Here is a 144179-nt window from a genome sequence, read left to right on the forward strand (position 1 = left end):
AAAAAACAGTCAACATTCTCAATAACAATATAAAAAATAGAAATAAAACATATCTTACATGTTTTTTTCTAAGAGCAATTTCTTATGTAAATATAACATATCTCAAACAATCATGAAATAACAATACATTCTGAATAATTTTCTTACACTGTAAATAATGTTACTTACAAATAGATGCTGACAAAATACACAGCAAAAAGTCCTTAATGGTTTTGCACACTTTTCCTTATGGCCAAATAGTATGCATCAAGTCCTTTGTTTGGAAGTTGTTCCATAGTAATCCTGAACGTCCACCTCCCAGCCTTCCGATCCAAAACCTCCGACATCATCTACGGGTCCCCCAGGACTCATCCATCAGTCCGACGCTGTTCAACATCTACATGGCCACCCTAACACAAGTAGCCACCATCACAACTTCAACTCCTACACAAAGAACACCCAGCTCATCCTCTTCCTCACCAAGAAGCCACATACCACCAAAAGCAACCTCCACGACACAATGAAGGACGTCACTAACTACATAAAGAGCAGCACTGTAAACACAAACTGGCAGAAGATGAAGGTACTCATCCTCAGACCTACTCCATCAGCCTCAGACAACTCCTGCTAACTGACTACAGTGTGAAGAGTACCAACACCTACCAACCATGTGCACAACATAGGATTCAACCTCAACTGCTCCCTCTCCATGTGTAAGCAAGTCTACACCGTGTCCTCGTACTGCTATAACACCCTCCACATGCTCCGCAACATTTACAAGTGGATCCTAACCAAAAGAAGAAGAACAGTGACACAGGCCCTCATCAGCAGCAGACTACATTGTGGTAAAACACTCTACACATGAATTCTAGCAAAACACCTACAACAACTACAACAAATCCAAAAGACCACTATGTGGCTGATCATCAATGTCCCTGGCTGCACCCACATAACCCACCACCTGAAACACCTACACTGCCTCAATATCAACAAAACGATCACCTTTAAGCTTCTCACCCTCACTTACAAAATACTCTACAACCCCAGACTAATGTACCTTAACAGCAGCAATCCTAAAGGGCACGTTTTGACCTTAAAATTTTGTCTTTAAAAATATTAGGTAAGAATTTGGTAACTCTTTGGGCAAACGTTGCTTAAAAACTAATTGAGTATCATTACACTGTATCCAACCTTTCAGACATTTTAAATAAACAATGTAATGTCCAGATGTGGTAGAAGGTCCATCATGAAAACAATTAGCAACAGCTATAAAAGTTCTACCTGATATTGAACATTGACCAGCTACAACATTTTTTATTAAAGTTTTCAATTTTGTTCCATCAGTTCTACAACGTTGCAGCATTAAAATAACATGCTGTCCATATCTTTGTATAAATAATGTTGATGACATTTCTGATTTACATTGGCTACACTCCATGTTTTGACTTGCTCCTCTAATTAGATTGTTAAAAGACACTGATTCACAGTCTGGTAAAGTAAAATATATGAATCTCTCAGTGTCTATGTCAGTGCTACATATAAACGAACAATTTTGACAGTTATGATGCCATTTATAAGAAAGGTCAAAAAGGTTTTCAACATCTATACCTTCATCTTCCAGTACACCAAGCATAAACATTAAAAATTCCTGACAATCTTGCTGAATATTCAGCGTAAATTGACTAGAACCAGAACATATGTCCAAAACATTTCGAATATCGGAAACACTTTGTATTTTACTTTTATCACTAGTACATTCCTCATGAACAGAATTCAACAATGAGCAGAATCTTTTGTCTCAATTTTCTACAATTTGCTGTTGGAAACTTTGAAGAAAAAAAACAACATTAACAACTACATTAGCATAGCAGTTGACACCAGAACTATTTTCAAACCGATAACCAACATTCTCTTCAACACTGTCCTTTGTCTTTTTGCTTGGAGGCGCAACTTCATCTTGTTTTTTTTCTTTCTCTACAGTTTCAGAACAGATAATCTCAAATCTTCTTTTTCTACCTACCACACGCTTTTCAATCACTGGATATTCAACTAAATTGGGTGCATATTCTCTTCTTAACTATTATACTCTTTCACACAGTTTGTATCTGCAGAAACTTTTGTCTCATCAAAATCAATCAAGTACAATCCAGACAAAGTTCGATTTCTCTAAAGAATCCAATTTTCTCTTCAAGTTTTCACTCAAAATAATACTTATTCCTTCATTTTCTATTTCATCAATTGCTTCCAATTTTATAATTTCTTCATTTTCCAACTTTAACATTTCTTCATTGAATATAGAACATTCACGCAGTGTTGGCATTAAGCAGATTACAGATTTGTTTTCTGAATTCTCATGTATATTTTCTCTGGGACAATATTTGCATTTGGAAACAAATTGGAAAGTAATTGTGTCTGTAAAGCTTGTTTGCCATGTTCGGTCAATTTTCCAATTCTTATATCTTGAAGAATAGTTCCATAATCAACATCATTTGCTTGTCGCATATTTGTAGTAAGTTCCTTATAATGAAAATATGACCAAATGTTTACATTGCCAATACTCCCCAAAGACTTCCTAGTATCTTTATGCACCAGTGTTTTAAACACTGGCTGTCCTTTTACAGGAGTAAGTTGTAGAAGATCTCCAAAAACTATGACATGTTTTCCTCCGAATAATACATCATACTCTGTTTTAAGAATTTGCTGCATTCTTAAATGCACAAAGGTAAGCATTACGTTTGAGACCATGCTTACCTCATCAATAATGAGAAGCTTCATTTTCTTCAACATTTTAAAGATAACTTCTATACAATAACCCCCAAAAAACATACAGTTTTATTAGAAGTGTTTTATAGATGCGATTTTAAAGCCAAATACGGCTATTTAGGTTTTAATACTAATTGCACTTTAACAATTCCATTATTTTGCACTTTATATTGCTAGGTTTGCACAATGTATAGGGCTTTATAACGTTTAATGAGGATGTGCAGTTATGGTTGCATTCAATGTAAACAAGTTTTCCTATAGTCCGCCAATTAAAATCATGACCCTGATCTACTTAGAGGACCCACTGTGACAATATCAGAATATAAAAATATTTACATTAGAGGAATACATCAGATTAAGAAGTGTATATATAGTTAGTAGTGGTCAGCCACAAAAATTAGCAACATTTAATGCCGCTATTAAATATAGGTGACTAGCCACACACACTACAGGACTTCATGAGACATACATCATAGTTATGTTCTCGTTTATATCCATACCTCGGTATTATATTAGATTTTAATATTATGCATTGTTACTAGGTAACCCATTTATTAACATTGGCAGGTGCTTTTTGATTGCGCATAGGTCAATGGTTTGACAATAATACCACATATAGAGTACAAGAATAGCAATTTGTATTTATGCTATGACTACTAATGGTAAATGCAACATAGATGCAAGCCATAGATTTATTGGGTCTAACAAAAAATGTATGCTGTTAATACAACTTGCTAAAGGGGATAATAGGCAAATAACCTGAAAATAATGTTTGTGAAAATGTATTTGACAAATTTAAGTTTATCGCCTCTTTTGTTTCAAGATTCATTTTAAACATTGATTAGTAGCAGGTTTTAATGCAGTGGCGGTTGGTACATATTATAAACTTCATTGCTTAAAATGTGTTACAAGAGAATATAAGCCTGAATTTACATATGTGCATGTTTATTTATTTACTTATTTATTTATATAAACCCTCCGCACTTTGGAAGTATGTCTTCTATATTTATGGGGGATCATGTGACACCATGGGTGGTATTTAAAATAATGGCAAACTAGCATTCCGCTATGTGATCAAGGCTGCTAAGACAGCCGAAAAGCATTGTGACAGTTCATTGTGAATAAACATCTTTTGCGAACCTGAAGAGGAGTTTGTGCCATTGCTTCATCGCCGTGAGGAAGTTGGAGTCGGCATACTTGTGGTTATATATATATATATATATATATATATATATATATATATATATATATATATATATATATATATATATATATATATATATATATTTGCCACCAATTCGTTCCTAAGAAGGTGCACACTTTTAACGGTCGGTGCCAGACAGCAGGGATGAACGTGTCCCCACAAGTAATCCTTCACCAAATAGAAAATAATGTCTGCACTCGTTCAATTGCTAAAGTTTGGGTTTTATTCAAGAGACTCAAGAAGCCCAATTCACCTACGCGTTTCGACCACAGGTCTTGATCACAGTGTTCCCACTAGTCCATTTTCTATTTTCACCTTATATACATTTACTACCCTTCAGCTTATAATGAAGCATCCTGGGAGACGTAGTTTACCAAAACATTTGGAAATAAAAAACGTTTTCAAAGCATTGCATTTTAATACATATTACCAAATTAAACATTCTATTCATCACTGTTAACTTATTTTCAAGAGTCTAAGAGGGGATAGGGCAGTCTTTCAAGGGGTTTCTTTGAAAGTCGGTTTTGCGCATGGAAAAATTCCATCTAACCTGAATGTTGGTTATACCGACACATAGTGCATTATTTATCAAATTGTTTGGATGTAATGTCTATTTGTAATAGTTCATTCATTGGCTCAGTGCAATAATTAGCTCCTCATCGATAGTCCCATCCTCAATTAGATATTGTATAGGGTTCAGTGCCCAAAGAGTTGTATTAAGAAAGTGATTTTCATAGAGTCTACATAATACAAGGAGTCAAGACCTCTCATATCTATTTTAGTCCCCAATAGTCAGAAGATCATTAGAGATGTACGTACATCTCATCGTCCATGTTCAATCCTCTCGGCGTCTTAGTTTGAAAGCGTATGATTAGACGTGACTCTAATCTCCTCAGTTGCAGTTTTCGATTGCCTCCTCTTTCATTGGGAAGTATCGTCGCTATACCACTGTAGCGTATGTCTTTCCATTTTTTGCCATTGTGCAATGACATATGCTTAGCAATGGCGTAGGACATGTCCCCGTTTTGAATTGCTCGAATGTGCTCCAGGATTCTTTTATGTAAAGGACAAGTCGTCATTCCAATGTAGTTCTTACCACATGCACATGTTAAGATATAAACTACATGTGTGGTTTTGCAAGTTATTGTATCCTCTATGTTAAAGGTCTTTCCTTGTGGATCTTTTAAGGATTTCAGGGATGATCCTACTGTGCAAGCCTTACAATGTAGACATTTGGTAAAGCCTTTTTGTCTGGAGGTCAATCAGTCATTTTTCTTTTTCATTTTAAAGTGGCTGTTCACTAGTTTATCTTGCAATGAAGGTGGTTTTCTTAACGTTACAAGAGGATGTTCGCTTAGTTGGTCACCGATATCTGGATCTTTTTTAATGATGTTCCAATATTTGTTAAGGATCCTTCTTAAGTTTTGACTCTCTTTGCTATATGTCATGATCATTCTGATCGGTTCGGGTTTAGATGGTGATTCCGCTGGCTTTTTATCAATCAGAGTTTGTGTTCTGCTAAGTTTTCTAGCTTTTAATTCTCCTTTTTTGACATCTTTATAGTTATATCCTCGTTTGAGGAATCTTTTCGTTGCCTCCTTGTATTTTTGATTCATTTCTCCTGGATTTGAACAGTTCCTTTTCATACGAATGAATTCACCGTAGGGTATACTCTTTTTTAGGGTTGTAGGATGGAAGCTGTCTCCATGTAAAATACTGTTAGTTGCAGTACTTTTTCTATGAACAGTGGTTTCCAATTGTCCATTTTCTATGTATACCTTTGTATCTAAAAACACAATCTCCTATTCACTGATAGCTGATGTGAATTTTAGCCCCAGATCGTTGTTATTCAATTTGTTTAGATATTCGGAGAATTCAATTTCAGTACCATTCCATATCAGGAATAAATCGTCGATAAAACGGAGCCACATTACAATTTCTGACGTGTGGAAGTCATTCTCTTCATCACAGGCTATTGTCCTTTCCCAGTAGCCCATTGCTAGGTTAGCGTAGCTCGGTGAAAAAGCCATGCCCATAGCGGTTCCACATCTTTGGGCATAGTAAATTTTATTAAAGAGAAAGACATTATTGTTAAGACATAGCTCCGTCATTTCTTTAATCATTTGCCAATGTTGGAACTCTTCCAGAGGTTTCTGTTTATTTGGATGTTCTGTTTTTTAAAAAATTTAGCCAGTTTAAGTTTTCGTGTGTATTTATACAGGTTGATTTTTGTTTCAACCGGATCAAAATGCTTTTCCGGGCAAAATGTGAGGCCTTTATTGAGTAGATTTTCCTCAGCTCTTGTTAATACATGTTTGGATAGATTTATTATCAAATAAGGGTCCGGCTCTCCAAAAGCCACTATTTGTTCGTGAATCTGTTTCGTAGGGTGTATCCCTTGGTTTTTTCCGGAACCTCTTCTGGTTTTCCTTCGTTTTTTGTCTGGCCTTGTTGGCCCCTTCCTTTTTGCTTTATAGCTTGTTGTTTCTGGCCTCTTCCTCTCCCTCTTCCTCGTCCTCTTCCTCTTGTTTGTTGTTGCTCTAGATAGACCATTTTTACCTCTTCTAAAAAAGGTGTCCTTGTTCCTGTGGTCTCCTGGTCTTCATTTTCGCTCCAATCAGTATCAGATTCGCTCAGAGTGGTATTAGGGGTTTCAATTTGAGGTTGTGATTTCAATTGAAGTTTTATTTGCTCAAATTCTGCCACATGAGTAGTCTTGTTCATCTCTCCTATATTTGCTTCTACTTCTGTCTCATGTTTATCCAGTATAGTTTCCATGTCTTTTCTGAGCTTCTTAGTTTCGTCATCTTTACCATGAGATAGGATTAGAGATTCCAATTCTGATATTTTTACATGCAATTCATCTACATCAATTTTTGCATATTTCACTATTATTCTTATCATGTTAGTAGAACATTGCATGTTGTTATTACCCCAATCAATGAGCATCTCCGGGCGTGTGTCCGGATGGTTTGGGAGAGTATATATTCTTAGACCTCTAGGGACCATTTTGCATTCCAAATATTTTGAAAGAGGGAGAGGAAGAGACCAGAAACAACAAGTTATAAAGCAAAAATGAAGAGCCAAAAAGCCAGAGAAAAAACGAAGGAAAACCAGAAGAGGTTCCGGAAAAAAACAAGGGATACACCCTACGAAACAGAGTCACGAACAAATAGTGGCTAATGGAGAGCCGGACCCTTATTTGATAATAAATCTATCCAAACATGTATTAACAAGAGCTGAGGAAAATCTACTCAATAAAGGCCTCACATTTTGCCCGGAAAAGCATTTTGATCCGGTTGAAACAAAAATCGACCTGTATAAATACACACGAAAACTTAAACTGGCTAAATTTTTTAAAAAACAGAACATCCAAATAAATAATGAATCAACGATGAATGACAATGTTGATAATGAAACACGCATCACAATTGCTGATATTCCTGCCATGTGAACAGCCTTTGAATTACCAAATGAAACGGATGATTTGACAATAAAATCTTATCTAACATGGGACAGGTCACGAATCAACATCTAAAAACTACATTCAAGAAACAAACGAGATTTTGTCCTATGTTACACCCAGGAAACAAAATTGATATTTTCTTTGATTTAGTAAATGCTGACCTCGAAAAAATGCAAAAGATCAAACACAAAGGAAAAAAAGAAAACATGTCAATTCTGGAAAGAAAAGCACTACGATCTTTAATGGAAAATGAATCACTCGAAATTAAACCAGCCGACAAGGGTGGAAATATAGTCTTAATGGACAAATCTGACTATATACAAGAAGCTATGCGTCAACTAACTGAAACTAAGAACTATGAGAGATTAAAAAAGAATCCGATCAATGATTTGATCACTGAATTAAACATCAAGTTGACCAAATGGGAAAACCAAGGACTATTGACCAAGCAGGAAGTACAATTTCTGAATAATGAGGATCCTGTTATGCCCACTATGTTCTTTCTGCCGAAAGTGCATAAAACATTAAGGAAACCACCGGGCAGGCCCATTATAGCAAGTTGCGGTTCATTATATGAAAATCTTTCTATCTATGTGGATTCTTTTCTGGCCCCTATAGTCCCCACATTAACATCGTATCTTAAAGATACAGGAGACTTCCTCCGTAACTTGATGAACATTGCATTGGTCGATGGATACGAATTGGCTACCATCGATGTAGTCTCCTTGTATACTTCCATAACTCATAAAATGGGACTTACTGCCATGGACTTTTTCCTTAAACAGAAACCTCTGGAAGAGTTCCAACATTGGCAAATGATTAAAGAAATGACGGAGCTATGTCTTAACAATAATGTCTTTCTCTTTAATAAAATTTACTATGCCCAAAGATGTGGAACCGCTATGGGCATGGCTTTTTCACCGAGCTACGCTAACCTAGCAATGGGCTACTGGGAAAGGACAATAGCCTGGGATGAAGAGAATGACTTCCACACGTCAAAAATTGTAATGTGGCTCCGTTTTATCGACAATTTATTCCTGATCTGGAATGGTACTGAAATTGAATTCTCCGAATATCTAAACAAATTGCATAACAACGATCTGGGGCTAAAATTCGCATCAGCTATCAGTGAAAAGGAGATTGTGTTTTTAGATACAAAGGTATACATTGAAAATGGACAATTGGAAACCACTGTTCATAGAAAAAGTACTGCAACTAACAGTATTTTACATGGAGACAGCTTCCATCCTACAACCCTAAAAAAGAGAATACCCTACGGTGAATTCATTCGTATGAAAAGGAACTGTTCAAATCCAGGAGAAACGAATCAAAAATACAAGGAGACAACGAAAAGATTCCTCAAACGAGGATATAACTATAAAGATGTCAAAAAAGGAGAATTAAAAGCTAGAAAACTTAGCAGAACACAAACTCTGATCGATAAAAAGCCAGCGGAATCACCATCTAAACCCGAACCGATCAGAATGATCATGACATATAGCAAAGAGAGTCAAAACGTAAGAAGGATCCTTAACAAATATTGGAACATCATTAAAAAAGATCCAGATATCGGTGACCAAGTAAGCGAACATCCTCTTGTAACGTTAAGAAAACCACCTTCATTGCAAGATAAACTAGTGAACAGCCACTTTAAAATGAAAAAGAAAAATGACTGGTTGACCTCCAGACAAAAAGGCTTTACCAAATGTCTACACTGTAAGGCTTGCACAGTAGGATCATCCCTGAAATCCTTAAAAGATCCACAAGGAAAGACCTTTAACATAGAGGATACAATAACTTGCAAAACCACACATGTAGTTTATATCTTAACATGTGCATGTGGTAAGAACTACATTGGAATGACGACTTGTCCTTTACATAAAAGAATCCTGGAGCACATTCGAGCAATTCAAAACGGGGACATGTCCTACGCCATTGCTAAGCATATGTCATTGCACAATGGCAAAACATGGAAAGACATACGCTACAGTGGTATAGCGACGATACTTCCCAATGAATGAGGAGGCAATCGAAAACTGCAACTGAGGAGATTAGAGTCACGTCTAATCATACGCTTTCAAACTAAGACGCCGAGAGGATTGAACATGGACGATGAGATGTACGTACATCTCTAATGATCTTCTGACTATTGGGGACTAAAATAGATATGAGAGGTCTTGACTCCTTGTATTATGTAGACTCTATGAAAATCACTTTCTTAATACAATTCTTTGGGCACTGAGCCCTATACAATATCTAATTGAGGATGGGACTATCGATGAGGAGCTAATTATGGCACTGAGCCAATGAATGAACTATTACAAATATACATTACATCCAAACAATTTGGTAAATAATGCACTATGTGTCGGTATAACCAACATTCAGGTTAGATGGAATTTTTCCATGCGCAAAACCGACTTTCAAAGAAACCCCTTGAAAGACTGCCCTATCCCCTCTTAGACTCTTGAAAATAAGTTAACAGTGATGAATAGAATGTTTAATTTGGTAATATGTATTCAAATGCAATGCTTTGAAAACGTTTTTTATTTCCACATGTTTTGGTAAACTACATCTCCCAGGATGCTTCATTATAAGCTGAAGGGAAGTAAATGTATATAAGGTGAAAATAGAAAATGGACTAGTGGCAACACTGTGATCAAGACCTGCGGTCAAAATGCGTAGGTGAATGGGGCTTCTTGAGTCTCTTGAATAAAACCCAAACTTTAGCAATTGGACGAGTGCAGACATTATTTTCTATTTGGTGAAGGATATATATATATATATATATATATATATATATATATATATATATATATATATATATATATATCCAAGTGACTGCTCAGGAAAACCGCTTCCCACATTAAACTCCAGCAAGAAGAAAGCAAGCAGACACGGACCCAAGCTGTGTGCAAGAACTTCTGCGTTTATTTGTTGTCGGTCATAACGTGTTTCACCACCGGATTGGCTTGATCACATGACAACGCTAACATATCAACGGACCACTTAAGAAGCTGCACCTATAGCACGTGACTGTGAAGTAAGTGATAGACATAAAAGAAATCTTTTTCGTTCCCAAGCTACAGGTAAAATACACTGTTTATCCAAGCTAAAACAAATGCGTTTTTCAATAGGTTTACATGAGCTCCACAGAGTGAAGGAAAACATTCAGAATTACTGTATGAATACATGTATTCTAAAAGGACCAAAAACGAAAAACCAATGACCATAAATATATATACATATTCGACTATCAGAAAATATATGTATGTATATGGTTATGTACAAAAATATATGATATCTATGTTAAAATCATTTCATATATGTACATTTATAATAGTAAACAAATCAATGCTAATTATGTTAAAAAATGTTCATCATAAATGCCTAAGTGCAACATGGCAAGAAGCATTATGGTTTCCAACACTGGCCAAGCATGAAGAAATTGCGGAAGCCCCTGTGCTAATTGGGTGCCGCGGTGTACTGGAGCTGGAGTGCCTGCCTGGTTGGGATCAAAAATGCGGAGGTGCTAAGGGTGATAAAAAGTGAAGGTTAAAAACCAATGTAAAATGTTTTTACTTTTTTTTATTTTTAAAACCTTTATTCAAAAACGTGCACACAGCTATTCAGCCTGACATCCCGGAGTCAAGGCAGCATTTCTAATCGGGAAAACAATAGTGCAAGAATTAGTACAGCAGAGCGATGAAGGTTGATTTTACTTTTAATAAGAAAACACAGAGAAAGTAAAGGAAGAGAAAAGAAGCGCCAGACCCGGCGCAAAGACATAGGCAATGGAGTGTGTAAAACAGTGAGGCGTTGTGGGGGGGTCGGGAGGGTATACTGAGCACAAGTATGATCAACGGAAAAGGAGCTAGGAGCGGGGAGGGAGGAAAACACAGGATAGCATATGTATAGCGTTGCAGTTGGTGTCTCAGGCTACGGCGACAGGTTTTCCTCCAGCGGAGCGGATTCTGGGGGTATGCAGATGTCCCCCCTGTATGCATTCCAAGCCCCCCACAATTTCTGCCACTTTTTAGGTTTACCCCTGGCAACATACACGGTCTTCTCCCTAAACATACACCAATCCATATTGGCTTTCCATTGTACAACCTTAGGAGCTGCCATAGCTCCCCACTTCTGCGCGATGTCACGTTTAGCCATCATGTTGCCAAGGGTTACCCATTGAGTCTGGGCCACGTTGTGGTCCGTCGGATCCCAGATGTTAAGGAGGCATCTCCTGGCTTCCGCATGCACCGCTACCCCAGTCACCTGATTCATGATCGAGTGCACGCGTCGCCAGTAGGAGGCTATTGCAGGACATTCCCACAGGATGTGCATGAAAGTGGCAAGGGCACCGCAGCCACGACAACAGAGCCCATCAACGGAGTAGCCCATGTGCACGAGTCGGGGACCAGTAACATAAACCCTGTGCAGGATCTTGAGCTGCACCAGTCTGAGACGGGAAGAGATGGCAACCTCCTTAGGGGAGGAAACCGCACTCTGCCAGTCCTAATCATCAATTTCTAACCCATCACGCGTCCACTGGTCCCTCACACCCAGGAGGAGGTCGGTATGGACATTTATGAGTTTCTTATAGGACAGTGAGATGGCGCTGTCCGGCATATGGCCATCCAGCACCCTATCCTCCAATGGGGAGCTGTCAGGGATCGCCCCCTCCTCCGGTTTAGCAGACAGCAATGCATGCCTTAACTGGGCATACCGGAAGAATTCCGTTTCACCCAATTGGAATTCTGCCTGTAGCTTTGCGAAAGTCTTAATCTCGCCTCGCGACAACATGTCCTCCACCCTGGAAATGCCTATCAAATCCCACTTGTCAAAACCCTTGGTATGCCACAGTGTGCCCAGGTTGTCCGAATCGTACAATGGGGTCAACTTAGTCAGTCTATCTTTCCATCCCTGAGCCTTAGTAATTGCCCTCCTAATATGGACCGCGGTTTTCGTTGGACCAGACATCCGCCTGTCGAGAGACCTCGAGTAGAGCGCCCTGTAGTAATTCCCGCCGCCCAGAAGCCACCTATCCATAGCGTATCCTGGGTTGTTCTCCGGACCGTACAGACCGTGGTTGATGGCCGCTAGCTGGGAGGCCCAGTAGTACCTTCGCACGTCAGGTAGCGCTATCACCCCATCGTACCACGGTAGCGTGAGCTTCGTGATGGCGATGCGGGGTCGGCCATCCCAGAGTAGGGCACGTTGCAGGCTCTCGATCTCCCGAAAGTATCGGGCTGGGACCGGATCCTGAGTGTTTTGCAGGACATAGAGGAACCTGGGCAAGGACATAATTTTAAACAATGCCGCGCGCCCAAGCAAGGAGAGCGGGAGTTTGCGCCATCCCTCCACGTCCCGCCTAAGGCGGAGAAGAGGGGGAAGTAGATTGTGCTCGTAGCGAGCCTTCGCATTACTGGAGATATAAATCCCCAAATACTTGAAGCCCTGGCTCACCACCTGGATGCCGCAACCCCTAGGGAGGCGCGGTGTTCCCCCTTTCAGGACTTACAGGTGCGATTTGGTCCAGTTGATAACAAGGCCAGAGTACCGACCAAAGAGCCGCAGCACATCACAGGCTACAATAAGGGATGTGCAGGGGGAGGTGAGGTACAGCAGAATATCATCTGCGTATAGAGAGACTCTGTCCTCGAAACCAGGGGCCCACCTGATACCATGCAGGTCAGGGTGGGTCCGCAACAGGGCCGCAAGTGGTTCAAGCGCGAGTGCGAACAGGAGGGGCGACAAAGGACAGCCCTGCCTGGTGCCCCTGCGAAGAGCAAAAGTCGCTGAAACTCGGCCATTAACGGCGACGTTAGCCAGCGGTTCGGCATATAGAAGTTTAACCCATCCCACGAATTCCGGGCCAAAACCGAGCTTCGCCAACACTGCCCACAGGTAACTCCTCTCGAGGGAGTCAAAAGCCATTGTGGCGTCCAAGGACGCCAGGACAGCCGGCTCCTCAAGTGTATGGGCCCCAGCCAGAGCACCGTGAAGTCGACGCAAGTTAAGAGCAGTGTTGCGGTGTGGAATAAAGCCCGACTGGTCCGGATGCACTAAGTCGCCGATAACGCCAATCAAACGGTTGGCGAGCATCTTGGCGAGAATCTTAGGCTCTGCGTTTAAGAGAGCGATGGGACGGTACGACCGGCACAAATCCCTCGGCTTCCCTTCCTTGTGGATGACCACAATGGTGGCCAACCTCTGGTCAGGGGGAAGTAGGCCATTCTCCCGCGCCTCCAGGAACATATTGCGCAAATGTGGGGACACCACATCCGGTTTAATCTTGGACAGTTCAACCGGAATACCGTTGGGACCAGGCGCCTTGCCAGACCTCAAAGAGCGAATCGCAAGGGCGACCTCATCCACGGAAACGTCCCTGTCCAGATCATCCCGATCCGCGTCCGACAAGCACGGAAGATCGATGTCAGAAAGAAAAGCAATCGAATCGGCCTCAGACCGGTCCGAGACAGAGGCATACACACCACGAAAATATTCTGAAAAGGACTCAGCAATGGCGCTCGCGTCAATGACTACCACTCCGTCCTCTCCCAGTATCTCAGGGACGATGCGGCTGGCCCTCTCCTTCTTGTCCAGCCAGGCCAGCAACTTCCCGGCCTTGTCGCCAACGTCGTAAATCCGACCCTGCTGTTCCCTACCCAGGACGAGAGCAGCATTAGTAGCGAGGTCACGGTACTCCGATTGTTTAAGGGAGAGGCTGTGCAGCAGGGCAGGCTCGAAACCCGCCTCTAACCGGGAGTCCAGCTCCGTGATCTCCGCCTCGACACGCACCATGTCGGCATCTCTGATTCTACGGGCCTCCGCTATGAGAGTAAAGGCCTCTCCCCTCAAGACAGTTTTAAAGGCTTCCCACAGAGTGGCGGCCGACGTAACCGACCCCACGTTTTCCGTAAAGTAGAGGTCGATGGCTTTGGCCAGGAAACTACGAGTCTTGGGGTTCCGGAAGTACCATGGGTTGACCGCCACAGGTCGTTCCGACATAACAATATTAAAATCGAATGAGACCCACAGCGGAGAATGGTCGGAAATGCCCTGCGCCAAAAAACGGGCCTCGGAGACTGCTATCGCGTGAGCCGCCTGGGTAAGGACGTAGTCGATTCTGGAAAGGCTACCGTGAGCGCCAGAATGGAAGGAGTATTGGCTCTGGGTGGGGTGCAGGAGTCGCCAACTATCGACCAGCCCCAGTGTCTCAAGAAAGGTGGGCAACCACAGTTGGGTGTTACGGAGGTCTCTAGGCGGATGTCGGTCCAAGGATCCGGAGCAAACCGAGTTAAAATCACCCCCCACAATCAACAACCCCGCGGGCAGATTCAAAATGGCGCCACCAAGGTCCTGGAAGGTGCTAGTTTGCAAACCCGGAGGAACATAAACTGAAACTAATGTCAGGGCACGCCCCTCCCATCGCCCCGCAACAGCGGCGTACCGCCCCCTCTCATCAATCACAGTAGAGTCAATCTCAAATGGAAGGGACGTACGCACCAGAACACCGGCCCCCCGAGATCCCGAAGAGAACCCCGAATGGGCCACCATTTTAAACCCTTTACGATTGAGCGCTCTACACGTGTTTCCAACCAAATGCGTCTCCTGCAAGAGAACAATATCCGACATATGTCTTTTAAGCAACTGCAGTACCACCCCTCTCTTAATACGGTCACCCAAGCCATTGACATTCCAACAAAGAACTTGCAGTTTCCTACCCCCCATCATCATGGCCCAAGTCCCACCCAACCCCGAAAAGCCTCAACAACAAGTGAAACATAGCAGAACATACGACCCATTGCCTGAGAGATAGAAGAAGAGAACAAAGAGAACACACGTAACCATCCCCACCACCACCCCCCACCCTGCACCCCTGCAGCAGACTAAAAAGCCCCCCCAACCAGCAGTGTGCCTGTCGCCCCATAAACTAACTACAAGAAAGACCCTAAAGGAGTAAGGAATCCCGCGGTCCCCCCCTGCCACCCTCCTTGGAAAAATAGGAGAAGCAAACGTGCAAAAGCTTTGGCGTCAGCAGTCACAGTCAACGGGAACACCAACCGCTAGAGATAGCATGACAAGCACTATTCTTGAAGATCAGGGCCACCAGAGGCGCCTTCGGAGTGTTCCTCATGCTCTTCTCGGCGTTGTGGCAAAGTGTCCAGCCAGTCACTTGCAGACTCAGGCATATCGAGGAACAGGGCTCGGCCATCACGCTCGACCCGCAGTTTAGCAGGGAACAGCATAGAGTACTTGAGCCCCATGTCTCTGAGGCGCCGTTTCACCCCCGCAAAGCTCTGACGCTGTCTCTGAACGGCCCTGGTGAAGTCCGGGTAGAAGTTCACTTCTGCATTCTGAAATTTGAGTGGCCCATGTCGCCTAGAAGCTTGAAGGATCACATCACGGTCCCTGAAATTAAAGAGTCGGGCGATAATGGGTCCGCCAGGTATTCTGTGAGCTCGTTCAACCGAGAAAAAGTGGCTGAGTCCGGCTGGTGCGAGATGGGTCTTCACCAAGTCCTCCACAAAGAGATCAACAGCCGCTTCCTCCGCTCCCTCCGGTATTCCGATGATGCGGACGTTCTGTCGTCTAGCACGCCCTTCGAAGTCCTCCAGCCTTATGGAGAACTGGTCATTAACCGACCTTATGGTGCGGACCTCCGCTTGCAGGTCCGAGACACCGGTCGTTAGGCTGGAGGTCTTGATGTCGAGGGATTTCACCCGATCATTAGTTTTGCCCAGGTCGGCCCTGATCAGGCTGAGGTCGATGGCCAGGGTGTCCACCTTATGTGCCAGGACCTCGTGCTGCTTATGCATCTCAGTCCTGATGCTTGTAATGGCCCCCATGATGTCTCTTAATGTGGGCTCCGAGCCTTCGGGCGAGCCCGTACGTAAGGAGTCTTTGGATTGAGCCACTACAGAAGGCGAGGTCCTTTGCTGGGCATATCGGTCGATCTTATTTGTCTGTGGCTGGGTCGTCTTCCTGCTGCCCCGGTTCGCCGTCCTGTCGGGGTCACCCCTGCCGGCCATGATGGGTTCGGAGAGAACAAAGGGCTACACAGCGAGAACAAAGTAGGCACTTGTGTAGGCACGAGGCGAAGCTACCACGAAGGCCAAGCCAGCAACAGGCGACTCCGCAGCTACGCACACTCCGCCAGCTGAAACCGGAGGTTTTCGCTTCGCATTTCAATCATGCTTCGCGTCGTCTCGATCACCAGCCGCCCACGGGACAATGGCGCATCCCTGGCACAAAGTTCAACACGACGTAACTTTGTCTAGAAACGTCGGATTTGGAAGCGGAAAGGGACCATTCACCAATTAAAATCCACCGCTGTGGAACACGATAGACTCCAGGATATTTGCGGAGGGTCGGAGGGTCCGCGGAGCTCCGAGCTTACGCGGCCATCTTGCTTGCCCGCGAAGCTCCCTCTCCCACCAATGTAAAATTTGGTGAGGAGAAGTGGTCGGCGGCTGTAGGGATTCAAAAGATGTTCCACAAGGGAAGTATGAAAGTTCGCCATAATAGTAGGGATATTGGTGTGGCAACAGGGTCATGTACTAACATAAACTTATGATTGCCAAGTAAATGAAAAGGACGCATGGGGTAGAGCTTCAGTGGTGGTGTGGAATCCTGTTGAGCGGGGAGGCTGGGTGATATTGTATATTACAGACAAGTGTGCAGGTCTTCAGTGTTATTGAGACCTCCCGGATTTTTGCTGTTAAAATTAAGAATATAGCGGGTTTCTAATTTGCGCATTTTGTGTTCCCTGTCCCCGCCTTGTTTAGTTTTGGGGACTGTGTCAATGACATAGTATCGGAGGTCCTGTAAGTAGTTATTGTGGACCTCGTGAAAATGCCTGGCCACGGGGTAAGTGGGGTCATGGTTATTGATGGCCCTCATGTCTTGTAAGACCCTCATGTTGGCTGGAAACTTAATGCTACCCACGTATCTTAAGGGACACGTGCACTCAAGAACATAAATGGCAAATTCCGTCTTGCAGTGGAGGTTTTTGGTGATTTTGACTTCTCTGTTACTGAAGGCTGTGCGGTAACTGGTTTTATTGATGCCATATTGGCACGCTTTACAGGAGTGACATTTGGTAAAGCCATTTGGTGCCTTAAACCAGTCTTTAGAAGACTTAGACTCAGGGCAGTTAGAGACAAGGCTATTATGTAGAGATATGGCCCTTTTGTATGTTGTGCTGGGCTTGGCGGGCATGTCCATGCCTATAATGGAATCACTACGTATAATAGACCAATTTCTGTTGATGATTTTGGCTATAGCGTTTTTTTGGGCACTATGGTACAATTAATCTGACCCCTGTGGCACTTTGGGAGGAATCACCTGTGATGTCATTAGAGTTTCCTGATTGTTTAGGAGTGAGGACAACATTTCTGTCTAGCTCCTTAGTTTTGTTAATAGCTGCTTCTATGGTTGTTATAGGGTAACCTCTGGCGAGAAATCTCTCCTTACAATCCTGTTAGGCATTTGTTAAATCCATGGGGTTGCTGCAGATCCTTTTGATTCGCAGCATTTCCCCGTAGGGAATGCTGTGAATCAGGTGCTTTGGATGGAAGCTAGAATAATGCAGGATAGAATTACCTGCAGTCTCCTTCCTATATAATTTTGTTTCCAAAGTGTTGATGAAAATATACAATTCTGTGTCTAGGAAACAGATGTTTGTTTTACTGATGGTGCATGTAAACGCTAGGTTTATGATATTGGTGTTGAGAATATTGACCCACTCCTGCGCCTCGTTTGCTGTACCATCCCAGACAAAGATTAAATCGTCAATGTACCTATAGTACAATTTTACATGTTTTTCATACCAGTCTGCATGTGTGCCCTTGAGGACCAGCCTCTCCCACCAGCCCATAAAAATACAGGTGTAGCTGGGGGAGAAGCTGGCCCCCATTGCCACACCCCTTGTCTGCTGATAGAATACCTGATTGAAAGTAAACATTTTGTGTTTCAAACAAAATTTTACCATATCCAACAGCATACAATTATGTTCAGGTGATGTGGTTTTTTTTTGATTTAGGAAAAACTCCAGGGCTCTCAGTCCATCATGATGGTTTATGCAGGTGTATAAAGACAAAACGTCTAAAGTCAACAAATGATAATTGGGATTCCATACAAAGTCTTTCGTTTTGCCAAGAAAATCGCTTGTGTCCCTTAGATAAGATTCCAGCCCAGTGACGCAGTCTTGTAAAAAAAAGTCTATGTAATTCGAGGTGTGTTCCAAAAGGCTTTGTCTGGTAGAAATAATGGGCCTTACCGGTGGATTCAGAGCATGCTTGTGTATTTTGGGCACAAAATAAATGTTAGGGATGGTAGGGTAGTCATTTCTCATATACAATTTTTCACCTTTGGTTATCAAACCGGCACTTTTCCAAGCTATCAATTTCATGTAGAAAGTATTTACAGTTTCCTTTACTGCCGACGCACTACTTATACGATAGCATGCACGGTCATTTTGTTGAGACATAGCTTCAGCCATGTATTGGTCTTTTCCCCATGAAACCAGGTTTCCTCCTTTGTAGGAGTTCCTGATGATGACGTGGTCATTTTGTTTGAGTTTGTAAACCAGAGTATGGTATTGTCTGTTTTGTTTGGACGTCTTCTTTTTAGATGCACATGTTCTGTAGTTAAGTTTTTTCATTTCCTCCACTACGTGCTCGTTGTAAATGTCTATCCCGTCATGAAGCATGACTGGGTTAAATGTGGATTTCCTTTTGAATGGGATGGGAGCAACTGCGTCTGTGGGCTGGCTTGTAGGTTGACTCAAAGAGTTGGTGTATAAAGATTGAGAATTGTCAATGCAGCTTTCTACATGTAGGTCGGTGAGTGCATTAAACAGAGACAATTGAGACCCTAGGGATTGTGATGCACCCTGTTTTTCCCGGCTTGAGTTATACTTAATGCTGTTTCCACCAGATCTTTTCATTTGATTAAGTTCATGAAATTTGCGTAATTTTAATTTGCGGATAAATTGGTAAATATCCATGTGTGTGGTGGCATAGTTGAAATTTGATTCGTTACAGAAGGACAGTCCTAAAGATAATATTTGGATTTCTGCTTCATTCAGGACAGTCTCGGTCAAATTGATAACGGTTTTTTCATTTTCTTTTTTATTTGTTTTTTCTTTGCTGCATGGTAATTCGTTACTGGTCAGCGCTGGTTCCACCAACCCTGTCCCCGTCCTTTTTTGTTGCTGTTTGAGTCTGTTGGCGCGTTTGCAAGCTTTGCGCCTTTGGCCGCGTTTATGGTTTCGCCTCTGCCGACTGAATTCTGCCGGTTCCTTGGTCTTAAACTGGCTATCCGTTCCTTGGATAAAAAAAACCATCTCATCGCCTGGCGTGGGTACAGTATTGGGGTCAGTTGGTGGAGTTCTGGTGTCGTTTCCCTCATTTTCACTTTCCGCCGCCGAACTAATGTCCGAGTAAGTTGACTTGTCTTGATTTCTGGCATTTGAGGTGCCTGCTTTGGGTTTACTCCTGTTTGGGCCCATGTTTTTACCCGATTTTATGCCGTCAAATTTACGGGCAAAGGTAAAAATGCGCCCACACTCGTATTTTACGAGGTCGCGTTGAAACTTGAACGCCTTGCGCGTCTTGATATTTTCCTCTTCTTTGCGCAGGCCAGCTGTCATTTCGGTGTTTAATTTATTGATTTCTTCAGGAGTTCCCACCTGAGCAATTTCATCAGTAAGCGCCACTACTTTCTTTTGCAATTCAATGCGGTCTATTTCAGCGTATTTCACCAGTAACTTTACTAATTATATATATATTTAATAATAATTATATATATAACTACAAGTGTGCCGACAACGGGTTCCGCAGCGCTTAGTGTGGGTGCGATCTCCTGTGGCCGAACCACGTCGCTACTTATTCCTACACAAATCTTCCAGACAGGAAGAAAAAACAGGCCGCACTCCTGAATGGAAAGGGGCGACCACTCGGTCCCCCCGAACGTATGGTGGAGTACCCCGATCCCCCCGGGAAGCCATCTTGGGCGGGAGGCGAGTCTCGGCTGGTATGCCCGAAGCGGCGTAGCCGGGGCGCGCTTTCTCCCGCCCTAGAGTGGGTTGTCCTAGACACTGAAGCCGCCAGCCACGCCCCCGGAGGCGGGCGGAGGCGGGTTTACGCCCGCCGGAAGAAGGATAAAAGGAGCAACAAGCCAAGGAAGCATCCTCTTGTTCCTGTGCTCTGAAGCTGCACCTCCCCACTGCACGTGAGCTCGAGACGGAACGAAGAGCCAATTTTGAGCGTTGTAATTTTGTCCTTGTTCTTTCAGATATCTTCGTTGGAGAATGCCGAGCAAGAAGGTCGGAAAGCGGGTCGGTACCGATCAGATGCTCCGCATGCTCGTAAAGGATATGGCCGAGATGAAGAAGCAGATGGCGGCAATGAACGGGGCAGGAGGCCCGAAACGCATCGTCGGGCCAGCATTGCCGGGTGTAGTCCCCAGCGGTAGAGGCAAGAGGTCCAAGAGGGGGGCACCTGGGGGAGAGGCCCCGGTTCCCGATACACCGATTGAGGAGCCAGTCTCGGTTCCGAAGGAGGGGCAACCGATCCCCGTCGTAGTCACCCCTGTGAACAAGGGGGATATGCCTCCCGAGTTGGCTGCACAACTGGCAGCGTGGTTGGGGAAAGATTGTGAGGGCACCACGGAAGATGACGCCAGGGCAGTAATGAGGCAACTGCGGGAATCTAGAGAGGCTGCGAAGGCATCATCCTCTGTTCCCCCACAGGCTCCGGTGGGTGAAACCGCAGCGGGCACGAGTTCGGCAGCGACTACAGCTTCTAATTTAGGTAAGCGGCTACTGCCGATTGCGGGGGAGGGGTCTGTACCCTCACGGAGGGAGAATATTCCAGCATATTCCAATTGAAGTCAAGGAAAAGATTTGGGCTGATAAGTATGTAAACATGTTTTCTTTGCTTACCGATCACTACGAGATCAAGCATGTGAAGGGTCAAAAAGAGTTTCTGCATCCGAGTGTTTGGCGCGCAAAGATGGCCGCCTTTAAGGTCGATGAGAACATAGGTACCTGGGGCAGAGCGTTTGGCATATTCACTTCAATTATGGGGGAACGAAGGCCTGAGTTGTTGGCGGAGTTGCCCATATATCAGACACGTATCATGGAGTATTCTCAATCATATGAGGGCAATCAGTGGTTTTGCTATGATAATGTTTTTCGTAAGGCCAAGGAGCACGACCCAGCTTTGACCTGGGATTGTTACGACTCCATTTCTTGGCAAAAAATGGAGAATTCAGGCATGTTAAAGACACCATTGTCGGGGGGTAGCGGGGGTGAGTTTTCCCGCCATTCGTCTGGGACGCCCTTTCGGACGGGGGCAGGTAACGAGCATCACTCGAAGCCGAGTGGCAACGCAGGTAAAAAGGGGATCTGTTGGAATTTTAATAGGGGAAAATGTACAAGGCCTCAGGGGTCATGCAAGTTTAGGCACGAGTGTGGGGGGTGTGGACAGTCCTCGCATCCTGAGACCATGTGCAGAGCCAAAACGGGTGATAACGGTGGTAGGGGAAGCGCCAAACAGGTCTGAAATAGTCCGAGGGGCGCCTTTACCTACCCCGGTTGATACCATGGCAATGATTCCTTGGCTCAATGAATACCCGGATCATGTCTCCGCTGGGGTGTTGCGAGACGGGTTTTCGTATGGTTTCCGCATTCTTATCTTATCTTATCTTAATGTTTTGGTAAAGCGCTACAGCTGCCCCGGCAATGAGGCGTCCCGGCGCTGAAACCCAGATCCGATCCTGAGCTAGAGGGTCCAAGGACAGAGGAAAGTTTACAGACAAGGGAATAGAAGAGTTTTCACTGCCTTCCGGAAAGCAGATAGGTTGTCTATCGCGCGAATATGGTGTGGTAGTTCATTCCACATCTTGGCTCCCAGGAACCTAAAGGAGCGTCGGCCCATGCGGCAGAGTTTTATGCGTGGGACGCAAAGAAGGTTTTGGTTGGAAGATCTTAGGTTCCGTGACGGCGCATAGGGAGTGAGAAGGGGTTGAAGCAGAGGGGGAGAGTTAAGTTTAAGAATTTTGAAGGTCATGATGAGGGTCTTAAACTTGATTCTGGAGTCAACCGGGAGCCAGTGCAGTTTTCTGATGGTTGCTCTGGCTGAGCATCTGCGGGGAAGGCCGACCAGAGTTCTAGCGGCCAAGTTCTGCACGCGTTGGAGTCGTGCTAACTCACATTTGTTGGCGCCAAGAAGGAGTACATTGGCATAGTCTAGACGCGAGAGGATGGTGGCTTGGATGATGAGTTGGCGGGTCTTTGCGTCAAAGAAGCCTAGTATGTGGCTAAGGCTTCTCAGTAAGCCAATGCAGGTGCCGGCAACTTTCTTGGTGTGAGCTCGAAAGTTGAGTGAGTCGTCCATCCAGACACCCAGGTTTTTCACTAGGGTTTTGGGGGGAGGGATGGTACCAAGGGAGGATGGCCACCAGTGCTCATTCCAAAGGCTGGTGTTTTTGCCAAGGAGAAGCACCTCTGTTTTTCCGCCGTTGAGTTGTAAACAGTTTGTGGTCATCCATTGGGCGACCGCAGAGAGTCCGTTTTTAAAATTAGAGGAAAAGTTGGAAGGTCCGTCTGAAAGGGCGATGGCCAGTTGTGTATCGTCAGCGTACGATACCAATGTCAAGCCCCAATCTTTGGCCACTGCCGCCAGAGGCTGAACATAAAGATTAAAAAGAGAGGGGCTTAGCGCAGAGCCCTGCGGGACTCCCTGTTCAATAGGGTGGGGTTTAGATAAAAAGGGGGGGGGCAGAAACTCGAAAGGACCTATTCTCGAGGAAGGATCTGAACCACTCCAAGGCATGGCCCGTTACTCCAAAGGTCTCCAGACGTTTAAGAAGGATGACATGGGATACCGTGTCAAAGGCCGCGCTGAGATCCAGAAGGATCAGCGCAGCACCTTGACCGGCATCCAAGATCGTCCGGAGGTGCTCTGTGGTGGCTAAGAGAGCAGACTCAGTGCTATGGCCTGGTCTGAACCCATTTTGTGATGGGTCCAGAATGTTGTTTTTGACCATATGCTGGGATAGAGTGCTGTTGACATGCGCTTCAGCGAGTTTGGAGAGCCATGGAAGCAGGGAGATTGGACGAAAGTTCTCCGGTTTAGATGGATCTAGGGTGGGTTTCTTGATGATAGGCGAAACCCACGCTTGCTTCCAGGCAGATGGTACACACGCTGAAGTAAAGGAGAGGTTCAGGATGGCGGTTAGCGCTGGTAGGAAGAAGTTGAGTGATTCTAGGAATTGAGCCGGGCGCATGGGGTCTGCGGGGGAGCCAGACTTGACTTTATTGCATAGTCTGATGAGGATGTCTTTGGAGATTTCTGGGATGTAGGTCAAGGTCGAGTAGCTAGGAGAAGCGGAGGGATAGCTGATGGTATTAGGGTCGTGCTGGGGGAAGGAGGTGTAGATTGTCTGCACCTTGTCAACGAAGAACCTAGCAAGTTCTTCGCACTGTTGCTCAGAGGAGATCGTAGGGGGGGGTGTTTTGCTGCTCTGTAGTTCTTGTACGAGTTTGAAAATTTCTTTCGCGGGGGTGGGACTAGATTCAATTTTGTCGGCGTAGAAGGCGGTCCGTGCAGCACGGATGGCTTTATGATACGTTTTCTGTAGCAGAAGGTATTTAGCTTTGTCTTCTTTATTGTATTCCCTACGCCAAAGGCGTTCTGCCTTTTTTTCGTAGATTTTTGAGTGTGTCGTTGTACCAGGGGTTAGATGGCGAGTTACGACCTTTTGTCCATTTAGCAGGGATAAACTGTCTAGTCCGCCCGTAATCCACTCGTGAAACGAGCTGTAGTTAGCGTTGATGTCCGAGTTAGCGTCAGGGTGGAAATCCCCTAGTGTCTTGTGTAGGTCCTCTTGAGACAGTTTATGCCATGGTCTTTTTAAACGGCTGGTCGATGCCGTATTGTGCCTGCTTTTGTTGACCGGAATGGCCAATTTAATAAGGGAGTGATCTGTCCATCCCATAGGAAGGGGTGGCTCCGAGGTGAGTTCTTCTAAGTTAGAGAAGACTGGGTCTAGGATGTGGCCAGCTAGGTGAGTTGGAGTGGAGATGAAGGGGTTGAGTTGCAGTGCAGAGAGGTCTGCAAGGAGTGTTTTGATCGTGGGGTCATTAGGTAGATCAAAATGGAGATTAAGGTCTCCCAGAATGGTAAAATTGGGGTTTTTGGTGATTAAAGAGGTTGTTGACTCAAGGAGGGCCTCAATGAATTTTGAAGAGGGGCCAGGTGGGCGGTAAATGTAGAGACCCGACACGGTGAAGTTGGGAGTTATGGTAATTTTGAAGTTGGCGCATTCAGAGTCTAACAGATCTTCCTTGACAAAAGAACAAGAGAGCGTTTTTTTGTGGATTATAGCGAGACCGCCTCCTCTACCCTCTCTGTTGATGGCCGACATCAGGTAGTCGTCTGGTAGTGTAAGATTGGGAATGGTGGAGGTGCCATCGCGAAGCCATGTTTCGCAGAGGAAGAGGATATCTGGATTTTCATCCAGTATTAGAGTGTTAACCTCAAGGTGGTGTTTAACTAGTGATCTAACATTGAGGTGGAGTATCGTGATGGAGGTGGTTTTGTCCGGACCTAAAAACTGTCGGACGGCGTGGGGTTTAGTAGTAGAGAAACTGCAGGTTTGGCATTGTAGGCAGGTGAGACCGGGCTTACCTGTAATGTTTACGCAAGATCTTCCGGGGTTCCAGCTATGAAGCGTCTCACTATCATAGGCGAGGAATGGTGGTGACATTCGGCCAGGGGGTCTGGCGAGAGGCGATGACTTGGCGATGACGGGCGCAGACGGGCTTGCCTTAGGCGCGCCTTCGGCGCGCAAACGGCGCTCCCGCTGCGCTCGTCCGCTGCGCTTCCTATACAGGCACATATCAAGGGAGGGAGGGGGCGTGGCCTGAAGGGGGCGGAGTCAGCGCGCACGCCTGGGAGATTGGCGGCAGCTGAGAAAGCGCGAGGTGGGCGCGTCAGCTCAAGGGCAGCTGTGCGCTGAAGCAATGAGGCGCTTAGGTGAGTGTTGTAATCTTAAAAACACAGAAAACAGTGACACCATACAAAGCAAGGAAATAGTAGATTTTTCAATTTTTAAAATTTATCGAGTACCACCAGCTCCCGGCTTCCGCCTCAGGACTGGGTCAAAGGTTTGTTCGTTGCCGCTGGGAGTCAGCGGTTTAAGTAACGCCAGCAGGGGGCGTGGCCTGAAGGGGGCGGGGTCAGCGCGCACGCCTGGGAGATTGGCGGCAGCTGAGAAAGCGCGAGGTGGGCGCGTCAGCTCAAGGGCAGCTGTGCGCTGAAGCAATGAGGCGCTTAGGTGAGTGTTGTAATCTTAAAAACACAGAAAACAGTGACACCACACAAAGCAAGGAAATAGTAGATTTTTCAATTTTTAAAATTTATCGAGTACCTCCAGCTCCCGGCTTCCGCCTCAGGACTGGGTCAAAGGTTTGTTCGTTGCCGCTGGGAGTCAGCGGTTTAAGTAACGCCAGCAGGGGGCGTGGCCTGAAGGGGGCGGAGTCAGCGCGCACGCCTGGGAGATTGGCGGCAGCTGAGAAAGCGCGAGGTGGGCGCGTCAGCTCAAGGGCAGCTGTGCGCTGAAGCAATGAGGCGCTTAGGTGAGTGTTGTAATCTTAAAAACACAGAAAACAGTGACACCACACAAAGCAAGGAAATAGTAGATTTTTCAATTTTTAAAATTTATCGAGTACCTCCAGCCCCCGGCTTCCGCCTCAGGACTGGGTCAAAGGTTTGTTCGTTGCCGCTGGGAGTCAGCGGTTTAAGTAACGCCAGCAGGGGGCGTGGCCTGAAGGGGGCGGAGTCAGCGCGCACGCCTGGGAGATTGGCGGCAGCTGAGAAAGCGCGAGGTGGGCGCGTCAGCTCAAGGGCAGCTGTGCGCTGAAGCAATGAGGCGCTTAGGTGAGTGTTGTAATCTTAAAAACACAGAAAACAGTGACACCACACAAAGCAAGGAAATAGTAGATTTTTCAATTTTTAAAATTTATCGAGTACCTCCAGCTCCCGGCTTCCGCCTCAGGACTGGGTCAAAGGTCCCAGTGGGGAATTTTCAGGGTAAGGCACGTTGTAAGAACCAACTGTCGGTCCTGCAAAATACGGCGGTGGTACAGGTAAAGATTGGGAAAGAGGTGACTCGAGGGCGGGTTGCCGGACCATTCGAGATACCACCGGTTGCTAACTTTGTTTGTTCCCCCTTAGGAGTGGTCCCAAAGAAGGACCCGGGTGAGTTTAGACTAATACATAATTTGTCAGCCCCACGAGGTCTTTCCGTGAATGATGCGATAGACCCGGAAGTGTGTTCGGTGCGGTACGCATCTTTCGATGAGGCCGTCGCCATGTTGAATCGCCTGGGGCCCGGAGCGCTGATGGCAAAATCAGACATCGAGTCAGCGTTCCGGTTGCTCCCGGTACACCCAGACGATCAGCGTCTCCTTGGTTTTATGTTTCAGGGTCGCTATTACATGGACAAATGTATGCCAATGGGATGCTCCATATCTTGTGCTTATTTTGAAAAATTCAGTTGTTTTCTGCAATGGGTATTCATGAGAAAGACGGGTTTCCAGCATGTTATGCATTATCTTGATGATTTTCTGTTCCTGGGGCCAGCTGGGGATCCAGAATGTGCACAGGCTTTAAAAGAATTTTGTGTCCTAATGAGTCAGTTTGGTGTGCCATTGGCACCAGGTAAGACTGTGGGGCCATCAACTTCGCTCGAGTTTCTTGGAATAGAGCTCGATTCAGAAGAAGGTTGTTTTCGGCTACCCAAGGAAAAGGTGGGGAAATTCAGGGCCTCCCTTGAAACATGTATTCGGGAGACTAAGGTGAACTTGCATCAATTGCAGCAAACTGTGGGTCAGTTGAATTTTGCCCTTAGAGTAATGCCAATGGCCCGCCCCTTTTCCCGCTCGATTGCACAAGCCATGGTCGGTCTTAAAGAGGGACACCACCGCACGAGGCTATCGGCAGAGATTCGCCAGGACATGCGCATTTGGTTGGCATTCCTGGCGGATTTCAATGGTCGAATTGTCTGGAACAAGCGGGCAGTGTCCTCCGAGGAGCTGGGGCTGTGGACAGATTCGGCGGGCAGTATAGGTTTTGGCGCCATATTCGGTAATCAATGGTCGGCTCAAAAATGGCCGTCATGGTGGCACGAGTCCGGGCTGACGAGTAACATTGCTTTTCTTGAACTTTTCCCTATTTTGGTGGCCCTGAAAACATGGCCGGAGGGGTTCCGGGATCACTCTGTGGTGTTCTGGTCTGATAACATGACCGTGGTTGAGTGTATCAATAGTCAGGCAGCACGATGCAAATGGATTCTGAGATTGCTCAAAGAAATTGTGTTATTGTGTATGCAATTGAATGTGCTCTTTAGGGCAAGACATGTGCCGGGGGTACTGAACCAAGCGGCTGATGCGCTTTCTCGTTTCCGTATGCAGGCCTTCTGGGGTTTTCTGCCCACAGCGGACCCGGTGGCGGCACCCTTTCCCGAAGCTCTCTGGTCTCTCGGTGCCCCGAACTACAAAACCTGGTGGGAGAGAGTTTAGCACCCAGGACAAGAAAGGCATATGAAGGGGCGTTCCGTTCCTATTGGTCCTTTTTGGGTGCTGCTAGGGGGGAGTTTTGGGGCCAGGAAGAGTTTGTTGTAAAATTTTTGCTGTCTTTACATCAGGCAGGCAAGTCAGTAGCTACGGCCCAGAGGCATCGGGCCGCCATTTCCTTTATGGCAAGGGCTCATGGGATCCAGGACCCGACAGCGTCTTTCATTGTGCAGAAAGCGCTACGTGGGTGGCAACGCCTTGAGGGTCGCAGAGTAGATGAGAGGCACCCGATAGGTCTGGATAGGTTGGCCCTGTTATTATCCGTACTCCCTGTGACATGTTCATCTCAGTATGAAACAGTGTTATTCCGGGCCGCTTTTGCGTTAGCATTCCATGGGGCGATGCGGGTAAGCAAACTGGTGGCGAAGAACAAGCGGGATACGGTGGGAGGACTGTGCCGAGAGCACATTCAGGTTAAGGGGGAGACGATGATTGTCTCGTTTGTCAGGTCCAAGGCCGATCAGGGTGCGATTGGGGATTGCGTAGTCATACATCGGATTCCCGGATCTCCCATGTGCCCTGTGGTTTGCGTAGAGGAATATTTAGCGCAGAGGGCGGCATCATGGGGGGGGACCTTGTTGAGACACGCTGATGCCACCCCACTGACGAGGTTTCAGTTCCAGCGGGTGCTTACAATGGCAATTTCGGCCGCGGGCTTGAACCCCGGCGAGTTTGGGACCCATTCCTTTCGGATAGGGGCTGCTACTGAGGCTACAGCCAGGGGTCTGAGTGTGGAAAAAGTGAAACGATTGGGGCGTTGGTCCTCAAATTGTTACAAAAGGTATGTGCGGTTGCACATGTTGTGAAGCTGCTATCATGTACTCACGCTTCTTGTTTTTGTTTGGTTTACAGTTTCGCAAGCTTACGAGGCGGGGCGAACTGTGCAGTCGACCCGACACCTGGGAACCAGCGGTCAAACATCACCGGCTGCGGAAAAAGTGGTGTGGGTCGTGGGCCACTCATACGTGAGGCGTGCCGCGGACGTATTCAAAGCAGGTGACATGATTCACGTGGCTGGGGAATACGGGTACAGGGTGACCTTCTACGGAAGGGGCGGGCTCTGTATTGACCAGTTTCAACCTTTTGTCGAGAGTTTGTTAGGGCGGACAACGTCACCGCCATCTATAATCATAGTCCATCTTGGGGGCAACGATTTGGTGACCACTGGTAGACGACTTCTTCTCGAGGCGATACTTTCCACAGTAAGTTGGTTGGCGAGAAGGGTTCCAGGGTGCACAATTGCATGGTCCCATATGATTCCACGTAAGGTGTGGCGGGGGGCGAATTCGGTGTCTGCTATAAATCATTCGGTAAAGAAAGTCAAGAACAAATTGAGTAGATTGTTTCGTTCAAATGCATTGCATTCTATTCCTCATGGTTGTATCAAGGGGGACAATATGTATTTGGAGGATGGGGTCCATTTGTCCCGGGTGGGGAATGTGTTACTCATAGGAGACCTCATAGCTTGGTTGAAGAGTTTACAGCATGACCTTTAGGCAGGAGTTTTGTGGGGGGTCCGGATAGCCGGTCAACTATCCGGCCTGTGGCAGTAAGGTCATGATCGGTGAGCAGTAATTGGAAGATCCCTATGGTGGGGGCGTCACCCATTACGGATGGGAGCGCCCGGGGGGAGGTGGCCATTGGCCCCTCAACGGGGAGGCGGTCCCTTCTAAGGATGGGACGCCGAAAGGAAAGGGAAGGCGGTCAAGGCCCCTCCCTGGATAGGAGGGGCTACGGGCCCCTCCTGGGAATTTCCCGGGGCCAGGACATCTGCGACGGCAGATGTGGTAAGTTGTGTGGGGTGGGGAGGGGGGATTACGCTACCTTCTAGTAGGCATGGGCGGAAAATCCGTTCCGCTCGCGGATTTTGCGGATTTTCGGGAAATCCGCAATCCGCGAGATTTGCGAATTTCCCGCAAAATCCGCAAATCCGCGAGCAGCGGATTTTGCTCGCACTGCTCGCACTGTTCGCGTGAGTTCGCGCCCCGCGAATAAGTGCAAAATTGCAGAAATACGATCTTAGCAAAACTGAAAGTAACTACTTACCAGGTTCAAAAGTTCAGGCTCATCATTAGTAGCCATTTCCTGTAGTGCTTCCTGAGGGGCCCCTCCAGAGTTCAGTTGCCAGTTGAAACTATTATGTGACCCTGCTCTGAACCTCAGAATAGTTACACATATGCCACAAAGGTCCTGAATTACAGCTAAGGGAGACAAGCAGGAGCCAGGCTGGAAGTTAAAATCCATTAATCAGCCCCTAATTCATTATTGTCAGTTGGGGCAGGGCAGGTGTTGTAACTAATTTTGCAACAATGAAAGCACTTAGCAAGTGCAAAAGATCACTAATCAGGGCGCACTAAGGAAGCAGGTGCCAGCTAAAAAAATATTCTGTGACACATTAATCAGCCCCAAATTAATTCAGGTCACTTGAGGCAGGGAAGGTGTGCTTTGCTTTGCCGAAAATAATGTACACTGGACAACCAGAGGGTGTGGTGATGAAACAGAGGGTGGCATGGGTGGGCCAGAGGGTGGCATGAGTAGTCAGAGAGTGGCAGTGGTGACAGAGAGTGGCAGTGATGAAGAAGAGTGTCCCAAACAGGCTGGACACGTAGAAACAACAAGTTCGCGAAACTTGCGACCCGACAGGTAAGTTCGCAATTTGCGAAAGTGTACAAAACCCTCGCGAACTGGCAGAAACACGGGCGAACACAAAAAAAAAAAAAATCCGCAAATTCGCGGGAATTCGCGGATTTTGCGGATTGCGAATCCGCAAATCCGCAAAATTCGCGAACGCGAGATCCGCAAAATTCGCTCATGCTTACCTTCTAGACACCTCACACGAGTCCTCGGACGACCATAAAATGGCGTCGAGTTCATTGGGGCCCCCGTCAAGTCAAGGGAAATTGGTATGTGCACATGAGGTACAGCCCTCTGTGCGGTCGCCCCTCGCAAGTGAGGGGGTAATTCTGGTTTAGGGATCTGACACCGGTTACGACCTTGCCGTTGGCCCTTAACGTTAGGATGTACAATTTTAAGTTAAAATGTATTTGTAGGATGTTAGTTTCGGCTAGGAGAACCTTTGTATTAGAAATATGTTAAGGTTAGCCAAAACATCGTAATGTGGAAATAAAATTGTACATAATATGAAACTGTTATTTTAATGTTTTGATTTTGTTTCATATTTTAATAAATACGGCCGGGAGGGTCACTCCCTCCCGCCTTCCAAAAGTTCAGAACTGTTTCCGGTTTCCCATCCTTGGGGATTGTGTTGAGAGGGGGTGGCGGGTATCTCAGCCATATGGAAAGGGGCGACCACTCGGTCCCCCCGAACGTATGGTGGAGTACCCCGATCCCCCCGGGAAGCCATCTTGGGCGGGAGGCGAGTCTCGGCTGGTATGCCCGAAGCGGCGTAGCCGGGGCGCGCTTTCTCCCGCCCTAGAGTGGGTTGTCCTAGACACTGAAGCCGCCAGCCACACCCCCGGAGGCGGGCGGAGGCGGGTTTACGCCCGCCGGAAGAAGGATAAAAGGAGCAACAAGCCAAGGAAGCATCCTCTTGTTCCTGTGCTCTGAAGCTGCACCTCCCCGCTGCACGTGAGCTCGAGACGGAACGAAGAGCCAATTTTGACCCACCCACCAGCCCCTGGAGACAGCAAGTGGTTTTGAAATAAAGTTTTGATGTGGTAACTCGATTTCTTACAGGTTGTTGTGATTAAAGTGTGGTTTTAGTATGCAATAAAGTGAATGATTCCTTACAGTATGTTTTTCGAATAAAGTAATTTTGCACCAGTGTTGATCGATGATGTTCCAATAGTCATACTTAAAGCGGTTATTGTCTTGTTTTTAATTTAGTATTGCTAGTTAATGTCGTATTTATTTTGGTCGGGCGGTAAGGTCATGATCGGTGAGCAGTAATTGGAAGATCCCTATGGTGGGGGCGTCACCCATTACGGATGGGAGCGCCCGGGGGGAGGTGGCCATTGGCCCCTCAACGGGGAGGCGGTCCCTTCTAAGGATGGGATGCCGAAAGGAAAGGGAAGGCGGTCAAGGCCCCTCCCTGGATAGGAGGGGCTACGGGCCCCTCCTGGGAATTTCCCGGGGCCAGGACATCTGCGACGGCAGATGTGGTAAGTTGTGTGGGGTGGGGAGGGGGGTTTACGCTACCTTCTAGACACCTCACACGAGTCCTCGGACGACCATAAAATGGCGTCGAGTTCATTGGGGCCCCCGTCAAGTCAAGGGAAATTGGTATGTGCACATGAGGTACAGCCCTCTGTGCGGTCGCCCCTCGCAAGTGAGGGGGTAATTCTGGTTTAGGGATCTGACACCGGTTACGACCTTGCCGTTGGCCCTTAACGTTAGGATGTACAATTTTAAGTTAAAATGTATTTGTAGGATGTTAGTTTCGGCTAGGAGAACCTTTGTATTAGAAATATGTTAAGGTTAGCCAAAACATCGTAATGTGGAAATAAAATTGTACATAATATGAAACTGTTATTTTAATGTTTTGATTTTGTTTCATATTTTAATAAATACGGCCGGGAGGGTCACTCCCTCCCGCCTTCCAAAAGTTCAGAACTGTTTCCGGTTTCCCATCCTTGGGGATTGTGTTGAGAGGGGGTGGCGGGTATCTCAGCCATAGTACTTTTTGCACTTTTTATTAAATTTTCTCTTTCATTATGAAGGGCATTAAAGCGAGATTGATCAACGCCTTTCGATATCTCCTGACACCTTGCTCACCCTCAACTGACCCCTCGACAAGTCTCTCATGAGATATTCAAACTGACTTGATGTCACATCCTGTTCTCCTTCCAAGCGGCCCTTTGCATCCTGGAAGATGTAGTTTCCAGCTATTGTTACTTTGAAGAAAATGTTTTTATTTTGGAGTGAAGAGTCTCCAATCATTCTTCTCCTGTTCACTCACATTTAAGTAAGACAAATTTACATATGACCATTTTTTTCTCTTTTAATTTATTTCAACAACTTTATTAGATTATTTCCCCCACAGGGTATTTCCTACTTCCTTCTTTTCCTCCCTTGGGTTTTACCCATGTTTCTGTGTCACTATAATTGTTTCCTTTTCATTTCTCTCCCGCTGTTTACGCTGTGATAAAGCTATGTGACTCTGCATTGAAAAATTGGATGGTAACACATTCCAAGATGGCTGCGTGCTTACACTGGACATTGTGTTGCCATGGAAATGTAATGGTGAACCCACGGGAAAAAATGCAACTGTAACTTAAATCAGTCATGTGACCACACATATGAAACTAGTATTGAGAAAGGATGTTTGCTGAAACGAGTCTACTGGTACATTGATATTAAAAGTGCTCATTATAAAGAAACCCGCAGAGTGCTCTGTCTCCTTCAGGATTTGGTGTTGAATATACATATATATATATTCCAAACACGATCAGCTTAATCAGGCCGACGACAGAGAGCACACAGGTATCCTTTTGCAAAGTTGTTTATTGCAGACCCCTCAACCCCCCGACAGACGTGTTTCGCCTCACTGCTTCATCAGTATCGGTTTGTTGTGTGTAAAGTGCAGCCATTTCTAGTCGTGACACATCACATGAATTTCATGAACATAAAAGAAGGAACACAGCAAGGGTTGAAAATGCTGCGGCCATCTTTTAACCTGTTTTGTTCAATGTGTATTTATGAGAAAAGGCTATTCAGTAAAGTGCATTAGTGCTTCTAAAATTGAACAACAAAACAGCATGTGTGCAAAAAGTGGGGGAATCGCAAATCGAAATTTACACATTTGTCAATATATCGAAAATAAGACACGTGTAATAAATATCAATATATTGTGTATAATATAAAAACGGTCATTTTCTAAGGTTTTCAATATCTATTTATGACTCTTCATCCAGATATACTCAAATGATCAATCCGTGTCACAAAATATAAATTTCATTTCGATAATGTGTCCCTTTCACAATATCTCGCCCTGTATGGGCAGATGTCTCGGTATTGATATGAGCCATTGAATAAGGAAACATATTCTCTTATACATAAAGTAATCTAAATTCAAATGAAACAATAGCTCACTTTCTTTGCGTATTCATTTTTTCCTTTTTAAAGATTGAAATATTAAAAAGGTTCAGCCTGCTACATCACCCTATATTCTGATTTTCAGTATCCTTATAGATGTACCCACATCTCTTCATGCTTTGACTCTGTCTCCTCCCCTTTCCCTGCGGTCTATCTGATCTAAGCAGTAGAAGCTTAATATATCCCTATTGCTCTTATGCTGTTGGGCAAAATGGCACGCTACAGGATAGGTCTTATCCTTATTAGTTATAGCAGGCATGTGCTCAACCACCCGCTTCTTCGCAGGGTGGAGGGTACTGCCTATATAGCGCTTAGCGCATGGACATTGCAGGCAGTATATTGTGTATTTTTAATTGCAATTCAAAAACTTTCTGATCTCTCTAGTGGGTTTGACATCTTCTGGGCTTCCTGGATAATTTAATACCTTTTTACTTTGCTTGCAGGCCTTACAGCACAGACATGGGTAAAATCCCCTTACCGTTAATGTTTTATGGGACTGTGAGGGAGCTGAAAAGTGACTATGGACTAGATGATTTTAACGGTTTTCTGAAGCACACGCCAAGTGGTATATAAATTGATAGTACAACAGTATACAATCTCCAGGTTGTTCTGCTTGTCTTGTTTCTTTATTTTTTTCCACTTGATCACAATCTTCCACTCCCTTATGCTAACGCGTTTCGACGTCACTGGGTGTGTACCCACGACTTCCTCAGGGCTGAAAGTAATACATATAATCACCACATTGTATTCATCTTTATAATTTCATCAATCACCCAAAACAGACCAAGCACCATCTAAGTGCGAAAGGGGACTACTCAAAACAGTGCAGCATCACAATAATATATTACATATTTTGTCTCTATGTTTATAACATGTTTACGTGCATTGGGTTTTATACCATCATTGTTACATTGAATACACTCATGGACCATATAATCCACATAGTGAGAGAGTGATTGTGCATGTCAACTGATCGGTGTGCATTTATAGCTAATCAACCTCCTGTGAAGATATTGATATGTGGGAATCAAAGAAATAGCACTGATAACTTGTGTATCCTTTGGAGCCAAATTACTGTGAATAACAAATTAAATGACAACGCTAATTAGGATATAAAACAACGGAGGCATGAGACCACAACTTCTAATCCTTTTCCTTAGTTCACCAATAACACAATATAAGAGGCAGGGTCTTACCTGTCACTCGCAACTAAGTGAAGTAGGTTGCCTTCCTCAGGGTATAGAATCCCCTTCCAACTTACAATATTCGTATTTTCCACTCCTAACCCTACAAAGCAACCTACGTATTAATTATCTTGCGATGCATTAGGCCTTCTAGTAAAAGCACTACACAACATTAGGTACTTACATATACATCCACCGTTCAATTCGAATATTACATTTAAAATCCACCTTCCAAAAGTCATCCAAGGCTCAAATGTGAATATGGTAACCTGAAAAACATATATATGCGCATAATTGCTATCTTGTATCCATCCCCATACATAGAGTACAACATCCAGATACTCGCACTATATTCATCAACAAGGCTAAAGTAAATTACGTTTGTATTATTCCGATTTTCTGTCTCTATAAAAATGCTGTATGTACAGAACCAATCCTTCCATCTATGACAACAGGTCCCTGCAGTAAGGGGAAACCTGTGAAAGATATGGATATTGCTGCTAATTTAAAATATCCTTTGACCAATTTAGAATCGTGATCAAACCAAAAGCCACAAGAGCCTCGCATACCTGTAACCGCTATTCGCTCGGCGTCCCATGAGATCCAGAGACGCCTTACTCTCGTGAGATTGCGATATAAAGGCAGGATTTTAGAAATAGAAAGAGTGACTATACTCTACCCTCTACGCCGGGGCCATCTGAAAATGACTATTTCCCACTTCGACTCCATAATAAGAGCTATATAATACATGGTAAGATTCTATATTTCTCCAAAGTACAGAAAAAGTGTAAGTTTATTCCGCTATTCCATAGACCAGTTTCTAGGCAAAATAAAACTCTAAACCTGGTTTCCCACATAATAACTAAAGTGTTCTTTGATCATCTTTCCAATCATGCGTAGCTTTCCACCACTTTGAAATTTCTCCTCTTTCCAATTTCTCCAATGTATTCATTTAATCACTGAGGGATTGAGGGAGATCACTTTTTGCCCCCCTGTCTCCTAAAGGTTTCTTTTTTCTGGAAAATATTTAACATGGCTGCTACTTTTCTCTCATTATCTCCATTCTCCATGTTGCACAACACCCCTGATATTGTGTCTGGCGTAAATTGAGTTATCCCTGTTAATCCAGGTTATTCCTGTGCCACAGCGTAAATGCCTGCAATTGCCGATCCGTATTTTTTTCACATGTAGTCCTGGCAGGAGACTGCCTGAAGTGCTCCTCCACAAACGCGCATTGTTATAGGCAGCTGGCAATGTTGCATAAATTGTATTTGCCAATGTCTTTCAAAATGCCCAGAGAGTCTGATCTTTATCTCCTTCATTCTCCATACACATTTCAATGATTTTGGAAATATGAGAAGTTCATGGATCATGTTTTAGAATTTTAACTTCACTTCACTAATTATATTTAATTATATATTTCTTTTTAACAGACGAAAAGGAAGGGGCCCAACCACTGTATCCACTTTCACTGGCACTCCTACCCTTTTCAACGTTGAATCACAGAGCACGTTAGAACAGATGAGCAGCTTTCAGCACCATGGCTGTATGTATGTATTAACAGCACTGTAAATATTTCACTGTATGATAGGAAAATACTGCACTTGCCTGTGAAATGAACTACCATGTCCGAACAAAAACATTACTGTATTTTACATGACAACTGATGTTGTACTTACAGCCGAAACATGTTGTCAGAGGATTAAACACCCTGAAACTATTCATAGCATCTCCTTGCGTTATTAAGAGCGTACGTTATTTGGGACTTTTCAGAAAACATTGAACATCGGCGCGCTCCGCCGGCGTGTACGCCAATTCCCGCAGAGCCCACGAGCAATCGGAAGGAGCATCTTTTGAGGAATATATATATATATATATATATATATGTACGCTAGCGTGTCGAAACACAACCAAACTCTCGGGGAGATTTCTTCAACACACCTTTATTGCCACAGCGTGCTTGGATAGCTGAGAGGCTCAGGAAAATGTTAATCAGGTCCCAGTTCGCCGTGTTGTTCCTGACGCGTTTCAAAGGCTCCCGCCTTCTTCTTCAGAGGAAAGGCGAACTCATCACGGGAATACAGGTACCAGCCCTCTTTAAACAATGGCACACCCCTATATGGGCAGTCCAAGTGTCTCTGTGCCTGTTGGGACTGGAAGTCCTGTGTTTTCATGGCACCCCATCTGCGGACAAGGGCGGTTGGATAGTCTCCCCTTGCCAGCCAGGCGACATCACGGTGGTGGAGTAGGGGACGGATGAATATCCGTATCTCTAACAGGCTGGATGCTTGCCCTTGCCGGCTCCTTCCGTGAGTCTGATTTTTATCTCCTTCATTCTCCATACACATTTCAATGATTTTGGAAATATGAGAAGTTCATGGATCATGTTTTAGAATTTTAACTTTACTTCACTAATTCTATTTAATTATATATTTCTTTTTAACAGACGAAAAGGAAGGGGCCCAACCACTGTATCCACTTTCACTGGCACTCCTACCCTTTTCAACGTTGAATCACAGAGCACGTTAGAACAGATGAGCAGTTTTCAGCACCATGGCTGTATGTATGTATTAACAGCACTGTAAATATTTCACTGTATGATAGGAAAATACTGCACTTGCCTGTGAAATGAACTACCATGTCCGAACAAAAACATTACTGTATTATACATGACAACTGATGTTGTACTTATAAGCAATCAGGTCCATTACATTCCTGGGGTTACTTAGATAATGTGCCATAGCCGAGATGGACCAGACATGCATTATTTCTGACATATCAATGTGTGGGACCGAACGCCTTGGCATAACATGAACATTGTGGTATTTTACCTGATAACTGGTGTTGTGGAAGCCCTCAATTTTGTGGTCTGCCACTTTTTCAAGCATTATGTCTGAACGCAGATAGAATGCGATCATATTAACATATGACCGCATTTTGACTCCTTGCCAGGCACCAGTACTCGGTGTCTCATTGATCAGCGCATAACATACAGATTTGCTTCAATGTACATAATTCAATTGAAATGTTTATTTAGGCAATAAGTCTTCCTAACATGAATATTATTGTATCTTAGAACACTATATGATGGTTTTTGTATATTACGAGATGTCTGCACTACTTTTTGAAAATACAAGGCTGGATTTCAGTCCTATGTTTATGTCAACGAGCACAGGGTGTTTGTAAAGCTTTATTAGTATGTTTTATGCACATTCTCTTTGACATAAGCAAGGATTTACAGCCGAAACATGTTGTCAGAGGAGTAAACACCCTGAAACTATTCATAGCGTCTCCTTGCGTTATTAAGAGCGTACGTTATTTGGGACTTTTCAGAAAACATTGAACATCGGTGCGCTCCGCCGGCGTGTACGCCAATTCCCGCAGAGCCCAAGAGCAAACGTAAGGAGCATCTTTTGTGGAATATATATATATATATATATATATATATATATATATATATTAATTACCTACTGGCGGTCGCCAGTAGGTATATATAGTTAGGATTTTTTCTCTATGGGACTTTTGAAAATTCTATGTCTAATAACTTTGGCGTTTGTGGACGGAATCGGCTGAAATTTTCAGGATGGCACATTTTGTTTCTGAGCAGCCCCTGACAATTTGGGGGGGTTTCGTCAAGGGGGGGCCGAGAAAAAAGGGGGGTCCCAAAACGCGTTTTTAACATTGAGTTTTCCATAGGGCGTTTGGCCTCACTTTTAGCTCGAACGGCTGAATGGATTTGCACGAAACTTGGCAAAATTGTAGGGACTGTTAGCCCGATGTGCCTTTGCTGGGTCTCAATATATGTGCTCCAGTGGATTTTGAGAAATTAACGTTTTAAAAAACAGATATATCTGTGACAGCGTCCCGGATAGAGCACCGGTTCGCAAACTTTTCGCGTAACGGAACTTTGCGTAGCGAAGCTGATTGGCTCTCCGGTGTCTATCAACATTCTAAACAGTCCGGAGCGGCCGCCATCTTGTCTCTCGGTAGGATCGAGAGACAAGAGGAGGAGAAAAACGAAGGGGGAATTTAATGAAAGGGGGCAAGGTAGACCCTTCTTGACCCCCTAGGAATGATGTTGGGGTTATTAAAGGGTGCCGTGGGGCAAATAAAAAAATACTGATTTTTTGCGGTAGAAGCGCTTTCCGGTTCGCGAACCGGATAGTGAACCGGGACGCGAAACGGGAATTCGCCATTTTGTGTTTCGATTTAATTAAATTACAAGATGGAGGAAAAACAATGTGAGAAATGGGTATAAGGGGGTACGGGAGACGTATCTTGACCCCCTATGTTTTCTGAGGGTGGCTGAGGAGGCTCATATATGTTGATACTTGTCTTCCAGCGGCTGCGCGTGAGAGTTTTTTTTTTTTTTTTGCTGCGTGACATCTGTTAACGTTCGATTCGAAGGAAATCAGGAAGTGTTGACCGCCATTTTGACACTGCGAGTAAATATATTGTTAAAAATAATTGTTATAAATTAATCCGTATTGATAAACATTGTCTGCGCCATCTTGCTTTTTTTCCAATGCCACACTTTTGTCGTGCACGGCAGCCATTTTAGATGCCTTGACCAGACCCACTCTCTGCACGCCGCCGATTGTGACGTCTGTTAACGTTCGATTCGAAGGAAATCAGGAAGTGTTGACCGCCATTTTGACACTGCGAGTAAATATATTGTTAACAATAATTGTTATAAATTAATTCGTATTGATAAACATTGTCTGCGCCATCTTGCTTTTTTTCCAATGCCACACTTTTGTCGTGCACGGCAGCCATTTTAGATGCCTTGACCAGACCTACTCTCTGCACGCCGCCGATCCTCAGCATGGCTCCCCACCCTCGCAAGCATCTCCCCCACGCACTGGTCACCCCCGCTCCCTGTCTTATGCATGGGCCATAAACCTCCCCCCATCTGCGCTGCTCTTCCCTGAGAATCACACCCTGTGCCCGCCCGACACCACCCTTTCACCCTATTCACTACCGCACCCTCTGACATTCCTCTTCCTTTGTGTCTGATTGTCCAGGCCGGTCCCAGGCTATCACGTAGCCCTGCGGATGTAGTTTATGGCCTCAACTGTAAAGAATCACCCCTCTTCAAAGGAGTTACAGTAGATCAAGGCCCCCACCCGATGAGATCCGTCACACCACACGCGTTCCTACTATCTGATAACCATCCTGTATTGTGATTGGGGAGGGGATTCTCACTGTGAGGGTGTGTGGGACCGAGCCTGAAGCGGAAGATTCCAGGGATGCCTCTTTGTACATCAAAGTTTTTACAATTATGTGTCACATTAAAAATATATAGCACTCCAACAAAGTAGTAGGATTATAAAACTTTAATAACTTATAAATATATACAACGCAACAAAAACAGTAAACACATTTAAAAAAAAAACTTTAAAACAGAAGCAACAATGGTCAGTAGCTGTCTTTTGTGCGAATAGTCCCAAGGCAGCACAACGTGCTGAGTTCTGGACGGCACCCAGGTGATGTCACCTGGGTGCCGCACTGGTTTTGGTATCCTACAATGCTGCTCCAAAAAACGGCGTGGGGTGCCCTGGGGGGGTGTGGGGGGGAGGCCTCGTCAGTAGCGGTCTGTTGTGCGAATAGTCCCAAGGCAGCAGAACGCGCTGAGATCTGGATGGCACCCAGGTGATGTCCAGTAAGTTGCCGCACTGGTTTTGGTATCCTACAATGCTGCTCCGAAAAATGGCGTGGGGCGCCCCGGGGGGGGGGGGAGGCGGCCTGAACGGGCCTCCCCAGGTGGAGGCTCGTCTGCTGTAGTGGGGCACCCCTTTACCATTTCAGTTGCCATTCCGCCCGCTTTTGCTACACTGTGCCTCATCCGCCATTCAGCTGTTTATCGCCCGCTCTTGCGACTACAGCGTCTCGCTCACCATGTAGTTGAGTTGCGCCTACTCTTGCGGTGCAGCGATAGGCGGCTGCCACAGGACTCTTAAAATGGCGGCCGGCTCTTCGGATTTGGGCCTGGTCCACTAAAATGGCCCTGGGACACCTTGGAACTCGGACGCTTGTCTGCTAGGGCTTGGGCTCCATTCTCGAAAGCGTCCCCTCAGCCTTGAAGATTCTACAAAAGTCTTGGGGGCCCCCGACTCCCGCAGGCTTCCGGTGGGGAGCGGCTGCCATGATTGCTTGCGGAATGGCCACGACGGAGCTACGAGATGGTGGTGCTCTCATGCTGATGCCAGCTTCAGTCTGAAACATCCAGAAACACTGTAGACTATCAATTCGATGAGTTCCGGTGGAACCCCAACGTGACCCGATAGGGAAGAACTTGCCCTCCCCTTTTTTGAGTGATGGTTCTTGTTGCCTGTCCCCTCTGTTGTCATCTAACGGAACCTTTTTTGATTGCCGAGTGAGAAAAAAAAAGGTGGGTCTTTCATCGTTTGGGAAAAAAAAATCTTTTAATCCAATGAAAAGTGTTATTTTTAGGTCATATGATCAAGCCTTCCATCATTAGGAAACCAAAAGTAAAATGAACCAATGAAAAGTTTTGTAAACAAGTCACATGACCTGTTATGCGGCTTTGGGCTATAAAAAGCGTACAAAATCCGTTGGCCCATGAGGCGGCGTCAGTAGCGGACCGATGTGCGAATAGGCCGAAGGCAGCACTACGCGCCGAGATCCGGATGGCACCGAGTTGGTGTCCAGCAAGTTGCACTGGTGTGGCCATCCTACAATGCTGCGCCGAAAGACGGCGTGGGGTGCCCGGGGGGAGGCGGCGTGAACGGCCCTCTTCCCCCTCCCCAGGTGGAGGCACCTCATCTGCAGTGCGGCGCCCCTTAGCGTTTCACACGCCGTCCAGCCGAGTTGCGCCCGCACTTGCTGCTACAGTAGGCCGAAGGTAGCACAACGCGCCGAGATCCGGATGGCACCGAGGTGGTGACCAGCAAGTTGCCGCACTGGTGTGGCCATCCTACAATGCTGCGCCGAAAGACGGCGTGTCCAGCTGAGTTTCTCCTGCTCTTGCGGTACAGTGACTCGAATGCGCCGAGATCCGGATGGCACCGAGGTAGTGTCTAGCAAGTTGCCGCACTGGTGTGGCCATCCTACAATGCTGCACGAAAGACGGCGTGTCCAGCTGAGTTTCTCCCGCTCTTGCGGTACAGTGACTCGAACGCGCCGAGATCCGGATGGCACCGAGGTGGTGTCCAGCAAGTTTCACTGGTGTGGCCATCCTACAATGCTGCGCCGAAAGACGACGTGGGGTGCCCGGGGGGGGGGGGAGGCAGAGCAAACGGGTCTCTCCCTCCTCCCCAGGTGGAGGCACCTCATCTGCAGTGGGGCGCCTCTTAGCGTTTCACCCGCCATCCAGCTGAGTTCCGCCCGCTCTTGCGGCACAGTGCCTCACCCCCCATCCAGCTGAGTTCCGCCCGCTCTTGCGGTACAGTGACTCACCCGCCATCCAGCTGAATTGCGGCTATTCTTGTGGTGCAGCGATAGCCGGCTGCAACAAGACTCTCAAAATGGCGGCCAGCTCTTTGGATTTGGGCCTGGTCCACTAAAATGGTTCTGGGACACCTTGGAACTCGGACGCTTGCCTGCTAGGGCATGGGCCCCATTCACGAAAGCGTCCCCTCTTTTTACTGATTAGTCTTGTTGCCTATTTCTTCTGTTGTCATTTAACGGAACATTTTTGGACTGCCGAAAATGGTTCTGGTCCGACCGCTGGTTGGTGGAGACATTTTGACTATATCCTGGACCTGCCCGGCCTCGCCCAAAATGGCGCCGTATAAATGGGACTCGTAACTCCTTGTTGTGTACTGGTTGCCCAACCTTGATATCACGAGATACGTATGCAGTTTTGAAGCAAATGGCGGGCGGGGACGAGAATTGATTGAACATTTTGACATCCCTATTGATATTAAGTTCTGATGTGTTATTGATTACTGTACTATTGAAAGTTCGAATTAACGTCACCCATGGTACTTGCCCGCAAATGTATATCTAGATAATTTTATTGTAATTGGCCCTGTCGTACTTTAATTATAAAATGTACGTCCACCGATTCCGCAAATGTTAGACACCTTAGTTCTTGCAATCTAATGGGTTGCCCATTACGTTCTTCTACAGTGTAAATGTGCCCTCATCATATACGATTCCAGTTTGCTCCGTGGCCGGTTCACGTGGTTATAGGCCCGTATTTGTATACTGGCATTTTCACAATAAAGGTTTTTAAAAAAAAAACATGGTAGTAGTACCTACATAGGTAAAGTTTTGAATAATAGCCACTGTTTTCGAATCAGTAAAAGGCAAGTGAAATAAAGCAGTCCAATTACATGACTGTTAAAAGGTATAATACGCAGGAACGCAGTAAAGAAAAATGGTCAAGGGCTGTTGTGTTTTCTACTCCTGCAACATAAAGTGATCGATAAGAATCTGATATTCATGCCTATCAGCGACTAAGACAGCAGGCCGAGCCTCTTTTGCTCAATGGCTCCCTCATGGGATGAAGAAACGCCCTTTTTCTCGAAAAAGGAATATTTTACTTGCAGGACAGTTGTAAATTTCCTGGGAAAATACATTAGCCTGGAACATTGTTAGTGATAAACTGTAAATGCATCTGGGTCCTTTGCTTTACTAGTCAGAGTGAGAAAAAAAAAGGTGGGGCTTTCATCATTTGGGGCAAAAAAAATGTTCGAAAGCAATGAAAAGCGTTATTTTTAGGTCATATGACCAAGCCTTTCATCATTAGAATAACAAAAGTAAAATGAACCAATGAAAAGTTTTATTAACAAGTCACATGACCTGTTATGCTTACGTTACGCGCTGCGCGCCGCGCTCTGGATCGTTTCCGGGAAGCTGCGCCTTGCGCATCGGAGCACTTCCGGGTGCGCTAACGCGGCGCGTCATATGACACATTACGCGACAACGCAGGTCCAGAATATAGTCAAAATGTCTCCACCAACCAGCGGTCGGAATACAACTCCTTTCAGCAGTCCAAAAAGTTCTGTTAAATGACAAGAGAAGGGACCGGCAACAAGAACAATCAGTCAAAGAGGGGAGGGCAAGTTCTTCTCTCCTGGGTCACGTTGGGGCTCCACCGGAACTGATCGAATTGGTAGTCTACAGTGTTTCTGGATGTTTTAGATTGAAGCTGGCATCAGCATGAGAGCACCCAATTCTAAAACAGTAAATGCTTGGATAACAATCAATCAAATGTAGAGGGAAGCAGGCACGACGGGTTACAACGGGGGCAAAGGCTTACGTTACCTACCCTTCACTATCTGCAAAGAGAGAATACTCCTAAAAGAAAAGAGGAGGGGGGGAGGGTAGCGTTCAAAGCACATCAGCGTGCATAAATACGAAAATGTTTTTACCTACCACGTACTTGACATTTTACAGCTTTTGATATTTGCTATTAAAAAACCATTGAAATTCACTGAAAAAACCATAGGTTATAGACCATATATAGTTAGGGATTCGCATTTACAAAACCTTAATTTACTCGCACAAAACCATAGAAATTCGCATATATAGTTAGTTGCAATAACTATATATCGCGCACCCGCAATCCACTGCTGATGATGTCACATATTACATCATTCATGACATGGTCAGTGACATCACTGATGACATCACTGATGACATCTCAAATGACATCATTGATGGCATCTGAAATGACATCACTGATGACATCACTGATGACATCTCATTTGACATTACTGATCACATCACTGATAATATCATTCATGTGATAATACGATGAACCTCTTCAGACTCTAATATAACCTTAGATACAATCAGTGTAAACAGACACTCACAGATTGTCACTCATCCATGGAGTTACTTATACATCTAGTCAGTCATGAAAAGAATCAATCACTCCTCCATTTCCTCAACTATACAGTTATACACACCTTACTTATTCAAACATATACTAACACATATTTACTCTCTTATACAATCCCTGATACAAGTTCACAATGAATGATCCATACAGCCACTCACACATTCACTGGCTCTTATGCACAGTTATTTATATATGTCAACTCTCACATGTACTGTGTTTTACATATGTACTTACTTTGACATGTAGCACTGAGAAATCCATTCAATCACCAATACACTCATGCAGACAGTCAACCGCCCATGCAGCTGTTTCCACATGCACTTTTGAACCCATACATATAGTGAATCAACTACTCACACATCTATGCACAGAGTCACACACCTCCCAGCCACCCACACACACACTCAGTCTCCCATACAAATACTTGGGCAACCAATCAATAACCCATATAGTTACTCATATAGCTACTGATCAACACATGCAGCAGTTTACAGAACAACAGACATAATCATGCACAAATTAAGACAGTTTAGTCACTAACCCATGCACTCAGTGAGACACATTAAATCACTCACTCATACAGTCAGGCATGCACCTACTAAATACTGCATCCAGACACTTATACATCCACTCATTCTTCAATATGTAAGACATATTTTAACTTTACAGAAACATACAGTCACTGGGTGTTGTCATCAGTGATGTCACTGACCATGTCATGAATGATGTAATATGTGACATCATCAGCAGTGGATTGCGGGTGCGCGATGTATAGTTATTGCAACTAACTATATATGCGAATTTCTATGGTTTTGTGCGAGTAAATTAAGGTTTTGTAAATGCGAATCCCTAACTATATATGGTCTATAACCTATGGTTTTTTCAGTGAATATATATATATATATATATATTACCTACTTTCGGTCATCAGTAGGTAGTTATAGTTAGGATTATTTTCGATAGGAAAATCGCAACATTCTATTGGGAATAACTTTGGCGCCGGTTGAGGAATCTGCCTGAAAATTTCCTCAAATTTGCCTCGCGGTGCTCCGGGGGGGGATTTGTCAAGCGGGGGCCGAGAAAAAAGGGGGGTCCCAAAACGTGTTTTCCCATGTTAATTTCCATAGGGCGGTCGACCTCACTTTTAGCCCGAACGGCTGAATGGATTTCGACCAAACTTGGCAAAATTGTAGGGACTGGTAGCCTGATGTGCCTTTGCTATGTCTCAAGATATTTGCTCCAGTGGATTTTGAGTAATTTAGGTTCAAAAAAATATATATATCTGTAAGCGCGCCCCGGTACGCGCATCGGGGCGCAAACCAGCACGCTACGCGAGTTCGCGCGCGGAAAGCTGATTGGCTCTTGGGTGTCTGTAAACATTCCAAACAGTCCGGTGCGGCCGCCATCTTTTGTCTCGGTAGGATCGAGACACAAGAGGTGGCAAAATCAAAGAGGGGAAATGACCAAAAGGGGGCAGGGTAGACCCCCCTGACCCCATAGGTTTGATGTGGGGGCCATAAAAGGGCCCCCCGGGGCAAAAAAAATATATATTTTTTTTTCGATTTTTGCGGGGGAGCGCCAGGTACGAGCACCGTGGAGCGTACCAGGGAGCGTACCCTAGAGAAAAAAGAATGACAGAGTTTTTTAAAAATGTAGGGTTTTTTTATAACTTGAAGGTAGTTCTAAAAAGAACAGTTTTTTTATTCTTTTTGTTGTTTTATATATATATTTTTTTTTAACATTTTTTACTTTTTGGGGATTTCTGAACAGTTTTATATTTTTTTGTATTTTTTATGGGGAGAAACAAAAACCAGGGAATTATAAACGGCTCAACTGGAGCAAAAAAAAATTAGGGTTTCTTCGGGCACTTGTGGTTATCACCAGCAATGTTGATGAGGGTAATACTCTTCTCACCATAAGTAATGGTTTTTGCCACAATATATGCAAACGATTTTGAAACCACCAAACTTAGTTTGTATATTTGTAACCATCTGACTTGCTTCTGAACCCGATGGAGTGAGTTCTTTGGTTGTTGAGGTGTTGGCAGACGATTGTGGAAGGTTTCTGCAGAGTTCTCTAACCTCTGCTGCAGAATAGTTATTGGGGTGCAATCGTTGCATGTGCCGAATCATTTTATGATTCCCAAATGAATATTTTTTTGCAGGGTTCCCCCTGGATAGTACAGCGCCACAGATGAGACAAGTCACCTTTGCAGCGTTTACCTTCTTTGCACCCCTTGGGATTTCAGAAAACTCCCATATAAAGTGCTCCTTAGGTTTATATGGGGCTTTGTCTTCAGGCAGGAAATGCCTTGTCTGCCTTCTCTCCTCCTCCTCCTCCTCTTCCTCCTCCTCCTCCTCTTCTTCTTGACCACCAATGTGATGTTGTGGTGGTCCTTGTGGTGTTGGTGGTGGTGCAGATGCTCCAGCTGCTGCTGCTACTGTAGCCATTTTAAAGTTCAAAATATTAGTCACAGATCTCCAAACAGGTCTTCCTCAGTCAAAGGACAAAGTCAGAATAAGGAAAAGAGGTGGGGGCTTTCATCATTTGGAAACCAAAAGTGTTCTGAACCAATGAAAAGTGTTATTTTCAGGTCACATGACCTGACGCGCTTACGCTACGCGCCCCGGGGCACGTAGCGTAAGCACGTTAGGGCGCGCCCTTGGGCGCTTACGGAGCACGATCGTATGTGCTCCGGCGCTTCCGGGTGCTCTTACGCCGTGCGTCATAACACGCATCACGCGGCTACGCGATACGTCACGATGATGTTTTCGTTCGTGGCAATAGCGCAAACGGGGCGCTCATCGGTATACGAACCGGTGCGCGGCAAAGGTGCGCTTACCGGTAAGCGCATCGGTACGCGCCCCGGGAGCGCTCCGGGGCAAAAAAATAAAAATAAACATAAAACAATAGTATTATATAAATATACAATATAGGATTCATTTAAAAAAATATTACATTTCATAGCTATAGAAATTTGCTATTAAAAAACCTTTGAAATTCACTGAAAAAACCATAGGTTTCACACCAGTTATAGTTAGGAATTAGCATTTAAAAAACCTATTAAATTCACTGAAAGAACCATAGGTTTCACACCAGTTATAGTTAGCTGGACATTTTACTGACATAAAACCATTACAATTCCCACGTAATAGTTAGTTGGACTCACTATAACTTGCGCGCCTGCAATGCACTGCTGATGACATCACATATTACATCACTCATGACATGGTCGGTGACATCACTCATGACATCACTGATGACACCATCCTTGTGGCAGACTGACAGACCTCCTTTCAGTGTAATGTAACCCTTGAAACACATATTCAAAAATAGAAACTAACATTTTCAAAAAAATGGAGATATCCATACCAGTTACAACAACCAATTCAGTAATTCCACCATCTATAGTCACATCCACTCATTCACCAACAGTTCTATATAGTCACTCATACATATACTCACTCATCATATGTAGTGATACACCTATACATCCTGTTACACACTGACAGTCATCCAAACGTTACTCACACACATACTCACACATGCAAATAAACTATTGAACATCCATTTATTTGCATGTACAACTATACACACACTACCACCTTACTTCTAAGGAAACTTACACATACTTACTCTCTTTAACAATCACTTATAGAAACACATACTTATTTAAACAGGAACTCGTACAATCGCTCACTCTCACATATACTCATTTATATACATCAATACTCACATATACTAGATTAAAACATATGGCGTTACTGATAAAGACACTAGTGAGACAGTCATTCACTCACTAACACACACATATACACACTCATCCACCCATACAGTCCTGCACATATGCTGTCTTCAAAACACATACAAACAGTGAGTCAGTCATTGATGCATCTATGTGCTAAGTAATACCCCCACCAAACCATACAGGCACTCATACTGATACTAAAAAAAATCTAATAACCCATATACACACACGTGTAGCTACTCACCAACCCATGCAGCAACTTATACACAAAGTGAAACACTGATACATATATTTAAATATTTAAACATTACTCGCTAATATATGTATTCACTAAGATACACTTAATAAGCCAGTTAACCAATCAATTTTTTTTTTAAAAACATCCATTTAGACACTTATTTAAACATTTATTCTTCCATCGACCTTTACATATACATATATAAAACATATTTATTTTTCAGAAAGACACACATTCACTGGATGGTGTTATCAGTGATGTCATGAGTGATGTCACTGACCATGTCATGAGTGATGTAATATGTGACGTCATTAGCAGTGCATTGCATTCGCGCAAGTTATAGTGAGTCCAACTAACTATAACGTGGGAATTTCAATGGTTTTATGTCAGTAAAATGTCCAGCTAACTATAACTGGTGTGAAACCTATGGTTTTTTCAGTGAATTTAATAGGTTTTTTAAATGCTAATTCCTAACTATAACTGGTGTGAAACCTATCTTTTTTTCAGGGAATATATATATATATATATATATATATATGTGTATATTCCCAACCAAAGTCCAATAATCGCACACTTAAATAGTCCACAGTGTGCAAAAAGGAGTTTAATACTCAGACGCTACAGGTTAAGGCAGACCACTGCCAAATCGCGTAGCGTTTGAGTATTGACCTCTTTTTGCACTCACTGTGCACTGTTTAAGTGTGCGCTTTATTGGACTTTGGTAGGGAATCTTTGTCCAGCCGTGGTTCTGCTGGCACCACGCACCACCTGGCAACTGGCTCAATTCCGGGAGGAACCTGCTTTTCTGAAAAAATAATTAATTGTTGATATGTTCAGTGATGCTAGATGAATAAATATAAGGTACAAGGGTTGAAGTTGGGGACCCTTGCCAGACAAATGGACTATATGTGTGTGTGTTAGGAACTTTCGATGGGAATAGGTTTCAGAGGGAGGTGGGGAGGGCTGGGTAAATTATTTATTTATTGTTGACTTTTCAAAACCAATATAAAAGTTTCACACAAAAAATATTTATTTATTCATGTACGTATTTATTTTCCTTTTTTCTTTTTTCTGTTTTTGCTCCTCGGTTGTTAATGATGTTGGCTTTTCAAAACCAATAAAATGTAATCATACAAAAAGATGTACCATGGAAATTAGATGAGAATAAAGGGCTCGATTTAGAGTTGCTCAGCATGGGTACTCTGCAACAATTATAGCAGAGTACTCTGTCTGCCAAACTGACAGACGACCCACTCTATTCAGAGTCAGGTCAACGTTCATGTTTCTGCTGGCTGCACACCCATTTGCTCCACCTGTAGAAATCTGACGAAGGCAGTCCAATGGGCTTCACCATAAGTGCATCACACCATCCACCTTATTTAGAGTGGAAGGTCTGATGTACTTTTTTTCTTTTCTGAACCACTTGTAAAAACCTGGAAGTTCCAAAACGAAAGAAGAAGAAAATCTCCCAGGGAGTCAGGGTCATTATTTTCTTTTGTTGTAAAACAAGAAGGTTTGATGTGCAGCTGAATGAAACATGGCAGATGCTCAAAAAACATTCGATGCCTTCAGAGCAGCTGCTCCTCTGAAGGCGGAGAGATATTCACCATACGGAAATCTCTAAATACATGAGTCAATAGTCTGTTAGGACAGCGGAGGTTGTTTCCTCTGCTCCCATGTAGACAGCAGGCTGGCAAGCAAACCCTGAATGAGGGCCAAAGTTCTTTGAGTGAGCCTCTGGTATTTTTTTGAATTGCTGGTCAGATTATCCAAAGTATTGTGCTGAAAATGTATTAATAACCAACATATTGCGAAGATAAGCATAAACAGGTAAGCATACATTATTGTATCACAATATTTGAACTCGATATTCTGGCAGCATACCACTTGTTCATGTATCGAAAGAAGATGTATTGCATGTGATTCTTTATACCTTGAGGGTTCATTTCAGTGCAGTGCAGTAAAGGAAAGCACCAGAAAATATTATTTTAGAGAGGTCTTTTGTGCAGCATATGGAACCCTGCAAAATCAAAAAACCTCGTATGCCGCAAAAACCCTTTTACTGTGTAATAGAGAGGAAGAGGATGCATTTTTTCATCTGTGTATCCAAGTGCTTAGCCATCAAATGAAACATCTCATGTGTCAGGTTAGGCCAGGGGTCTCCAAACCGGTCCTGAAGGGCCGGATCCATGCCAGATTTTTCAAAAAACTACATGTATTTCAATGGGTATATCCCAAAAGTCTGGCATGGATCCGGCCCTCCAGGACCGCTTTTAGGACCCCTGGGTTAGGCGGTCTGATGAATGTAGTCATTTAGCAAATAAAACTCTGTGTTGTGAGGCTTGTACTCTTTTCATGCTTTCCTATCCCAGCTTGCAGTTCATGATGGCCTAAAAAACCAGTAGCTGACTCAAAAAGTCATATGATTTATGGCACGTTGAGTTCTTCCGTCTTCAATGATGGACCTATTGAACATCATACTGTCCCAAACACTAATGTCCACTGATGAATAACAATCAGAACTTCACATTCTGTCTGTGTGTATCACATAATCAAGTACTTCCGTCGAGGCACATTTACCAGTACTTGGCAGTGGAGTATCATGCAAAGCACTCTTTGGAGACGTCGCTAGTCATCGTCAGGAGCTCCATTGATGCAGGTCAATTTGTGCTTAGGGACACAGATGGATATGTATGACTCTTAAGGGCATATTTACAAGTACAGTGTTTTTCAATTTTTGCGGCATATTTACAAAGTGACGCTAGAGCCCCTTAGCGTCATGTTTCCATTACTAGCAATTATTTATTAACACCAGATCTGCTAGCAGCATTTACTGGTAATGATATGCAAGGTATGTGTTCAACCAGAAAAAAAATTGCAAAACTTCCACTGCCATATGTACAAGGAATTTCGTAGATGGCGCTACTTTTCAAAACCATGCGATAAGTCCCATTAGCTGCAGTTTTTCACTGCAAAGGAAAGGTTGGTCTTAACAATTACGTTGCTGTTACAAAAAACAATGGAACCCAAGTAATAGTATAGGGACCTTGGGCAGTATCATGTTATAGAAAACAATGGTCCCTAATTTCAGAGGAAGCATCACTTATATACAATAATCATACTCTGATCCTGAAGCCGGACCAGCCATCGAGCTCCTGATCTTGAAACTGTGCGATTGCGCACTTGTAAGGAATCCCTATCTCGACTATCCAAGTGGACTCCCAAACTAATACGATCCCTTTCAGCTGGCTAACCGCCCCTTGTGACCCCAAGCTATCGCGCCCGCTTCTGATCCAACTTGCAGTAATGCAATTTAGGCATAGTGCAATTGTAAATTCATAAAGACAACAATGAAATATTATGTTGTCCTGAGGATGATGCCCAGTATCTAGTGGTGGCATCGAAACATCGTCGACACCAAAAAACGCCATATGAAATATGACTATGCAATATTGTAATGTGCAAGGGTGTATAAGAAAATGATCTTAGTCTGTTAAAACTTTCAAATAGGAGTGCACAGACGTATTTCACTGTGCCCTTTGGCCATTCTGTGCTTCGTTTTGTTGTCTCATTGTTTCGTGGGTCACGGCTGTGCCCACTGGTCATTGAATGTTTCTAACAATTTAATTTTATATATATTTGCAAAATAAATTCTTGTCCGGCTGGACAAAAGAATTACTACCTATTTAGAGTATGATTATGGTATATAAGTGATGCTTCCGCTGAAAATAGGGACCATTGTTTTCTATAACTTAACAATTACGTTAGAACACTGGTAGAAAAACAGAACAGACCCAAATCACTTTGAAACTCTCAACTACGCCATGGATCTACTGCTATTGAAACTGACCACCAATGAGACAACGACCGCCAGCATCACCAGAAAGGCAGCGCTTGAGAAGTTAGCGGACGTACCATCAGGGAGGAAGAAGCAATTGTCCATTACAGGCTCAGGAGAGAGTCTATTGTTCACATACTTCACCAGATTACGACAAGTCTGCAGCCAGCATTGCAGCGCTGCATCAACATCCCTCCGCTGGCCAAGTTACTGGCTGTAATACTCATGCTGGCTGGACAAAAGAATTACTACCTATTTAGAGTATGATTATTGTATATAAGTGATGCTTCCGCTGAAAATAGGGACCATTGTTTTCTATAACTTAACAATTACGTTAGAACACTGGTAGAAAAACAGAACAGACCCAAATCACTTTGGAACTCTCAACTACGCCATGGATCTACTGCTATTGAAACTGACCACCAATGAGACAACGACCACCAGCATCACCAGAAAGGCAGCGCTTGAGAAGGTAGCGGACGTACCATCAGGGAGGAAGAGGCAATTGTCCATTACAGGCTCAGGAGCGAGTCTATTGTTCACATACTTCACCAGATTACGACAAGTCTGCAGCCAACGTTGCAGCGCTGCATCAACATTCCTCAGCTGGCCAAGTTACTGGCTGTAATACTTATGCTGGCATTAAGAACTTTCCAATCCACCACAGCCAGAGTATTAGGAATATCCAAGGGATCATTCTCCAGATTCCTCGCCATCGTCCTGGATGCCTTCATAAGCCTCACACCCCTGTACCTTTACTTCCCCAACAAAGCACACCAACAATAGGACAACACGTGAGCCTTTATGGCATTGCAGGATTTCCATGTGTGTGTTGGGGGCAATGGACTGCACACATGTGCAACTTGCGGCCACATCACACATCCACAGCAGCAGGAAGCAAAGCTTTTCCATGAACGTGCAGGCAATCGTGGACCATCTGGACCTCTTCATCAATGTTCTTGCAAAGTACCCCGGTAGTGATCATGAATCATTCATCTTCTGGCATTCCACCATCAATGAGCGCTCTTAGAATGGGACCAATGGGAGTGGTTACTGGTTGGTATGTATCCCTCAAGCACATGACAGACCACATGACAGTCAATGATGTAGTAATACTTTGATATATCAGTCTTGGGTTGAATGAGACAGTGGATGAATAGTTGGTGTGGGCCTATATACTTGTGCCATGCTATATGGCATATGAGGAACACATTTCCTACAAGTAACACATGTTGAGACCGCCCTGGCCATGCGGCCCACATGTAGAAATACACTGTGCTTATGGACTCTTATTATTCATGATGCTCTGGTGGAGCAGCTCTCCAAATCATTTCAATGTGCAATGCAAAGTATGCCTACATTACATTGCAAGACCTCATTTGTATGTAGTAATGCAAGCCACACCATAGAGAAGCTTTTACTCACCCATTGTTAAGGATGTCTACCATGGGCCTTGAAGTGGACTTCACATCCAACATCAATGAAGATCTCACACATCCTATGTACAGTGTGCAACTATTGTGACTCCCAAGGGGAGGTTAAATTAGAATTGATGATCGCATCTTTCTCGTGTCCAATTACTATGGGCCAGATGTAGGATGCCTAATACCGGTCGGTAACGGCCGAAATTACCGAATTTCGGCCGTTACGGACCGGTATTAGGCTTTTCAGATGTAGGCGCCTAATTTATGGATTCGGTAATTTACCGAATCGGTAATTTAAGGAATCTGTAAATTACTGAATTCTTAAATATTGATTCGGTAAATTACTGAATCCTTAATGTAGGAAGTACTTTAGTGAGTGCTTTTCACTTGTAAGGATTCGTTATTTACCACCAACTACGAGTTGGTGGTAAATAACGAAAAAAAAAAGCTATTTTGAGCTTTTTTTAACAGTGCCATGTGGCAGACATACATGTCCTTAGGTCATGTATATGTGCCACATGTGCACCCATGCACTATTCAGGGGTGCAACAGGGTTTCAAAGTGACACCCTGCCACCCTTGAATGTTTTCCCCATTTTACTGAATCGGTATTTACCGATTCAGTAATTCCCATTCATTCCTATGGGCCTGGAGGCCCATAGGGATGAATGGGAAATACCGAATCATAAAGATTCATAAAGATTCAGTAAAATTTACCGAATCATTAGCTACATATCATTTACCGATTCTAAAATACCGAATCGGTAAAATTCGGTATTTTAGAATCGGTAAGTGATATTTACCTACATCTGACCCCTATGTATCCAGGGTTCCACATGACACATAGAAGGAGGGAATTGCACAGATTGTGTGCTATTGGTACTGGAATGTGTCCCTCAAAGCATGACGCCTTGTGAGGGCACTACGATGACATGTGCACCATGGTGCATGGGGGGTGGAGTTTGCATCAGTCAATATCATGTGCTGCTCTGAATGTGGATAAACCGTGGATGTACTGTATGTTAACTGAAAGGCAAAGTTCACCACTTATCCTTGGATGCAGGTTAGCTTAGCCATTTTACATCCATTGATTCCCAATGGCAATAAAAGTATATAAGTCCCCCACAAATGTGTAATACCTAGTCAAATTAGGCTTCCAAACACCCTGTTGAAGCATGGCAATCCCTGTGTCTAGTTACATATAAATCTCATGGTCTGGAAGCATGAAGATGTATCCCAGACCCGGGAAACTGAGAAATGTGATTATATATGAACCTCACAGGATCAGCTCTACCATGCTGCATTATATCACTCATAATATCACATCACATCAAATTCTGTGGGCACAGTATATTTCTGTTGCCAAAACCACTATAGCATTCATCCAAGGTGCCAGACTGAGCAGCAAGGTGCATGCTCATGCACAAACTGCTTCTCCGATGACAGCCAACAATATAGTTCCCAGGGTAGTAATGTGACGATCTTGGAGCAATGCTGCAATTGGTCTGCAGTTCTGCCTCAGGAGCCACGGAACCAAGGACGCTGAATCGGGTGGAGGATATAACCTGCACTGTCCGCAAGCAGTGTGGCACTGTATTGTATTTAGTCTACCAGTTGCACTGTACTATTAAATATTGACATATATCTATAAACCCTTGTTTACTGTCTCTGTAGTGGACACTGTGCACTGCAATGTGTATACTACCATTTCCCATAATTATATCCACTCAGTATCCTTCCCAAGGCGGAACACATTGGCAAATGTTGACTAAGACAATCAATGCAAAATATGTGTGAAAGACGAAACACACATCACCAGCTACTGTTACATGTTGTCAAATTAGACAGGTATCAGTTCAGGGATGGCAAATGTGGCCAATAATAGACACAATAGATGATTGTGAGACATGTGTCTACTCAAAGAATAACTGGACTCTCCTCACTGGTGACAAATCATCACCTGCATGGCATTGCCAGTCACCAGAATGACAAATAGTAAGTGAATCACTGAGGACAACACACCTGTATGTGTAGCTCAGTGGCGGCCATTACCAATCCCAACTTGCATATTTGTCACACAATGTCATAGCATGTCTATTACAGTAAACAAGGTGTTGGAGTCAAACAGCACAGAGACCAGATTGAAAATCAATGTAGGGCTATCCCTTATCATGACACTTAACTAATATAACACATCCTTTCTTTGCAGCATACCAAGGTTACGCTCTGATGCCGTGGGTCATGACTCCCACAAACAGAAAGTAAAGATCCCACAATCAGAAGCCCAGTGGACCTACAACCATGCTGTTTTCTGCACCAGGTCTGTCATTGAGCGGACATTTGACTCACTAAACAGCTTCCAGAGCCTTGTGGGCAGATTGCTCTACTTGCCACCTATGGGGGGTAAAAGTAAGTTGGTCTGCTGAATTGTGTACACCATATGTGTCAGGACAAATGTGCCATGGGCAAATGAAAATGGGGATCAGGAAATGCTGGACAATGAGGAGTCGGACAGCATCCTGGACAATCAGTTGCTGCAATATGGTGGACACCACGTAATAAATAATTTATTTTTTTGAACCATGAATGTTCAACATGATATCAAACTATAATAAAAGATAACACATTGTTCATCTATCTGTAAATATAATTTCTGAGCACTACCGCCGTATATGCATTTTAATTCGATACTCACACTAAACAACTAAACTTTCACATTTGACCCACCACCATTTTACTCACAGATAATGTATGTAGCAATGTTTAGGAAACAGAATGAAACATCATCTGGTACAAATAAAATAGTATGCATGGCAACTACCTGTACAAATAAAATAGTGTGCATGGCAACTACCTGTAGCAAATAGTCCTCCATTGCCAGCCACAATTACCATGGTGTTATAACGTAGCTAGTGTGCAATGACTGTGTGTGTGTGTGTGTGTCTCTTCATGCGAGCCATGTGTTCGGACTCATACTTTTGAATGAAAGTAGAGGCCACTCACTGATTGTATGATGACTTTGGAGTGTTCCATATAGTATGTGCATGGGTAAACATTTCCGAAACTACAGTCTACATATGCGCCATCAACAACATGTATCCACATGTCAAATCCACCAGGTGATCTCATTTCACACAGACAAATTCTATATACCATACTTTGCCAGTGCAACAGTGTTGCATGTGCACACCCACAGATATGCACAAGCAACACCGTCTTGATGCAGATTCTAGGTATGGTGTGATTTACTTAGTCTTACTATTAGCAATATTTAGGTGACAGCAAGGCATATATGGTAATCTTCCATAGCACAGTCACCATGATTGAAGATGATGTTGGCCACAAATGATGACACTGACCCTTTCCTATGGGGTATGGTCCTTGGATAGGAAATGCATATACTCAATCAAATGGCACCATCCATACATCCCCTCCAGGTGGATGTGGCCAATTTCTGCATACTCTCAAATTGTAATATAGCCTGATGTCTCCACTGTGTGCCACAGCGCTGTTTGGCAGTAGGTTGAGCTGTCATAGATGTGGGTGCACTGACCCAATTGCAGTGGTAGCCTCTTGCAACCCTGGGGGAATGGAAAATATTATCAATGGGTGCTATTACCTACTTAGCACACAGGGCAACCCAGGAAAGGAGTGCCAATATGCTACCACAGTGTTTGAACATTATGCATAGTATGATTCTGAACTGGATGAACGCACACACATGTTCACTTAAGAGCACACAATTGAATCATAAAACTGTAAACAGGTTGACTCCACTATTCACACACAGCACCTCATTTCCTGTATATATTTACAAGTATTGCACATTCCAAAACAGCAAACAAAAAATGTTGACCTTTAGTGTCAAAACAAAAAATACTCAACACTATTAGGTATGATATTTTTCTGCTGCAGCGTCAGCCAAAAATGACGCTTCCCAGAAGAATTGCGATAAAAACAGCATTGTTCATTGTCAGGCCTTTTGAGAAATTGATGCATTGAGTGGTAACGTAAACTTTAAAAAAAAACGCATTGGCTGAAACGTTCTGCATCCACCCAGGAAGTGTACTAATGAATAAAGGGAAGTGATGTTATGGATCAAGCATGTTGCAAACCAGGAACTGTGAAGTTACTTTTGCTTTCACAATAAGTCACAGTTTTAATGTCTGAGCTTGGGAGTGTTGGTGCGTTGCTTGTACTGGAGAGGGTGTTGGTGTTGTTGGAGCTGGTGCCTTTGTTGTGTTCCTAAAATCATTTTTTTGCGTATTTGTTGTATTTTGATGTTTATTGTCTTGTACGCTGTCTTTAGGGATATATTTGTTTTAGGGGTAGTAAAGAGGTATTGGGGGGTTCTGTAGTGTTTTTGGGTGTTTACAGTTGTGTGGGATCATGCTGGGGAAAAGTCTGTCTTGCCTATTGACTGGGCAGACGTTTGGAGCATTCCTGTGGCTGGTCAGCCATTACCTGCCAAACAAGTTAGCCAGCGGGGGTGGTGTAATCCAGGGCTAGTGTGTGAAGGTCCAGAAGCATTGATGGGAATGCATATGCCTCAAGATGCAGAGGCTTAATGGAGTGATTGGGACACTCAGCAGCTGAAACATCGCTAGGCTGAAGTGGTCGGAAGGGATTCGGGCCTCATTGACTATGTGGGCATAGAATTTGGTGTAGCAACATATAAGTACACATGTTTTGTCTGCTATCCTATGTGTATAATGTACTCATTGATGCTTTGGGGTCACATTAAGTATGTCTCTCCAGCATTTTTGCTCCAATTAGCCATGCCTTCATGCAAAAAGGGGCAAATGCTGTGGCTATAGTGGTGGCACAATATGTGCACCAGTACTATCTGTGACACTATGTTACCCACACAAGTTTTTGTGTTCCTGTAGGTGATACCGATGAGGTCCAGGGAAGCAGGTAGTAAAGATGTGCTCCAGAACTGCTTATTTCACAACAGGCATTTGTTATGTACAGTTGTGATGGGCCGTTACAGAGCATACATTACACATAATGGAACTTACTTACAAGAAACTTGCACTGTTGGCATGTCACTTCTTACAATGTCAAAAGTGATGCACAGGCTCCGCATCACCCTTCTAAATAAGCCCATAGTGATGTACAGATGATCCTCATTGGCATATCACCCCGGAGTTGTCAAGCGTTAATGAGGCCTACAATGGCTTACACTGCTTAGCTCACCTCTGAATGTGACAAGACACATAACACTGTTCTTGAACAGCATTTCCTATATACTAGATGTAGCTCCTTGATGTACACTATGACAAGAGAAACTACATACTTATGGCTGCATAGCAAATCCCATGTGCTACATTTGCATGGCCTCATGGAGGTGCTTTTGTGGCCAGAGCCACAAGAACTGTCCTTACATATGAAACTCACATAGTACATGACTCTAGTAGGAAAGGTCAAATGTATGTCAGATGGGAGCCCACTCACATGGCAATGTAGCCAAGAGTATGCTAGCCTTAATGAGACACATCACAAAATACACCATATGTGTTGAAGTTCAATCATGTAATTTTTCCCTAAGGGTTGCATTGGACAGACGTGTACATTATCATGCTCTCAGTAGCACTGACTTACTAATGGAACAAATAAGCATGACGTGAGATGTACATCGCGTACTCATTTCTTGGTGTCAGCATTTAGGAGGACCTCCGTATAGCAGCACCATGCTGAGTATGGTGTGTGATTGATGTAGGTGCAGAACATCACCCAAGTCAGCTACCATACTGTAATTTGGTATTGAAGTGGTTCATTATCTGGTTCTGCAAATTGACTTGCATGTGTATGTTTAAGTTCTACTGAGCCAGCCTTACCAATGTGTATCATTCAGGCATATCAACCGTGTCATTTGAACACTTAAAAACTGAAAGGCTACATAGCCTAGTCATGCATATTTAGTGGGCTTTTGTTGTATATCCAATATGTATAGTAAGTTTACTGATATGATTTACATGTTATGTCTTGTAGCTGGACCCCCATCATACACAAAACCTGAAACATAGAACTACAAGAACCCCAACTTCACTTGTGAGTGCATATATCAGTGCTAATTGCGTAGCACAAGGAGCGAGTCTGATGTCAGATGCCGTGGGAATTGCCAGATTCAATGTGCATCCTTATCACTAAAGAACTTCTGGAAGGAGATAAATAGGTCATGAAATGTTTAGGTGGTGTGCTGCATGTATATTAGCCTATGACTACTGTCAAGGAGAGCATGTTGCCAATCTGGGATGGATCACATGATAGTTGCTTAACAGGAGAGCCATAATCCTAGTGGCAGACTATCAAATATGTGTGGTAGTGAATACACATCTGAAAATGGATGAGACTGCGAATAATACAGAATTAATGTCAGTTGCACATGCTATTCTATAGGGAGCATGGGCTTAACGCAGGCCAAATAAGAGAGGTTAATATGCCTCTGTATGATGTGTGGTTCTAATCCTGTGTATATTGTTACATGTCATCCCTGCCAAGATTTCTGTATAGGTAGCAATGTGTCCAGATATGGATCTCTGCATAATTAATTACACATCATTGTGAGACAATATATGTACTGTCAAGAAATTGTACTTCTTGCTGTGGCAAATGCCTATGTAATAAAGGCCATTGCAGGATGCACAAAGCTCACTAATATACAATGAAGGTGAAAATGTGTACAATTACAAGGGTCCTGAAGATCTTAGTTCCCAAGCATACTCAGTGCTGACATTGTCATACCTAGATTGTGTAACAATTGGCCTGCCTTTGCAATTATGGCTGAGGACATCTGATATGATAGATATTATGTTTGTGTAATGTAATGTGATGTAATGTAAAAACTTATATTTCATGATGTTGATACCTGTTCCTAGTCACCCTTTGACCAACATGTATTCTCACTGCTTCAACACACAACATGACACCACATGAGGAGAGGCAATACAATAAATGCAGGGAGCACTTCCACCACCTTCCACAAGTTGTCAAGGCATACAGGGCCATGAAAAGGAGGTATGAGGACAAGAAGGCACATGGGAAGTAACGCGGCGAGCTAGGCTGCGGTTGTATACTTGGTGTGGATGCTGAATACTTTTACTGCTGATTTTAATAGCATTTTGTAAAATTTACTTTGTATTGTGTAGCGCTCATTCCTACCTGCACTTCGCCTCGCTCGTGACCCCGTTCCGCCCCGGCTCTGTGCCGTTTGCGCGGAGGGTCAGTCAGAGGAGCGTCACTTCCTGCTTGCAACACCACTTCCGCCCTGCACCTAGTCACCGCAGGTTAGCGGTCTAGTGCTCCGTCACATCAGTATAAAATGGCAATATGGCGGAAGCGCAGCGGTCGAGCGCAGCGGGAGCGCCGACTTCGCGCCAAAGTCGCGCATAAGTCAAGCCCGTCTGCGCCCGTCCGCGGCCGACCGGGCCCAGGGCCCCGTCGTAATGTCCATTTTACTTTTATTACTTACTCCTCCACTGACCTTCAGAGACTTAACCTCCCAGGGCCCATCTCCGGTCGCGCCGCCAGGGCCGCCCAGCAATGCGGTATTCTTGTCCCCTCTGACATTCCTCTTCTTGAAACCCCTTCCTTCCATGAACACTCTCCCTCCCCTTCTACCTCCACGTCCCCAACACTTGCTCCTCTGATGGTGTCTTATCTAAATACCCGCTCTTTAGTTCGCCATCAGCTCGAAGTATTCCAACTATTGCACGAGAGCACCATTGATATCCTTCTCTTAGCCGAAACGTGGCTAACCGAGGACTCAGGCCCTGACATCCTCGCAGCTATCCCTGTAGGTTATTACATCATGCAAGCCAACCGTCCTGCCGGCAAGACCAGTGGAGGGGTAGCGGCCATTATCCGCTCTGAACATAAATTTTCGGAGCTGACGATGACCCCTATTCCCAAAACTGACTGTCTCACCCTTAAATTCTCCTCACCCAAATCTTCATTTGTCTGTGTCCTTGTTTATAGGCCCCCTGATCATATGCCTCTTTTCTCTCAACTCTTCGGCGAATCCATCTCCCAGCTCTCGATCAATCATGCCAACATCATGGTCATTGGAGACTTCAACTACTGGCCATCAGATACCCGCGAAAGCCATCTTTCTGCTGAGTTCACTGACCTGTTAGCAGGCATGAATTTTCACCAGCACATTAATACCCCAACTCACTGTAAAGGTCACATTCTGGACCAAGTCTGGACATCCAATCTTGATATCTCCACTCCCTCCGTACTTCCTTGTTCCTGGTCTGACCATTATTTTATTTCCTTTTCTCTTTATCTTCATACACCCCGCCCCCCTCCTCTTATCAATAACCTTTCTGCTCGAAATTGGAAGAAAGCCAATATGACCGATTTTCATGCCCTACTGGCTTCCTCCGTTCCGGCACCTGCGATTTCGGTCGCCGACCAGGCTGTCCATCTTGAAGAATGGCTGCTATCTGCCTGTGACAAAGTTGCTCCCTACAAAATCATTAAAGCTAAGCGCCCCCACGACGCTCAGCGGTGGTTTTCCGATCAGCTTAAGGCCGATAAACTTGCTCTTCGGCAGGCAGAGCACTGTTGGAGACGCAATTATGATCCTCAGCTTAGACTTGTTTATGTAGATTCCCTGAACACCTACAAAAAATCTATTCTATCTGCCAAAACAGCCTATTTCTCCCAAAAAATCCTGGATTCCAACACCAAAGCTAAAGACATCTTTTCAATCGTCAACGAGCTTTCCCTGCCTGGCAGGATTACACCTCAACCCCAACTGACCCAAACCTTGTGCGACTCCCTGAACTCCTACTTCGTAGACAAAATCACCACCATCAAAGACAACATCCCTTCCCCCTCATCCCCTCTTCCTTTACCTCTTCCTCCCATGAATCCTAGCCGTTTGACACAGTTCCCACCAATCTCTCAAAATGAATTCTCCTCGCTTCTTCTCAAGGTTAGATCAGGCTCCCCTAATGACTGCTGCCCCCCTCAGATTCTTAGGGAGGCTTTCCTGGCATGCCCTGGCCCCCCATTAACCCTGCTCAACAACTCTCTTGCTACTGGGGAGGTCCCCCATTCCTTCAAACAGGCAGCTGTCATACCTATCCTTAAAAAAACTAATGCTGACCCTACCATTTTGAGTAATTACCGTCCCATTTCCCTCCTCCCCTACTTGGGCAAAATTCTGGAGACCTACGTTACCCGCTGCCTGAGCACCTTTATCGAGAATTCCTCCTTCCTGGATGCCCAACAAGCCGGCTTCAGACCCCTCCACTCCCCCGAGGCGGTCATAGTGGCCGTCATGGATGCCCTTAGGAAAGGTGCTGACAATAACATCTCTCAGGCCCTTGTCCTCCTGGACCTGTCGGCTGCTTTTGACACGGTCGATCATACTATCTTGATCGACCGTGTCAACAACGCCGGCATCCAGGGGGTGGCCCTCGACTGGCTCAGATCTTTTCGGAACCATCGGACTCAAGCAGTTCACTTGTCTACCTTCTCTGCGTCCTATTCATCTCTCACCTGCGGGGTCCCTCAGGGCTCCGCGCTCTCACCCCTACTGTTTAATTTGTACCTTCAGCCCCTTCTTGCTTCCCTCCGTAATACCCCGGTCACTATTTTCAACTACGCAGATGATCTTCATTTAATTTTTCCCATTGATTCTCTTCCTTCCTCCCGTTCCAACTTTCAATCCACCATGCTCAACATCGCAGAGTGGATGCTTCACAGCCAGTTAAAACTGAACCCCACAAAAACGGAGCCGGTACTTGTAGGGGGCTCCACTAATCCGTGGAATTCCACTGTTTTGGCCCTCTTCCCTGGGGACCCCACCTAGCCTGGTCAGCACTGTGAGGAGTCTGGGGTGGTCATCTCTGAGGACCTCTCTATGAGGCCACAAATCAACGCAGTCACCTCATCCTGTTTTTTCCATCTAAGGCGGATTCGTAAAATCAGCAGGTTCCTCACTCGAGACGCCCTCATTCTAGTCATCCTAGCTCTGATCACTTCCAGACTCGACTATGCCAACACGTTGTATGCCGGAATTCCATCAATCCATCTCCGCCGGCTGCAACTTGTTCAGAACCAGGCAGCCCGCCTGATTTTCCGCCAGCCAAAATATCAACACGTCACCCCCCTTCTGCGTAGCCTCCACTGACTCCCCATCACTAAACGCTGCACCTTCAAACTTGGCTGCATCACTTTCAAAGCCCTATCCGATCTAGCTCCTGCATTCATTTCTTCTTGCCTGACACGGTATGTCCCCCACAGAGATCTCCGCTCTGCATCTCTTAATCTTCTTGTCGTTCCCAAAACCAGACGGAAAAAGCATGGTGGTCTGAGTTTCTCTGCCATGGCCCCCACCACTTGGAATTCCCTCCCAACTCCACTCCGCCTCTGTCCCAGCTACAACCACTTCCGCAGACTGTTAAAGACCTTTTTGTTTCAGTCAGCATTTGAGTAACTCCTCTACCCCAGCTGCCGTTATGTCAAGAGCGCCATGAAACCGTTGGTGAACGTGCGCGGTATAAATGCTTTTAACGTAACGTAACGTAACGTAACGTAACGGAAGTGGTCTAGCTTTCAAATGGGACCACCATCCACTGCCAACGGTAGCTCTGCCAGGCATGGACAATCTGCTCCAGGTACCTCCCACCCAGCTGTACCAAGTAACTCCAACAGCATCCCATCTTGTCCACCTGGACCCCCACCTCAGGCCACAGGAGGGCCCACAAGTTTTGAGATTGACATTAGAAAGGACTTCTAGAACATCAAACTACAAGTGGCAGTCCTGGAAAATTAAATGGACCAGACGTTATCTATGATACAGTAAATAAAGCAGGCAGTTGGCCAATCAAAATGGAAATAGCCATAGGGACCCTTTCTACCCTTCCCCCTGCATTACATGTTGCGTTTTTTAAAATAAGGTTTTTATTGCTTAGTTTAGGTTAGTTTAAATAGTGTTAGTATAACAATAGTGGGTTTCGGTTTTTTTTAGAGGTGGGTTAGGTTTTTAGTGGGTAAGAGTTAGTGTTTCATATGTATTATTAACAAAAAAATAAAGAAAACAAAAAAGTCCCACATTTTTCAAAAATATGTGAATATATGATTATTTTGAGTTTTATGTGTAGGTAGTTGATGTTTAGGTGTACTCTCTGTTGTCCTTTGTCATGATGATGTGACTTAAGGGGGCTGGGGTGTTCATGTTTATCATGTCGTGCTAAATGTGTAGATTAAGCTAAGTTACATTAAAGTAGATTTATACAGTAGGTAGGCTAAGATAGAGTAGGATAGGTTAGGATAGGTAGTTAGTATAGGGTAGATAGTTTTTTTCTTATTTAACTTATCTATTGACATTAAATCTAATTGTTTGCTACACACAGGTGCATGTCATGATTTACTGTGTGGGAGTTAGTATGTGTGCTCAGGTGAATTTTTGTACATGCAAATGTCTTTGCTAGCAGTGTTTGGCAACATGTGGCAGTAGGTGTCTTATCAATGGACAGGGATCTGTCAAACTGCTCATGAATTTACATAACCTTAACGATCAGACATTGTTAATCAGTTGACCCAGAAATCATGAATTAATTATGACATAGTGTTCATCATGTGTACACATACAAGATCTATGTGTAGGTTGCTAATGCCTTGGAGGAAAGTTGTGGTAATAAACATTTGTACATATAGTTTTTTGACACTTACACGGTTTCCTAAAAGTCCAAAGAGTGGGTGCCGCTTTGATATGTATAGGCAGAGTGTTCCAAAGTGCTGGCGTTTCAGAGAAGAAACAGCTGCCCTGCCATTTAATTCTCTTGAATTTGGGCGAGTGATCATCAACATATTTTTTTATCATAGATCTTGATTAGGAATGTACCAGGAGTAGGAGTGTCTAAGGTAGCTAGGTCCTGACTTGACCAGTTATTGTAATTAAGGACACAGGTCTCCTAACATAGTACCATTGGTTGTCCGACCTTCACGTTTTTAACATTAATACGGGTTGGCCCGCATTAAATATTTTGTTTGGGTTCTAACCTTGTATTTTTTAACCCTGCACTCACTTATTTTGCACATACATTTGAGTTTAATCACTAGTACACTCACTAACAAACCCGCTCCGCTGTAACTCAGGCGTTGTAGCACGCTGGGGCGGCATTCGGTCACCCCAGTGGGGACCCGATGATGAAGCATGTCACCAACTAGTGGTGAGTGAGGGTCCTTCCAAACAAAAGGCTGTTTGCCTTGCCTTGTTGGATTCAGTCATCCCGGTCCACAGGGTGGTCGCCTCCTGACTATTAGGACTAGACATGCTAAAACATAGTACTACCTGACCCAGGTAGGGATCCGGGAATAAACTGCACATAAGCACTCCTCTGTTGTTTCTAATATACTGAGTTGTGTAAGGCCTTTGTCCCTTTGGCTAGTAGTTGGTGAAGTTCCTACCAGAATGGCCAATGGTCCACTTGGTCCTGACTCTTAGAGACAGACAACACACTGCTGAAGGGTTTCACAAGTAAATTTCATTGGCCAATAAAGCCAAACAATATTTTAAGCAAGTGGATGTCCAGTCAGAGTCAATGTTGGGAACATGGCATGGTCCATGTTGAGAAAAGGAGTTTTTCAGTCAGGAGGATGACCGCAATATCTGATTGCCCTCAGCTGGTTGGCCACCTCGCTGGTGTCACTTTGGCAGGGCAGTTGTTGATGTCTCTCCCTCACGACAACAGCAATGTCAGCTAGGGACTTCTGGAAGCTACGGAGCGTAGGGGCCTCTAGTGGCAGCAGTGTTGTCCCTATTGGGACTGAGGCACCCGCAGATTACCGCTAGGGTGGCCAGCACAGTCTCCATCCCCACCCACACCTGCCCAGCCAACACCCGCTTAACTCCTACCATGGTACATTGGGAGGTAATCTGTAGGTCCTCAGACTTCAGGAGTCTGGGTGAGGTGTCAGGTGGTACCTGTTGGCTGTTAGGTGAGGTATATGGAAACACCACAATGCTGGTGACCCTTCCTGTGTCCGGAGAAGGTGTCCAAATGGAGGCCAAGAGTTCTTGGAGCGGGTTGTGGTCAATAGTTGGCAGTTGTCATCATCCCCATCATCACTGATATCCAAGACTGGGAGCTGGCTAGGAGGTGAGGGTTCATCCTCTGTAATGAGATGGAGAAATGATATTGATGATGTCTTCACATGTTGAAATGGGAAAAACAGTTGACAAATAAAGTGCAATACGTGACACTTTTAATTCCTCATTGATGCGTGGGACAGCTGTTACACAAAGGTATGCATTGCAAATAGCACTGTATTTCCCTTTCTGAAGACTGGATCTCAGCATTGTTGTCACTACCACTGTGTGCCTATTCTGAGTGGATGGGCCCTGTCATAGTAGTCAGATGCCAATCACTGATGTCCATGCCATTTCATCATGACCATAATTGGTTATCAGCAGGGAGTCACACATTGTTTACATTGTTTACATCAGACCGATGCATTTGTATGTGCACATGGTTCCTCTGGCTGTCGCAAATTTGGCCCTTGCAGATAACTTACTGCCCCACAATGATTGCACCATGATCATACATTGACTTTCATGTGCATATGGCACCTGCATTATGTGTTAGCCATCTCCAATGGACTGAGATGGCAGGCTGTTATAAAATGACATGTGTCAGCCAGCACCCCATGTTGTAGTAGTGCTGTTAAAAGTGATATATACCTATGGCCCTTCCATGCATTTTGGGAAATATTGCTGCTTGGTGCTGCATATTTGTTTGCATCTATGCCCTGTACCTTTTCACTTTAAATATGGCTCATGGTCCACTGGTGTACATAACTTGCATTCACCCCCACATACATTTATATAATAAATATAGATAAGCGGAGTTCAAGTGGTCCCTTCCATGGCAACTGACACCTTTGTGGTGTGAGCCTGCATACCAGGACAGCTGTGTACCATGTAGTTTAATCTAGGGGAGTATGTATGTGAGTCTTTAAATGTCCCTATGTGTAGGTACTACCCATGGCCCAGATATCCTCTACCTCTTTAATTAATGACATTACCAACCAGAGATGAGTCAGGTGGCTACCGTTTGTCCCTCAGACAGTGCTAGAGTTCTGGGACATAGTACCTGGACTGCACAACATTCTGTAGTTCCCACCATTGCTTCTTGTTGGTACATACCCTGTTGCTGCTGTAGTTCATCATAGCCAGCACTGTCTTGTCCTGCAACTCCAATCACCAACTCCTCAGAGATGCCTTTAGACACCACCTCCTACAAGGGATTCAGATCCTTCATGGGGTGCTGGACTACTACTTCCAATCTGCAATGCTGCCTGCAGAATTGTTGTCAGTTTTTCCTTAGTTTTGTACTTAGCATCATGCCCGCACTTCTTACAGTCGATCACTGTCCTCTTGAAATCGGCTGCACTGTTCACCTTGTTTCAAATGGCCTGCTACATGGTCTTTTTCCTCCCCTATGACACTTTGGGGATGACGAAGAGCTGGTGTTTTTGCTCCATCATCTCCATGATCAAGATTTCATTCTTCTCCTGACCGACCTTTCACCTCCTCTTCCTTTACCCCTGGGACTCAGCCTGGTTATCCTGGCTGGTGGTGGGGTTGATGGAAGCTGTTGTCCTGTGCTGTGCTGACTCATGGCTGCTCCATACCTCCTTTTAGTTAAGTGTAAAAAATGTTTCTTCACTTAGATGCGTTTTAGTTTTTTTTCCGCACTAGGAGCACAAAAGTGACACTAGGACGGCTAGTGTCTGTTATTCTGACCGCTAATAAGCCAAATATCGCTTTTTCTAAGTTAGAGTGCTTTTTTTGCAACTCAGTGCTGAGATCAGTGTCAGTATTTCTAATGCCGGCCTCTTCCTAATGTCATGGAGTGTTGGGGTATTAAAATGTTTGATGTTTTGCTGTTACAAAACAGCGGAGAGACATTTCTTCAAATACACCCCTTAGTTTTTGTCCATAGGTGCCTGTAATTTTGTTGGAATTTGTGAGCCTGGCTGTCGGTAGCAGTATTGGTTGTGCACTATGTTGACAAATGCACCTGAATGTTGTGTAAATCTGTGTGCATACACTATACTACATAATTTGTATTTATTGTATGGTTATTGTAAAGTGTACAATACATAACACGATTGCCCTAGCAGAGAAAATGATCAACATATAACTCAAATATATACTTGTTTCGAAGTTATAATACATTATTTCAGAAATGAACGTCTTTGTAGAGTTAGGCAGTGAAATGTACGTTTATTATAGTCATCATCGACAATTAATGAGTTCATCAAAACGTTCTTTAGAGAATGAAGCTATCTGAGAATAAAATAAAGTATACATTATATTTCAAAAAAGCTCATGTCCAGACACTTCATGATCCAAAAGGTCTCCATCTGAATCAGTTTTAAAAAAAAATTATCTCGACCTGCCATTGATTTTAACCACCTCCACAATTTGAAACCATAACTGAGATAAACTATGGTTGTATTCACTCTAATAGGATGTGTTTGAAACAGGAGTGATCAGTAAAAATTAAAGGTATACACTGGTGACACTGGTGATATTTCAATATGATTTTTTTGAAAAATTCATAACATTGTGCATACTGTTTCAGACAATGGTCGTTGTATGGATCTACTTTACATACCTTCAGTATAAGGTATATTCCAAAAATATGTCTGAACTCCATCCTTCCTGTTCAAGTGTTACATAATTAGGAAATGACATCACATGGTTCTAAAGACTCTTTGCGATTAAGTCATGCCCGACTGGATCATTAGTGTGCATTAATGCATGAATCACCCACCTTACCAGGAAACCATCTACAGTATTTCATGATTGTAGGGATCATTTGCTTACTTTTTGGAAGTTGCTTCCTCTTCAAACCTTTGGTCAGCCTTTTAACAGTATGGAGCATCTCGATGGTTCTCAAAGAGCATGCTAGCAAACCAAAGGGCCTTAAATTAGACCACAAAATGCACTATGGAAAAGTCAAATCAAATTAGTTCTGCCTTTTTTATTCTTTGTTCAGTGAAGCTTTCAATATTTTTTAGGAGAAAATATTTTTCAGATTTGTTGAAGTATTCTCAGTAGAAAACTTCATCAGATGAATATTAGGCTAGCGGAGTTTGCGTTGCCGCGCTATGCAGAACTCTGCGAAGTTGTAAAAAAACTCTGCTGTGCTTCATGGAATTCCGCAAACTGGCAGAGTGCCCTTGTTTTGCCCACTCATGTGATGTTTATGCCATGTGTTGACACAAAATGCATTCTTGTGCGGGAATCTTGCATCAACTACACCACGGTGTGCGCAAGGGCGCGACCATCGTGTTTCTCACTTTATGGTGTTGGGGTCTAATATTTGATCCTTTTTCAATCTATTTAATCTGTGCCTTTTAGGACTTTCCCCCCCTCATTATTAATTATCTTTCCTTTTGTTTTTCTGAGTGTGCATTTTACTTTTTTTCTACTTTTTGGTGTGGTTTTCTTTAGTTTTGTACTTTTTCATTTGTTTGCTTTACTTCCTTTTTTTTCACATTCTTTAGTTCTTTTTACTGTTTTTTTTTTCTCTCTCCCCCCTCAGTGCAATTGCACAGCAGGCGTAAAAGGAAGGGTCTCCAGCCAGCAACAGGTAGGGGTGAAGGACCGTGATTTGTATTCAGAGGTGGAGTTGGAAGCGCTGGTCTTTTATAATCAGTGCCACTTCCCCTACACCCTGGCAGCCGGTGGTAGGCCTGAGTCCGGTTACGGACTGATGGAGCTCTGGAGCAGTGGTCGAAGCTGCGCTGAGCAGTCTACTGCCACTCTCAGGACCAGCACACCCAGCATGAGCTAATGCACCATTGGTCTGACATCCTCGACCGCGACCAGGATCTGCTGGGCCTGCTAGGAGTGGTCACGGGGCTCAGCAATTAATTATTTATATTATTATTACTTGTGTTCTCTATGCTACTGCTAATATTTTTTACCAACCAACATGCATGCTGTTCACACGCAAGTAAATAAAGTTTACACATAGTATGTGATCGTTTTTTAGACAGGGGCTCACCACTATCTAATTGTATTTGTTGGTGCTCTCTTGGGGTGATTATGTAAGAGGTAGTGGACCGACTTCTTTGTCCTTTCACAGAGATACTAGTGGTAGTTAGTATTAGTGTTTTAGCAGCACATGTAATCTCACTTCAGTTGTTAGGGCCATTTTGTTTGGCTCGTATGTTGGCAAGCAACCAATTTGTTGTATATACATGCATACATCTATGCATTTGAAGAAAAAAGCAGACATAGTGAATTGGCCTGTCAAAGGGTGTTAAGAGATTGCGAATGAGATGAGAAGAAGCAAACATCATTCTTTGCAATTTATTAGTAATTCCTAAATGTTGTTTACTAAATTCAGAATCGGGCTACGTAGGTTAAGAATATTTGGAATAGGACAGGGCGGTCCGCGATACAATTAATTGATCAGATTTAGAAAAGTGCAATGTTTTATTGCGATTACCTTTTCCTGCCCAACAATATTGTTGTGGAGAGTATTTATTTAAAACCAATCTGTTTTTATCTTAATGTCTTACATCAGCATTCAGGGGCAAGAAGATGGCTAAAGTGGGTGAGGGAGCTGGAGGTGCCTACCAGTGCCAAAGTTCCTCAGCTGATGGATCTGCTGGCCCCAGTAAGTCCTCTTTTTGTTAACATTAATATATATTTCCTTAACTTTTACTGATCCTTATTTTGAATTATTATTTCTACCTCTACACGGTTCCTACTTTTTCTTTTCAAAATCCTCTTCAATCTATCCATTTCTAAATGTTTCATATTTACAGATTTATTTACTATATATGAAGTTTATGTACTTTACTTTAAACTGTCTCTGTATTAGTCTGTCTGTTGCTTCCTTTCTTCTGCTTTGTCAGTCAGACTTCCCTCGCCCTTTATATTCTTTGGGGACTGCCTAGTGGTTTGTACTGTAATGATACAGAGAACCTATTGATCACGTACTACTACTCTGCTGTGAAGATTGCATGCCCCTATTCTACACATGTTTGTTGAGATGTAAACGCTTCTTTTACTTGCTCATGGTCAACGAGCAAAATGAGAGAGTGGCCATGGTCAGGATAAACAACCTAAAGTTGTGTCTCTTTGCATAGGCCTAGCATTATTAGCAGCAGTTGGTGAACTGATGACCATGCACCATGGCTGGAAGGAAGTAGGAGGAGTACAGCCCCATTGCATTTAACAGCCAAGATCATATATCCAGCTGTCCACTCTTTTATTTATTTTCAAAAACTCAGATTCATCAATATCTCTACCACTCCATTACAGTTCCTCTTGAGGCTTTTCAAAAATTGCCACCAACAAAATGCCCAACCTGATATTTTGGATAGAAGATACTGTAACCAAATTGTAGTGATGTGTGTGGTTGCATTTTTCTATAAAAAAAAATGAATACAAGGAGAGGTGTATCAACCATTGAAAAAATCTGTAATGTTTTTCCAGCTGCACCACCACCGTGACAGCACCAGCCAGTCTGCAGATGCACAGCGGTAGGGGGTGAGCTAGCAGCAGTGGGGGCAGTGGTAAGTCATATTACTTTGTACTGTTGACTTGTGAATGTTATGTTATGCAATGTTAGAGGATTTTGCAAAGTCCAACTGTTACCCGCAGGTTTCCTGGTGCTAGCTACAGTCCTCTTAAAATATAGTTTTAAAAAAAGGAGCGAGAAATCGATAAAAAAGCCAAGTTTTAAGGGCCTTCCTAAAACCAAGTGGATGTTCTTCGGGTGGAAAGGCAAGGCATTCCAAGCGTTGGCTGCCACAGCACTAAAGCTTTTTCCTCCCCACCTGACCCTTTTTGTAGATGGTGCAATCACCAGTTTTGCTTTAGAAGAGTGCAGTGGTCTATTGGGCACATACCACTAACATTGCTGCTTCAGGTGGTCAGGACCGATGCCTTGTAGAGGCTTAAAAACCATGCAGAGTGATTTAAACTGCACTCGTTTTTGGACAGGGAGCCAGTGAAATTTGCAGATCTCAGTGGAGACAAAGCATATTTGGGTATACCTGAAAGCAGTCTGGCCGGTGCGTTCTGCAACATTTGAAGTGTATGCAAAAAATGCTCCTGGATATTCAATTATAGGCTGTTGCAGAAGTCTAGTCTAGACGTTATCAGTAAACAGTTGATAACCTCACTAAATCTAAAATACCCCTCCCTGAATCTGGATATGTTAGAAGCGGGAACACCATCGACAAAGCCCAATTCCTCGAAGCCCTGGCCAACTCAATTCCCATCAGCCAACCCTCTATAGATGGGAATGAGAAAAGTTTGTCGGAATGGCTCCTGGCAGTGAGCAATAAACACACCCCTTTAAGAAAAATACAATGAGCACATCTTCACGAAGCTCAGAAATGGTTCTCCGATGATTTGAAAAAAGCAAAGCTGACCGTGTGCCAAGCGGAAAGGAAATGGAGAAGCAAATACTCACCTGACGACAAAACTACCTATTTAATGGCCCTAAGAACTTACAAAAAAATGGTCTTGACCACTAAGTCAGAATATTTTTCACCTAAAATCATCACCTCCAAAAACCAATCAAAGGACATTTTCCCAACAATCAACAACTTATCTAACCCTGACCGAGTAACCTTAAAGACCACACCTTCCCAATCCTTATGTGACTCCCTGAATAACTTCTTCATTGATAAAATCAAAACCATCAAAGCAAGCATCCCCGTTTGCAAAAAAAGCCCACTTGTCAAAACAAACCTAAAAACACACAAAGGCTAAAACAAATCCCAATGATAAGTCAAGAGGTCTTCTCAGACCTACTAACCAAAGTAAAGTCTCGCTATCCCAGGGATACGTACCTGAGGCCTTCAAAGTGTCATCTGTCATCCCCCTCCTGAAGAAGCCAGGAGCAGTTTCCGGAACTCTCGCCAACAACCGTCCAATTTCATTGCTTCCCTACATGGCCAAACTACTTGAAGCCCACGTAGCCAAAAGCCTTTCCACCTTTTTTGAGCAATCAGATTACTTGGACCCTCACCAAGCAGGGTTCAGCGCAGCTCATTCCACAGAATCAGTTGTATTGGCAGTCCTGGACTCCTTGCGAGAGAAAGCAGATGGCGGTGCTCCCCAGGCCCTGGTGCTGTTGGATCTCTTTGCCGCTTTTGACACGGATGACCATAACATCCTGGTCGACCGTGGCTGGGATGCAGGAATACAAGGGTAGGCCCTGGAATGGATAAACTCCTTTCTTACTAACCATTATCAAGCGGTCCGCTTGGAAACTTCACAACCTCTAAGATCAAGAACACGAGTGGTGTTCCCCAGGGCTAATCTCTCTCCCCATATTTATTTAATCTATACCTCCTCCCCATGATCCACACTCTATTAGAAAGGAAAATACAAACCTTCAACTATGCAGATGATTTCCAACTGATACTACTGATTAACGACTCCCCAAACACCGTCCTTGAATTCCAGGGAACAATGCTGCTCATCCGTGACTGGATGAACAGCACCACCTCAAATTAAACCCAGATAAAACAGAAGTGATCCTCACACGAGGCGCACTGAACCCATGGAGCTCCAACTTCTGGCCGAAAGAACTGGGACAGCAACCCGCCCCCTCTACATCTGCTAAAACCTTGGGAGTCATAATCAATAAAGACCTCACCATGAAAAACCAAATTGGGTCTGTGAACTCAACTTGCTGCTTTCAACTTAGGAAAATAAGAAAAATCAGTAGGTTTCTTACTCAGGAAGCGAAAATACCGGCAGTCCTAGCTCTGGTAATATCACACATTGACTATGCCAACTCTCTCTACCTTGGCATCCCGGCCTATCTCACCCACCGCCTCCAAATGGGTCAAAAACAGGCGGCTAGGCGGGTCCTTCCAGAAAAGAGGCGTCAACATATTATCCCTCTTCTCAAGAAACTGCACTTCCAGTATCCCCGAGATACGCCTTCAAGGTAGGATGCATTATATTCTAATCCCTGAACAGTAAAAGCCCAAAATTCATTACCAGCTCGATCAACAGATACATTCCCACCCGTAATCTACGTTCCGCCCACATGCACATCATGACTATACCATCCTTCAGGCTAAAACGGGTTGGGGGTCTAGGTTTGCCATCCTGGGTCCCAAACTCTGGAACTCCCAGCCTCTTGAGATCAGATCGCGCTCAAACCTTATGAGCTTCCGTAAACTGCTAAAAACATGGCTATTCAAACAGGCATACTAGTAACATCTTAGCCTAACCCTTCAGAGTAGCGCCAAGAAACCAACCTGGTAAACGTGTGCTATATAAGTAAAGTTTAACATAACATTAACATAACATAACGACTGCATGGTTGCATCGGTGGCACTGCATTGTTGGCTGTGCAATGTGTGTCTGCCTCAGTTAATGTGTAGATCCATTTAAAAATTTCATTGCAATGCAAAAAAAGTTGAGCAACTTCCCTTCACTCCCAGCGCCCACTCAGTCACTTCCGAGTACAAACTCCTTTCTTAAGTTCATTCCATCCCAGCTGTGTGTAAAATTTGAAAAAACATTCTTTGCCGGCACCACATTCCTCTGGTCAAGTAATATAATTTATAATGGCTTCCATGACGGATTACGTCTGTTCAAATGTTGCTCTTTCACAATTGCCAAATAAAGTGACTCACTACTAGAAAAAGCATAGGCATTCAATGACAATGATCAGTGAAACGTCTGCCTACCTGGCCTAATCACTCTAAACTACCCCAGTAGATTAAGTTAATAAATCTTTTCCTTACAGCCAAACAAATCTGTTTTTGTCACAGTGTGGTAAATGGACGGTGAGGCCAGGGAGTACAGTGGGACTAAAAGTAAGTGTCTTTGCATTTTGTGGATGGGTTAGTCTGTGATAAATGTGCCAAATGTAAAATCCTGTTCCTTAATCCTTTCCCTGTACTGTAGTGCATTGCTTATTCCACAATCTACTTGTTACGGCAGACAGGAAAATGTCTGTCTGCATGATTTTAGTTATAGTACCTAACGTGACATATGTTATTCATAGCAACTATTCATCTGCCATGAAGCCAGGGGGAAGTTGAAAGGCTTTTAACAGAGCATGGCCTTGAGGAACAAGATAACTGTCTAGTACAGCTGCCCCACATGCAGACATTAGCAACAAAGTAATGTGAGTATGCCTAGGGTGCTAGTTGAGCAAGCATGCCTCCGTTAATTTAGCTCAACAAGAAAGAGAAGAATATATGTGTACTTCATATAGCACATAATGCTTGAAACTCTAATCACATCAATATCGAATGGCCAGACGATAGTACACCAGCAAATGTACTGCTACTTCACCGCTATATAATTTTATGTGTTTTCCTGAGAGCGTTGTTTACTTCTTTCTTGATATAGCTACTCCTGTTGATCCTACTCAACCTAACAGGCAGGAGGCATCATCCTGGATGGGGAAACTGAAGGCCATCAGGGCGGAATATCAGCTATTGGTGGTCCTGGAGGAGAAGAAGGAGGCAGTAGCAGCAGCTGCAGACGCTCTGGGCCCCAGGCAGGCCCCAGTGCCTCCAGTACACCGTCTCTGTGGTCCAGTGGAAGCCTCCCACTGCCATTCCAGCACTGCTGCTCCACCCGATTTTCGCACATTTTAGCACCACATAAAACAAAGGTTGGCCCGCATGGAGGTTAGGCAAGAGGAAGAGATGGAGAGATTGGAGAGGCAAATGAGCAATATTAGGAAGCTCCTAGCCTGCCATTATAACTTAGCACACTCTTCTGCCCCTTTCTTAATCCTTTTGTTTGTGGTTGGGACATATTGTGGGGAGAGGGTGGAAATGTGGAAGTTGGGGCCTTTTGTTTCTTTGTGGACATTGCTCAATTTCGTATTTGGACTTTGTTGCACACAACATTTACTTGGAATATTGGTTGGGGACAGGGAGAGGGATGGGCCAGTTGTGGGTTTAGTTAGCTTATATTGTTAGGGGATTACATTTTTACAGTTTGACATTATGATTTAAATCATTTTTGAGGTGTTACTCCTTTACTTCGTAATGTTGCCTTTGCCACAGCCTGTTTTTAATATCTGCTGATAGTGTAACAACAACATAGTATGAGGTACCATCCCTTGCCCCACTACTCTCCCCTCCTAGTCTCTGTCTGCAACTTTAACCCCTAAGGACTTGGGGGTGTAGTTTCCATTATATAGAGAACAGTTCCTTAATCAATCAACCACAGTCCAGTTACCTGATTAGATGAGGTCAGGGCTGCATGGTTTCCCAAGGTGCCATGATGGTGGTAGTAGTAGCATAATAATGCACTAACAGTGAAGGCCCCATGTGGACTAAAACTGTAGGATAAGGACTATTTATCACAGGGAACCAACTAAATTGAAATAATAAATTAGTTAATGCCATTATTATATGCAAGCTTTAAAAAAATTGAGACAGGCACCAGACTAAACTACTACACAAGAAGAGAGACAAAGAGAACATATGATAAGCAATGCTAAATTTAATTAATCGGAACAATGTTGAGCTATTAAAAGTTTAAAAAAAAGATGATGACCCGAACTGCGAACTCAACGTGGACAAGGGTAAGCTTTGATGCAATACAGTGATTGAATGATGATGCTGGCAATGACGTTCCTCTGAAAATATCGAACACTGTTTTATGCATGGGTAAATAATAAATATGGACAGTCTAGACTATACTTAAAGCTGATGATCCTCATCCTGCACTGAGTTGGTGTTGCTTTCACCACAGCCATCCCACCAAGTGTGTGATAAATTAACAGTGTAATTTATTAAGTCAAATCTCAATAAATCACACAGCCCAGGGGAAGAGGGTTAGGGGTTCGATGAATGGATGGGGAGGGGGATTTAGGGAAAGGTTTACAAAGACAAACACTACACAAGGACAAAATTTATCCAGCAATGAGCAGCCAACCATCATACATCTGTTATAGGGAGGAGAAGGAAATGAAGGAGTGAGTACAGGTAACTTAAATGCAATACAAACTAAACAGTTTGTCTGCCCCCAGAGAGACCGAAGTTACATTATATATAAATATTCTGTAATCTAGCTTTGAAAGTTGGCAAATATATGAAATTATGCAGGAGTTAAGTGACCAACACACACACTTCAAATGATCATAAAAGAAAAAAAGATACTATATTGCCAAATTGAGAGTTGCATCTGCATTCTTCTTGGACTGTACGCAAATCTTGAGAGCCTGGCTGATGCAGTTCAGTAAGGTAAGCATGAGTGTTGTGATTCTTTTCTCATTTGGTGCTGGATATGAGAAAACCTGCAGATTGTGAAAGAAACATTTTATTATGGAGAAATCAAGGAGATGCCTGTCTCCAGTTACCTACAGCAACAGACCCACCCATCCAACCACCACTTAGCCTTAAATTTGAGCCAGACAGCACCAAGCAGTGAGCCCACACACCCAGTAACATTGCATTTTCACAAATCAAGTAAAATCAGTGCCCTGCTCTCACCAACACTCCACAGAGTTGGGCAGGCCACTTTAAAGTCATCACCAAATCAGTTGGTCTCAGTGAAGTAGAACATTTTCTTCTTTTGGGGGAAGTTCTTGAAGTACTTAGTCCCACCCACACCCTGAGACATTCCATTATCTCTGATCCTCCTGGTTCTGAGTAAGATGTCTATACTGTGTCCAGACTCCAATGGAATAAATCGACTTGTAGTACAATTTTGTTGTTGCACAACACGGAAAACATTAAGTCATTTATTTTTTAGGGTGAATCATGTTTGCGTTATCTATTCTAAAGGGACTGGTCAAGCTGACTCTTAAGTGGAGAAACAGGCAGAAAATAATTAAACAAAGTAGTGTGGAGTGGACCATGTAAAGAAATATTGCTATCTCTCAAAGGGGAAGGAAAAACAAATCACCTTCATGGGTAAAATCAGCCGTCGTTAGACCACCAACATTGTAAATCATCACAAACACATTTAGCATAATAGTTGCAGATAAACAAACACCCCGTGTCACTAGCTGCCAACACATGAATCATCTCAACATACTGACAAACAACAATCAATCAGCGTGCAATGCATGCCATTTCCCTGCTCTTCCAATTCAGGAGGGCGCCGTGGTACATTGCAAATCCATTGCTCAACAAGCAGACATGGGCCAGTCTAAAATCATATAAGATGGGGCAGTCTGACTGGGGTAATAATAAACTAGGAAAGGATACTTACTCACGGCCCATGGTTGGAGGCAGGCACACATTTGTTTGAATCTCTCTATATCCAATGTCGTTGAAGGAAATGGGTGCGGCAGGGGGGACATCTTTACTGCAATGACTGCATAGTGTTGCGATTCCAATCCAGCAATAAAATGTGTCTAAGAGTAAGACGGTGGGGATGAATTAGTCTACTAGACATAAACAAATAAAAGCAAAGAAAGAAAGAAAGGAAGTCAGTGAAAGAGACTCAGAGAGAAATTTCTATGGTTGTTGGCCCAGACCTATTAGTCAGGGAAGTAGAGCTTGTGCTCAAACTCTGGTGGTTTGCCCAGAAGTAGGCCACCTAACACACTACTTTACCTGCGTCTCACTCATCCTACTCCTGTGATACTTCAGGTATTGTGTAATCCGGTGGTGTAAAGTGCTGATTAATTTTAATTATGGTTTTGGGGCAAAAAACTGGTCCTTCACACTGTGAAAATGGCACCAGCAGCACTGAAAACACGCTCTGGGGAGACACTGGCAAGCCAGATAGTTTATTGCCAGCTTGCTGAGCACTGGCCATTGGTGCCTCTTCCCATACCAATACACAAATGGGTTTTGATCAAGGTAGACCTCTGTTGAGTCATCCAGATAAGCCTGGACCATCCACTCAAATGGCCATGGTCGGGATAGCTTGGCCAATGGTACTGTCCTCCTTGCTGATTTCTTATGGGAAAACCTCGAAAGGAAACAGCATCTCTGTCAGGCATTTGACTAGGTCCCATTGGTCCATCTCAATGATCATGGCTTTCACAGTTGCATCCCTTCTTTGCATGACATATTCAATGATCGGTCTGTACTGCTCAAACAGGTGCTCAAGCATATAATAAATTGAGTTCCAATGTGTTGGCACCCCCTGTATGAGTGCTTTAACTAGCATTCTATTTTCACACAGAATGACTCTCAGTTGTTTCTAGGTTTGAAATGAATGTCTGAAATGAGTACAGATTCTTCTGAAGGGGGACAGTAAGTCTCTTACGTTGTCTTCTTTTTAGAAAATCCTGTACAATGATGTTGATGCAGTGGCCAAACACAGAACCCTGAAATATCAACAAATCCAATTTTAAGTAAGTCCGGGTGGAGTTGCCGGAGTGCCACTACGTGGATTTCCTTGGAGTTGGAAAAAAACTCTGTAGAACTATGCTCCGCTCCCCTCCACCCCTTTGTGTGGATGAGGACAGCGAGGATGAGGATGAGAGAGAGGCCATGGTGAGGAGGAGGCAGACCAGAGACGCTACAGCAGGTATGCGCCTTTTGTTTGTTATATTTAGATTAGGGAGGTGGAGGGGCTGGCTAACTTCACTCGAGTACGGAATAGGAGTTTTGCCTGAACTCTGCGTTCCCAATGGACCTTGAAGTAGGCAAAACTCTGTAAACTCTGCTGGTGGAATGGAGTTCTCCACCTGCGCTTAATTGTAAGCCATCTTGGCCACAACCTTTCCAAGACCTTGTTGTTAAAGTCTTCCAAAATGTTTGAAGCAGTATGTGATTTCTCCAAGGTGAACATGGCTACTGTCGCATGCTTCTGAGCAGCATTACAAACATCAGCAGTGTCAACACCTTCGGATATTTTTTCTCTAGCCCCCACAAAAGAGATCTAGTGTGCAGTAATCCACATGTATTTAGAGGTTTGGCAACTGGTCCACATGTCTGTCATCAGGTGGATACGATGAACATCACTATGCTGCAAAGCTTGTTCAAGTAATTCCATCATATTGTGATGTAGCACAGGAACAGCAACTCTGTTGAAATAGGACCGGCTGGGAACCTTCTATTTTGGGGAGATGGCCACCACAAATTCAAGAAAACCCACCCATTCCACAAAACAAAAAAGGAGAAGGTCCAGTGCTCACATTTCAGTTGTACAAACGTGCCATTGAGTGGTTGTGTTCATACAGACCCTCCAGCTTAGACATGCAAGGAATAGTAGCCTGGATTTTTTTTTCTGCTGCCACTGGTGCAGGTGACTACTTGAAAGCAGACAGGGGGAGGCTGAATGTACATTTTCAGCAGGGCAGTCACTATCTTCTTTTTGCCTTGGTGTCTCAACCTGAGTCCTGTGGCATTGTGATGTTGCAGATGTAGGCAATACTACTGCATTGATGGGGAGAGGTCTGCTTTGCCTAATGAAAATGTCTTCCTCTGCTTCACCTTTCACTGTGATCAGATCAGATTCCGTGCTCCGCCTTTCACATCCTTCACCAACAACACTTGCAGTTTTTGGTTTTGGTGCACCTTCCAATGGATCATATGGTGCTTTCTCAATTGGGTTGTTTGGTTTCCGGTACCATAGTTTGTACCAAGCTTACCCTGATTAACACTTGCTCCGCAAAGGGAGCATATGTCAATATTCACCTCCTTCTGGCTAAACGTAAAAAAGTCCAAACTGGGGAACTCAACTTTCTAATGCTGGTGCCACTGCCAACGTCGGCTGAACTGGAGGTAGGTGGGCATTTTGACGTTTGAATTTCTGTACTACCTACTTCTAATGTGGTGTTTGTGGATATAGGTCACTGGTGGGACTATGCAAATACGGCAACTGGTGGTGGTGGTATCTGTGGTGCAACATCCCTCTCAGCAAGCTGGTATGGGTAAAGTCAGGCTCCACTGGGGCTGGGCCAACATCCATGATGACTCGTTCGTCATCATACTCCTCTTCTACATCTTCCTCAATAACTCTAATGCTTTCTGGGACCTTCCTTTTCCTCTCCTCTTGTCATGGCATGTCATGGCATGTCTCACTCTCAGACTGACATGTGATCCAAGTGGTGTCTAGATCATCGGAAGGAGGGCATAGAGAAGAATATCATGTACTAACCCTCCTTTCTCTATCTGGAGATCTGGAAGACAATGGATCGTCTGAAAGAGCGTGTTCCTCCACTTACTCAGCATGAAGCACAATCTCCTGAACTGTTCCTACTTCAGGAGGAACTACTATTGGTGGTTGTTGCTTTAGTTATCCACTTCTCTGAGTTTCCTGCAATGATTGGGTACTACTTTGGGTTAGAGATAAGCCAACATCACTGCTCAGTGGTAGTGCTGTGATTAGACTGGCTGCCTCTGTGACAGACATGGGCTTGGGCCTAGATTGGACTGGGTCCACTGATGCAGGGGGCTGGTCCCAGCTTGCTCCCAAGAGGCTGGTGCGACAGGCACAGTTTATTTTTCAAAAAAGATCTGGGGCGACATACCAGTGGTGGTAAGCTCCTTCTACTTCTCACTAGCGACATAATTGGTAGCACTTTTCTTGGGGCCAACTTGAAGCTGTCAGTTAGCAGTGGCACTTAGCTCAACAGATGTCTGGGTGATGTGTGGGTCATGCATCACATTGAGTATCAGCCTTCTGTCTGGCAGTACTGGAGGTGATGTTGTCTCATGCACCTAAAAGAAAAAAATCAGGAAGAACATCAATAAGACATGGCATTGTTGCAGTTCAATTAATAGTACAAACAAACAAGATCATTTAGGGTGGTCACTGGTTACTTTTATTGTAAATAATTAACAATACAGTGTATACTTTCATAAAACTGAAAATCACACTGACATAAACTTTCATTGTGGTGACTTACTGTACACTCAGGAAGGATACGAATTTTTTTTAATAAAAATGAAAATCATACCCAAATATTTATATTTGTTTTCATCAATCCCTTTGATACTGAATAGGCTTTTTTTTAAACAATTAGATGGGATTTTTGGTAACTTCAATTGGGGGTACAAGAAGGCTAGGAGATCATTAAAGGTATTGAAAAATCAGATCGGGTCTGGCGGCCTTAATTTTCCTGATTTGAAATTATACTTTTGGGCATCATTTGTAAGACGCATACAGTCATTATTAAATATTGAGGATACGTTATTTTACCACCACTTATTGCTAAAAGGCGACTCTAACCAATTTTTACTTCACATAACAGACCCAAATTACTACAAACGGGTCAAGTTCAAGACCGCACGTGACATAATAAGAGTATGGAAGGATATTCTCGATTACTGCTAAACCACTATATATCACTCTCAGCTGATTCTATGGAACAATCCTGGCCTACCGAGCATATTCAGCGATGGAGAATCCCACAGATGGCAGCTGAAAGGCGTAATAGTTTTGGGTGATTTGTACAACTCTCAAGGCATGCTAGACTTTCCCACTCTAAAACACCTATATGGTCTGTCTGAAATACATAGGTTTAAATATTTACAAATCTATGATTTTTTAGTGCGCAAAAATAAAATCAATAGAGTGTCAAGCGGTGGTATCTGGGATTGCTTAAATTCTAGGAAAGAGAAATCAATCATCAGCTCGACTTACACATTTCTTATAGGCCTCAGACCTGACGACAGTGATATACTTGCTAAAAAATGGAACTCCAAACCTGGAACAAATTTTACAGGAAAACATATAATTCAATCTTATACTAATATTCATAACTCTGTACGGTCATCTAGTTTAAGACTCCAACAATACAGAACCACCTACATGCTTTACTATACGCCAGAAAATTTTTCGAAATGGCCCACAAGCATTGCCTTGGGAGATAAAACCAAATGCCCGAAATGCGCTGAATATGCGGCGGATTTGGTGCACATGCTGTTTTCCTGCCCAATGCTCGGGAAATATTGGGAAGAAGTGGGAAAAATTTTGGTTGCTAAAAACATTCTTAGCACCCCTATAACGGCGCCATTGGCATTATTTGGCCTACATCTGACTAATCAACCACGACCTGCATTGGCATCAATACTAATTTCATGTGCTAAATTAATCCTAGCAAGGGCCTGGATTAGCCTTAATATACCTAACGCCATGGAATGGTGGTATTTAGTCATTGAAATCAAAACAATGGAGTGTACTCACGCAGAATTAAGAGGCACTCGGTCGCTAAAGAAATTTGAGAAAATGTGGGGGGATTTAGATTGAACTGAATGACTTAAAGACTAACTTTGACTGACAAGTGGATTCTGCTGGTATATCTTAGCCTCTTTATTATGATATTTGATTTATAGATTCCTGTGTATGTATGTGATATATTTGACCTTATTAATAGCATTTTTTACTTTATCTTTCTCTTCTGTATTTATTCAAACTTTTGTAAAAATTAAGTTCATCCAAATCAAATCACAGTATGATGTGAAATAATTTTGAATATATTGTTGTCTCGTACCAGGTGAAAATAAAATAAAAATATAAGAAAAAAAAAAAAAAGGAAAGAAGGATACGAAAGAGCAACAACAACATACAGATGTAACTGTTTGCTTTATGCGCATTACATCACATGGGATGTGGCACTCAGGGAGGTGCAGCTGACAAATTACAATCGAATAATGCTTAGACAATGAAGGCTGTTGTGCACCTATAGCAGGCATGGGATTGATTCACTGATGCAAGATGCAGTTTTTGTTTTTCTAACAAAAAGAAATTAATACAAATTTTAAAAAGTTTAAAAAATGTCCTGAAACATAAAATAATAATTTATTAAAAACTGCTATCTTGAAGCTCAACCCTCCATGCAAGCATATGGCAAAGCAAACAGCCACACTGGCTGGACACAAAAAATGTCTGCCTGCCTTTGCTACATGGTCAGCAACAACAACACTGAGCAAGAACGCATTGGGAACAAAGGGAAGATGTGCAGGCCTATGGAAAAAGCACACTGGCTGGCTATATACAAAATGGCCACCAGACACATGGGCATTGATCACACAACAACAACAACCAGCAAGCACGAAGGCATAGCCACAAACAAAGAACACATGCACGCCTATTGCAAAAGCACACTGACTGCCTTCGTAAACTGCCTACCAGTCACATGGCAACAAGTAGCCAAAGGCCGGGAAAACAATGAGCACATGCAGGCATACGGAGCATGGACATTGACTATAAAAAATGGACCCTGCACAATTGTCACGGTGAACACAGGCAGATGGTGGGCTATGGAAAAACACACAGGAGGGATAGCTAGACAGATAGAACACAGCATTAATTAATTCAGCAATGCCAAAAATAGAAAATAAGAGGGCTAACAATGTTTCAACAACACACAAACTCAAAAGGCATGACCCCTACCTATATCGATTGATTGATTGATTGATTGATTGATACTTTATTCGATATTGTCATATCATAAAAGTACATTAGTTCATAAAAACATTGGAGCTAAAAATGCACATTTCATGTTAAAAATTGCTAAAATACTATATACATTTAAAAACATAAAGCATAACCAGATTACATGACAATACTAAATATATCAATATTAAAAATATTGTTGGTTAATAACCGTATCTAGAGGGTCTAAGGATTAATAGCCTTGCATATCCTCATACGAATAAGCCAAGCACTTGATAAGTATTTTGCCACACCACAAACAATAAAAAGGGGAGACATATTAGTTGTGATATTGCGGAGGGCAACCCGAAAGTCTCTAACCCCCAGCTCCCTACAAACTGGTCTCAGCCATCTATGTCTTGCCCTCTTATAAGCTTTACAGCCAAACAGAAAGTGTGGAAGGGATTCTATATCAATCAGTCAATAAATCAGGGGGTTTAAAGGGTGCTACTCACCTGTGAGGGTCTCAAGACACTTATACACTGTTTCCAGAAAGAAAAGTGAAACACCACAAAAAAGCACTCTTTTTATTTCAATCCAATTCCATTCATGGCCTAAATGGTGTTTCAAATACAACAGACACAACAAAAACTGTTGTTTTTCATGCACCCATGGCTAGCACAGGGCCTAATTTCTGGAAGGCCCATGGCAGAATAGTGCATTAAAATAAATACAGCAAAACATATTAACAAACATGGAAAAAATTTACAAAAGAGTGCAACATTTTTCCTTTACAAAAGAAGAAAAATCACATGCAAATAAAACAGCAACAACCAGCAGGAAAATATGTGCACAAACAAAGAACATATGCAGGCCTATAGCAAAAGCACACTGACTGTCTACGCAAAATCGATACAAGCCACATGGTCGCAACTCACAAGCAACAACAAGCAGGAGGACTGGAAACAAAGAAGGCATGCAGGCCTATGGCAAAAGCACACTGACTGCCAGTGCCGAAACAAAATAACCACCGATCCCATGGTCAAAAAGCAAGCCCAGAGTCATGGCCACAACAAAGAAGACATGCAGGCTTATGATAAAATCACACTGGCTGGTAACACAAAATGGCCACAAGGTCACAACAAGCAGGAGGCCTGCAAATAAATAATACATTCATGCCTATGGCCGTGACTATACAAAATGGCCCCTGGCCACATGGGATACAAAGCCAAATTGTGACCTATGGCAAATACACACACACACTGGCCCAAGACAAACGCGGCATAGGCAACACAGGGAACACAGTTTACATTCTGCAATGCCAAAAATGGAAATTAACAGGGCTAAACATGTTTACATCCTGCAAAGGCATTTACCCACTTAAACACTGTTTGCAATGAAAAAAACATGAAATACCTCAAACAAAACATTTTGTATTTCAAACCAAAGATATGTTTTAAATTGAACAGAGATCATATAAACACTTGTCATACACCCATGACTAGCACTAGGCCTAAAAAAATAACTAGGCCCCTACTGAAACTACAACCCACCCACCACAATACATTTTAAAAATCAACTAACAGTGCAAATGCTCCCTGGTGCATGGCCCCAATCAAACAAACAACACCAGTTTTTCAACTTAATTATGACATTTCAAATACAAAGTCGTTAAATCTAAATCTAAATGAATAGTGAACAGGAGATGGGAGGAGCCTGATGAACAGGAACAGGAATTTAGAGACTCTGGGGCACTTCCTTTCACTTGGAAAAAGTGTTCAAAAAAGGACTCCTCTCACACAAAAAAACAATCCCAAATATCCATTCAATGAGATTTTTGACTCCAAATCAACATTTTGGGAAGATTTGGATGCTTCTTGAGAAGAGAATCTTCCCCAGATAGCAATCTCAGTAGATTATTATTATTTTTATTATTATATTCTTATATAGCGCCAGATTCGACCCCCAAAGGGGTATCTCCGCGCTTGCCTTGGGAACCCGTCCTGGCTTTTCTCTGTGAGATAGCCCCTACAGGGCATCCCCAAGGTGAAAGCCAGGCATCCCGCCGTGGGGGGCCTTTGTGGAGATTAAGCAAGCTTAATGCCCAGAGTTGCAGAGTGTGAACCCATGTTTAGGTCAGGCACCGAAGCGAGAATTATCGAGTCCATGGACATTTGAGCTCAAGACCCTGCCGCGTCAGGAATTGAACCCTGGTCCCGGGTCTGACCTCTGCTTCAGGGTCTGCCTGCTCTAACCAGTGAGCCACACTTCTCCAATATCCATTCAATGAGATTTTTGACTCCAAATCAACATTTGGGGAAGATTTGGATGCTTCTTGAGAAGAGAATCTTCCCCAGATAGCAATCTCAGTAGATCCTGTGCGTTCGGGATCGCATACCACAGAAAGAATTTGCAGTAAGGTGCTGGCATGCCCACATGACGTGTTTATGACCGCCAAAGCTTGTGGGATGATAAGGCTAATTAGCAAATATCATGGAGACCACGATCACAAGCACCTAGCAAGTCGCTCTACATGTGCGAAAGGACAGGGGGGCATATTATCAAGAAACAATGTTAACATTATCGCTGCTTTAACGGCAGAAAACTGCTGCTAAAGCGATTATAATGGGCTTGATAATACGCCTTTGTGAATTCCCATAGAAGCCCATGTTCTGGTGTGAACATGTGCTTCTATGGGAATTCTCGATGGCGTATTAACAAGCCTGTTATCGCCGCTTTAGCAGCAGTTTTCTGCTGCTAAAGCGGCAATAATGTTAACGTCGTGCTTGATAATATGCCCCAGAGTTTTATGCCGATACCTAATGAATACATGCGAGGACATTGTGGAATTTGCTGATTACTATGCGTACATGTTTTAAGTTTTTTCTTTACTGATTAGATGCCTTTTATTGAGATTTTATTGTCCTCATTTTTATCTGTCCTTATTCTAGATGGGAATGACTAATATCAGAACTACCAGGATCAATGAAACTAAGATTTTGAACAAATGTGACAGATAAAATTAGATGATAAATTACCCATCATACCTTTAGACTTGCATACCAAATTGGCACCTAAGAGAAATTGCATTGACCCAAAGGAATTCTGAATCACCATTAGCCATAGTACATTTACATTTTAGTGTTCAAATGACTAGCTCTGCATTGGATAATTCAAGGCCAAAGCAGTATCAGTCATGGTGCTGAAATCTGGGACTTCTTGGCGGAATCTATTCAGTGTGCCTTGATAGCATGCGCCTTTGTTTTAATATTAAAATGTTCCCCATGTCATTGGCATAAATATGATTGCTTTAATTGTCTACATTTTGGTTAAGGCTGTGAATAAAGTCACTAGACCTCACAGTTTATCGATGTTCTGGATGATGATAGAGCTAGGTTCTGCACGTAAAGCGACTTGCATGAACGCAGCCCTCTTGAAATAAACTATAATACACTAATAAACATATTTTGTCTTATTAACAATGCAAAACACGACATGTAGTAAGCTGGGGAAACTTGCATATGTGTTTTTACTAACTGTAACTCGATTAACCCAAAATGGCCGCCGTAACGCACAAACTTTTCTGCGCATGTGACATGACGTACTTTCTGCTTGGAGGGAAAACTTTGCTTCGGCGCACTAGAACTAAGATGCTACTTTGTGTGTTAACATGCTAACGCTTGTACTATTGCATTTACTAAGTTGTTCATTCTGCTTAATGACTAACGCCATCGTTAAAATAAAATATTCGGAATAGAGTAGTACATTCATTTATTTCTTGTTCTAAAACTGTTTCTTTTCTACTTTGCTTGTATCGTACTTTGGGCCTGACATGTACTTCTGAACTCCATTTTTGGGGAAACTGCGCATGTGCAGAGAATCTCAAATCCCTGAATCACTGACATTGAAACCCGGCCAAGTCTTGACTTGCTAGAAGATGCGGCTGGCAGCATGAACTCTCAACCCCACAAGAAGAAGCTGGACTGTACAAACTTTAGTACAATGGTATTGATATTGATACATTCTCTGTTGGGTGGAATAAAAGTGCATGGGAAAATAAAATATTGGGCGGGAACATAAATTTGAATATTGAAAAGCGTGACCTCATAACTGGTATGGTGGGATGACCTCTCCTCGTCTTTTGACCAATCAAATTGAGGGAATACACACATTTGCAAAATTGGGGGGTGGTACCAGGCCCTGGAAAATGGTATATCTAAGGAAGGCTTAGCTAGTTAGCTTGTCCGACTTGTCCGAATAGGTGACCTGTCTCTGACACAAGGTACTCAATAGGCGATCAAGAGCAGAGGTGCTGGCGGAGCACTCTGTCAGAAGATTCGGGAGCAGAGGTGCTGGCGGAGCGCTCTGTCAGAAGATTCGATAACCCAATCGGGGTTCTGGGAAGGAGATCGATAAACCAATCGGGGTTCCTGAGGGAGAAGATTCGATAACCCAATCGCTAACCCAATCGGGGGCAGCTGCAGAGAGGGGTGTGACCCTGGCATTGCACTTTAGTTGTGGGTGCCGGTCCTGACCTGCGGTGGTCCTGTCCTGATCCAATTTGGGCCGTACTTATCCTGATTCTGGTCAGCACCTGTTCTATCCTTTGGCACCTGCACTATCGAGGTCCTGTCCTTTATCCCAGCCCGTGGCCAGGGTTGGTCTTCACACCATTCTAGGTAAATATAAAGCTGCATGGGTATGTCATTGTGCTGTTTCCCTCTTCTTACCCTTCCTATAAATCAATGCTTAAAGAACGTTTCATGATACTTTCACATCATCTTGCTTTGATTTTATTCTTATTTGATGAAGCTCTGATTAATTTAGTATGGACACTGACATTTAAAGAAATTATTTACATAAAGTATTTAAATCATTCCAGAGTCTGAGGTTATTTTATGAGTGCAAATGTTTATTTACTACCTATTTTCTTGCTAACTCCCTTGATTCCTTAGGACTCTAGGTACCGGTGACTAAGATTGGTAAGTCAAAGTATAGGTCCTAAAAGGTTTAAATTAAAATCACTGATGTGTGTATGATTTATGGGCCCAGGTGAGTACGGAAAAATCTCTAGCAGGTGAACCCGCGCTCTATCAATGACATCGGGTTTAAAGATGGATGAGTTGGTATTTCTTACATTACTTAGGTCATATCAACAGTAGTACTTTTATATATGAGAATTTCTAAAGATAGTATCCAAATATGAAAATGCACTGAAATTGTTTGTTTAGTATTAAGGAATAGTAAAAAGGCTAACAGTGGCAATGCTGCAAGTAAGAGGAAGTGGGAAAGCAAACCTGCATTTCAAAGTCAAATAAACTTCCCCTATGCTTTGGATTAGCAGAGTCCCGGTGCACAGTCAAAAAACCAATAGCATCACAAAAAGTGGGGGGATCATGCAAAAAGAGCATTTTCCTATAGTTGTCATTTGCACTTCAGATTAGAGCAGTGGATTAGGGCACTCTCTTCCATTATTCGACATTATCCATCTTTCATGTGGCTGCAACGTATGCTCTTATGTCATTTGCACAGAAACCCAGAGCTATTAGAGAGAATGTGTGAAGTTTAGTAAATAAGAGAGCCATCGAAAGTGAACCATGTGGGGGAAAGATGCTTGTTTTCTGATTGTCTCTTAGATGAAAAAATATGAAAGGCATGGGAAAACATCTCTAGCCAGAAACACCATTGAGCCTGTACCATATGCGCTTTTAGGTATGCACATATATGTATGTTTTCCATTGGTAATACACGCCTTCAGCAACTGGCATCAATGATGTGAAATTAAAAGAACAGCATTTTATGGCCGTGTATCCATATCTATGTTTCTGTAAACCTCAGTATGCTGCATGTAAAGCTGTTTAGATTCATTTTGTGAAATTCAATTTTCTCTTCAAGAGATGACATTGCCAACTGGTACTTATGTGTTTCCAATGTGAACGTTTCCTGAATTAAACAACTTAGAGGTTCTGTCAGTGGCATAGCAGATGGCAAGAATGTTGTTCAGGCTTGTGTTCAACTGCTGAAAATAACTTATTTACGGCTGTTGCTATGCGTTGGCAACGTCAAATAAAACTTCAAATATCGCCAAGACAACCCTCTATGTTTGCATCGATCTTATGAAAATGCGGCTTGTAGCATACTGCGAGTTACAAACGATCGAACTTTCTCCAATGGCATACAAAATAGATTTAGGGTGTATTATTGTAAATGGGATTGAAGATAGAAATAAGTCAGTATTTATGAGGCACTTAAGTATCTATTATTTATAACAGCTGACTTTTATTATAGCTTGTTTTCTGTTCAGTAATGTTGTACCAGGGTACAATCGACTACAGCGCTTACAAAAGGAGAAAGCACATGGAAAAAATATTTTAGAATAATCAATAATTCCAAATGCAAACGCAGAATGAGTCTCAATTAAGGGGCGGGCAGTGATCTATTTAGATCCCTCTTGCTACAGAGTGGTGTGTAGGCCTTCTTCAAAGTTCAGGGAATCTAAGGTGTGTATGAGGTTGCTGGGTGCCTGGTCCCTTTTTCACCAATGAAGCCAGGGTGGGACCAATACAGAACCAGTCCCTGTAAAGATTAAAGCTCTTTATGAGAGGCATGTGCTAATTCTTTGGTACAGATTTATTAAGAAGTAGCACAGAGCAGCAGAGCAAGCAAAGTTGTGGCACTGCATCGTGATAAAGGGTTAAAGCATCACAGAGCCTTATCTGCCAATAAATGGAGCGGTTTCTCTCTTCTCCAGTCAGACACACAAAAACAAGGTGCCTAGTCTCACACACCCATTTGCGCAATAGTGCAAAGGTGTTTGCAAGATCACTGGCATAGGTCTTGTATTGGAAGTGTATCCTTCCAGTACAAAATGTCATGCTTTAAAATTTTCCACACATTGCACAGTGCAAGAGACATACGATTTGTGAGAAGTTTTCACCTCTGATGTTAGTTCTTCACTGAGAGGGAGTCTCCCTAATGTAGTGTCACCTAATGCAAAAGTTTATTAAAAGTGGATCGGAGATGCACCTGGCAGTGCCTACCTTTTAAAGTAAGGTTGATTGCTATGTACAGCTGAGGTAAAGGGCTCTGGGCATGTTGCGCATGACACTGGTTTACACATGTGCACAATGTTAAAGGCTTGGCGAGGGATTACTTTTCGCATCTCCACAAAGGTAGCACTGTCACATACAGATTAGATCAGTTATGGCTTGCTAGGATGTTATAATTCAATTGGAAACCCAAAAGTCCCTGAAGTCTAAAATATGCAGTGTACACGTTGTTTTTTCAATATGGGTAAAGTGTGCCTATACATTTTGATTGATGTGAGGTAGGAAAGTCGTAGAAGTGTGTTCCGAAAAATTACTATGCCAAAACATGTATCCAAAGTTATATTTACTCAAGATGAGTTAATTACCGTAATTGTATAACATTTGGAATATTTTCTGAGCTAATCTTAACAAAAATCATACGCTGAGCTACCCTGGTGGGCCAGTTCATTACTCTGCTGGCCAGCTGATAGCTCAAAGCTCCCCTTGGAGTAATAGGCCCATCATAGCAGATTATACTCCGACAAAATTACGTTATGACCCTTACATACCTTAGAAACGTACATAATGATACTGATAGGCTAAAAAAAAAAAATTCCAAACTGCATAACAAAGCAAAAGATCGATGTTTATAACAAACAAATACAACAGATTACCTTACATTTTAACTTTCTTTTAATTTACAATTTGCTTAATTTTTTTTTTTAAAGTATAAACATTGGATTCTTATCTCACCTCTCCATGCCTTTCACCAGCAGCCCTTCACGGAAACGAGCGTCAAAACACGTTGTGAAAAATAGAGATAGGACTTCTATAATGACGTACACGCCACGTCGTTGGGGAGGCTCTTTCCTTGATCAACAGAGGTACTGAATATCGTTTTTTTTCTAAGTTTTCTTCTTTATTTTTTACAATCTGCTTGTTTCTTTTGGGGGGGAGACCCCCCCATACCCCCCAAGCCCCCTTTTTTATTTTTTCCTTTTACTTAATGATGAACACGCAGGACGAAGGAACGAAGACTTGAAGGAATTAAACTTGCGTTGCGTGGTAAAGACGGTCGTGGGATGCACCCGCGTTGAAAAGACGTTTGCGTGGTAAGTGAACCGTAGTAAACGTTACGCGTGGTAATGCCTTCGTAGTAAATGATGTTACCCGTGAAATGTGTTCTTGCATCAACAATTGAAACAAGAATGTATTTATTGCTCAAATATAGCGTGACATTACAGATTTTCCTTACACTTCGTTTTTATGACATTTTGCATATTTATTCAAAAGCTAATTGCACAAATTGTGCACATCCCTTGACTATATATGACTGTTGGAAGTTCACAGTATCTTAGTTTATTGATAGACTACTGAGGAGACAGTGTTTGAGCTTTGACTCCAACAACACATTTCAAAGGCATTAGGACTTTTTAGGCAAGACAAGGGAAATGCATCTCTGAAAATAGTATAATGTTCTACAGGATATTTATCTCATTTACATGACTAAGAGCCTGATGTACAAAGTCCCTTATGCAATTATGAAACCTGTGATTTACAAAACCAAATATATCCAACTGAAAAACATATTTTCTTTATGTACAAAATAACTTTTTTTCTTTCTTCATAAACAAGATGATTGGTTATTCTCATTGAAAATATTCACTAAACTTTCAATTGCCGTCGGCCATCAGCAAGAGAAAGTATGGTATGAATGGTACAGAAAATGTGCCAAATCCACATTAAAAAGCTCGTGAGTACCGCTCATAACTTTACAGTAACAAACCCAGCCCAAAATATTCCTACCAACCCCATACCCTTGTGTGTTACTTGGGGGAACCTCCGGCTTTGTACACCGGCTTTTCTTGTTGGGCACACCAATACACCCCACATTGCCACTGGGACATCAAGATTGGGCTAGGAGATCTCTGCCTGCTTGCTATATCTGTTTTTGCCACCATAGTGTTCGATCTGCCCTTGTTCCCTCTGTGCCCTCAAAAATACCCAGGAGGAGCAACCTTGGTGAAAGCTTCACCTCCCAACCCAGCACCTCCAACAAATCTGAAGCCACTGCAGTCCAATAGTTCGCCCTAAAAGGACAAGTCCAGACCATATGATAGAAATCTGCAGGAGCATATGGATATCTGAAGCATGTCGGGCTTGGAAGGAAGTGTGGTTTGAACAGGTAGGTGAGGGTGATGTAGGTGCCATAAAGGTAGTATGGCTGCACTACCCATGACCTAGAGGAGATCATGATTGCGGAGGGGCCATCATGGCATCAAGCCAATCTTGATCCTCCAGCTGTCCCACCCATTCCTCCCACTGAGTCTGTAGATATGACAAATTGTCAACCTGGTCCACAAATTCTGAAAGTCAAGCAAGTCTCAAATTTCCCACATGTTATTGGTGCAATAGATTTTACCCATGTCACCCTGCTCCCACCATGTGCAACAGTACATCTGTGCAGAAAATGCAAACTCAATCAATGTACAGGCCATTTGTGATGACAAATACTGTTTCATCAATGCTGTAGCCAATATCCTGGCTCTGCACAAGACTATTTCATATTTCGGGCCTCAAAGATCAATGAATAGTGTGAGAGTGGAATGGATGTATAAGGCATATTGCTGGGTATGTATGTGGGTCAGAGGTTAGAGATAAGAAGTTCAAAGGAATAAAAACGATTGTATTCCCTCCATGTGGATTGTATCACAGAAAAACTTCAACAATAATCCATAAGAAAATCGCTTACAAGTATAGTGAAGTCACAGTGATGTAGCATTCCATAAAAAATGGAATACATATAATAGTGCATGAGTGTCTTCAATCTGGGTCATGTGTCACAGATGTCACCAAGTCAAATATATGGACCATGTTGGTCATAATCGCTTTATTGTAGTCATCCTCGTATCTTCATGCAATAGTCATGTTCAACATCAAATGTTCTGTTTATGAAGTGTCAAAGCCAAATATTCCTAACATTAGATGTGTTATTTCAACACTAATGTAAACGTTTTGTCCCAAGGTGATCAGGGATATCCTCTTAGCCCATGGCTAATGACTCCATTTGGGCATCCAAACATTCATGCAGAAGAAGTATATAACACAGCACAAAGCAGGACAAGAGGGATCATTAAGCATTACTTTGGGATATTGAAATGCCAATTCTGATGCTTGACCTAGCCGGTGAACATTTATTGTACAGGCCAACAACAGTATGGAAAAAGATTGTAGTATTTTGCATACTAAACAACATAGCAATTAGATGGGAAATGGACATTGTTGACAAAACAGATCCAGAAAATAATGACAATGGATGAACTACCAAATGCTGAAATTGATTCACATTAAGGACATCTCAGAAGGAATTGAACTGTAGCTCATTTTTTCCATAAAGGATCACCAAAGTACCTGATTAATGGTGAACTATTGACACCTACACACAACCAAATTTCATTTTTAATATTTCCAAGTAGATTGCACCTAATGCGACAGACAAATCCAGAAATATTGACACTAAAATCGTGTAGTGGAGGTGTGTTAAGAAGCTCTGTCAACATATCAAATGAAATCCCAAATGTCTTACATACATGTGTGAAATCTATAAAGCTGTGAGAAATATGATCTGTCTCCATGTCATGTTTGTAACAGCCAAGAATACAAAGTAATATGCTGTTCCCTTAAAATCTGTCTTCAGTACAATGAAACTATATATTTCTAATCTCCTCAAATAAAGGTGTATAATCTATAGATTTATTGAATACATATCACATAAGTCAAATCACCTTACTGAAAGTAAAAGTTATGGTAACATATGTCAATGATACCACCATGTCACGTGTAACATCTAAACACAACATTGCAAGGTATATCATTCACATTGTACACAGCTTGCAAACACAAATTCCTGGCTTACATAGTCAAACAATATACATACAATAATGAGCACACAAAAACAAACTCACATTCACAAAGCCCAATGTCTCAAAATTATCATATATGTCAGTAGATAAGCATACCATTGCAATCCTGAACTAAATTGTCTGATAATTTCATGTTCGTGCAACATGACATGAGGGGCAGCAGTCTCAATAGACTATACGTTTAACCAAGGAAGTATTTGTGAACACTACTGGAATGGGTGTTTTCCCTTGTGATGTGTCTCAACTGGAGAGTTCCAGGGGTATAATGGTTGAAAACAACATCTAGTGAAGCAGCGAAAAAGGTGGTGATGTGCCATCAAAAGAGAAATAGCACCTCCCATCCCAACCACTATAACCGGAGTCAAATCAGATAGGCGTGTGCAACACACACACGTTTGCGCCATAGTTTGCTTGAGGCTAGCATAGTTTTGGAACTTGAGCGACACCCTTCCATGCCCAAACAACATGCATTGACTGACTCAAAAACTGCACTAAGTTGGTAATGTGTGCAGTACAGTGCATTATACATGCAAAAAAGGGATACCGAATGAGCAACTAAAACATTTGTCCTTGAGAGCGACCAAAGTAAATAGTTGAAATCACAATTCTACGCTAAACCCTCTCTACCCCTTACATTATAGTGTATCTGACACAGACCATGGGTGTTAGCATGGGTGTGCCCTTGCATCACTCAGAGAACTTCCCCTTGGCGCTAAGTAATGCAAAGCAGCACTACAGTTTGCTGTGCATTCTGGCCAAGCCACTTCCCAGTGCTATTCAAGTTCCATGCAGGATAATCGTCTTCTAGAAAATGTAATCTGTGTTAAAAATTGTCACAAAAGTCACGCTAAATTGGGTCAAATATAAATCAAGAAGGCCATTTCATATGAAATGGTCTGTGGCAGAATTGGTCATGGGCCTTAATTTCATGGCCCATGCTAGGAAAACAGCAGCCACAGCTTGTCATAAACTAAAACTGGTAAGGAAAATATTCCTTTTTTACCTGACACAGCTGGAAAAACACTGGTGGTTGCCCTAGTTCTATCTTCCCTGGATTATTGCATTGGACTATTCGCAAATACGCAGATTCAAGTGACTAACAAATTGCAAACCATTCAGAATGCGGCGGCCAGACTCTCTGGAACACCCAGATTTAAATCTGTTTCAGACACAATAAGGAATTATCTCTGGCTGCTGATTCGTAATCGAATCAAGTTTAAGACTTTATGTATAGTTTATAAAGCACTACATAATCAAGGTCCGCAGATTCTCAGGGATCAGTTAACTCCATATACTCCCTCTAGAACACTTTGTTCCGCCACCTTGAATCAGCTAGCGGTGCCACGGACAAAAACTGTGACCTGGGGTGACCGTTGATTTGTGGTGTCGGCCCCTAAGCTATGGAACACTCTTCTACAATCCATTAGGACCAGCCCCTCACTTCTGCTTTTCTGTAAGCGCTTAAAAACCTGGCTTTTTAACCAATAAATTTGTAGCGAAACTCTCTCTGAAGATCGTAGTTGATATAGCGCCGAGACACCTACGGGTATTCGTTCGCGCTTAATAAATATCAATAATAAATAAATAAATAAATAATAAATAAATATGAAAAACCAAGCATGACTACCAAAACATACTCCTTAATCAACATTGCTACGCATTGCAGAATTAATTGTGTCTTGCCACATGGAAATAGGTAGTTAGGCAAAGAAAATGCTGTGCTGCAAGGTACCAGATCACAGGTCAATTAGCACAGATAAATGTTACCCTCCCTCTACACCATAGAGAAATGTTAATTGTATATCAGCACATTACTGTAATATGGTCATAGAGATGTATATTAAACATGTTTATTAGGGAGAGATGTTAACAACGTACGTCAATAAAATACTGTGTTACACATCATCTACTTAAAAGGTATACCTTGAAATTTCTTTTTGGACATTTAAGAAGACCCAACACACTACTGTACACATGCGCCAATTAGTTGGGTCATAGTTGTGCCTATGTATATAGACAGTGGTCAAAGTGCAATAAAATAGAATGGCAACTGTGATGCTGCATGCAATGGGTGTGGGGTCACTGAGTGTGTGGTCAAACATTTGGAAAACAATAGATGAAAATCTGTATAAATTGTGTGGTCTGTCAGCGTCAGATAGCTGCATACATAAAAATAAAACAAAGAAATGAAACATATTAGAATGAGCATTTCCCTGTTGTAAATGCTGTGTAGGACATTTGGAAATCTCCATTAGTTAATGCATTGCACATGTCTGTGTGTAACCTGAAACCCATAGATGTTAATCTTGGTTTGTGCTGTTGAGAACAATTACTTGTGTATTTTCCAGGTGACGAGTTCCCAGCCAGTGGCAGAAAGCACAGTAAATATGTAAGTCATCACTTTCAACTTGCACTACACACAGTATAAGCTAGGTAGCTACCTAATGTGCATAATTGTTTAAGATAAGATGGTGCTACCAGCCCTCAGATTCTGTATTCATACCAATGCTGTACATATTGCAATTAATTGAACATAAATGCCCTGGCAACAGTTGTTCAACTTTTGCCCTGCCATTCAGAATCAGTCTTTGTCATCGCAAAGGTCTGAGGGATTCAATCAATTAAAGCCACCAAGCATACTTATCATTATTAGATTACCATACAAATAATTAATTAACATTGTAGCACACATTCGTATTACTTTCAGGCAAGTAGACACACTAGCAGGAAAGCATGTACACCTCTCAGTCCGGAATAATGCTACACCTGATACCTAAATACTATTCCAGAGGAGAAGAGTTGGCCTAACAGCTAGGGCAGTCGACCTCGAATCTGGGGAACTAGGTTCGAGTGTCTGCAACAACGGTGAACATGTTGTGATTCTGGGCAAATCACTTAGGGCCAGATGTAGGTAATCTCATTTTACCGATTCCTAAATACCGAATTTTACCGATTCGGTATTTAGGAATCTGTAAATATGATGTAGGTAATAAATCGGTAAAATTTACTGTTTCGGTACTATTTCTTATTACCGATTCGGTAATACCGATTCTGTAATAAGAAATACCTTCCCATTCATTCCTATGGGCCTGGAAGCCCATAGGAATGAATGGGAAGTCATTCAATATTACCGATTCGGTATTTACCGAACCAGGGCCATATGTAGGTGGCCAAATACCGATCGGTAACACCGAAAATGGCTCATTTTCGGTATTACCGACAAATATGTAGCCATGTGAGATGTAGGTAATACCGAATAGGATCGATAATAACGAATCGGTAAAAACCTTCCGTCACCGAATCGGAATTACCGAAACAATGAGATCCGAATCGGTAGAAACGAATCGGTAAAACCCCCAAATATGCTATGTAGCAAACCCCGGTATTACCGAATTTGGCCAAAATCGGTGATAACGATTCGCTAATTACCACGTTTCTGGAGCATGTGGTAATCAGGAGGAGTCTATATAAACACACCCAAAATGCATCTGTATGACCACAATGGCAGGCCTCTATCTCATAGCAAGGCGCCTACGGCTGGGAGCAGCAGGAATGAGGATCTGGAGACGTGAGGAGCAGGTGTACAGAGTACGCATCACTCTGTTCCAGTTGACAGACGCTGAAATACACGAGAGATACAGATTGCACCCAGACACCATCCTGGAGCTAATACGGGACCTAACACCCTATCTGGAGCATCAGACACCAAGGGCCCACGCAATCCCCCCCCATGTCCAAGTACTCTGCTGCCTGCACCTGCTAGCATCAGGAAGTTTCCAGGGTGTGATAGCAGCAGTGGGTGGAGTATCACAGAGCTGCCTCTCCCGGATCTTCAACACCTTCCTAGACGCCATGATGGACAGAATGGAACATTACATATCCTTCCCCAGTAGGCAGGTGGAGCTGCAGAGAACCAAGCTGGATTTCTATCAAATTGCCCACTTCCCCCACGTGATCGGCTGCATCGATGGGACCCACATTTCCATCTGCCCACCTGCAGCAAGTGAATACATTTACAGGAACCGCAAATCCACCCACTCAATCAATGTGCAGGTGATCTGCAATGCCAAACACATTATCACAGACATTGTGGCCAAATACCCCGGGAGTACCCACGATGCTTACATCTTCAGGAACAGTGGCATACATACACGTCTGCTTGCTGGTGAATTTGCCGACGGACACATACTAGGTAAGTAAATGTCACACACCCTGATGTACACCCTGCCACAAGCTGTTGGTCACACCAATCAATGCCACTTACTTCTCTTCATAGGTGACAGCGCATATGCCCTCCGGCCGTATCTCCTCACACCATATCTGAACCCAACCACCCGAAGGGAGAGGAGATACAATGTGGCACATAGGAGCACACGCAACGTGGTGGAGCGCACTTTTGGTATGCTCAAAAGCAGATTCCGTTGCCTCCACAAAACAGGAGGTGCGCGTCTGTACATCCCCTTAAAATGTTGCAAGATTATTGCTACGTGTGCAATGCTACACAATCTGGCCACCAAAAAAGGAACTGCAGTGGAACTGACTGAGTCAGAGGACGAAGACGAGGACAACCCTCAGCCAGAGCCCAGCGCGGCTGGTGCTGCAATTGAACATGATGGGAGACATAGACGGGCAGAGATAACATCACACTACTTCTGAGTGAGTAACGACACTGAGGCATTTCCAATTACATGTACAGGTGTTTATTTGGCACACCTACAGCATTCTGAGCAATGTCCAATTGGACATGGGTTACATCACCCATCACATGCATGTGGACAGCCAGAGTCCTTCACTTCTTGCGTCCCCGTGCTGCACGTGCATGTTCCCCATCCACACTGACTTGTGAGTTGGACCGTTCCTGTGCTGGGACAGTACGTCCACTACGCCTCCTGCACTCGGTGGGTGAGGGTGTGATGCTACCACGGCTGGAAGCCTCCTCACTGTCCCCCCCCCTTCCATATTTGAGGCATTAGCATTCTGCATGAGCTCTAGCACTGAGGTCATGGACACCATCCCCCTGGCCACATCCCTGCTGCAATGCGACATCTTCTCCTGCATGGCGATGGACCGGCGACACATCAGTGCTGTCGTACTGGCCAGCCGGTTCACCGACGAAGTATAGTCTTGGAGTCTCACTCTCAGTCGGCGCATGCCAACACGGTCCTGCTCCAGCTGGCTGCACAGGTTGTCCACCGAGGTTGCTACCCTCTCCATCCCTGCAGACATATTCTCCCCCATGGCACTGATACCCTCCTCCATCTTGTGCATATGTCTGTTAATGTCTGCCACCTCCCTGTGTAACGACTTCATCTCCCTCCATTGCAGGCGCTGGACCTTCAGCATCTTTCCTTCCAGTCCAGCAAACACACTGCCACCCTGCTCATATTCCACTGGACTGACCGGCCTTGCCCTGCGGCGTCGTGATGAGATGTTCGCACCCTCGGATGCTGAACCAGCCCGCTCCCTGTTGGATCTCTCTACAATGGGACTTTGTTGGCGCTGGCTGCCCTCCTCCTCCGACTCCTCCATCTGCTGGAGGGTGATCACGGCATGCCTCCTGCCTGACTGTGGTTGTGGTGGTGGTGGTGATGGTGGTGGTGGTGGTGTAGGTGAACGTCGCAATGGTGACTGAGTGAGAGGGGATTGCGGCCCTCCCTGGCGCTGTGGTGATGTCTGTGGTGAACGATTGGCTGGCTGCGATGGCGCAGAGCTGGTGTTCCCTGCAGCCATGCTGTCTTCATCGTGTTCACTCCCCTCTGGCCTGGCTGACCTGCCTCTGCTGCCCTCAGCTGCACTGCGAGATGACTCGCCTGAAATGACACAAATGTAAATTTTCTCAATGCTCTGTCTGCAATGCCATTGCATTAAAGTACATGCCAACAGTGCACAGTGGTTATCCTGACCTGTCCAATTATGTTACCATGCTATTGTGTTAGCTGCCCTGACAGTCCTGATCATGATTTCACACTGACTACATCACCCAGTATGCATTGCAGGTAAGCAGTAAGACATGGTGTGGAGTGGGAGCACTTTTACCACTATGGGGGTTGGGGTTTGGGAGGGGTTAGGGCAGCATGCTGGGCATGCTTCTTACCTTGTTTTCTAGCTGCTCTGGCGGAGCTGTCTGCGTCTCCTATGCCACTCACACTCTCCCGCTCCACCATCTGTTCCAGTGGTGTTGGTACTGGGGCTCGATTTTTTCCTCCTCCAGTTTTCCCTGCCAGCCTATGTCTCTCTGCCATCCTCTCTTTTGCAGTTTTTCTGAGGTCGTACCACCTCTTTCTGATGTCCTCTATGGTGCGCAGGGTCACACCTATGGCATTGATCTTGTCCCGAATGCCACTCCATATTTGCCTCTTCTGTGCGTCTGGCACTTGGTGGGACTGGGCTCCAAACAGCTTGTGGTACACTTGGGTGACTTCCTCAATCAGGATCTCAAGCTCCTTGTCGCTGAACTTGAGTTTTCTTTTTCTATCACCTCCCTCCTTCTCCTTGTCCTGGCTTGCCATTGCAATGCTTGTTCTGTTTTTCTTCTCTTTTCTTTTTCTGGTCTATGTTGCTGCTGCCTCCTCAGCTCTCCTGCCTGCCTGTCTGCCTCACAGTGAGCTCCAGGCCCTGTGCACCTGGCTGGGTGTGGCAACTTCCTGTTTGGGAAGTAAATGGGTGTATCAGGATTGGCTGATTCACCAAAACGCTGTTTTTCGAATTACTGATTCGGTATTTCCGATTTTGGGTGTGGATTCGGTAACATCGAATCGGTATTAGCCTTTCGGTATGCATTTTTATTACCGATCTGGTCACAATCGGTATTTAATACCGATTAGGAACGAATCGGTAATGTTTAACGAATATTTACCTACATCACGTTTACCTCATTCTTAATACCGATTCGGTATGAATCGGTATTACGGAGTCGGTATTTGGAATTTACCTACATATGGCCCCCAGTAAGAGCGGGGGCATATTCAAGGGTGGCAGGGTGTCACATTGACACCCTGTTGCACCTCTCAATCGTGCATGTGTGCACATGTGGCGCACATACATGCCTTAAGGGCATGTATGTCTGCCACATGGCACCTTGAAAAAAGCAAATTATTGTTTTTTTTAAAGGTATTCGGTATTTACCACCAACTGGTGGTAAATAACGAATCCTTAAAGCAAAAATGCACTCACTTGAGTGCTACCTACATAGGTTTTAAGGATTCGGTGACTTACTGATTCCTTAAAAATAAGGAATCGGTAAATTACCGAATCCTTTTTTCCAGCCTCCTACATTAGAAAGTGCTAAATACCGGTCGTTAACGGGAAAATCACGTTACCGACCGGTATTAAGCTACCTATATCCGGCCCTTAATCTCCCCGTGCATAACAAAAAACGAGTGTGTCCTCATTTAACGCAACCTTCGGGTCAAGTTCGCTCTATATAAAACTCTATAAAAAAATTATTGGAATAAACTGACCCTGGACGGTTTTGTGTGGACAAACAGTAGGGGAATGGTTCTACTATTTTATCATCGTTCTTTAGCTCACTTTGCCACCCCAGTTTAGACCCAGCCATATGCAAATCAGTCTTGACCCTGTTCCTCATAGGAACAGTCCCCCCAAACTGCCAAGCCAGGTCAGAACCAAAGCTCAGAACCAAAGAGTGTCACCAGGTTCCTTTTTTTTTAGGTGGATGAATAGGGGTGTCCCAAGAACTAGCAAAACAGTCAATGGGCAGCAAGGTAGGGTACCATTCACCCATTACGGTGGTTTCAATGTAGATGCTGAACATTTATTTCAATTTGTTGGGCACTTCATGAACGCATGTGATTTGTGTCCTCTACTCTTGGTGGCTTGAACCACTTGTCTTCTAGGTTGCAGTCTATGTGATTCATTTCAGCAAGCCTACATACAAATGTTGTTGGGAGCTTAAATGTCTTTTGTGTGCTTGTGTGATTTGACAAGAGAACAGACAGCAAGAGCAACTGTTATGGTGTAGTGAGCATTTTCAGCAGACATGTAGGTTGGTCCGGATACAAGTCTTCATCTCTATTGTGTGTTGAATGGGAGATTACTGTGTGACTTTGTAGGTCTGTGGAGGCTTGTTGCATGTTGTTTATGTGGCCAGTGATGGGTTGAGCCCAGCTGTATGTCTTGAAGCGCGTGCAATCTGTTGCTTGAAAGCTTGCCTGTTAGATGAGGTATGTTTTTCAGTCTGGGATTAAAACGCTTAATCTATAAACTCTTAATCATATTTTTGGGGGGAATTGAACTGAATGTGGAATTTTAGTTATTGAAATTCCCCTAATAAATTGATTTGTAGCAAGAGAAGCGTGGAAGATTAATGCCACGGTGAACGTTGCACATGATGAATGTGATCCACACTCATCCTGTTGAGCACAGTGACAGAGTCAACTTCTTTTACCCAATTAAATGCATCAGTCGGCTGAAGGGGTAAGTGTACACCAAAGAGAAAGGCGTACTTAGAGTAATATAAAGAAGATATCGATACAGTGAGGCAGAAGTATACATGGAAATTATATCAACCACTTATAACAGAATATGAAACACACTTTCAAGAGATAGGATGATAAATGATTGTTCTAGATGTATTAGTTGATTTAGCTAATTAAGGAGTGTGCTAAGGAAATGGGGGCACATTTATGCTGTAGGACTGTGATGTCGAACGTACCTTAATGTTCATCGAGAAATGGGTTGTATTGGAAGCGGTTACATCAAATGTGTTTTTCGAAATCTGCTTAATAAAGCAGTGTGGGGAAACGGAGAGAGTCTCTACTGATTAGACAACAACAGCCAAATCCAATATGTAAATTGAATTAAATAGAACTGGCTCCATTGCAACTCTGTAGCTTCTATAAACAACAGGTGCCAGTAGCTTGATCCAGCGGAACCCAGGAACCCCGGTCTATATATGAACTAATTCTCCCATGATAGGTTAGGGGATGGGTTGTACAGATGGCTTTTGCGCGGGACGATTTTGTGGGATCATGCACTGCTGGTCATTAATCAAGCAATGAAAAAATACCATTTATAATTTTCAGTCGATGTGAAATGCTTTTTTATCCTGGTGAGTCAGTTTAGTGGCGCAGAAAGGTCACTGCAGTGGCGGCCGCTACTTAACAGGACTGTCAGTATAAGAGGGCCGTGGGGGTGGTAAATGAAAAAACACTTACATGCAGGCCTGTCACGGCCTCTCAGTCCTTTTCTGCTCTTCGGTGGACTCCAGGAGCAGGAACAGGGACCACAGAGGTTCAAGACTCCCCTAGCCAATCACAACCCTGCGTAACAGCAGCGTTGTGATTGGTCTGAGCACCGTGGTTCGTCATTCAGAGAGTGACTGGGAGGCTGTGTATGTTCTCGAACATACAAAGTGTGCATGACTTTGTGGCCGGCCTAAGATGGCCGACCAAACCGTCATGAGCACTTAAGAGAGTGCCCACTACTACCCACTGTTCCTGTCACAGCTCAGCCCCGCCTGCCCCTAACCAGCTGAGCCAAGAGGGAAAAATACAATCATGATAACATTGCGTTATTATCATTTTATGTTTCCTTTTCAAACTGCTTTTAGAGCAGTGGGGCGATGTTCCTGTGCTTTAGTGGAGGAGCCGCCGCTAGTACCATGGGCCCTAGTGCAAGTAGGGGAAATGGGCCCCACAAACTGGTTCGCCAACAAAAACACAACTACGTTTGAAGGTGAAGTGGCTCTCAGTCCTTTTGGCCCTTGTGCCACTTCATCTGCTGCTCATCTGCGAATCGGGTCAGTGTTTGTTGGAGCAGCGAATCGGGTCAGTGTTGGGTGGGCCTTTGTTTCAAACAGCAAAACTGACTGAATACTATTTAGTCTCTGCTATGCACACCAGGATTGAATTTGAGGCCCAACTACGAATATTTAAATGTGTTTGCGTGCTGGCTTCATATTCTGGTCAAGCAGTGCTTAATTTGTAAAAAATTAAGAGCACGGGCCCTCACCAGAAGGTCAATGCATCCTACATCACTCACTCCCCCTGCAAGCACTGTCAATGAGAGTACTAAACCAGCTACTAACCATCACACTCCTAAAAGTGTGACTGTTCCAGGCCCCAAAAACTATAAGATTAGCATAGCCGGCAGGTAAGTCGTTTTTAACGTATATTGAATTAGTAAACAACTGTTCTTGTGATTACTCTAAATCAGACAAACAGCCCACCATGTGTCATGCTGTCATAAGTGTCGCCAATTAAGTTCCGGTGCCGAACACCGGAAGCCACCGGCTCAAATTAAGCGCTGTGGCCGGGAACAATAAAATCCACTGCGAAAGTGCAAAGCACATTGAAGACGCTGCCGTCCAACTTTGTGAACCGTGACATATATTAGTAGCAGAACAACGAGCCCGCGAAAATGTGTTTTTGCCAGACAAGAGCTCCAAGCCACGCTGAAGCGTACAACAATCTGAGAAACATTTGACAAAAACCACATGAGGTAACCTTTCTTAATGACAAAATGTATTCCTTCTCTGAGATGTCTGTAGCTATTTCTAATTGGAGCCAAAGGTCTTCTTCTGTAGTCATGGACAGAGTGTGAGACGAGAGCAGCGGAACAATTTTAAACACTGTACGTTGAAATGTAATGAACAGAAATGTCTAATTTGAATATTCGTTCATTTGAGCTTTCAGTGGATTTGCATATTCAAACACTGTGTATTCAGGAGAGCTGCACGTGAGGACCAAAAACAGAAAATGACACTGTTTTTCTGCACAAATGAAGCATTTTTGGCAGGTGACGTGACAAACAAGAGCTCCACTTCTTCTAATGTGATGCAAAATCTACATTAAAAAAAGTGTGATTTGATTTGGCACAGAATTTCTAGTTAGGAAAACCCCCTTATTTGGATTTTATTCGGTTTTTCTCTAGATAAGCGCGCATGTCTTTTTCTATGTTAAAAAAATGACGGATATTTTCAGTAAATTTTAAGCGTTGATACTTCCTCATGCCGCTTTCCTCGATCTTTCTTTCTGGCATACATCAGCTCGAATTAACTACGAGTTAGAGCATGTTTTGCTGATAGGAGAGCGTGGAATCTAATTACTGCCGTGTATTTACAAGCTTTGTTGCCAGCAAAACTTTCACTAACTAAAATGTACATGCAAAAGACCCCCAAAAAGTAGCATATACCACATGTGCACCAACGCAGCACAGAAAGAGTCATCATGATATGGCCCCAAGAGTATATAATGGACTGGCAATAGTGCCCTCTTAACGTTAGAATGTTCCCTTTGTTGCAAAGGGAAACGTCGGGTTCTAGATTACATATCCAGTGTGAAACCGGTGGAATTTTTAGAGCTCCTTCGAAAACAATGGCCTCATGGCCAATAAAGGCTGAAATAGGACTTCTGCGCCAACGTTCCAATTTGTCAGTGTTACTTCCTTCTTTAATTTAGAACATTCTACACATTGTGGGTCAAATGTTCTAGTAGCCTTATACCCCTTCTCCCTCGGGCTGTACCGGTTGTTTAAAGCCCTCCCCTAGATATTCAACTCAGGTTAACAACTGCTATAGCCCCGAGCATTCAGCTATAAGGCTTTATTCGAGGACTTTAATGTAGACTGATCCATTGAACTCAATGAAACTGCAGAGAATTGCAGTTACGGATAGGAGGCAGCTGACAGGTGGAATCTCAGGCGGGCCCGAGCAGTCCTCCACCCTTCCGATATGGATGAAATGAGTACGAACGTGGCCCCAGCAACACGTTGTTCAAAGGGCTAAACTTTCATGACCACAATACAATTATGGCAGGCGTCACATCATGGCTCTGAAAAAAATAAAAATGTAAATGAAATATAAACAAAATTGTTGTGCCAGGCACTTACTTGCCTGCAGGTTTAGCGCGTGTTATGCTCCCTGTGGCTCGAGCTGCTTTTAACTCCAGCTGAAGTATTCCATGTTTCTCACATCTCTGCTCTAAAATGAAATAACAAGCCTCACTGCTAGCTGGTCACGCTGGGAGTCACTCACTATTATTTGATGTAAGAAATAAACTGACAGATTACTGGTCTTGCCGCTCGCTGCTCATGCTGGGGTTGACTTACTTTAATGGATCAACTGTTTTATTAGTTTTCCTCCAAAAGCAAATTTCCAACAATTATGTACACCTACAAACAGGAGGCTGGCAGAATACTGCATAAAGGTCAACAAACAGGAATGACCCCCTATCTATCCCCCCTGAACCTACACAAGATTAAGCACTGTTAGCAATCAGGCCCCAGCCACCCTCCAGATAGAAGTACCTGTTCCTTGACATTCTTTTATTTTGAGCTCACACAGCACTAATCAAAAATTGGTTATCACCCAACAACTCCAAGCCCACACCTCTTGAAAGACTTCTTCCTATATACGATGAAGTCATTCTTCATGTTCTGGGGCCTTAGCAGTTCTCCAGAGAAAGCGGATTGCATAATTGGCAAATTTCAGTTTCAAGGCAATCTGACAAGCTCTTAGAGATCGCAGTGGAACTCACCGTGGTTCGGGAGGCCCCGCTCTCTGTGTGATGGGAATCTGGGCCGCTGCACTCCCCCTACTCTTATCAATGTCATCTAGAATGCTGCTCAGAACACAAGTGAGTATGAGGACAGTTCCAGTGCAACTACACCAGCATCCCAGTGTTGCTACATTTCCTCTAGCGATCCTCCCCTTCCCCTAGGGACTAGGCACTGACGCGCCCAGGTGTGTAGTACCAACCCTTTACAATTTTTCTCTAAGTCTCGACACTGCCCGTGGACCTCACTGTGGTGTGAATTCTAAAGTATTCTTCTCCCCATTCTTAGTTTGTGAGGGCACGCCCTAGCTCAGTTTCTCATCTTTTCTGGCCGGATTTTTTGTCTTGTATGTAGCGTGACCAACTGACATAGGTGTAAATTCAGGACGGTGAGTGTAAAAATTCAAGACAAAGGGTCAAAATTCAGGACAAAAATTCAGGACAAAAAGTCAAAAGTCAGGACAAAACTTCGGGACAAAAGGTAAGTTTTACAGATACGTCAGAGGTGGTAGTGCAATAGTATTTATGTGGACTCTTGGCTCCTCCCTCTCACTCGGCTCACTCTTGGCTCCTCCCTCTCACTCGGCTCCACGAGGGTGATGGCGCTGGAGGTGCTTCACGGCGTTCTTAGCAGTGGCTGTGGCGTTTGAACTGTTTGAAGTGCGGAGCGGAATAAGCGTTTGGGTGCCTGATGTGCTGGAATCACGCTGCAGAGGTCGTGGTAGAAAAGCTGAGGTAGCGGAGGTAACAAAAACGCGAACGAAAGAAGGACGTGCTCTCCCAAAAGGTACATGCCTTTAAAAGAAGTCGCCTGGAAAGTGCATGTCGGGGGTTTATCAAGAGATACAATCTGCTAAACTGCGTCGAGAAAGGCTTTTTCATGTTATTGGAATGAGAACTGCTGAATTTGTTATCAGCCAGCCTGAGCGCGATGTTTCTCAGTGAGATTTGTGAACTGTGGTTACTCCTGGAGAAAATGCCTATCAGTGCTCTCTAGTGCTGCAGCAACCTAAAGCTTTATTCGGAGGCTGGCTTGGAATAAAGTATACTCTCGGAGTGAACCTGCAAGCATTTAGGAGTCAACGAGGAAAAAAAAACTACAAGTCCCAGCATTCCAGTGATTCTGGCCTAATCTGAATCTGACTGCTCTCCAGGAGCCCGCAGAAGCCCGCAGCACTTCCCAGCAGCGCCCAGCATCCACGGACGCCGTGAGGGGAACGGCAGTAGCAGTGGCGTCACTAGGGTTGGTGTCACCCGGTGCGGGTAACTCATGGTGTCACCCCCTCATGACTTACCGCATGGACCTCCTCCGCTCCGAGTCCGCCAGTGGACACAGATGGCAAATATATATATGTTCATACAGTTTCTCTTTACTGCGGCATGTGATGGAATCACAGAACCATATTTTCATCTTGTGATTGACTGTCTCTTTCACTTTAAAATCTGGTACCTCTCTTCTCTTTGTGGGCACTTAAAAGGGGCAGCATGAATGCTCTATTTTCTAACTGGTAACCCCATAACGCCGATTCTACCTCCAACAGACCAGAAACCCAAAAGAGAAATGGCACAGCCAGTGTACCCAGGGAAATAGGGCCCCAACCGAGGGAATGACCAAAATAACAAATCACAAGTCAGCAGAAACACAAATCCACAGCCAAAAGCACAGGGACATAAAAGCTGCCACTGCCAGGATGGACAATAAGGCAGCAGGATGAAGACCGCCAGCAAAGCAGGCATATTTCAGCCAAAGCAGTTCACTTCATAGTATACGTATGAAGTGAACTAACTGTGAAGTGAACCACCTGCAAGTGAAATGACGAGTTCAAGGAAAGGCCTGGCGTGCTCCCAATCATGCAGCCGGCCGTGTGCAACTACAAGCACAATGCACCGCCCGGGTCAGGACTAGCCTAGGAGGCTGGAAGGGCAGGGCCGGACAGGGTCTTCTGGTCTTCAATTTATTTATGTGTTTTTATATAGCGCAGACTTTACCCAAAGGCGTCAGAGCGCTTCACAATAGGAACAGTAATGAAACATGAGGAGAAAATTACAAGTGAACAAATTACAAAAGCAAACGTTAAGTTCAAAGAGGCAAAAGTGACAATTGTGAGCAAACAAAATACATGAGGTTGCAAATGGTGCATTACAGGAGGAAAAAGTGACAAGTGCTTAAAAGATAAACTATGACTGAAGGCAGGTTTTGAATTTTCCAATCCCTGAATGTAAGAGCTTCACATCCACTGTCTGAATGCCAGATGCATTATCTACACGAGTAATTAAACTAATAACAATGTATAAAAGCAGTTACTAATGCGTCTTTCTTACTAAAGGAACACTTTTGTGAAAAATTTGAATAATAAAATACTGAGCAAAAACCACTGTTTCTAAACTTATACCTTGCAGTTAGCATGCAATGCCTTAAAGATGGTTCATAATTCATTAAGCAGGTATATTACAAGGATGGTAACCTGAGACCTATCTCACTCAAGAAAGTCTGCAATGAAAGCAGTAACTCACTGAGCTTCCTACGTAAAATACAAATCTGTGACCTGCATGGTGCATGCTTCACTTTGCAGCTGGGACATCACATTAACTCTGTCTCTTTATACTTTGTATGAGTCAGGCCGGCCTGTAACTACACAGCACACAGATCTCGCCAGCAAGTGTATTCACCACCAAAGTTATCTTACAGCTACAATGATTTGGAATTTGTTGGGTAAACAAAGATCTCTGCACCAGGTGTCTACAGTCTAATCCCAATAAACTATTTTAAAGTGAAGTCTGCTCAAGAGAAAACAAAGTACAATTAGAAGAGGTATGATACTGCAATATATGGTATACACTCAAGCACAAGACCAAACGTTACGTTCGTAGGCAATGGTGGCACTTGTGCAAGTATCAAAGCAAACAAAATGCCATTACCGCGCAGTCCCCGGCAACACTCACTCGAAAGATCTGCCAAGGTGCCCTTTTTGTCAACTGGAGAGCATCATTATATTCCCACCCAGGTAGATTTGTCCACACACCCACTGTGTTAATCTGAAGAGGATCAAGTGCACAAAATCTGATAGTCTTTCTGTAGAGCATCACCCCGATTGCCATTGGGCACACCATGAGATGTGCCTGCATTCCTATTGTGCTAGAAGGAGCATGGGTTACACCTTTTGTGTAACCCATACATACAGACAGAACACGGTCTGTCTAAATAACCACCTTAGACATCTGTACTGCTTTACAAAAGAGACACAATGAACACTGCGGAAAGAACACCCTCCGTTTACCATTATAAACCCATAGAATGTGCGAATACCGGTTGTATGGAATAATTCTGGATTCTGCACAACATTGTATTCACAGCGATTGAAGGGATCGATCAAGTACAGATGGGGGAGAGAGTTGTTTCTTCACCTAGATATTACAGGGGGGCTCCTTCATGTTTAGGCACAGGGATGACCAATTTGGCCAGAATGCAGCTCCGTGTGTTGGGCCTCCCTGCCTAGAAAGCAACCCGGCTCTCCAGCTTCAGGGTCGGCCGCCCTGTACAGGGCAGCATGCAGTGCCAGTGGCGCTTGATGGTGGCTGAAAGGTGGGCTTCAATGGTTACAGCTTTTCGAGTGGCCCGACTCGAGACCTTGTGGGGCTGGGATGGTAAGGTACCCCACTCTAGCGTGTGTCATAGTAGGGTGGTGCCTGTGATACTGTCTGAAGTGAACCCCCCACCCCTATAACGACTTAAGAAAGGGTGGGGAGGGACTGGAGATCTTGACAATTAGCATGCAGGCGGCAGGCCCCGCTCCTGGTGTTTGGTAGTAACTCTGACCGGCTGGCAGGGTACACTACAGCAAGAAAGCACTTCCTATACATCATGAGTTGCACCCTTCCAGAACAACAGTCTCGACATGGCTGCAATTGTTGGACTTGGGAGGAAGTGGGCAGCACAGAAGGCCCTAGCCTAATGCTGAGAAGAAAGTTCATCTTTTGTGTCAGTTCTTCCCCATGCCACTGCCAGCCTGGCTGCATCTTGGCGCGGGCGCCTAAGACATTTTCATGTCCACCACATCGAGGGTGTTGATTAAAAAGGATAATCTCTTTCAGAGCCCTGCGCTGATTACTAGGTGATGAGACCTTGTTTTGTGACTTGACCGTGTTTTCAATTATCACCAGCATTCACAAGTCGCACTTAGGGGGCACATCAAGGATTGATTATGAGGTGTGGTGGGGGGCCAGGGCCTTTCTTTCGTGACTGTCTGCTCGCCCCGCAGCCCAACTAAGGAAGGTTAGAATTGAAAGCTTTAGCCTGGTGCACGGGCTGCACGTTCGTTTGTCATTGTGCCAGTAATTTACAGTAAAAAGAAAAAAAGCATGATCATTTGTGTGCCACTGCACTGCCACATTTTTAACTTAGTAAGTTCATGCACTGTCTGTCGAGTGAGTGTTGCAGAGCCTGGCGATATTAAGAAGAAGACACATAAAAAAAGTTAACAAACTGAAAACAAGACTCAAATTTACGTAAAACAAGCCAAGAGCTTTGGGCTCACTGGCAAAGAAAGTAGAGGGTCCATCAAAGTAGATGGTCTCAAAGGTCTTTGGCAGGCTTCGGTGAAGAAATGCCAGTCTTGGACTAAGGAAGAATATGCCTTGGGTTTCCAGTTCAATCACTACCATCAGAGAGGCCGGCAGAATCTCCAAGCACCACCTGTTCTTCCTTGGGGAGCTGTTAGCGGAGCATGAAGCACCTGAATTTGTGTAACACCCTGAAATACCGCAATAGACATGCAATGTGACCCGGCCGGGTCCAACCTCGAGCCTGACCTACGTATGCCTAATGGATCCCAATTGCTTAACGACCAGCACTCCTGGCGAGTCCAAGGGAAGTCAAGTTCCAGCTCACATTGTACAATTATTTTGCTCTGTAACTTGTGTGGATTTTCTAGAATTTGGTCGCAAAACAGTTTAAGAGTTTAGGTAACACATAGGCAGTTAATGGTGGTTCCAGTTCATGCCACTATAGCCAAGGGTGCTGTAGACTGGTAACAGCCGGAGTAGTACTACTGTAATAAATTATAAATAAATTATAATCATTTGTGTGCCACTGCACTGCCACATTTTTAACTTAGTAATAAGTTCATGCATTGTCGGAGTAGTACTATAAATAAATATTATTTCTCTCAATCTCTCTCTCACCGTTCCAAATTTTGAAGGCCCAGGGGAGACTGGAGAGACGACTACGAGACCACGACGACGGCGATCGCGAATCGATCAACAACAAAAAGATGATGGTGCCAGGTGGTCTCTCTGATGTCGTCGGACTCGTCGGTCGGTAATTAATTGTTTATTCTCGTGAGTCACGAGTCGTGAACAGGCTGCAGCACCACTGCGCGTGACGGGCGCGTGACCGCCGCCGTGACGCGTCAGAGAGGGAGCAAGCAGCAGGTGCGCACAGCGCGCGGGGGCTGTCCCAGGGCCGTCATTGGTGCACAAATTAGATTGACGGCCCTGGGACCCAAAGTAAACTTAACTTAACTGCTCTGCTGGCCTGGGTACGCGGCGAACCAGTGAACGCCGCGGCCGCGCCGCACGCATCCCGCGTTCGCATCGCACCAACAGCCCAGGCAATGACGATCGATCCCGGATGGGATCATCAATCACAGTATCTCTCTTGGCGCGCGCCGCGGTGCGTTGTGCTGCTGGCGGTGCCCTGAGTCTGTCTGATGATTAGCACTGCATGCACTGCACTAGCAGTAGTAGCGCGGCCAGCCAGGAGGGAGGAGGCAGCTAGATTGGTGTCACCCCAGATAGGGTGACACCCGGTGCGGTCCGCACCCCCCGCACCCCCCTAGTGACACCACTGGGCAGTAGTCATACCAGGACTACATTGCCCAGCAGACCTGGGGGCCTGCCTAGACCTCTGACGTGACCAAGGCGCCTTAAGTCCATCAAACGCGGGACGCGCGTGGGCAGCGCAGGGCTGTGGCCGTCCGGGGCAGGAGGAGGCAGGGCAGGGCCACGATCCCTGGATTAATCTCGATGTGAACGGACTACCGGGACTACACCAGGGTATAGCGAGACTCCATGATATAGAAGATCTCGCTCTCATTACAAACTTATTTTATATGTGGACAGTTCATGTGGAAATACCGGCTGTGTATAATTCTATTTTAATATATAGATACCCTTAATACTTATCAGTATGTCTAAAAATAGGGCTCCTCAGGCTCCTGCAACAGTAACTATGGACAACTACCTTGTAAAAGTTGTTAGTAAAATAAATAACGAAAGGAGGATGTCCCTGGGCCTCAACAATTCCCCGCCACCTTTATCCCCATGTACAATCATTGATACCACTGATGGGGAGGTGTTTAATCATCCGATTAATCTGGATACTACTCCGGATGGTTTGGTGATGCAACAACAAGATATCCCTCTAAACGAACATGTTGCTTTGCAAGATATCAGCATCCTGCAACCTACTACTCCAGTTACCCCTATTATCCCTGTTGTTAGAGCAGTCAGGGCATGTAGAAAAGTTCTACCTAAGCGGGGGGGGTTCTCGGATATCCCGTAAAAAGGCAGTAGTTCCCTTAAGCGACCCTATTAAAATAGGTGCAGATAGGGACAGTGAGGATAGTGTGCTATTAGACACTACCCAGTTCAACTTTTTAGCAAGCTTATTAGAAACTAAAATAGATGGGATTATTAAACCCTTGGTAGATAAACTTAATATAATGGCCCTAGAGGTTAAGAGACTGGGAGACCTTGTAACCAAGTTGTCGTGCCCTGGCACAGCATTGTCGTTCGCCCAGGTAGCTGCCTCTAATCCCACGACTTGGCAAGGCAGCAGCGGGAGCTTGGTGACCTCACAAGCCATCGGTCCCAACTTGGTAGCTCGGTCAGAGAGGGTTTTACCACTCGGAGAGGGCCCGCCTATTGACCCAAAGCAAGCAGTAGGCCCCGTTACCCATGGGACTGCAATTGGGGCAGCCAAGGGTAAGGAGAGAGAGGAGGGTTGGACTGAGGTAAGACGCAAGCGTTTTATTAACTTACCACCAGAATGCGCACCCTATGTGGTTGTATTAACCAATGTACCTGAGGTAGTAAATGATACCGCTCAAGAATCACATGAATCCCTAAAAAATAAGACGGTGTCTTGGTTAAACAGGCAGTGTGGTTTTCCTACTGAATATTCTGACCAAATTCTAACTACCAGGAGGGTCAATTGGATTGGAAGTTCAAGGAAGAGCAGTAAAGGTGACTGTGTTATAGTTAATTTTAAGCATCCTCAACATGCAGCCACTGTTCTCCTAAGGGCGGCCTCTCTGCCTGTGTCTGACCATAATGTGGGTGTACGCTCTCTCACATTCTTTTATTGTCACCTTAATACCTCCTCCCAGGCCAGTACTAGTATTAGGAATGGCTTATTTCCACTGGCACATGGGCCTGCACTTGTGACACCAATGTACAATCGCTTTCATGCACTCAGCTCACTAGATTGTAATGATTGACTCCCTGTGCCTTATTTGTCGTTTGTCCAGGGAGAATATGATAACGGGGAAGAACTAGGAAAAAGCGATAACTCTGTTCCTATTTACCCAGAGTCAGTAATCTGCCTAGGGCACGAGGCTGAAGATTGCATAAGCGTAATCCAAGACAACAGGGGTGTCAGTAACACTGTTGAAGTTTGTGGCTTGGCTGATTGTGGGAGAAGGGAGATCAACCACGGTGGTCACAGCTTGAAGGGAATTACACTTGCTAGCTGGAATGTGGCAGGGATTAGGTCAAGGGAGAGGGATCCAGCATGGATTGATTTTATTAACAATTATGATATCCTGTGCCTCCAGGAAACATGGAGCAGGGAAGAGATTACTTATGAGGGCTTTGAGTCCTACAACCTACCTGCTATTTGGTTCAGGCCCAGGGCGAGCTAAAGGGGGCCTTGTGGTTTTAATATCTATTTCACGCCCTATCGTGGTGAAAAAACACCTGCAAATGGGTGTTCATGGGCAGATCCTTTGGCTTGTCGAGACTGGGGCTCGAAACATTATATTGATCAATTGTTATAATAATATTTTTGACAATACTAGGTCCAAAGTGGTACTCGATTTAGCTGATGCCCTTGAAAATGTATGCTCAGATTCTAAGGTTGTTTTCGACTTCATTTGGGTTGGTGACTTCAATATTAAGTTATGTGATCATTCAACATTGGGGATTTGCGGGGTTACAACTAACGATGGCTGGGATGCTCCGCATTTTAGCCATGGCAGCTACGGAGATGAACTGCACAAACTAATGAGCTGTTATGATTTGGAAATTCTGGAACCCTGTAAAGATGAACATGGTCTAACTGTCCCTACATTTAAGAGCGGTCTAGGTGGCTCGGTCATTGATCATGTGATTATATCCTCCAATGTATTTTCTTGTTGCGCCACCCCAAAAATAGTTGTCTGTAATACCAGTGATCATAATTGTATTACAATAGAAACTTCTTTCTGGGCAGATAAGTCAGTTATAGTGGGATCTACTGTTTCTAATTTGGAACCCCATAGGACTAATGGTGTCAGACTGAGATGGTCAGGGGACAAAGCGGGGGATTTATCTAGCTGTATTATTAAGGGGAGCTTTGCAGAAATTGACTCAATTTTAGCAAATGTTAATGATCATGTGAAGGTACTGTTGTGTTTTAAAAGTATTAACCTAGCTATTAGTAAGAAATTTACCGGGAAAGCCAAAACTCTATCGAGGAAGAATCCAGGATGGTTTAGTCATCACTGTACAGTCTCTTTAACTTCCCTGAAGTCGGCAATATCGGTTAAACCTAGGGACCCTGTTTTAATTGCTAAATCAAGACTGGAATATAAATGCGCCCTTACTGAGAGGAAGAGGGAACTCCAATTGCTGGCATGGGATTCACTTAATTTAGCTGCTGAAACATCGAATACCACCCTGTTCTGGGCAACAATTAATTCCCCATTTCTTAAAGCGGACGATATCCCAGAACTAACCTCCACCGTGTCTAGTGAGGGGTGGATAACTCACTTTTCTAACATCTTTGATACAAATAGAACAGTGGTGGTGGAGCCCAAGGGGTGGGATGTGGTGCCCCTTGACATTACTCCCAAGGAAGTAGAACATTGTATTACACTTCGTAAAGGAGGCAAGGCTCAGGGACCTGATGGGGTACCCATCGATGTTTATAAATGTAAATGTACATGTATTTATATAGCGCAAATCGCCCACATCGCAGGCATCTATGCGCTTGCTTAGGGAACCCGTCCTGGTATTCCCCTGTGAGATACCCTGGCAGGGTATCCACAAGGTGAAAGCCAGGCATCCCGCCGCGAGGGGCCGTTGTGGAGATTAAGCAAGCTATTGCCCAGAGTCGCAGAGTGTGAACCCGAGGGTCGAGTAGGCACCGGAGCGAGAATTATCGAGTCCGTGGAATTATTGAGCCCAACCACCGTCGGGGCGGGGAATTGAACCCTGGTCCGGGGCCGATCTCAGCTTCCGGGTCTGCCGCCTCTAACCCCTGAGCCACACTTCTCCACTATTATAAGACTGAACCCAAATTGTGGGGGCCCCTGTTAGCATCTGTTTTTAATGCTGCTGTCTGTAGTGATGTACCTGATACCTGGGGACAATCAATTATCGTACCCATTTATAAAAAAGGCAGCAGGTCAGAGGCCAAAAACTATCGCCCTATATCCCTCCTTGACTCGTCGGTTAAAATTATGAGTCGGGTCATGCTAGTAAGATTGGAGGAATGGGATGAGCAGGAGGGTATTCTGGCTAATAGCCAATATGGCTTCAGAAGGGGTAGGGGTACTCTCGATCAGTGCATCAATTTGGATCTGCTGATCGGGAAGTACACCGAGGCTAAACAGGGCTCCCTACACCTCTGCTTTGCAGATCTGAGCAGTGCTTTCGATCTAGTGGACCATCCCACCCTGTGGACCACCCTGCTCAATCTAGGTGCCCCAGAGGGTATAGTATTCTTTTTGGCTAGATTATATAACAACCTACAGACCTGCGTCCGTTTTGGTAAAGGGGGAGAATGTACCCCGAATTTTGAAGTCAAGCGGGGAATTAGACAGGGCTGCGTCTTGGCCCCACTTCTTTTCATTTTATTTATCAACGGGATTGTTAATGTTCTAAAGAAGGTTGTGGCTGATGCCCCTCAGATCCATGGCGACCCTATCCCAGTGTTATTATATGCTGATGACGCTGTTTTACTATCAAGAACGCCGATAGGATTACAGCGCCTAATGGATAGTTTTTCAGCCTTTATTAAAGAAAGGAAACTGGTGATTAACAAAGGGAAAACTGTAACAATGACCTGCGGAAAAAAAAGGAAGTGTCCAAATGCCTTTTTTATTGATAAGGAAAAAGTCCAACATGTGGACAAATTTTGCTATCTGGGAATTACCTTTGCAAATGACAGGAAATGGTCCAGTGAATTCACCAATATCCGGAATAAAATGGCCAAGAATGCCTATGGTGTTTTTAGATTTGCCTCGAAAGTGTGGGAGAGGCGCACCTTAGACATGCTTAAAATTTATCAGGCAAGGTATGTGTCTATTGCATTATATGGTGCAGGCATATGGGACTATAGCCGGCATGATAGCTTGCAAATTGAAGAAAATTATTTTTTTTAAAAGCTTCAATGCCTACCTGTCTCAACCTCTAATGAATTGATCCATCAAGAGCTTAATATCCACTTTTTAGGTGATTTGTTATCTTTTAGGCCTTTGATGGTCTGGCGCTCCATCTGGCTTAAGGAAGAGAAGGCCTTTAACAGATTGGTTATCGAGGATTGCCTTTTAATGGACAAATTTTTGGCGATCCCATGGATCAAATATGTTGTTGTCTGTTTTTCGGAAATCTATGGTGTTAATATTGTTAACGACCCATCTGCAGTATCCAATATTACTAAGTCTGATATGAAAAATACCTTTCTTGGATTTGCAGATAGAAAGCGTAAATTAGTCTCTGGATCATTATCTACTGTACTGTTTTATAATTCATTTGTTACAGGAGAAGTGTTCCCATTATATCTCCAGATGGTATCTAGACAGTCACACAAGGTTGCGGTTCGGGATGGCACCTTATTTAGTGGCCCATCCCCAGATCAAGAAACATCCGACAGGACCATGTATGTGTGACTCTATATCTACCCAAAGCACTCAGCACTTTCTTTTGTTCTGTGAACTGTACAGGGAACAGCGTACTATGTTTTTGAAACCTATGCTTAACAAATATGGTGTACGTACAGTTAAGGAAGCCATGGGCCTAATTTTAAATTTAGAATCAGCAGATATTTGTTTTTATACTGCAACGTTTTTAAACAAATGCATTTATTCCAGGAAAAATATGACTTTTTAATGTACCATATTTATGGATTTTTTTAAAACTTCTGCATTTTTATCTTTTTTTAATCATGACGTATTTACTGTTTTTTCTGTGCTTTCATGGTCATTCATTTGTACCGAATAAAAGCTTCATGAACTGAACTGAACTATTTATGTAAGTCAATAGACAACCATCTCAGTACAAGTCAAAATAGGTTTATATTAGGTTGAGACAATCGTGCACTTCACGGTTTTTCAGTATGGCTGCAGCTTGCTGCCTTAGACAATTCAAAATTTGCATCTCACTCCAGCAGGTACATTAATCACCAGACAATCGTGAACCACACCTGAATATAAGTGAAGCCGCTTTCATTGTTGATTGAAAACTACTGGACATACAAGGAACTTTGCAGTGCCAGCCCCCAGTAACCCCCCCTTCCAGCCTCCCAGGGAAACACCCGATGCCCGGTCCGGCCAGTCCTGCCTTGCTATCACCCTTCAATGGTGAGCCTCATCTTCACTTAGACCGTCTCTCATGTGTATTAATTTCTCTTATAGTGTTACTCATACCTTGTATGCAGCGCAGGGTGTCGGAGTGTGTTACATCACTCACGCATTATATAGAGACAATGACTCATATTAACGTGAAAGTCAATGTAAAGGAAATGCTACTTAAGATAAAGGGTGCTACAAGGTGTAATCATTCTTTTATCTATTATTCAGTCTTTCACCATTCATTCTGTCCGTCTATCTGTCTGCCCATCTATATCCAAACATATTCAACCATTTGCAAATCTATCCACCATATATCCTTCCATCCATCATTTCACTCATCTATCCCTCCATCCACCCTTTCAGTCATCCATCCATTATTCATCTATCCACCCTTTCATCCCATCCATCCGTACAGTCATCCATCCACTCTTTCACCCATTCATCTATTCCCTCCTCCATCCAGCCATTTACCCTTTTCACCCATCCAGCCATTCATTCATTCACTTACTCATCCATCCACCCAGTCACTTATCCTTCCACCCATTCACCCTTTCAGTCATTCATCCTTCCTTTCTCTCTCCATCCCCCTTTCACTTATCCATCCATCCATCCATCCATCCATACATCCATCCATCATCCACCCATCCATCTCCTCATCCATTCATTTATTCCATCCATTGATCTTATTACTCATCCATCCTTTTTCTCATCCATCCACCCTTTCACTTCTTCACTCATCTATTCATCCTTTTGTTCATCCACCCCCTTTCACTCATCCATCCATTCACCCTTTCACTTATCAATTCAATCCATCCATCCTTTCACTCATCTATCCACCCATTCACTTGCCCATCATCTAAGCTTTCACTCATCCATCCATCCTTTCATACACCCATCCACCCTTTTACCCATCCATCTACCCTTCCACCCATACATCCATCTATTTACCTTTCTCCCTCATCCATACCTCCACTCAGCCATCCATCCTTTCTTTTATCTATCCATTCACCCTTTCATTCATCCATTCATCCTTTCCTTTCGGTCATCCATTCAACCATTCACACAATCCTTCAATTATTTACTCACCCACCTTTTCACATTATGAGCTGAGCCTTTGTCTGGAGAGTCGCAGACAGAAGAGGCTCATCAAGAACTTCACCTTGCTGCAGTTCCTAAAGCAAGGGATGGGGGAAAGTTCACTATGCCCCTGCACATAGGCAGTCTGAAAACGTAGAAGCCATGAGTCATGCATGATGCACAGTGCCAGGATGTGAGGTGACTGTGACATGGTACTGTTTCCAGGGCTGTAAGTGGAGTAAAAAAACTGGGGGGTCTCTACATAGGGGGTGTTTGATGTAATTAAGGGCGTAGTTTAACCCCTTCGACGCGGGTGACAAAGCCAGCTCGTCATGGGCGTTACCTGCGCTACGCGAATGACGAGCTGGCTTTTGTCACAAAAGCCGCGATTTTCAAAATTCAGCGCACAGCGGGAAACCCCGCTAGCGCGCATGCGGTTAAAACACCTAGGCTAAAAATCAGCGCTAGCGTAGTGTTCCTCCCGACTGGTATTATGTTGTGTATGTCTTTGAATCCAGATATATTTATATATATATATAATACAGCAAGTATCATTACACCAACAAAAACCAGGACTATTGGCTTTGTCAATGGTTTCTTAGTTGCTTAAAATAAAAAAAAGCAGCAACCATGGCTTTGTTGGATATAATATTGAAAATACTTCATTTAAAAAATGATGAGACAGTGAAAGAACGATAACCCGTTCTTTTAAACTTATTTTACAGTCTTCTTTATATCAAATGTTTTCCAACGTTGATAAAGTTGCAGCATTAGCGTTTTACATTTTATCTATCAGATTGCCCTGTTGTACACTGAGGCATGAGGAGGCCGCCACGTGATTTACCAGCCCAGACTGCCCCATTGACACTCTGTATGTGGCAATCAGCCCCATACAGAATGACAATGGGCGGGTGGGGCTGCTCTTGTGCTCCAGGAGGAGTGTGAGACTTCCCCATCAGGAAGGTGAGGCCTCTCACAGGGGAGCAGTGCTGATCCCTGTGATGGCCAAAATTACGGACAAAAGGCGTCCGTAAAAGGTTTCCTCACGGACAACGGACGTGAGGTCCAATTTACGGACGGTTGGTCACCCTACTTGTATGTAGATAAATCAGTGGTTCCGCCTTTGGTCTCCTTGAAAATCGATTTCTGTGTTCTCCTGTACTTAAACATTGAATTTGTTCTCTAAAAAAATTAAAAGTTGATTTTGCTAAGCATCACCAAATTTCAGCTGATCTTGTTAAACTTCAATGGCTTCCTATTAGGAAGCTAATCATTTTACAAAGCCATTTGGATTGCGCATAAGGCCTTACATGTGTTAGGGTCCCAGGCTATCAGTTCTAAGTTCCATTGGTACTTGCCGACCAAGCACCTTCGGTCTGCCACCCATAAACTGGAGGTGAATCTGAAATTTCGAATGGGGAGCTGAAGTGGCAGCTTCTTCTCAGTAGCCACAGCTAAGCTGTGGAATTCTCTTCATCATCATTTGACAGGCCTTGAAAATCACATGACCTTTAGAAAGGCTCATAAAACCCGGCTTTTCATTTCATAGCAATCTAGGGATTCTCAAGTCCCCCTTGGTGAGGATCTGGTCCCAGGATTAGGTAGATCAAATGGCTATAGCACCCTGATGCCTTCTGGTATGTCTGCCTTTACACATTTGTTTTCTCCTTCTTTCCTCTAGCCTGGTTCAGTAATATGTACATTTCTGAGAGCATATGGCCGTCATTGTGTTCCTAAGTAACCATTTTCGAAAGCTGTCTTTGGTCTCTGTGCATTATCTTGTTATGATCCATAAATCACTCAGTGAGTAATTTGTGTACATCGCACCATTTCTGTTGGAAATGGCCCTTTTTGCAGGGTTATCCCCAAACTTTTTTCTTCTTCCTCCCTTAATTTTCCTGACCTGTGGTTGTTGGCTATAGGACTCTGGGCACTTTACCACTGCTGATCAGTCCTAAAGTGCATATGCTCTCCCTGTAAATTGTTATTGTGTTTGGTTATCCATGATTCGCATATTTGATTTACCAGTATCTCCCTAGTAAAGTGCAATGAGTGTGCCAGGGCTGGTAATTCAAATGCTACTAGTGGGCCTGCAGCGCTGATTGTATCACATTTCCTCTGTTCGGAGTGGTGGATGCTGATGATGAGAACCTAGGCAGCAGGCGAGTACCATCCTGCTAGCCTCCATGGTGTTACTCCTGTGAGGCTCCACCATTCCTCTCACACTTTTTCTCTCCACTTTTCCTCTCCGCTCACTTAAGGTCATCCTTTGAGGGAAGGGAGGGTTGAATAGAGGAGGAATTACTTTGGAAAACAGCGCAACCGTTTTTAATGAATCTTTTCTGTAAAATGGTGACCCAGATCCAGTAAAGCGAGACAGCAAACTGATAGCCGCTGCTCCATCTACATAATGTTAGTAGCTGGCCAGGATTAGGAGGACTATATTCACCGCAGGAACAGGTCCCGAGTTGTATATGATATAGTGAGAGGGGGACGACCTGTACTTTATCCCCTTAGCTCCTTGTTGTTAGCAGTGTTCACACTTGCCAGGCCTGACCCTTCCCTTTTCTTACACATTGGACACCCCTATGGTTGGCCCAAGGTACCCCCTCACCCCCCCCCCCCCCCCCCCCCGGGCATGGTGCAGTGTATGTGAAAGGTAGGACATGTTCTAGTGTGGGTAACATGTCCTGATAGTGCAATACTGCCAATTTCGTTTTTCACTATTGAAAGGCCACCTTGCCCCTAGAATAGAATGAGGAATGCTGTGGCCCATGTGTATCTGCATATCTCCCCATAGGAGCAAGACGGAAAGCTGAAGTCTGGTATCCCTGAACTCCGAATTTGATAACGCATCTTTTAGGAATGATGGTTTTTAAATTCCGTGTTTTAAAATAACTCTTTTAGAAAGTGGCTATTTTCCTGTTCAACTTTTCTGTGTGCCTCTGACTTTTTGTGTGTTGACAGTCTGGTTTGTGAGTGACAGGGGCTGAGGGTGGCTCCAGGAGACTGGGTGAGTCAGCACTAGGCTGAATAGACTATCTGAATGTAGAGTGGTAGGGAAGAGTAGCGCCTGGGTCTGAATAGGGCTGTACCTGCCTCCCACAATGCTGGCTCCACCTCCTCCTGACCATCTGCCCCACCTGTGCCCTGCCCGAAATCGAGAATCCCAGCAGGGACCACTTTTCAAAGTCCTGTTTCATCTGCGTAATGAGAGGAGTCAGGTTGTCGGTGACCATCTCGGTTAGCCCCTGTTGTCTAGGATCCCCAGGTACTTGAGCCGAGAGGCTTTCAAGCGGAAGGAGTATCTGCGGATTGACGCCTTTGTGGTGCATCCCGACAATGGAAGGGCCTTGCACTTGTCCCAGTTTATCTTGTAACCGGACAGGACCATAACGTCTTCTCTGATGTCCAGTAATGCTGGTAGGGAGCTGTGAGGATCCCGCAGGGTGAGCAGGATGTCGTCACCATATAGATATACTTTGGAAAGGCCTCCTGCGATGGGAAAGGTGGCTATAAGCTGCGAATAGTGAAGGCCAAGGGTTTCATTGCCAGATGGAATAGTAAAGGGGAAAGTGAACAGACTTGGCGGGTACCCATCCAGATCTGAAAGGGGTTGGAAAGGAACCCTCCATAGTTGACCTGGGCCGTTGGACAATCATACAGCAGCAACACCTTGAAGATGAATTGGTACCCCAATTGAACTGTTTCCTGTTGGCTAACAGATAGCCACACTAATTGCAGTCACATGCCTTCTCAGTATCTAGGGAGAGAGCCACAGCCTCCACCAGGAGGTTCCTGGTGGTCCAGAGGATGTGAGCTAAGGTGCAAAGATGATTCCAGGAGGAGCAGGCCGGTGCAAAACTGACTTTGTGAGTTATGGATGAGTGATGGGAGGAACTTTCTTAAGCATGATGCCATTATGCTAGTGAGGACCCTAATATTGCCATTTTGGGGACATATTGTCCGGTAGCTGCCACACGGAATTGGGGAGGACCGCGATCACCGCCCTATTAGAAAGGGGTCCCAAAGAGGCCATCCGCTCTGACTCTTGGGAGGCTGCATGAAGGGGGTCGATCACCTTACCCCGATCACTAGTAGAATTCAGCCAGGAAGTCGCCTTCTTCCAGGGCTTTCTGATAAGTTGGTTTAGAGATGGCCACTGCAATCGCCTCCTTACTAATGTCCCCCGCTAGGAGCTCTTGGCACTTGACTGTTAAGCGTGGGAGATCAACCTTCTCAAAGAGTGTTGCAATCCAATCCTCATTTGCCGCTGCCGTAGAATGATGCAAACTCATTGACAATGGCTGGGTGAGTATGGGTCCACGTGTCAACCGGATATCTACAATGGCCATTGCAGCCTCCCGTTGCCGCATCTGGGTCACCAGCAGGTGCCTGCCTTCTCCCCCGGTTTGTAATGCCTCCCCTTTATGCACTGAAGGGAATACACAGCCTTAGAGATATGGAGGTTATTGAGGGCTGTGGGGCCCTGCTCCAGGCATCGCCAATTTGGCAGAGTAGGGCGGGAGGAGTAGAGGCGGTTGTGGGTGGTGATCTGTGCCTCCGGCCCAGCACTGCAGAGAGAAGCCGATTTATTGGCCACTGTTGCGTCCTGCATTAGTTGGCCATGGATGGTTGCCTTCGCGGCTGCCCAGAGTACCCTGTGAAACTCCACGGACTTCTTTTTGACCGGCATGTATGCAGAGACATGGGCCCACCGTTCGGACTTGACCTTAGGGGTAATGGTTTCTTTGTACATTCAGGCACCATGGGTTGTGGCCATGGGAGGCCAGCCCCACATCTAAAGACAGTAGGACCGGGGAGTGGTCTGACAAGGCATCCTTCAGTATGAGGGATAACCCAATGAGTGCCACTGCCAAGTGGGAGATGAGGAAGTAGTCTAGCCTGGATTGTGTTCCATGGACCGAGGACAGGAAGGTGTACTCCTTATCCATTCAGTGGCAGATGACAGTGATCAATGAGGCTGCGGTCAGAGGTGATATCCCCCAGTATGGCTCTGTCTTCATTGTTTCCCTTGCCCAGGGGACCTGTCCTGTGTAGAGATGCTTTGGGGCAAGGTTGCAGTCCCCTCCGATGATGTACTTAGATGCACTGATCTCCATAAGGAGGCAATTCACTTGGAGGAAGAAAGGGTGTTTGGTCCCTGTCAGTGCAAACAACAAACACACACACAGGAACCTATCCCCCACCCTCAGATTGGCAAACGCATACTTGCCAATGGAGTTGGACCATGTCTTCATGACCGTAACAGACAATGACTGGTGGAGGAGTATTGCTAATCTGCATGTACGCTGTGGACTGTTTTCGGTGGTGGATGGTGTTGAAGTGCTGCTGAGAATCACTCTACCCACTCAGTCGCAGTTTGACGGCTTCTAGGTGGACCAAGTGTGTCTCCTATAGGATAGTCACATCTGCTCTTTTGGCCTGCTGGTACAAGAGCACCTTTTTCTGTTTGATGTAGTGCAGGAGCCTTGGATGTTCCAGGAGAGAACGTGCAGAGGTTGAAGGGTGCATGGTGCGGTGCAGTCATGTGGAGTCTGAGGTCCTGCGGGGTTGGCAGCAAGTATCTGGGGTGCAAGAGTGGGTGGCGAATGCCAGTCGGAGGGCAGAATACCCTGCCTTGGCAAGTGGGCAGCAAAGGCAGCAGAGGGTCGTGTATTGTCAAAGTATCTAGGAGAAGGTGAGAAGGGGTGGGGTGGGGCTAGGCAGGGGTCAGGAGGTGGTGGGAACGGAGGGTACAAGTGGAAGGGAGGGGTGAGGGAGAGGAGTGTGATGGGGAAGGAGAAGAGGGAGTGATGTTTGCTCATTGTCTTGCTGGGAAACATCCCCGGTCTGTATACTGTTTTAGGCTGATGCTCCATGGTAGATTAGGGGCACCTGAGGCGATGTGGCATCAATGGAGAAAGGGGCGAATGAAAGGCTTGTGCCCAGCAGTCCGTGGTCTTGGTGGCCTCTTGCCCCCACGTGCCAAGAATCCCTCAGGGGCTGTGCCAAGTGTCATGTAAGGGGCCCTGTGGCATGCAAGTTGTAGGAAGCCCAGTGCTCCTGGCTGCCTTAAGTGGGGTCTACAAATGAGTACAGGGCTGCATGGTCCTCACACAGTCTGCAATGGATGGGCCACTGTATCTGTAGAGGTACACCCTGGTAGTACTGCCGCGGCGCAGCAGAAGCGGCATGGTCATGGGTCCTCTCTGTACCACCAGGTCTCAGTCACAGTGTGGAAGGATCACCAGCCCCTGCTGAAAAAAGTAGAAGAAGAGAGAGGGGCACAATAGCAGCGATCAGTAAGTGCCCCTCACCAACCCTTTGTCCCTGGGCCACACACCGATATCTGAGCCACAGGGGTTCCACAGGTCATCACAGAGCATGCTGGTGAAGAGGTCCAACTGATGAGGAGCAGCCCGCCTTACAGGTATGTGGGCCATGGGCAGTGTCTCGGGCAGAGTTAGGGAGGAGCCTCTGTGGTCGTAGGCAAGAAGAAGAAGATGGCGACCTCAGGTGTGGGACTCCGCCTGGAGGTAGGCTGCAAGTCAGCGGGGCCACCTGCCTAGGGCCTGCCCAGTGGTTCCAGCATCATTGGGCCAGTGGATCCTGGGCAGAGGATCAGGGGATGGAACTGTGCCCACAGCCGTGGCTGTTTTAGTGGGGGTACAGTGTCTTAGACTCCATCACCCTGTGAGGGGGAGCACCTGTCACTGTCTTGATCCAATGAGGCTACCTAGCGAAGATCATCCTGGCCTCTCAAAGTGCTGTGGGCTGCTGCTCCTCCTCGGGGCATAGGCCCAGCTCACCTTAGACAGTGTGGGACTGGGAGAAGAGTTCTGCTGGCTCCATCATGCTTTCCTCTGCCGTCGTGATGCCAATGGTGGGTGTCATGTTTGGCAGTCAAGGTCCGGGGGCAAGTTGGATGAGCACCCGCATTGCAAATGATGCCGATACCTCCCTGTCCCTGCATGGAGCTCCTACTGCAAGAGGCCATCTTCATTCATGGCCAGACCACGCACTCTTTTGGCATTCTTATAAGAAGAAAAAGCTTTTTGCTAATATTGTTATTGACCATTGTGTTGGCTCACTCTGATCCTGGGGACCTATAGCTTCGAGTATTTTTCGGTCTCTTATAATTTGGTGGTTCGTGCCGTTTACCATAATGGGGAAGAGAAAGGTGAAGGTGTTAAACATGGTCGATAAGTGGCCCAGAAGGAGTAATACAATCCTTCAATAATGGTATGGGTGTACTCACTAAAGGGATCACCAGCATTGAGGTACAACTTATGCAGAAACCCCAAAAAATAGATTCAATACTGGTAGCAGGGGATATTTCCCCAAAGGGACTGGTAACCACTTTGAGCAGTAACTCAGAGGAATCTCTGCAAATCCAGTTTCAATCAGGGCTACATGATGTGCATGTCATAACTACCCAGTCCCATATCAAGAGCAGGCTGCAATTTTAAAACAAACCAGAGGCTGTGGGGGGGGAGGTAGGGCCAGGCCAATAATAAAAAGAAGACTGCATCCATAAATCACAAATAGGCAATAACATAACTAGAGGACCCAACAGGGGGCAATCGACAGTCAAATTGGAAAGCAATATGGTAAAGGAATTTCTGTTAAAAATGGAAACTAACATCTTAGAATTGCTAAATTGGAAAAAACGGTGTGATCTACAGGGAAAATACGGGAGCAGTAGAAAAACATCCCATTCCTGTAATGCCCCTTTCAGGTCAAAATACATCTTCAACAGTAGTTGGTAATAAGGGTACCTTTTCACTCCTAACATTAGATTTTGTTGCGGGTACCAGGATATCTGTCAGTAGCATTCACAATCCTGCCCATTCCTTAATTCTAGCACAAGTGGCACGCACACTTATGAACTAAGGGGGCCATAAACGGGGGTTAGAGGATAGGTCTTCGGCAGGTGCACATGGCCCAAATCTAGAAGTAGACAGACCAAGGGGAGACCCGCAAGTTTCATCCAAGTCTTCATTGAACCTCACTGCTATTGACATCACTATCCAACTTTCCCCGGCATGCACCCAGTATGTTTTTGTTCTGGCCAATGTTCCATCCCTAAAAAATTCTGCATTACAAACGTATCAGCAACTTAAAAGTGAGCTGGTTCACCTGTTGGCTGGTAGGATCCCAAATATTTCCAGCCAGCAGTAATTTGAGGAGATCATTTTAAACAATGATATACTCAGTCACCCCCTTCAGAACTATAGTGTTACCACTGGGTTTCTTTAACAAGTCCATGGGAGGGATTGGCTGAGGGGGCTTTACCTGAATCAAAGGCAGGGTATTGTTTGCAATACTATTCAAATGCAGAGACTGAGGTTCTGTAAATTACGAATTCGTTCGTGCTCAGCCTCCATTTTGTAGTCGCCGCCATTTTATGTTGCCCTCACTCAGGCAGCGCGGCGAACGCGATGTTTTTGTCGTTTCTGCATTTACGTGTCTGGTGGCTTCTTTGCCTATGTTTACTAATGAGTGTCAGGGTCTGGCCGAGTACCCTAATTCCTGTCTGAGCTAATTAATCCCCGTCCGGACTATTCGTTGGTTCACACCATTGTTTCCTCTAAGTTACCTTTTCTGCTGTCCTTCGCTACATGTCTCATGCATTCTCCTGTTTCACGACGTCCTTCTACAACATGCAGCTGTGTTTTCTCTACTTGTAAATCGAATTGTGTGGATTCACTTGTAATTTGCCTAAGGGGTCGAGTGACAAACATCACCGGGAACGTGAGTTGCTTTTGACTTAAATCATTGTCTATAACGTTTGCCTATAGCTCATGATCTTGTGTGATTGTATTTTGCATTGTATTATACTGTATATAAACCTGTGTGCCACAGAGTTAAGTGGCAGTCTCTCTTGAACCTCGTTATACCAACGACTTCGAAGACCACTGTACTAGCTGCAGCTAATAAATACCAGCTTCTACGCCAGACGAAGAGTCTGTGTCTCTGTTTCTGACAAGGCAGGTGAATCCCTGGGATTTCAGGCATACCCTGCACCGCGGGGCCTTAAGGCTGTGGTTCTCCAAGACCCATTATAGCTATGAGTAATTGCTATGAATTATTGAGCGGGCTTAACAAGCAAGACTTAATGGGCAGTAAAGTTGGCTATATTGCTCCCGCTAGAGTTAGTACCTCGTCAAGGGAACTAAAAATACTACGTTGGAATTTTGCGGGCGTGCAAGGGAAATTTGGAAATGCAGAATGGATTAATATCCTTCATTGCCAAGACATCATTTGTCTCTCGGAGACATCGGACATGAAGGGGAACTTATATTTAGATGTTTATGGCTCTTCCAATATTAAGGGTACTCCATCCTTGATTGGGAGAGCTAAAGCGGATATAGTTACTTTAACTAAACTAGACTTGGAGTGCAAATCTGAAGTGGGTCCAACCATGTACCCCTTTTACTTGGTGTCCTTTTGTTTTATGGAAATAACTTTAGCATCAATGTTTATAATGTTATTCATAGGAAAGAAACTGATGATGTTATGGAGGACCTCAGCAAGTGTTTTTTATCTCTTTTATTGTGGCTCAATGGTGAAGAAGTGTGGCTCAAGGGTTAGAGCGGCAGACCCTGCTGCAGAGGTTTGGCCCAGGACCAGGGTTCAATTCCCGCCTCAGTGGGTCTTGGGCTCAATTTCCTCGGACCTGATAATTCTCGCCTCGGTGCCTATTCTAATCATGGGCCCCACTCTGCAACTCCGGGCAATAGCTTGCTTAATCGCCCCAACAGCCCTAGGATGCCTGGATGTACCTTGGGGAGGGCCCAGGATTGGGCGCCTCACAGGGAAAAAGCCAGGAAGGGTTCCACAGGGGTATTCGTACAAGCGCCGGAGAGACTCCATGTGGGGTGATTCAGGCGCTATACAAGTAATACAACATTTACACTTACATTTACATTTTAAACCCTTCAACATATACAGCATTAATGGTAACCAAGGATTTAAATCTTCATTTCTGCAGGGACTTGTATTTGTATGATTCTCCGGAACATGAGGGAGTCAAGCATGAACAAGTCCATAGTAAACATAATGGCCAGTAAGAATTTATGAACAATTTGGTTTTAGACCATAATTTGGTCAACTTACTTAGTAAAAGTACACTGGGCAGGGACCACCACTGATTGTATTCTTGTTTCAGCCGGTTTATTTTTACCTTGTTCAGTTTTGCTGTGAAATGCAATATCCACTGTGACTACAACCCCCATTTTGTCACCTTTCAATGGAAACAGAAGCAGTCAGTCACATGCTCCTTCTTCAAAGCAACTACCAAAGAACAGGGACATGGATCAAAATGGAATAAGGTTATTCTGGAGACCTTTGATGCTGAGATAATATCTGCCTGGGAATCTGATTTTCAGATTTGTTTGGATGAAGTGGACTCAAAAGACAGAATTCTAAAGGCGTTTGACATGATATGTGGATACATCAAAACCGCCCTTCTGTACCGGGGTGGAGGGTCCTTCTCCCTCAGCAGCTGGTTCAATAAGAACTGCATGAGGCCTCTGTAGGAGCTCCTAGTAGGGCTAAAAACACACTCTGAGACAGAACAAGGGATCAAGAGGCACTTGGGGATAGAAAGAATCAGTTAAAGAATGAATTGTGAGAGAACCTGTTTATATCTAGTGACCAGAGGGATAGCACTGTGTTCTGGAGGGTCGTAAATCACCCTTTTCTTATTGTAAAACAACTAATAGATCAGGTTGCTACAATGCCAGCCCAGGCCTGCGCGGATCTTTCTCAGTCCTATATGATTCTGAATGTATAGTGCCCCTTACTTTGACTACTCAAGAAGGAGACAGGTTGATAATATATTGGGATGATCTGAGAAATGCTATCTTAGCAATACACTCAGGCACGGCTCAAGGAGCCATTGAGGTGCCTGGGAACTTGCTGCAGTGCCTAGTGGATCTGTGGTAGCTGCACCATGTGAATGAAGCTATTCATGGCCCCTAACTAGAGGCCTTGTGCCATTCTGACATAGTGTCAGTGTTAAAAAGGGGGGATGAAGCTGACCCAGCCTGTTGCTTACCTATCCCGTTGTTGTTGAGGTCAAAGTCATAGGACGGGTTATCCAGGAGAGATTGACCCATTGAGCTGCTTAACATAACATCCTGTCTGACTTAAAGTGCAGGCTTAGACCTGGTTCTGGTGCGAAGGAGCAGAATTTATATCTATACTCATTAATAACTAAATATGCAAAGGCACATAGGGGCTCAGTGCATTTTGTTTTTATGGACCTGAGCTTAGCCCTTGATAAAGTTAATAGGGAAAGCTCTTGGTAGAGCTGAGGTACATGGGGGTTGAATCTGATCTCATACTTTTTTTGAGAGACATTCATAATGATCAGTAAGATTTGGAACTGGTGGGGAATTCACTCAGCACTTTGATCTAAAAAGAGGAGTTTGACAGGGCTGTGTTCTTGCTCCTTTTCTTTTTCTTGTGTATATTAACTGCAGCAGGAGATGTTATCTCAATATGATGTTGCTGTACCAAGAGCAGGTGGAAGAGTTATCCTTGCCCTCCTCTATACTGATGAAACTGTTTTGATTGCATGTGCATCTAGAAGTCTCCAGAGCCTTTTATATATTTTTATGGTTTTTATGGACAGCATGAATCTGTCCGCACATTTTAAAAATTCCGATTTTTTGTTGGTTGGCCTCAGGAATTCCAAAACATTCAGTTTATCAACCTTGGAACAAAACTTAAGTAGAGTGGAGAACTTTCCATATTTGGGGATCTTATTAGACTTTGGTCTATGTTGGCAATCGCTGATTTAGGAAAAGGCAAGGTGTGTAAAGAGGACTATCTCTAGTTTAAATGATTCTGCCTGTGTATGTGAGAGCTGGGGTTATAATTCTGTTGCCCAATCCAGGTGGCAGAAAATACATTTATGAGGGGCCTTTTAGGTGTGGGGCAGGGTACCCCCTCGGAGATTACGCCCAAAGAACTGAGTATGAGTTACATCACAGATTTTATCCACTCCGCCCTCTTTTAGTTTGGTGTTCAGTTTGGCTTAAGGAGGAGTTAAAATGTAACAGGTTATCTATTCAGAATTGCCTGACCTTGGATCACATTCTTCATATACCTTGGCTCCACTTCATAAAGACCAGCTTTAAAGTCCTAGAGAGACCAGGGCTAATTTCTGATCCTCTCTGATCCTTGATGAAGCAGGCTACGTTGCGATGACAAATTTGTTGCGCTATTACTTAAAACCATTTGCAATGTTTCTTACTTTTGTGAATAAATAAAAACCATGAATAAAAATGTAAACCAAGTACCGCCATAAAATTGTTTTAAAAAAATGCTTATTCCTCTTTAAAAAGAGGGGTTATTTAGAAGCAATTAAGAAATGAAAGTCTGATTTAGTGTCTTGAAGCCATCAGGCAGCGGAAGTGTGGAACAGTAGTGATCAACCACCATGTATCTAAGCACCACTGGGTTTAGGGTGTCTGAGTGCCTTGTGTTGTGTGCGAATTTGATGTTAGAATTGGAAGGCAAGTCTATTTCCTCTTTATTTTCTTTGCTAAAGTAAGAGCTCTTCCGATGACAACTGAGCTATCTTTGTTGGAGGGCCGAACACACAACTCGGCAATATATTTTCCAAATTTGGTCAAATCTATTGGTGCAGTGCAGGCAAACAAAGCTGTTACCGCTTCTTTGCATGTCACAGCCCCTTTAGATAGATATAACGTTTTTAACAGCTTCTGACGTTATTGTGGCAGTCCGGGGCAGTAAATGTAGCAGAGACTCCTTTTTATAATTACAAATTATGCATCTGGTCATCGAGGACAGGCATTTCCATCCAGGATTTGGGGGCATATTATCAAGACAGGCGATAAAATTATCGCTGCTTTAGTGGCAGAAAACTGCAGCTAAAATGGCGATAATGGGCTTGATAATATGCTGTATGGAATTCAAATTGAAGGCCATGTTAGATGTGAAGGACATATAACCTGAGTGGGTAGGGGCACTAGTATGGCCCATTGTATGTTTTTTAGTGCCTTCCTCCCCACTGCTTGCTTCAAGTAAGGCTGTATTTTATGATCCAGATATGTTGTTTTCAGCCCCAGGAAGCCAACCCGTGCTGTGTAGCTTACTAAGTCTGCTTCCAGTGACAGTTGGTAGATATGTTTGCTGAGAGCATTTTTAATTGCCACGTTGCATCGGGTTCATATCGGGGAACAATGTTGGTGGGGGAGGAACCCGTGATAGCCAGACACTGCCTGCCCAAAACGAATCTCTATACAACATGCCATTTAAGAACCCCCCTAAGTGCAAATAAAATAAATATTTTAGAGGGAAAGGCGGCCCCAACGGCCCACCTGTCTGGGAAAACAAGTTCTAAACTAAAAGCACATTATCCCCTATAAAGTTCCTGCAACCAAGTAAAAAACCTAAAACTGATTAAACTTGCTGCTAAGGCATCGGGTTGGGCAGCGCTCAGTGAGTCAGTTGACAGTGACACACCGAGTATATAAATATGATAGCTGCGGAGATCCATGCTTGGGAATCTCAGCTTGTTTGATCAGACCCACGTTGGAGAGAGAGCCTATGCTGCAGTAATTGATCAATTTCCAGGGAGCAGCCAGAAGGCACTGCGGCACAGGCTGCAACTCAAAAGTTGTTTCTGTCACCCGGCTACTGGTATCTGACCTAGGCTGTGGCAGGATGTTCAATTTCCTGCCTGTGCACCAACCCGGCACCCAGTAACTGTTGCTGCCTTGTTAACAGAATTTAACAGATGTCCGACCTCTCGATACATGCTCTGAGTCGGGTCAGCTGAGCAGGTAGTGCTGAGGATCTTTAAAAGGCGCTCCTCTCTCATAACAGCAGTTGCACCTTTGCCTTTTCATTTCTAGTGCTTATCAGCAGCTGTTTTAAGACAGAGTGACCAGGCATTCTAGATTTGCTGGGACAGTCCTGGGTTTCCAACAGCAGTCCCGGCAAATTTCGGCATATTTGGCTCATGTCCTGGTTTTTAGAGAGGGTCAACTGAAAACAGTGAGAGGCACTTTTTAGGTGTTCCAAAGCAGGGCTAGTTATTAGCTGTTCTAAATAAGCACTTTTATTGACAGTTATGATGCAGGTTTTAATAAATACATTGGGCCTCATTTATTAGCCCTTCTTGTGACATGCTGGATGCGTCATATTTACAGTATGAGGCATCATGTTGCAAGGAGTTACAGATATGTCAGTATTTCTGACGTATCTCTAGGCACAAAAATGACACATTGCTGGAGTGTGTCACGAGCTTGATCCAACTCAATTAATTGGTCATTTTCACATGGGCAAGTCTCATTTCAAATGTGCCTGTATCATTCTTACGCCTGATGTGAGGCAGGCGTAGGATATTAACACATTTGCGTCCTAGAACTGACACAGTGAAATCTCATAGATTTCACTGCGTCACTTCTACAAGGCTTCTTACGTCGGAACGCCTAGCCTGCATACATTATACCTTGTGCAGGTATAATGTGGTGCAGGGGGTTACAAAGTGACGCATCTACCAAGATGCATCACTTTGTAAATATGACGCAACATGGCACATTTTTTTACCCTGCTGGTGCGTCACAAAAAGTGACACACTGGCGATGACAAAATTGACGCAAGGGCTCATTAATAAGCTCCACTCTATGTATTTGCTTGGTACCTCTGCTGCGTTTCTTATGTTGATAAGGACCGTTATTCTTTGCGACTTCATTGATGTAGAACATTGTAGTCCTTTCTCTATTTTTGCGAAATGTCCTGGTTTTTGGATCACAAGATCTGGTCACCCTATTTTAAGATCTCTCTAAGAGTTTCTGGTTGCTCAAATGAACCTAATTTCTGATATTTAAATGTTTCCCTGCTGTTCATTGTTTCATTTTACTCGCAAGATTGTGTCACTCATTAGTTGTTGAATTTCACTCCTAAGGGCACTGAAAATAGGAAAATGTCACATATAACAATCTCAAACTTTGGCAGCTATGGCTGGAGCCAGGACCCGATTCAGGCACAACTGGAAGAGGCCATCTAATGTTGTCACAGGCAGCCAGTGAGCAAGCCATCAATCGCATCGGAATTTCCAGAAACTGTCTACTCCAACCACATGCTGAATAGGATGTGAAACGTGTGCGATCATAACATGTGTGTGACCTACTCCAATTATTCAAAAATGTACCTGTGTCAGTTGATATGGTGTGCATGGGCTCAAAAGAAGGCCAGTTGCAGTCATCAGCACACCAGTGTCTCCTGCCTAGTGGGTGGAATATTTTGACTTGTCAAGCCCCATAGTCATAAAAAAGGTTGAGTGAAGCCCCAAAGGAAATTCACTACGTTCTCTTTTAAATTCAATGACAGCATTGGCTACGAGCAGTGCGCATCTGCAGTGTGGACCCCGAGCCATCCTTGAATTGTAACGTGCAAATTAGAGAAAGATCTCAGGGACCTTTCCCAATCTCATTCCAGGCTGAAATGTGTGTGGCTAGTTCTCCGAATACCTACTCCCTTGTTATAGGCCATCGCCTTTGGCTTGGGTATATAACTCTGGTGGATGCTTTTAATGACAGTTGTAGCCCGCTATTCCATGCTGTATGGTTATATTAGGTTCGCAGCACAAGGCTTTCAGGTAGGCACTGTTGAAGCAAAGGTGCCATCAGTCCAAACACAAAAGAAGAAAATGAGCTCTCTACCCTTGCTTGGGTACACAAGACAGTAATATTTGGAGCTCAGAAGGCCTCTTACACACTTAGGCTCCGATGCCACTACCCCTGCTGAACTAATTGAAGCTACCACGATTGCAGCATGAATATCTTTTTTGATTAATTTGAGATTAGTTCAATAAATCACTTATACAACAGATTATGCAAGTCTTATGAAGGAAACCGTATACAAAGCAGAAGTTGACATCACACAATATCTTTGGCTCTATTCGATCAAGAGATATTTTTCTTAAAAAAACAAGCGGTAAATGAAACAAGTCACCAAAGTAGCATACATCAATCAAGCAAAGAGATGAATAATGTTTGTACAAAATGTTTGTGAAGGTCACAAATACACACGAATGCCTCTTCAATTCTGGATCTACGATACACCCGTACAATTTCCCCGTCAAATTCACTATTAAACGAAATTCCCAGCCAGAAACAACAAATAAAGGTGTTGTAAACAAACCATAAAAAGTGAGAAAATACACTTATTTAGTGCATCAGGAACAACTTCCTGGGCACAGAAGTAAAAATGGCAAAAATATCTGAGTTCATTGTGATAAATGTCACAATAATATCACGACGAGTCGTATGGCTCTATCTCAATACGTCTTGAAAACAATGCTTCCCTAATTTGTCTTCACTATACTGAACTGTGGTCTAGAAGCTCAAACACCTGCCATAATTATTTGAAAGGCATGTGTTAGAAATGGGGGTCTCTAGTTGGCAGAGGTAGGTACCTTTGTTCAAATAGGGACCCTTGCTTCTAGTCAGGGTAAGGGGTAGACATACTTTAGATAACTTCTGTTCACTCCCTTGGTAGCTTGTCACGAGCAGACAGACATCTCAAAGGCAATGTGTAAAGTATTTGTATGCAGAACACACAATAATATAGTGATAACACCACAAATGAACTTCACACCAATTTTGGAAAAAAAACTATCTTTAACTAAACTCGACAAGACCAAAACAACAAAAATCCAACATACATATGACTTGAAAAAGGTTTCAAACAACTGGGTCCATAGAAAACTATGGATACGTGATTTCTCACAAAGTACCTGAAGGTGCGTCAAAATTCACAGTGCCAAACAGCCGCAGAGATGGGAAGCATCGAGAAACAAAGAGATGAGTCAGTACCTGAGACCATGGGGAGGCAATGCGACAGCTGTGCTGCGTGCAGGAGAAGTGATGCTTTGAATATGGTCTGTCGTCTGTAGAAGTGATGCCTTGACTCCAAGATGGTTCTGATCCATGGGTGATGCTTCAGGAAAATTTACCGCGGAAGTACAATGCATGGAAATCCCGGATGCGTCACAATCGGTGCGGCAGTGGAAAGCTGTGCTGTGTCGGTTTCTTCAGCCTCAATCCCTCGGTACATCAGTTCCTGCAGCGACGATAGGCGATGCGTCGGTTTTGGCAGAGGCGCGATGATGTGTGGAGATTTTTCTCGCACAACAGTGTTGCGTTGGAAAAACAGCAGCAAGAAATATGATGCGTCAATTTCTTCAGTTCTTCAGTTTTCTTCCAGCTCCCAGCAGCAAGCATAACCTCCAGAGGCCCATAACTGGGCCAGGCACCTCCTGGAAGGTCGGAACTTTCAGCAGCAGAGTTCAGAGGAGCTGGGGGTGAAGTCTTTGCGTCGCTGAGACTTCAGAACAGAAGGACAGCACACACAGGCCTTTGGAGATATTCTTCAAGTAGGTTCAAAGCAAAGTGCAAGTCTTTGTCCTTTCCTTGGCAGAAACAGCAACTGCAGGCCTACCCCAAACAGCAAACAGCAAAAGGGCAGTCCTCCTCTTCAGAGCTCTTCAGCTCTTCTCCTTGGCAAAGGTTCCTTTAAGTCCAGAAGTTATCTAAATTTCTGGCATTTTAGGTCTAATACTTATACCCTAAAATGTCTTTGTTCTCTTTTTGCAAGGGTCTCTGAACCCAGTCAAAACCAGTTCTTTCTGGGTGAGTGGGCGGTGGCAGTGCCCTGAACTGCTACGTACGGCGCCAGATTTTAACTGCAAATCTTCGCTTAGCTCGTTGAGCAAAATTTGTGTGTGTCAGCTGCATTTTAGTATTTTTAACAATTTAAACTTACTTGAGGCCTGTGCTCGATTTCCACATTCCCGCCCCGGTCCGACGCAGTGATTATCACTGTTGCACGGAGGGCGAGGAAGGGTAGAGACAGGCACTTCCGGTTGGCGGGGGGGGGACGGTTAGCGGTCTAGTGCTCTTTACCTACAGAGTCTTTCAGGGAAAAAACGCATTTGGAATTCAGCCGCGTAGTGGTGAGTGGGAGGGGGCAGTGCCCTGACCTGCTACGTATGGCGCCTGATTTTAACTGCACTGAGGAATCTTCGCTTAGCGGGTTGAGCGTAATTTGTGTGTGTCAGCTGTGTTTTAGTATTTTTAACAATTTAAACTTACCTGAGGCCTGTGCTCGATTTTCTCCTTCCCTCCCCGGTTTGACGCAGTGATTATCACCGTTGCGCAGAGGGCGAAGTAGGGAAGAGACAGGCACTTCCGGTTGGGTGGGGGGCCGGTTAGCGGTCTAGTACTCTTTACCTACAGAGTCTTTCAGGGATAAAAGGCGGATGCTTAAACGGCCGTGCAGCGGGAGCGCCAAAGGCGCGCCAAAGGGAAGCCCGTCTGCGCCTGTCCACGGCCGGACGGGTACCGGGACTAGAACCCCTGGTCAGTCAGAAACAGCAAGATTAAAATATAATGCGGCACACAGAATGGTTAAAACAAGAAAACGCCTACTTTCTAAAAGTTATATTTTCAAACACACAATTTAAAAACTATCTTTACTAAAAGATGTAAACTATCTTTACTAAAAGATGTATTATTAAATTCTGAGTTCAGAGAGCCTAAACTGTATTTCTCTATCTTGTCCTATTGGGAAGTTATACTTGTAAGATGTTACAAAGTTTTTCCCATCCTATCCTATGGGGCAGATAGCCTTTCAATAGTGAAAAACCAAATTGGCGGTATTTCACTATCAGGACATGTCACACACACCAGTACATGACCTACCTTTCACGTACACTGCACCCTTCCCAGGGGGGTACCTTGGTCCTAAGATAGGGGTGCCTTACATGTAAAAAAAGGTAAAGTTAGGGCCTTTCAAGTGAGTGCACTTGCCAGGTCGATATGGCAGTTAACAAACTGAACATAGATTCTGCAGTGGCAGGCCTAAAATACCTTTTCAAGGCAACTCATGTGGGTGGCTCAATCATTGCTGTAGGCCCACTAGTTGCATTTGATTTACAGGCCCTGGCACACTCAGTGCATTTTACTAGGGGCTTATCAGTAAATCAAATATGCCAATCATGGATAACCAATCATGATAACAATTTACACAGAGATCATATTTACATTAGCACTGAATAGCAGTGGTAAAGTGCACCAAGGTCTTAAATCAACAACAACAGGTCAGGAAAAATAGGAGGAAGAGGCAAAACATTTGGGGATAATCCTGCAAAAAGGATCAAGTCCTACACAATGCCAATAAAAAGCAATATATATCACAATCAGCACTTCAACATCTTGCAAGCACATGACCTCATGATCATAGTGCAGGAGGCAATGCCTACCCAAGGGAGACACATTCTTTGCCCAATCAAACAGTTGGGATAACACATCTGTAATTCCAGGACCTCCATTCATATCTGTCAGCATGCCGAGAATGTACTGAAGCCTCCCTTTATCTGTGAACCCAGGCCCTAAGGGCCTTCACTCTCCTCTTGGGGATGCCTCTACCTCATAAAGGTTTTAGCAAATCCTTCTCAAGAGAAAATGGTGATCCTTTTTTCCTCTCAGGAGAATAGGTAAAATGAAGGGAGAAGTCCGTAAACTCACCCTATTCAGTAAAAAGATTCAAAATAGACTAGGTACAAAATTATGACAGATGCCCACATGACAGGCTGATGCCAGGAGAGAGGGATATGATATTTATTAGTATTCAGCTTCACATGCCCCCCTACACCTTTAAAGCATGGAAACCTATCTGCAGAGTGCTGCACATTTCCCTGCTCAGCCCAATACTCTTAAATATCCACAAGACTCCACTGGCGGATATCACACAGACTCACAACATGAAACAGCTTCACATACTCCAATGACACCCATCTGTCCCTCTTAGACAAAACACCCAACATCAGGAGCAAGTTCACCGCATGAATAATCCAGGTGGTCACCTGCCTGATTCTGAAGTCATACAAGACCAAAGTGATGGTCTTCTGTAAAGTTGCCTTGCCTTGAAACTCCGCCTGGTGGCCCATAGACTTCCAGCCCACCCCTAGGTCTTACACACAAGAATGAAACCTCAGAGTCATATAAAGTCCAGTTTAGGTATAAGGAGCATGTCCAAATCAGTCAATAACTTTCTTCCAATATTACCAGATAGTACCTGTTATTTTATAACTTATTCCATCCAAATAATCACTTGGAAGTCTTGTGTTTTTCATTTCAATCCAGATGTTTATTCAATCAATATATTGCCAGGCTTTGTCAAACAGGTGGCCAGCCAATGGAGCATTTCTTCTAAGGGTTTCCAGCATGTACATTTAAAGTGACTGTCTTTACCCTATCCGGGGTGTGTAGGATTATCAATTGTTGTTCTTATATACCCTGCAGCCCTGATGATGTCCTTTAGGACAAAACGCATTGGCTGGGCTGAGCTGTGAAGAAATATATTGATTGAATAAACAACTACACAGCAGAGTCCCAGCATACCTGTGTTAGATCTGGCATCTTTGGAATGGTTTCCCCTTTTTGCCTCTACCTTCTATATTTTTGATGAAATGCTGAGCTTCATTTTTGCTGGTTTATGTGCTCTGTGCACTTTACCACTGCTTTTTAGTTCTAAAGTTCAAGTGCTCCCTGTGTATTGTGATTCTGATTGATTCTCCATGTTATGTCATCAACAATGGTGCATCCCAGCGCTAATGTAGAACTTATAGTGAGGAGTCAAGAAAAATTATTATTTGGAGAAGAGCCAGGTCTTCACCATCTTTCTAAAGGTCCAATGTTCAGAGGTGCTGTGGTTGGGAAGGGTTAAGAAGTTCCACAAAGTAGGAGACAGTGACTTGAAAGAGCGACCACCTGTTCTGGCCCTCTGTATCCAAGGAATTCTGGCCAAATACAGGTCTGAAGAGTGCAGAGTGAGTGTAGGTACATAGTCGGAGCATTTGTTGCTCGAGATTCCTGGACCAATGCCTGAGAGGATCTTGTGAATGATAAACTGGGCTTTGAAGTGTATTCGCTGTTCCAGAAGTAACAAAGGTAACCAACGGAGGAGGTTAGAGACTTGGCAATGTTTTGGAAGAGCGAACAGAGCATGGGCAGCCACTTTCTGGACGTGTTGAAGCCTCTTGATCGCTGATTAGTTGGATCCCAAAAGTAGCATGTTGCAATAGTCCAGTCTAGCCGTAATGGAGGACTAGATGATCAACTGCCGGGTTTGAGAATCAAAGAGACCCAGAATTGGCTTTAGGCCATGTAGCAGACTGAAACATTTACCTTCTACAGATTTTGCATGGGCCTCAAAGGTGAGATCTTTTTCCACCAATAATCCTAAGTTCTTAACAAGAGGTTTGGGTATGGGGGCACTATAAGGCCAGGAGACCACCACTGGTTGCTTCCACAACATAGTGGGTGTGTGCAGGAGGAAAACGGTGGGGCAATTACTTGGAAGGTCCGATTGGCCAGAAAGGATGAGAACCAGGCGAGGGCCTTGTCGTCGACACCGATCTCTGCCAGATGCTGGACAAAATTTCATGGGAGACATGTCAAAGCCAGGCTCAGATCTAACAGAATTAATGCTGTAGTTCTGCCTACATCCAAGGAGGTTTGTAGCTCTTCTATGACCGCCAGCAGAGCGGACTCTGTACTGTGCCGTGGCTGGAACCCATTTTGAGATGTGTCCAATATAGAGTTAACTTCCAGGTATAGGGTTAGAATCGAGTTGACATATGATTCCATGATTTTTTATAGGAACGGGAGCAGCGAGATCGGTCAAATGTTTTCAGGCTTGGGCACATCTAATCTTGGCTTTTTCAACAGAGGGACCACTTTAGCGTGTTGTCAAGACTTAGGGACCAACGCCGAAGATAGGGACAGATTGATCATCTCCAAGCACTCGGGCATAATACATTTTTGACATTTTTTGAATGAATCCAGTATCAGGGGGTCATCTGGCGATCTTGATTTTATCATAGCGAACAGTGCTTCCCCAGTTTTAGGGGAGATAGGAAGGAAAGAGGAAAAAGGATGGGTCACAGAACCCAAAAACACGAACCTCCCTATACAGGGAAGATGTCACCTGGGCAGAAACTGCTATCAATATGCTCCACCTTCTCAATAAAGAATTTAGGCAATATTTCGCAATGCAGACTGGAAGATATGATGCTGTCGGGGTGGAGGGTCGGCCTGGGTGGTAAATTCCGTTCCGC

This window comes from Lissotriton vulgaris, chromosome 1_1 (genome assembly GCF_964263255.1).
Source record: "Lissotriton vulgaris chromosome 1_1, aLisVul1.2, whole genome shotgun sequence".
In the NCBI taxonomy this organism is placed as follows: Eukaryota; Metazoa; Chordata; class Amphibia; order Caudata; family Salamandridae; genus Lissotriton; species Lissotriton vulgaris.